At 49.9% G+C, this 133,468-nt stretch overlaps 4 protein-coding genes across 12 annotated transcripts; 1 reads left to right on the forward strand and 3 right to left on the reverse strand.

Annotated features, from left to right (window-relative positions):
- Nucleotides 1-10,729: 10,729 nt before the first annotated feature.
- Nucleotides 10,730-16,830, reverse strand: Clec3b (C-type lectin domain family 3 member B). The gene is made up of 3 exons (XM_021661192.2): nucleotides 16,607-16,830; nucleotides 13,724-13,822; nucleotides 10,730-11,369 (listed from the first exon to the last, which is right to left on the reverse strand). The coding sequence occupies exons 1-3, from the start codon at nucleotides 16,710-16,712 to the stop codon at nucleotides 10,969-10,971; spliced, it is 606 nt and encodes a 201-aa protein (XP_021516867.1). The 5' UTR covers nucleotides 16,713-16,830; the 3' UTR covers nucleotides 10,730-10,968.
- An 11,893-nt stretch (nucleotides 16,831-28,723) lies between these two features.
- Nucleotides 28,724-51,761, reverse strand: Exosc7 (exosome component 7). Of its 5 annotated transcripts, none has more exons than XM_021661186.2 (8): nucleotides 51,591-51,761; nucleotides 44,751-44,852; nucleotides 44,401-44,495; nucleotides 36,515-36,587; nucleotides 34,292-34,362; nucleotides 32,502-32,625; nucleotides 31,284-31,439; nucleotides 28,724-28,959 (listed from the first exon to the last, which is right to left on the reverse strand). In XM_021661186.2, the coding sequence occupies exons 1-8, from the start codon at nucleotides 51,645-51,647 to the stop codon at nucleotides 28,855-28,857; spliced, it is 783 nt and encodes a 260-aa protein (XP_021516861.1). In that variant the 5' UTR covers nucleotides 51,648-51,761; the 3' UTR covers nucleotides 28,724-28,854. The 5 variants fall into 5 exon arrangements, with proteins under 5 accessions (XP_021516861.1, XP_021516863.1, XP_021516860.1 ...); XM_021661188.2 differs by having other exon boundaries at nucleotides 32,507-32,625; nucleotides 36,515-36,680; XM_021661185.2 differs by having other exon boundaries at nucleotides 36,515-36,680.
- A 20-nt stretch (nucleotides 51,762-51,781) lies between these two features.
- On the forward strand, nucleotides 51,782-95,574 carry Zdhhc3 (zinc finger DHHC-type palmitoyltransferase 3). 5 transcript variants are annotated; one of them, XM_021661180.2, is made up of 7 exons: nucleotides 51,782-51,923; nucleotides 65,835-66,164; nucleotides 77,539-77,663; nucleotides 81,722-81,818; nucleotides 82,421-82,502; nucleotides 83,880-84,010; nucleotides 93,410-95,574. In XM_021661180.2, the coding sequence occupies exons 2-7, from the start codon at nucleotides 65,859-65,861 to the stop codon at nucleotides 93,665-93,667; spliced, it is 999 nt and encodes a 332-aa protein (XP_021516855.2). In that variant the 5' UTR covers nucleotides 51,782-51,923; nucleotides 65,835-65,858; the 3' UTR covers nucleotides 93,668-95,574. The 5 variants fall into 5 exon arrangements, with proteins under 5 accessions (XP_021516855.2, XP_021516856.2, XP_060240982.1 ...); XM_021661181.2 differs by lacking the exon at nucleotides 93,410-95,574 and adding an exon at nucleotides 86,178-87,710; XM_060384999.1 differs by lacking the exon at nucleotides 51,782-51,923 and adding an exon at nucleotides 52,084-52,464.
- Nucleotides 95,575-95,869: 295 nt separating this feature from the next.
- Nucleotides 95,870-117,170, reverse strand: Tgm4 (transglutaminase 4). The gene is made up of 13 exons (XM_060384997.1): nucleotides 117,044-117,170; nucleotides 116,113-116,210; nucleotides 115,654-115,765; nucleotides 113,036-113,154; nucleotides 111,570-111,671; nucleotides 108,862-109,033; nucleotides 108,652-108,790; nucleotides 107,564-107,667; nucleotides 105,183-105,434; nucleotides 101,111-101,386; nucleotides 100,488-100,657; nucleotides 98,555-98,691; nucleotides 95,870-96,659 (listed from the first exon to the last, which is right to left on the reverse strand). The coding sequence occupies exons 2-13, from the start codon at nucleotides 116,170-116,172 to the stop codon at nucleotides 96,518-96,520; spliced, it is 1,785 nt and encodes a 594-aa protein (XP_060240980.1). The 5' UTR covers nucleotides 116,173-116,210; nucleotides 117,044-117,170; the 3' UTR covers nucleotides 95,870-96,517.
- Between the last annotated feature and the right edge of the window lie 16,298 nt (nucleotides 117,171-133,468).

The following is a 133,468-nucleotide window of genomic DNA, read 5'->3' on the forward strand; positions in this document are numbered from 1 at the left end:
CCTCCGATCTGGCTGAATTTGCTGGGCATGAAGCCTCAGGGACCCTCTGCCCAGTGCTGGGACTATAGGCTCATTCTGTGTGCCCTGTGTGTTTGGTGCCCATGGAGGTTTGCGAGGGTTTCAGATCCCCTGTAACAGTTCCAGATGGTTGTCAGCTGTCACTCGAATGGGTCCTCTTCCAGAGCAGTGAGTGCTCTAGCCCAGAGACGTCACTCCAGCCCCTGTGCGCATCTTCTCAGGGATGCCGACAGGTCCTTAAAATGCATTTTGGCAACCGAGCCATCTTTCCAGGCCCACCTGACAAGCTCCTGTACCTGTCTCAAAAGGTGGGGGCCATCTGAGGAGACCCACGTGAAGTAGCTTCTGGCCTCCACACATAGCTACATGGACACATGTGCCCACACCATTCACAGGCCCCAGAAGCTGAGCAAATGATAATGCCGTGGCCTGGGCCTCGCCTGCCTCCAGAACCATGAGCCAAGCCCTTCTGTACACGTAACCAGTCTTGGCCATTCAGTTAAAATCAACAAGACCAAGTATGTCTGTGACACTGAGCCTACAGTCTGCTCTCATGGCTGGGGAAAGGGGAGGGGGAGTGAGGAGTGACAGCCTTGACTGAAATACGGAGTGGGAAGGGGGCAAAGGCCCAGAAGCATTAGAAGACCCTGCTCTTCCCTGATCTTCTACAGATCATTCAGGCAGGGCTGTGTGTAGGTAGGTGGAGGGCAAACAGTTGGTGTTTTGGGAAAAGAATGTCTTTGAGAATAAGTTGGTTCCTGCTCTCAGCCACACTGACTGTTTGATTGTATGATAGGTTTGACTGTTTTTGTTTTTTTTTAGTTTGCAAAGCACATTCACAAACATTCATTTTACACTCATACTCAGCCCTGAGCATATAAAAATTCAATAAACTCTGAACTGAGGAAGTTCTTAGAACTACCTGCCACTCGGGGAAGTAAAAACAGCACAGGTCATTGCAAGGTTGAAAAGACACTTCAGAGCTGCCAGTCTCAGCCAGTTACTCAGCTCCCAGGGACCTCGGTTCTTAGAATCTTAGAGCAGAAGCAAGGTCGTGAAACTGAGCTGACCTGTTCCCCTTCTTTTGTTCACTTAGCTTAATATAAAGTTACTACCGGGTTTAAAGCAAATTTTGAAGTTGTCTAAGTGTCAGAGTTGAAATAGGAATTATTTTCCACTCCACACACCAAAGCAAAAAGCTGCAGAAGGAGGGACAGGCAGTTGGTTTCCTGCTTGGGCCCCTGAGTTCATTCAAAGACAATTGGTAAGTTGCTAAGATGGTTAATTTTGCCTGTAAGGTGCCCAGATAACTGACCAAACCTGACTGGGGGTGAGTGCTGTGGCTGAGTGGGTATTGAAGAACTCATGGGGAAGCCAGGTGAGGTGGTACAAGCCTATAATCCAGGACTTGGGAAATTAAGGCGGAGTTCAAGTCCAGCCTAGGTTATATAAGACCGTTTTTTAAAAGGGTCAGGAAGAATGAGGAGAGAGAGAGAAAAGAGAGAGCTCACAGAAAATTATTTCCCTCCACTAACACCTATGTAAATCACAAGAAGCTCTTGTTCTAGGGAGGGGCTTTCCAGTGCCTACCTACCTCACTGGTTTCCTCAAGCTCTTCGCAGCTGCCATATTTTTTTTCACCTTAAGGTTCTTATTCATGACCTTTGTCCCGGAGCAACCATGCCGCCCCCCCCCCCCCAGGTGGCACTCAAAGACAGAATAAGCACCTGCCCAAGAAGTAAACTTGTCATTTGGCTTACAGTTATTTATCCCTTCATCCTGTCAGGCAATGAATTATTTACTGAGAGCTAACAAGGCCCTGGGGATAGAGCAGTGAGCTTGCTTCAGGCTTCTGGTAGAGCTGAAAATTGGGAAAAGCAATAACAAAAAACAAATTGATAGGCAATGCATTGTGTTACGTAAGTGGTGTAAGGCAAAGGCTGGGGTGGGCGAAGAGTTGGGGAAATGTCTCTGAGGAATGGTAATCAAATAAACCGTGTGACATCAGTCCCTTCGGGCGGGCCTGGGTTACTGAGAGTAAGGCAGCCCCGCGTGGAGAAGAATGCAGTGGGAGGAGGCAGGGCTGCAAGGCAGAAGGGTTGGTCAGCTCAGTGGAAAAGCCGAGGCCTCCAGAGCACTCCAGAGGCCATGAGTTCCAGCCTAGGCTACAAAAACAGTCCCAGGCCAGCTGGGCTTACACAGCAAGTCCCTGTTCCTCAGAATAAATAAATGAATACCATAAGGCAAAAGGATTGTTAGAAGTTTAAGACCAGCCTGGGCTACCTAGAACATCCCAGGCCGCCATATCCCCAGCAGTAGCAAACCTACCAGCAGTAGCCGGGCCTATTGGTACAGCCTGTAACCCCAGATACTCAGCACAAAAGCAAAGCCAAAGCGTGGCTCAGGGTAACTGGCATTTACTTTGTGGGTTCCTTTCTCTCCTCCACCCTTCTCCATCTCCTTTCTTCTTCCCTTTCAGCCTCCTAACACTAGATAGGAGGGAGGAAAAAAAAGATAGAGGGAAAAGGGATTTTGTTCTACTATTTTGTGCTGATTAGGGGCGTTGCACTCTTTGAGGCAAGCTTGGTCTTCACCATCAATTAATTACTTCTTTGTGCACTGCCACTTAACAAACCTCAAACAACAGCAGCAAAGCACCAACCAGCAACCCCACCTATTGGGGAATCTAGCATTTATAGATCCTCTGAAAAGTTCTCATGTTATGCCAGGTTCACGGGACCCTCAGAGACCACCAGGAGATGACTCGATGCAATTGCAAGAGAGCTTTATTACGAGAGCGATCGAACTCGGGACCCAAGTCTCACTGGCACAGCAGTAGAGAAGTGGGACCCCGAGCTCTGAGTGAACAGGATTTTTAAAGGGAAAGTCTGTGATCAAGGGGTTTCCATGGCAGCAAGCGGGGGGGGGGGGGGCACAAGCCTTGGCGTTACAGAATTGGGTGAAGTTTAGCAGGGCAGAGTGACCTTTTCTGAGGCACACAATCACAATGGCTAAGGCATATAATCACAATGGGTATTTTTCTAAACCACGTCTGAAACATTGGAGAGAATTTTCCCGCCCGATTCTCAACCGATTCCCATTGATTATTGCCAGGGAGTTTGTCTCTATTTTCTATGAAGCATTTATTCTGTTATATTTCCTGGAGGCTGTTGCTAGGAGAGTTAACTTTGTTTTCTGCCAGGTGTACATTCTGTGATATTTCCTGGTACCTGAATTCAGTTCCCAGTCAAAATCTTTATTTCAAAATGGAGTTATATTCAGGCTAACTTAAACTCTTCACTCAGAATTCTAAAAGTCACACTCACAGCTGGCCAAACCATGCCCCTGCTAGAGCACAAGGCAAATAAATATCACCTGCTGTAAAGCAGTCCCATATCCCCACACCTGGAATTAAAACAAAAACATATTCCCATAATATTTCTGTTTCTTAAAGAAACCAAAAATCTCACCACAGCTCAGGGAAGCTCAGCGGTAAAGCACTCGTCTTGCATGCACTAAGTTCTATGTTCACTCTCTAGTTGAAAAGCTGGGCAGAGGGATGGCTCAGTGGTTAGGGGCATTTACAGAGGACCAGCTCTTGTTCTGGAAGCACCTGGTTAGGTAGCTCACAACTGCCTGCAGCTTCGGAGGATCTGTTGCCCTCTCCTGGGCTCCACAAGCACCGACATCCATGTGCACATACCTATACATAGATACATATGCACATAATTTAAAATAAACAGGAAACAAGGTGCAAGATTTACTATCATTTAACCATTGCCCTTCATTTTTCCTGGTTGAAAGGACCATAAATGGCACTGCTCACCTTTAATCCCAGCACTTGTCAGTCTGATCTACAGATTGAGTTTCAGGACAGTCGGCTGCACAAAGAAACCCTGTCTTCAAAAGCTAGTAACCAAAGCAACAACAATAAAACACAAACTTCTACAACCAGAAGGAATGTTAAGGATTTACTGATGGTCTCTCAGGCCCGGCTGAGCAGGAGAGTTGGGAAGCATGTGCTGTGGACATGATTCTCTCCTCACTTCTGCTCCAAAGGCAACTCTGTCAATACAGAGTTGACAAACGTGACCAAACTGAAATTCCCAGCACTGGAGACTGGCATACACCTCCAGTGTCCCATCACTTCAGTGCTCAATTAGGTGACTTCAAATAACCAAATATGGATTGATAACAGGTGCCTCTGAGATAATAAAGCCTCTTTTTTAAAGTTTAAAAAAAAGTTTCATTTACATCTTCCAAGCCTGAAACATTAAGATGAAAAATTGCACTTTTGCTCCAATTGCTGCCAGCACAGAATTCTCGAACAAACTTCACCTTCAGATCTCTGACAAGGAAGGCCTACGCAGTAATTGAACATGGCATCACATCTGCTATGGCTTGCATGACAAGTTTTATTGCTGGTAGCATTAAAGCAAGGAGGCATTTCTTCTGCTGAGGCATGATTCAATCTCGTTTCCAGTCCCTCTCACTGAATACCCATTTTGTGCAAACCCCTGAGCTGAGGACAGAGAGGCTGCCATGTGGAATGCTTCAGAGCGCATGAACAGGCACGGGAGGCAGGAGGGAAACCGTAAGCAGTGCTCCTTCATTTGCCAAGAATGACCCGAAGGTAGGGCTGGTTCTGTTCCACTGGCTACTTGAGCTGTTAACGAGGCCGGTAAGGAACAGGGAGTAAACTACATACGGGTATAGACTGACTGACTTTTTTCAGAGCTGGGGCAGAACCCAGACCCTCATAAATGCAAGGCAAACACTCTATGAACTGAGCTATATTCCCAGTTTAATGGGTTAATGGCATGTCAGAATCATATCACAGTAAGACCATCCCAAACCAGCTAGGACCGTGTAGCTAACTCAGAAGACCGCAGCCTTTAGTCAGAGCTCTCAGGCTGTGAAGAGACATTTATTTGGGGCTTGTTTATAGGTTCAGAGGTTAGTCCATTGTCATCATGGCATGGGACACACATGTGTCAGACACTTGCTGGAGAAGTAGCTGAGGGTTCCGCCAGTGGATCTGCAAGCAACAGGAAGACAGAGTCGTTGGGCCTGGCTTGGGCTCTTGAAATCTCAAAGCTCAGAGATGGGCGGTCCCAGTCCTCGGTAAGCAGAGGCAGGCCGATTCCTGAGTTGAGGCCAGCCTGACCTATAAAGTGAGTTCCAAGACAGCCAGGGCTACACAGAGAAACCCTGTCTGAACAAAGAAACAAACAAAAAGGAGACCCTCAAAGCCCGCCCCCAGTAACACGACTTCTCCAACAAGGCCACGCCTCCTGGTCGCTGCAAGTAGCCCCTCCCTGAAGACTGCGCATTCAAATACATGAGCCTCTGGGGCCATGCTTCTCTAAACCACCACAAGTGCTCGGCTTCACCACATCTACACAGCATTTGCTCGGCACCCACCTGCTCCCCTCATGCATCTGATGCTATACCCAGAAAATTACACAACACAGAAAAACTGAGGAGACTTATTCAGGAAAACTCTGACCCGCTCCCCGAGCACCTCACCTCTTCCCCACTTTAACACGTGAGTAATAATATCCCCTTCATTTTGCATAAAGTCACTATCCGAAAGCTCAAGACTGCGGCTCTCTGGAGAGGCCACGCCCACCCTTACCTTGCACCTGCACTGCTCTCCTGGTGGCTTCAACAACTCCTCTACTTAAATCTGTGATTTTTTCTTCATAAATCCCACATTTTTTGCGGTAGGGCCTGGGGTCGGAGCACGATCCCCGGAACACACATGGTGGGCAGAGAGAACTCACTCTAACCTCCACAAGGTGCATAGCACATGCCACTCATTGGCCATGTTTTCAGACAAAATATAGTTATCCCCGTTGGAGCGGGTGCTGATGGCTTAGTTGGGCAGAGGCACTGCTGGGAGCCTTCAGCACAGAAAGGCCCACACCCAAGTGTCTACTCGGCAAACAGCAATGCCGAGGACAGGAAGCTCTTCCCCGCCATCTTCAAGGACCTCTTGCCAGGCTTCTGGAGTGGCAGTTAGGAACGTTCTAGAAATACCTGATGGGTGGACACTGGCAATGTGAGCTCCCACAGAGAGAAGCTGTCTGAGGCAGTGTGGTGCAGCAGAGCTCAGATAGCCCGACCTAACACAGAGCAGCTGAAGTCAGGCTACCTGAAGAACGGCAGCTTCGGTGCCTGCAGAGCCACAACCTCCCTCCTCTGAGCGCCCCCCCCACACCTTGCAGAAGTTACAGAAACAATTGTCAGAAGGGTTGTACTTCAAGTCTTGGTGCCAAGCAAAACACTTTGCATGAAGTGACATCCAAGGGAGACGTGCCCACACCTGCCCTGCCTTCTGGCGGGCAGAATTCGGAATGTGATTTGAACTTCCTTTACTCAGAATCTTCTGAGGTTTGTCAACAGTCAGTAGAAAAGTTCCCCATAAATACTGGATAGAAACATTAAGAGAACACTCTAGAAGTTTGAGTAGTGACACCCCAGAGGCATTGTACCTAGAAAATATGACCTGGAGACTTTGAAAAAGACTGATGTTTAAACTACAAAACACTTGGGAACACTTCTAACTCGTGCGGTCATGTCGCAGTCCACATAAACAGCGGCTCTCAGGGACCTCTGGAGCACTGTGGGACCAGATTCCAGCTGTCCACTTGTTCTCAGACAGGATCCCACATGTATGAGGCTCTCTCAGGCACTGAGAAAGCATCGGTTGATCCCTTATGAGGCCAGGGTTAGGTTACCTTCGGGACGCACAGGAGGGCAGAAGGAGGCAAGTGTCGCCGACGTTGCCTCCTCATCCTTCTCTCTTGTCCTCTGGATGGTGCTCTGTGGTGATGCATCTGTTGATCCGCTCCACAGTCACGACAGTGCCGCCTGCATGCGTTCCTCTGCCCTCTGGCCACACCCTGCATGTGGAGAGGCCAGAGGACAACACTTTCACTTGGGCAGGTGCTGCCTTGGAGCTTGACTCGAGCAGCCCATTGTTCTGCTGTAAACGATGCAGAAGAAACCACAGTTTTGTGGCTGTGTCTTCCCACAGAACTAGAAAGCTGCAGGGTTGGGCTCTGAGTCCAGGATTCCTTCCTAACCGAGAGCTACTGCTGTGGACTAACTGGAAATCTGGTGTTTGGCCTGTTAAGAAAACCCTAGCAGTTTCCCTTCTGTTGACCTGGCATTTGAACTTCTGGTCCTCATACAAAGCCACTTTCCTCCACTGCTCAGCTTCGCTCTCTTTCTCAAAGATTTACTTATGCATGTGTATGAGTCTCTGTCAGCATGTACATCTGCACGCCAGAAGATGCCAGAAGAGGGCATCGGATCCCGTGGGTGAGCTGCCATGTGTGTGCTGAGAGTTGAACTCAGGACCTCTGGAAGAGCAGCCAGTGCTCTTAAACACTAAGCCATCTCTCCAACCCAGCTTAGCTCTTAACACAAAAATAGAAGGGCAACTCTCAGGAACTCTCCCCATGGTCTCTGAACTTCAGAACCCAAGTATCCCACCACATAGGGATAGTTCAAGAGCCAGCTGAATGTAGTAGATCGAGCAAGGATGGTGTTTGGCCATCACAGGTCCCAGGTCTAGGCTAATGTCTGTTTGGAAAAGTGTTTTGCACCACATGCTTTCTACAGGGGACAGAAACTGTCAGCGTTCATCTTCAGCCAGCTGTGAGACTTTACTCCCTTGTGACAATTTAGACTGAATTATCTCAGCCGTGTGTTCCCAGTACATGAAACAACAGTGCCCCTTGGTGGAGAAGGGAGTTGTTCTGAGGGTTGGGCCAGGAGTTCCTACTTGATAAACGTTGCTCTTATGTGAGTCACCGGCTCACAAAAGCAGGTGAGACAGGAGCTGACATCAGACCTCAGAAATAACCCTAAAAACTCTGAGTGCAATTGTATTTTTACGCAATTTTGTAATCCCAATCACAAACATAACCAACTCCGAGTGCTTTTGAATTTTTGAATTTTTAAATGTATTTATTTAGTGTGTGTATGGGTTTTGTGGAGCTGAAACCCAATATCTTACTAAGCAATCATACCGCTGAGCTACGTCCCCAGCAAATGGGCAGATATGTTAAATACGTCATTCTCAATCACACGAAGAGGTTGGGATCTGTGGTGGAAGTTTTGAGACTTTTTTTTTAATTGTTGTATTTGTTTGTTGAGACACTCTCCCTGTGTAGCTCTGGCTGAATTGGAACTCAACAAGATCTGCTTGCCTCTGCTTCACAAGTGCTGGGACTGCAGGTATGTGCTGCCATGCCCAGCAGTGGTGGTTTGGTTTGGCTTTGAGACAAGATCTGTATCTCAGCTGAGGCTAACCTTGAATGACCAGCATTCTCCTCCTGCCTCAGTGTCACATCCCTGGGATTACAGGCGTAAGCCCCAACACCAGGCTTGGCTGAAATTTTGGTATGAGTATGGGGGTACTATGATAACATGTAGAGGTCAGAGGTCACATTCCTGGGATTACAGGCATAAGCCCCAACACCAGGCTTGGCTGAAATTTTGGTATGAGTATGGGGGTACTATGATAACATGTAGAGGTCAGAGGTCACATTCCTGGGATTACAGGCATAAGGCCCAACACCAGGCTTGGCTGAAATTTTGGTATGAGTATGGGGGGTACTATGATAACATGTAGAGGTCAGAGGACAACTCTGGGAATTGGTTTTCTCCTTCTACCACAAGACACATGGCTCAAACTCAGGTCTGCAGGCTTCTGTGGTAGCTCCTGTACCAGTTAAGCCTCCTCACTGCCTCAAGTAAGTGTTGTTGTTTTAATAGCGAGAATGAAGCAGAAATTGGCACCAACATCATTTCTATGGTTCACTTTTAGAGTTGTAATAAAGTGGGGGTTGGGGAGACGGTCCAGAGCACACATACTCCTGTAGTTCAGCTCCCAGCACTCAAACCAGATGGCTCAGAATTACCTATGAACCCTGTTTCATGGAGAGCTGATGCCTCTAGACTACACACACACACACACACACACACACACACACACAGAGAGAGAGAGAGAGAGAGAGAGAGAGAGTTTAAAACACAGAAACCCTGTCTCTAAAAACAAAACAAAAAAAAATGGACTTGTAAAATGAAACTGTTCAGATGAATACATTGGTGGAACCAGAAGGAGTGTTTTGGTGTGGAGACCTCTTGCCTGGATTTCTGAGGTATAGGTATAGGTCAGCATGTTTAATCACTGGAAATCACCTTATATAGTGATCAGCTGACAACTGAGGCCCTTTGCAGAGGATACTGAGGGCAAAGGATTGAAAGTACTGAATTAGCAAAACGAATGTTAGTCCTTTACCAACTCGACCACTATTTCAAAGTGCTCCTCTGCTTGTCCCAGAGCTTTTTCTACTCCGGAGCCACACACCATGGGAGGGTCACGGGGTGGTGAAGAGAGGTCTTTTAACTCGGGAGGAGTCCGTACCCTGGAGCTCAAACCCAAAGACAGCCTGGACAAGACAATGAGATTTTTTTTTTTGTTTTCCTAAAACCCAAACGCGGCTGGGAGGCCAGGGGGAGTGTGAAGTGCGCGGTGCTCTAAACCCAGGAAGCGCTCCAGGCTGGCGAGCAGGAGCGCATTCTCTTCCCCACACTGCCGCCTGCTGGTGGAAGGAGGCAGTGTTTATTGCCGGCCCTGATGGCCTTTCTACCAGAACCCACAACTTCTTGGGTTCAACACACCTAAGGAACCCTGACCCGGCCTATTTGGAATCGGAGCTCTTAGCTGGCTGACCTTGAGGGCAGGCCTCACTCTTGAGTGTTCCCACACTAACAGCTGTGGCTTACCACCCTGCCCTGACTTGAATGCCATACAATGATGAACCAAGGATAGGCAGTCGGGTGCTGACGCACACAGCTCACTACAAGCTGCCTCCTACGTCAATCAAATTTCACGTCATCAGTGTGGCACTGAGGGCAAGGCACGCCGGGGCAGCTCCTCCAGGCCGTGCTAAGGACATCAGGAGAAAGCACCAGAGCTGGGTCCACAGGGGTGGCCCAGGCCAGGTCACACCAGAAGCTAGCCAATAGCCACTTGGGGAAACAAAGGCACACGGCTACTTGTGTTTCACTTTTGGAGAGTTCTGGTCACGTGAGACCAGTATGCAAAGGTGGTGGGAAGGCTCAGGCCTGTGAAATCAGGCCGGGGTTGACCCCTGGTTTTGCAGTGAGCCGGAGCCACTGAGCTTCCCTGCGCTGAGACTTCCCTTCTTGTAAGGCAGGGTTAGTAACGCATGTTGTCCTGGAGAGATACAAGTAAACTAGACTACAAACAAGTTTCTGCAACATGACGGGCTCGGGATGCTCGGTGCCGCCGCGGGACAATGTGTAACCCCTGGCTATGAGGAGTGGGGGCGAAGGGGACCCCTGGCCGGGCAGTGCCGACAGCTGTCACGTTACCAGCCCCCTGGGATGAGGATAGAGACAGAGAGGAATCTCCTTGGGAAGCCCTGATACCCCACTCCTCCATTACCGAACAGCCGTCCCCCGCATGCCCGTGAACCCCCAGATGGACCCCCAGCAAGAGAAGGGACAGCCCTCCCCCGCCCACAAACACACCTGCCAGAACTGGCGTGCGTGCTGGACTGCAGCAGAGGAAGCGCGCTCTGCAAACAGCAGGCCGGAAACGTGACTCTTCTGGGCTGGGAGCCAGGCTCCTCGGGGCTTCACACACCGACCTGCCGACCAGCCAACGCCAGGGACTCTGTACCAGCTTTATTTGCAAAAACCAAGCGGGGAGGAAGCGGGGACAGAAAAGTCTTGGCGCCCCTCTCTGGGCACCTGCATCAGCTCGTCTCTCACCGGGGACCACCGCGCGCGCCTCACTCCCCAGTGTCCGACTCGGCCCGACGGCTGCTCCCATAGCCGCCCACGAGCCCCCCGTCAACCCTGCCTCTGTGGCCCGCACCCGCCCCGGCCCGCGCCTTCTCCTGGCTACACGATGGCGAACTGGCAGATGTAGGGCAGCTGATCGCGGCATCGCTTGTCGAACCACTTGCCGTTGGCCGCGCCGGCCAGGGCGGCGCAGTTCTCGGCTTTCCCGCCGTCGGGCTGCGCCGTGATCTCCGTCTCCCAGTTCTTGTAGGCCAGGGGGCCGCCGGTCATGTCCACCCAGGCGCCTTCCGCCGCCATGTCGTTGAGGCCCAGCCAGATCTCCGCCTCGCTGCCCGCGCTCTGGCGCGCGTACTCGAACAGCGCTTCATTCTCCAGCCCCGACTGCGGCGTGCCCAGCGTGCCCCCGCGCGAGATGCAGTCCTCGCTCGCCTCGTGGAAAGTCTTGGGCTGGGTGAAGGCCAGGAAGCACTTCAAGTTCACCTTGGTGCCCTTCAGGCACACTGAAGGGAGAGATAGCTGTCAGGTGATTTTTGGATGCTCCAGGTCAAAAAAACCTCTTCCAGGCGGTTCACCCCCTCCCACCTCATCCCCAGCCCCAGCCCCAGCCCCAGCCCCAGCCCCAGCCCCAACCTTCATCCCATCCCATCCATCGCTTGAAGCCCGCTTGTTCCCGCTTCAGGACCCTGCTGTGGCAGGCACTGAAGAGCCCAGATAAATGTTCAAGAGGACTGGGCGCCTTGCTCCTGGAATGGCCATCCATCTGCTGCAACCAGGGTCACTGACTCTCAGGGATGGTGCCAGAAAGTCACCTGGTCTCTGCCGGGGCAGGATAGTTGGCTGCAGAGGTTGGCACCAGGCATGGCACCTCAGGCCACTCCATCTCAAAGGCAGCCTCCCCAACTAGCCAGAGCTCCTGCACTGAGCTCCATTACCAGGCTCCCCAGGACCAAGCTGCCGGCTCACAGCGCCTGGCATCTGCCTGCTTGAACTGGAGACCACACTCCAGGCACCTGGGACCCCAGCCCTGCCCGAGGGACAGCAAGCTTCACCACAAGGGACCTCCGCCCAGGCCAGGTCCTCGGCTGGCTGGGTGGAACTGGGAGGATGAGCTGAGAGTGCAGGATCGTTTGCAGCAGAAATGAGTGTAAGGAAAGGCGACGGCGCCCTGGACAGAGTGCTCAGCAGGACCCTGGCCTCCCACGAGAGAAAGGTGCTCGCGGTGAGCGTGGGTAGCAGTTGGTGTTTAGCTTGATGTCGAGCTTAGACATCGGGCAGATTGGGCTGTGGGCCTTTTGCTGCAGGGCCACATACATCAGAGGTCCGTACTGGCCCCTGCCCCACTACTCAGCGAATATCCTAGAGAAGCGGGGACCGAGGGACCTGACAACCAGGCCTCCTAGAAGCTTATTCACAGACTTTGAAGCACACCCTCACGCACTCCTGGCCAAGCACACACGTGGCATGCTCGGTGCATACCACCGAGCAGAGGCAAGGTCACGGGAGGAGAGTGAGGGCTAGGCCCTGCTGGAAGATCACGATAGAGAGGTGCTCCGCCTGGAAGGAGGGCTGGCCTGGCAGAGCAGGTGGCCTCCCCCGTTTCCAAGCCCCACAGCTCTGTGCTGTGGCTGGCTCTCCCGGCCTCTGGAGTGGCCAAGCTACGAGGCCTGGTCCTACCTTCCACACCCTCTGCCTCAGTCAGTCTTTTTAAAAAGTATTTGTATTTTTAAAAAATTGTATGTGTATGTGCATCTGTCCATGTGGGTGTGTGCCAAGTCTGTGTATGGCTGCTCTCGGGGCAGAAGGCGTTAAATCCCTCGGAGTTAGAATTATGGATGGGTGTGAGTCACTGTGTGGGTGTTGGAGACAATAAACCCAGGTTCTCTGGAATAGCAGCTAGCACTCTTAATAACTGAGCCATCTCTCCAGCCCCAAGATTGTAGTTTTTAAATTTTATCTTATTATTATTTTTGTTTTGTTTTTGAGATAGTCTCACTGTGTGACCCTGACCAGCCTGACCGAGCTGGTGTAGATCTGCTGCCTGAATGTTGGGATTAAAGGTATGTGCTACCATGCCTGGTCTTCCCCTCCCCCCCCCAGACGGGGATTCTCTGCGTAGCTTGGTTGTCCTGGACTCTGTTTGTAGACCAGGCTGGCTTCAAACTCACAGAGATCCGCCTGCTAAGATTAAGGGCATGGACCACCACACCTGGATTTACCAGTGCATTTTTATTTTATTTTTAAAATTGTGTGTGTGTGTGTGTGTGTGTGTGTGTGTGTGTGTGTGTGTGTGACACAGAGGGAGTTGACGCGCGTGAGTGGGGCGCCCATGGAGAACAGAACATGTTGGAGTTCCGGGAAGCTGTGAGCCCAGACAAGGCGCCGGGACTGAAACTCCGGTCCTCTGTGAAAGCAGTGAGCCTTCTAAGTTGTCCTGCCATCTCTCCAGCCCCACCAGCTGCCACAATCAATGCCGGCCTTTTGCTGTGATTCAGAGACCGTCTGCAAAGCTACAGACATGCAGAGAGGTGGACACAGGGAGGGTGTGCGGCAGTGTGCCCAGGGCTGTGAGACTAGGCCCAGTTCCCCTGTGACGGGCCCAGGCTGCACTACAATGCCTGCCCTGCCCCAGAGCGCTCACTTCTGCTGGGCAGTGTTAGTGCCATCTGGCCTCAGGAGCACTCTACTTCCATCCCCTCTTGCTGGCCCCGCCTGGCTGGGTGGTCTTACAGATGGACAAGGCAGCCTCCCCAGAGGAAGCATGTGAGGACAGGACTCCTGTGCGTGGAGACTGAGCCTTCTTCCTCACTGCCACCTTCACCAGCCTGGCCCCTTCCTGAGTGTGCCCTGCACTCACCCGTCTGTAAGGCCTGCTGCTCCTTCAGCAGGGCCACCTCCTGGGCCAGGCCGTCCAGTCTGCTCTTGAGCTCCTCAAACATCTTAGGGCTCACCACATCTAGGACAGAGGCATGAGGCAATGAAAACCCAAGGTAGGCAGCTGCTCCCTTCCCAGGCTGCCAGCCCCACAGAGGTGAGGGGGGATCATTTCTAGACTGGATCTCTCAGTGTGTGCTCCTCTGGCCCCTGTCTAAGGAACTGACCTTCCAGTGGGCCCTTTGTGCCTGTTCCTGGTTCCTCTCAGGCTTCTCTATACTGCATTTGTCACAGTGGGGCTGGGGCTAGCAGGACTTGAGGAACCAGCCACTTCATCAGCTCCAGCAGGACCACAGGCCGTGAAATCACAGAGGTCAATTACCCCAGAATTGGGGCCAAACCCCAGACTGAGTTGAGGGTCACAGGATGGGGACACATGTTCACCAGCACAGTTCCACCTTCTCTATACACAGCAGGCAGACAACACTGCTCTGAAATGACCCTGAGGAAGCTCAGGAGGCATGACACAGCATGGGCTGTGTGTCCGCCCAGCTGTAGGGAGTGCCTGTGGGGGTGAATGACGCGTGCCAGCAGATGTAGGTGAGGGATACTGGGTGTGTTGAGGGCTATAGGAGGACCCCTGTCTTCCTTAAGTCCCAGGAGCTCCTCAGAAAGCTCTCTTTGGCTTGAGGCAAAGGGCAGGGCGTCACCTCCATGGGCGGTTTCATGTAAAGTCCACATTCATGAGGTCAGAGCCTTTACCCACCTCCTGGAAGCCTTGCCAAGGAACTGCGGCCAAGACATAGCCTTGTGTGTTTAGGAAGTAGTGATACCAAGTGGTTATCAAGTGTGTGGGAAGTCCACCCGGAGGAACAGGGTACAGCAGACAGAGCTGGAGCCAGCAGCCAGCTCACTCTGCCTCTGCTTCAACTTCTGGCTTCACAATAGATACTGCAAGTCAGTAAAACAATGCCAGGACGTTGGCTTGAGCACCGTGGGCATCTGAGACAGGGCTCGTGTGGTGATCACTGAAGACCAATGCAGCCTGCCCTGAGCCTCTGCCTTCCCTCATGACATAATTTACAAGACTTATGGAAATTTGAGAAACTGGCAACCGATTTCCATATACAGAAATTGTTTGCCTTTGGACTGTATCTCTCACACAGCAAGCCTGGGTGGCAATGTTGCCAATGTTCATGGACAGACCAATGCAGTATTCAGTCCTCATATTTTAAAATGAGCATTTGTAAATCCTTATATATCATTTGACTTAAGAAACCAAAACCACCCAAAAATCTCCTTCCCAATTCAGACTGCTCTCTGCTTTTCTTTCCAGAAGTTGTCTCTGTTACACTTGGAATCTTTCTGGAATAATTCTACATATACACAGCAGACATTTACTTTTAGTAAGCCCGTTCAAATTTTCTAAATAATTAATTATTGACATGTTAGTTGCTCAGGTTCATCTGCGTGATAAATTCCTTTGTCAAAGTGATGTCAATATAGTATCCATTCTATTTTGAATTTTGTTACATTGTGAACTCAGTCTTTGGTATTTTAGTTTTGTTTCTTTTTGAGACAGGGTCCCCCTGTGTAGCTTTGGTTAGCCTAGAAATCACTATATACACTAGGCTGGCCTCAGACTCACAGAGATCCGCCTGCTTCTGCCTCCAGAGTGCTGAGATTAAAGGGGTGTATCACACCCAGTTTTGTTTTGTTGTTTGTCTGAAGTGCTAAAGATGAAAGCAGAATGTCACACCTTCTAGGCAAGCACTCACAGCAGAGCGTAAGGCTGGTAACACTAACCCTGGAGTTTTAGTTTGCTTTTTTGAGACAGGAGTTCTGTAGCTTTGGCTGGCCTCAAGTTTGCTATATCGTTGAAGATAACCTTAAATTTATAATTTTCCTGCCTCCACTTCCAGAGTGCTATTGTTAAAGTGCGTACCACCACTCTGAGTTTATGTGATCAAACCCAGTCTCCTGCTGTGCTAGAGAAGCCTAACAACTCATTCTTTGCTGTAGCCTTGTGCTCCAAGAAACTGGTTTGTGTATTTCATTATCCAGGTAAAGAGGGCCTGCAGACTTTTCCATGCCCTTTCCTGTCTGGCTGGGCTCCACATCTGACTCTTCCTGCCATCCTCCCAGGCCTGTAGGGGTGACAGCCTCACAGCTTTCTGCTGTTCCCTCCCCACCCATCCCGGATGACCTCACTGCTGACGCTGGTGGCAGGTCTCACTCCGCCAAGGTGATCTTAACCTCTGAGCCATCTCTCCAGCCCTCCGCCAAGATGACCTAAGAACACTCTGCCCTAAGCAGAGGAGAACAGCGATGCTCTAAGCTCAGTTTGAGACGACAAGGCTGACGCCCCACGGAAGCAAGACTATCTGTCCTCCATTTCCCCTCTGGATACCAAGCAAAAGTTTGTCCACCGGGTGGGTTTTTAATATATTTTACATTATTAAATGACTGCAAGTCTTTGAGCAAATTCACTCTCCTTGGCTCCCAACAGGAAACCCAGGCTGGTGCTCCCTGTTGGGAACTGACCATCTCCAAGCTGGAGGTTTGTAGGTATGGGGGGGAGGAGCAGACACCAGTTTAGAAAGCCCAGTAAGGGTCTCCATTCTAAGAGTCAGGCATTCTTGGAGTTCTGACAACCACCCCTGCTGTGAGACATCCTCAACGAGAGGGTCTTTCACCAAAGGTCCCAGGAGGACTCATCAAGATCAGGTGGGAAGAGAAGGCTCATGAGCTAACATAGGGAGGGGAGCTGTTCCCAGAGTACAGGAAAGGGTGACCGTTCTCCTGAGGATGAAGGAAAGGATACCTTTCCCTAGAGCATAGGGAGGAGCAGATGCACCCTGCTTACCTTTCTTGGCATTGGCAGCCTTCTTGGTCTTGGGGGTAGGTGACTCTGCAGCGACCTGGGACAGAATGAAGAGGCAGAAGAGCAGGTAGGTGCCCCAAAATCCCATGCTGCTGCTGTTGCTGGCTGCAGTGTCGAGGTCAGAAGGCAGCGTCTACTGCAGCCTGAGCCGCGAGTCCTAAGGCTGTGGTGGACGCATGGGCCTCTGTCTGAGAAACCCTCCCAAAACTTGGCTCGAGGCATGCAAAAAAAAAAAAAAAAAAAAAAAAAAAAAAAGAAGCAAGCTTGCCAAAGGAGAAAGGCTTGGGAGCCAGAGCTCCATTGCTGTGGACAGCAGCCAGCAGCCTGGCCAGCCTCCCAGAAAGCCAGCATTTCCAAGGATTCCAATCAACAGCCAATAGCTGTCATTGCTCAATCCGTTCAGTGATTACCTCGGCCAGGGGCCAGGCTGGACCTGGCATTGGCTCAGTGAGTCTCGATACCCACAGAACTGTCTTCTCCCGTTTTGTTGAGGAAACTGAGGGTCAATGGAGTAAAGCATATGCACGAGCTACTCTGCCAGGACGGGACTGTGACCAGGCTAGCTGCCTTATTGGTCCAGAAATCTTGTGATTATTTTGTGATTTTGTTACTTTTTGTTTGAAAATATGCAAGAGCCCTTCCCTTCCTCACATTTTTTTCCCTTAAAAATCTGTCATGAATATCAGTCTCAGACCCCTGAGACCCCTGTGCCCAGATATTTTGGTTCTGTTGCTCTCTTTGTGGAGCTCCTGTTCCCTCCAGGTCTTTCTATCTCCCCCTTCTTTCATAAGATTCCCTGCACTCTACAAAAAGTTTGGCTATGAATCTCAGCATATATTTGTTCAGAGGCCCTCTGTGATAGGCTCCTGTCCTGTTCCCTGTTTTCTCCCTCTTCTGATGTCCATCTCATTTGCCTTTCTGGATGAAGATTGAGCATCTTACCAGGGTTCTTCTTGATTAGCTTCCTTAGGTGTACAGATTTTAGCATGATTATCCTATATTATATGTCTAATATCTACAAACAAGGACCATGCATGGAGATAACTTAGAACCCCTGCACAGAAGTAGCCCATGGCAGCTCAGTGTCCAAGAGGATTCCCCAATAATAGGAGCAAGGACTGTCTCTGACATTAACTCATGGGCTAGCTCTTTGATCACCTACCCCTGATGGGGGAGGAGCTTTACCAGTCCACAGAGGAAGACAAAGAATCCAGTCCTGATGAGATCTGATAGACTAGGGTAGATGGAAGGGGAGGAGAACCTACCCTATCATTGGACTTAGGGAGAGTCGTAGGAGGAGAAGAAGAGGGAGGAGGGTGGGAGGGGAGGGGGGAAGGGGCTACAGCTGGGATACAAAGTGAATAAACTGTAATTAATAAAAATAAAAATGAAAAAATCTGTCAGGAAATAATAAGAGAGACAAAACAAAGAGAGGACCAGAGCAGAGAAGGGAACCAGAAGGCCATAGAGCAGAGGTGGCTGAGAGAGAATAGAATGTCTCCCGGATGTGCAGCAAGGGGTATCAGAGCTCTGCAGGATGGCAGAAGGTGTTGCCAGGAAGGTGAAGGCCCTGCTACAGAGTCCAGGGAGGAGGGACCCTGCACACAGGAGTGGTGGCAGAGACCACAGAAACACTGACGGCATAAGCAGACCCTCCTAAAGACAGCAGGGACCAAGTTTCTTTTCAGAGAAGGAATTTATGAACATGCAGAAAGAGGAAAGTGGAATGAACCCTGTCGGTGTTCATGGTGTGAGGTGAAAAGCAGAGTTCTCAGTGAGCCCCTGTGAGTACATTCAGAGAAATCCGTGCGCATGGTTGACAGGAGAATGCAGACACATCTGCCTCCCAGCTGTCCCTGGAAGGCTTGGTGCTGCAAGGCCTCCAGGCATGTAAGTACTGAATACAACACAAGGATTCAGAGCATGGCGGAGAGACGCTGGGTCCAAGGCTGGGGCGGGAAACAATCCCAAATGTGCCTCATGGCCAGGAGGCAAGAATACTTCAAGAATGCTGGGCTCCATCAGTGGGTACAGCCGGGCTGAAGGAGCTGCTTGCAGCGTGAACCCAGCAGTGTTTGGAGATTCTGCAGAGTGAGAACCACACACTCAGCAGCAGGAGCTGGATACACAATTCAGTTCCACATGTGATTCTGGAGAGGACCCTTGGAAACTCAAGGACAAAGCTGACAATGGGTGGGGTGTGAGGCACCCAGGGCAGAGCCATGCCCCCTTCTTGTCCCAGCTCCATCGAGGATGCTACAGTGAATGAGCATGTTTTCACTTTTAGGACCACTTTTTCTGTGACTATGACTTTTTAAAAACTAAAATGTGGCGGGCGTGGTGGCACACGCCTGTGATTCCAGCACTTGGGGAGGCAGGGGCAGGTGGATCTCTGTGAGTTCAAGGCCAGCCCGGTCTACAAAGTGAGTCCAAGACAGCCAAGGGCCCCCCACCCCCCCTCCAAAAAAAAATAAAATAAACTGCAGGGCTAGGGATGTAGCTCAGCTGGTAGAGTGCTTGCCTAGCATGCAAGAAGCCCTGGGTTTGAGCTAGGTATGGTGGTGCACACCTGTGATCCCAGCACTCAGGAGGCAGAGACAGGTGGGTCTCAGGTTTGAGGCCTGCCTGGTCTGGAGATCCAGAACAGCTAGGACTTCATGGAGAGACCCTGTTTTGAAAAACAAAAACAATTGCCTTGGGATTGGTCTTTAGCATAGGCTAAACAGGACATTGTGCACACCTGTAATCATGGCACTTGAGAGTCTGAGGCAGGAAGTTTGGGAGTTCAAGGAGTCCCTGTGTTTAAATAAGGAAAAAAAAAAAAGGACAAAAAGAAAATGCAGCACCAACCATGTCTTCCAGCTTTCCCTGCTCTCTGGATCAGCCTTGATCCATCTGGCTGGGAGGGGGCCATGCTGGCCAGCCCCAGGAGAAGAAACTCGATGGTCAGCCAGGGACCTGTGGAGGTGTCAAGGGTGAGGCGCTGCTGGAAGCACAACATCTGCAGGACTGTTAACTGACTGACGGAAAGAGCGCTGCCCCTCATTTCTTAAGTGGGAGAGGGTTCAGTCTCACAGCTGGAACCCCAGTGACATAAGCTGGGGACTGTCGATTGCGTAACTTAACAAGGAGTCTTGCTTCCAGGAAAACTGGGTGGTAGAAAATGTAAGGGACGTTAACAGTTCTTCTAAAAAACAAACAAAAGGTCCTTTGCTCTCCCAGCTCCTCACCTTGGCCTGACTCTATTACAGCCAACATAAGAAAGAGTTGGAATCTGAGTATGTGTTAGTGCAAGACCTGTTTCCCAAAATGGGCCTGATGTGGAGGGCCTGCCCTAAGTTGCTGGGCATCGAATTTGCAAATCCTGAGAGAGCCTATGTGGACCAGTGCATGCTGGGGCTGGGCAAGCCCATGTGCCTGGCAGCCATAATAGGTCCTAGGAATGCATGGTGAGGGGCCCTGCTGTGCCCTGGGGCGTGGGTGGAGCATTGCTGGCACTTCACAGCCAAGCAGGCAGAGGGGAAGGGAGGTGGTTCGTGTGGGACTCAAGGAAAAAGGAATGACAGGCACGTCATTGAGCACGTGTGGGCACAGGGACAGGGCTGGGGCTGACAGAGCTAGCAATGCAGATGGAGACAAGTCACAGGAAAAGAGCCACAGGCTGAGCTGAGTGAGAGGGGGAGACATTCCTTCCAAGCACAGACTTGGAGTGCCTTGAAGCGTGACTCTTCCCCTCAAAGGTCAGCTTGTGGGGGCTGAGGCAAGTAGCAGGCCACATCCTTGGTCCTTTAACCTGCAGACCTTACATGGGCTATGTGCACACATTACATAGAGCTCCATGCAAGCATAGGAACTCCATTTGTACTCTGGACCTAAACCAGCAGGAAGGACATGGTGTCTTGGCTGGGGCCTTCCCCAGGCATAGGCCTGCTGTGCCTCCGAAGAATGGTTTGCACAGCTGGAGATGCTCCAGCAGTTTTGAGGGAGGACAATTTACTGCCCATCTTTAAACCTGTGCCCATCAGTGGCAAGCATGGCAACCTCAGAAGGGTTCACAGCACGCATGTCTCACGCCTGTAATCCCAGTGCTATGGATGCGGAGGCAGGAGGACTGCCAGTGTGAGGCCAGCCCAAACTGCAGAGACCCTGTCTCAGGAAAGAGTGTTTTAGTCCTTTGGGGTTAGCAAGACTCATTAGGTAAAGGCTGCTCCAATGACCGGAGTATGTCATCCAGAACCCAAAAGATGGAAGACGAGGACCCCCTCCCTTGGGTTGCCTGATTTCCACACACACCGTGACTAATACCCACATATGTGTGTGTATGTATATACACGTCAATTTATTTTTGTTTTAAATTAGGTATTATGTATGTGGGAGTTTGTACGTGTGGCCTTGGAGGCCAGAAGAGGGCACTGGATCTCCGAGAGCTGGAGTTACAGGCAGTTGTGAGCTGACCGGGATAGGTGCTGAGAACTGATACCAGATCCTCTGGAAGAGTGGGAAGAGCTCTAAACATCTAAAAAAATCCGTGTTCTGAATGGCATACTGCCCTATGTATTTGTGTCAAAATGGTATTCTGTTAAATGTACACGCATATCACTATTTATGTAGCCCCTGTGGTGGTTTGAATGAAAAAGGCCCCCATGGGCCCATAGGGAGTGGCACTATTAGGAGTGGCCTTGCTGGAGGTGTGGCCTTGCTGGAGGTGATGTGTCACTGTTCCCTTTCCTCCCTTTAGGAACAATAAAGCATATTCTATGCCATTGTAAGATGGAAGTATGTAATCTACTTTTAAAATTTTTTTTATTTAAACTTGAAAAAATTATTCATATGAGTGCTTTGCCTGCATGCGTGTCTGTGCACCGCATGCATGCCTGTTGCCTGAGGAAGCAGTAAGCCTCCATGGGAGGACCTGGGAATCAAACCAGGGTCCTTCAAAAGAAGGGCAAGTGCTCCTAACCACTGAACCAACTCTTCAGCCAGAGACCTGCTTCTGTATTTTGATTTTACAGGGGTTACAGTTAAGAGACTGCCACGCCTCTCTAAAGACTTTTAAATGAGGTTGAGACTTTGGGGACTTTGGAAGTTGGACTATGATCTGGTCACAAGCCTATGGGGCCAGGGAGTGGAATGTGGTGGTTTGGGTGGTAATGGCCCCCACAGATCCATAGGAGGTGGCACTATGAGGAGGTGTGTCCTTGTTGGAGGAAGTGTGCCACTGTGGTGGGCTTTGAGGTTTCGGATGCTCAAGCCAGGCCCAGTGTCTCTCTCTTTTCCTGCTGCCTGTGGATCCAGATATAGAACTGTCAGCTATCTCTCCAGGACCATATCTGCCTGCCTGTCACCAAGCTTCCTGCCATGACAGTAATGGAGTAACCCTCTGAATTGTAAGCCGACCCCTCCCCCATTAAATGTTTTCCTCTAATAGTTGCTGTGGCCATGGTGTCTTCACAGTAATAGAAACCCTAATTAAGACAGAAATTGGTTCCAGAACTAGGTCATCGCTGTGGTGGGCCAGACCATGTTTTTGTTTGGAGGAATATGGAACATATTGGGATTATCGATTAGAAACACAGCTGAACAGTAAGTGGGGCTTAATGGGCCCTCTTAGGAGGAGCATGGAAGAGAGGGGAGCTTAGGGTGACTTGACCTGTGGGGGTCTGGCTCAAGAGGTTTCAGAGGAGAATATTAATATGCAGCCTAGAGATGGTTCTTGCAGTATTTTGGTGAAGAATGTGGCTGTTTTCCGCCTCTGTCTAAAAAAAATCTGCCTGAGGCTAAGTTGAAGAGTTATGAAATAATAGCTTTGGCACTGGACAGTCTTACCCAGATCTATAATAAAAAGGAGCAAAATGAACAAAGGAAAATACAAGATGTACAGTTTGAGGAGAAAAGGAGCACTAAGAAAAGTAAAAAGATTAAAGACAAGCTGGATGCTAAGTGGATTAGAGGGAGTGGTGACCTCAAAGCAAGGCCCACCTGGCTAAGCTCCAAACTTGTGAAAAAGAATTAAAAGAAAAGTGAAAAGGAATTAAAGAAAAACTTAGGGGCAGACTTGGTGGTACTCAACTCCCAACCCTAGGAAGGCCAACTCTGGATCTCCGAGTTCAAGGCTAGGCTAGTCTATAGAACAAGTTCTAGGACAGCCAAGTAAGCAGCGAAGGAAACCACTGAAAAAAAAAAAAAAAAAAAAAAAAAAAAAAGCTCTGTTGGTCTCCTTGTGGAGCTCCTGTCCCCTCTATGTCCTTCTATACCCCACTTCTTCCATAAGATTCCCTGTGCTCTGCCCAAAGTTTGGCTGTGAGTCTCAGCATCTGCTTCAATACAATGCTGGGTGGAGTCTTTTAGAAGACCCTCTATAGTAGGCTCCCATCCTGTTCCCTCTCTTCCACCGCTTCTGGTTGTTAGGCCCAGCACGAGCCCAATTTTTAGAAGCGATGAAGACAACTCAGGAGATCAGATCTCATTGTTGCAAAATTGCAAGAAGTTTATTTTAACCATTGGGAAATGGGGGTCACCCCTGCCAGTCAGCAAAGGGTGGCACTGGGAGACAAAGGCCTTGGGTTTTTAAAAGACAAAGCACGAGAATTTTGAAGTTGTAGTCTTGGCAATTCAGGATTGGATGAGGAAGCTATAAAGTAAGATAATTGGTTAGTCTTAGGTGCTCAAGCTTGGCCAGTCCTGCCAAGTGTGGATGCAGCTGCAATTGAAGGTGGGGGTGGTTAGGTCATCCTTGAAGATTGGGGCTGCGGACTTTTGGTTGGAGGTCAGGAGCTACTCAGAAGAAGGATTGAGGCCATCTGGATTGGTTGCTAAGAAACACTATCTCGAAGACCAGGGTCTGGTCATTCTTTTTACTGAGTGAAGGTCATTGCTTGCTCGCTTTTTTTTTTTTTTTTTTTTTTTTTATATATCTGTCCTCACAGATAGGGTCACATTCCTTTGTTCTCTGGAAAGGTACTAAGAGGCTTTAGCTTAACCTGGACCTAAAACTCAAAACTATAGGCTTTAGAAGACATATAGGTTACAAAGTTAGTCTGACCCTTTCATGGTGTCTATCCTGTTTGCCATTATGAATAAGATTTAAGCATCTACCCCAGGGTCCTCCTTGTTTAGCTTCTTTAGGTCTGTAGATTTTAGTATGTTTATCCTATATTATATGGCTAATATCCACTTATAAGTGAGTATATACCATGGCTGTCTTTCTGGTTCTGGATTACCTCACTGAGGAAGAGCCTGCAGAGACTGATGCATGCATGGAGAGGACTTAGACTCCCTGCTCAGATGTGGTGGCTTGGCAGCTCAGCCTCCATGGGGGTTCCCTAGTAAGGGGAGCAGGGGCTGCCTCTGTCATAAACTCAGTTGTCTGCTCTTTGATCACTTCCCCCTGGCAATGTGGCCTTGCCAGGCCATGGAGGAAAAGGATCCAGGTAGTCCAGCTAGAGTCAGATGGCAGGGGAGGAGGACTCCCTGTTTCAGTAGAATAGGGAAGGGGGAGGGGGAAGGAGGGAAGGAGGTTGGGACCTACAATCAGGCTATAAAATGAATAAATAGTAAAAAAAAAAAAAGAAAAAAGAAATTTAAAAAGAAAAAGAAAATAAAAAGCTAGTGAAAATGCATTTGAACTAGGAGGCCATGTTCCAGCCCCAGGACATAGAAGAACTTGGGATGGCTGTGGGATAGCTGTGGGCTACATGCTGAGGAGAGCTGCTAACAGGGAGTAAAAACAGCCAAAGAGCAGGAAGTACGCTGTAGTCAACAAAGCTGAAAGGCGTTGGAGATCTGAAGAGCGCTTTGACATCACACACGGAGATGCAGAGTTTGGAGTTTACCCAGCTGGTTTTCATTCTTGCTTTTGTCCAGTATTTCCTCATTATGTTCCCTTTCCTCCACTTTGGAATGGTAATGTATGTTCTGTGCCACTGTTTGTTGGAAGTATGTGACCTGCTTCTGTATTTTGATTTTACAGGGGTTACAGTTAAGAGACTGCCATGCCTCTCTAAAGACTTAAACGAGGTTGAGACTTTGGGGACTTTGGAAGTTGGACTATGATCTGGTCACAAGCCTATGGGGCCAGGGAGTGGAATGTGGTGGTTTGGGTGGTAATGGCCCCCACAGATCCATAGGAGGTGGCACTATGAGGAGGTGTGTCCTTGTTGGAGGAAGTGTGCCACTGTGGTGGGCTTTGAGGTTTCAGATGCTCAAGCCAGGCCCAGTGTCTCTCTCTCTCTTCCTGCTGCCTTTGGATCCAGATGTAGAACTCTCAGTTACTTCTTCAGGACCATATCTGCCTGCCTGTTACCAAGCTTCCTGCCATAATGATAATGAACAAAATCTCTGAAATGGTAAACCAGGACCAGATTAAATGTTTTCCTTTATAGAGTTGCTATAAAGCTATAGAGTGGTCATGGTGTCTCTATACAGCAATAGAAACTCTAAGATTTTTTTCTAACAATTTTTAAAATTGTTTCAGACTTCACAAATGAAGTGGCCCACTGCCTCACAAATCTGCCTTAAACAACAGGTTGAGAGCTGGGCAGTGGTGGTGCACACCTTTAACCCCAGCACTCGGGAGGCAGAGGCAGGCAGATCTCTTGAGTTCGAGGCCAGCCTGGCCTATAGAGGGAGTTCCAGGACAGCAAGGGCTACACAGAGAAAAACAATCTCTCAAAAACATCAGAGAAAGAGGGAGAGAGAAAGATGGAGGGAGGGAGGGAGAGAGGGAGGGAAAGAGAGATATCTAAAGATCATCCAGCCTGCTGTCTCTGTGTGATGTCCCTACAGGCTTGCGGTTGGCCTCCCCAATACTGGCCCTAGCCCTCCAAATACTGCCCTTGAAGCAGTCATTCAGGAAGTTAACAACTGGACATCATGTCTTTTGTCCTTTCTCAGGCTCCTTCCTCTCTTTTCTTCCCATTATTCCTCCAAGTTTCCTGCCCCCAATCGACGCCATCATCCCCCGTAGTACTGAGCTTAAGCCGAGGCCTTGTACGTACGAGGCAAGCATTCTGCTTCCAGCCCCATTCCCTGCATTTTTAAAAATCTTTTGTGGTGCAGCTTTCAAAGCACAGCCTATCCACAGGGCCTCTTGTGGGCAGCCTGGACTTCTGTACAAAGCCACGGCGCCTATCAGCAATCCCAGTTCATCCATTACCCAGGCTGACCTCTCTGTAAAGCACTCATATCCTCTTGTCCACTCAACTTCTCTCTGGTCAGGTGTATGGCACCAGTATCGTGAGACACTGGATTCTGACGGGCCATCTCAGCCATCTGCCTTCAGCCCCTCCAACTACAGATCTGTGGCCCGGAGAGCAGGCAAGGCTGGCTTCGGCTAGGACAGACAGGCTAGATTAGTATTTCCACAGGAAAATGTGTGCCAAGTGCTCCACCCTCAAGGCGTAGTCTTTTTGTGCTACGTTGTAGAGGCATAGAGGCACAGTGCACTTTTCCAGCATTGGGTTTGTTTTCTGTGTCCCCCCCTTGAAAACTTTTACAGTCAGAATTAGACAAAACAAGGTCTGCCCCCCCCATCTGCCCAACGTGACAGCTCTGGTCCAGCGTGGAGCTGGCCCTCACTCGGCACCTAGCGGATGCTTCCCTTTAGCCCTAGCCCCGCTGGCCGGGCGTCAGCAGTGCAGCCTAGCCTGAGGCTGACCCCCCCCCCCCAAGGCCAGAGCACTCACAGTACAGATTTCCACATGAGAGCTGGGGTAGCCCCACCCTTGGTCAAAACCAAACACAAACAGCCTTTGACCCTGGCCATCTGTTCAAGTATTTGGCGCTGCCCCTGGGTCCCAGGGCTTGTGTTGGGTAGGCCTTGGGAGGACAGCAATCTATTACCCTGCACGGCCTCAGGTTTCATGGTGATCACAGTATTTGAGCATGAAAAAAGGGAACCAGGAGTCCAGGTTCCCAACCTGGAGACCCCTAACAGGTGTCTCTGGACGAACACTTCTTCCATAAAATCATCATCATCTGCTCCACGTGGGCTCTTAGGAGTGGCATGGGGACATATAGGAATCAGCTGGGGATACATCGACAACCTTCAAGGTTAAGGGAGCCGGGCAGTGCCAAGGAGCACTGCTCTGGACTCCTTTACCCCCACCTCTGTGAGAGATGGTGATCTGCAGAAGAGCGAACCGGCACGCTGAGCTCGGCCTGTGCTCTCCTGATTACTGCTCCAGCTGCTTCCTGATTCCATCTGTCTAAACTCAAACTCTTTCCCACACATTGTCCTGGATTTTGGCAGACATAGTGTTTATTAAAAATCATGCTAGCATCGAAGGCGTTGCTGGGGCCTGATCCATAGCCCACACTATGAGTCTACAAATACCCTCAGGAAGAGACCAGCTGGCAACACACTGCTTCCTGCAGGAGGCTCCTCTTCTCCAGAGCTTTAGGGAATGCCATCCTCTTTTCGGAACTTCTGATAGGGACCCAAACAAGTTTCTGCTGGCTAAGTACCCTTCTCGCTTCATGCAAGACAAACCACCAACTATTCTATGGCTCTGGCTCTCCCACTGCTGTCCAAACATACAGAACCAAATTACTCACAAAGCAGACCTGGGGGTTCCTCTGGAGCCAGGGAGGTAGGTGAGAGAGGTGTGTGAACAAGGTGACACAGGAATCCGGGTGACCTGTTCCATGCGTGTGCCTAGCCTGAATGTTGACTTTTGTTACCCATGGGAACATACAAGGCAGTACTTGCCATTCCCACATCCCAGTGGGCTAGCGAGAGCAGCCTTTGGAGCTTATCTACACTTGATGTGCATGCCTGCACCACCAGTGTCCATCATTCCTCATGGGCACACAGCAGGCACAGGGCGGAGGATGAGGCCTGACTCCAGCCTTGTTGGGAATACCGTTATCATGGCATCTGTGTGGCACACATTGGGAAAACACAACAGCCCAGGAGATAGGCAGCATCCCTGGGATACACAAGTCCAGCCACTTCTCTGCACAGAGATGGATGGACGCCTGGACCTCTGAAGGTAGTGCATGAGGGCTGCAGCTTACACTGTGTTCTTCCATTAGGAGATAAATTCCTAACACCTCGCCCCATTTGACTGACTCAACACAGAATGCAAATACCACTGGCTGAAATGTTCTCCATGAATCAGCTCCCTCTCAAGAGCCCTATGAGAATGATTTAGGAGCTTTGACTCTCCCGGAAAAAAAACAAATACTCTTCTGTGATAAAGCCTTAATTCCACCATGCTGCACCGAGTAGGCTATCTTCCTTTCTATCCCGAGAGAATGAAGGCTGGCCTGAAGTCAAATGACAACATTCCTTAAGCAGCCTTCACAGTGTTGATAAAACATGGCCATTTTATGAAACATCAGGGAGGGTTATAAAACACACAGGAATTTCAAAACAAGAGTGGAGTCTAATATGCTATGACATGCCTGTAACCTAATCCCAAGCAGGAAGGATGGGAGTTCAAAGGCATCACTGGGCTACATAAGACTGACTCAAAACAAAAACAAGAAACATCTAAGAATGTTCAGAAACGTTGGCTAGAGACCCAAGTCCTGAGCCAAGGGTCTTCGGGCTCTGCAGAGTTAGCTCCCTTATTGCTGACCTGCTGAGGCACCAAGTAAACCGGCGTGTGTGTGGATTGTTTCTGTCTCCTCTATGTAGCCCTGGCTGGCCAGGGCTCACTATATAATAGATTAGGCTGGACTCACTCACAGAAATCTACCCACATCTGTCTCAAAAGTGCTGGGATTAAATGGGATTAAAAGTATGTGCCACCATATCCGGCCTTGTGATTTTTACTGTGAAAGATTTATTAAAAAAAAAAAATCACAAAATACTTACCACAAGCTATCTTCTTAAACTACTTTCTGCAAGGATCTGTTTCGGAGACTGGGGCTTGTTAAATAGTCTCAAGCTTGAATCTCCCCAGTCCAAGTATTCCAGGTATGGCCACCATGCCTAGTTTCCTCAGGGTCTTTCTTTCAGTGTTTGTTACCATTTTCTCGTACCTTGAAGTCAACAGCTCCCTGGAGACAGTGACACTCTTCACCTCCATCCTGGCAGCACACTGCTGAACAGGACAGTATCATGGTATAAAGCTGGAAACGCTAACACCAAACCAGACCAGAAAAAAGACTTTATTTTTACATGTATAAATGTTGATTTAAAAATTTAACAATTAAGGAAAGTATATACAAAGCAGTTTCAATGGAAAAGTGAAACAACCCATGTCCATCGCAGTGACGACAAATCATCCCAGAAACCCGACCTTCGGCCTCTTGGGCCCCAGGCTTTCTTCCTTGTTCAGAAGGCTCTGCAAGGACATGTGCAGCACCTTGCCCACTCGCTTGCTGCTCTGCAGGGTGACAGGGACAGGGCAGAGGTCATCTGTTAGTGAGGAAATAACCTGAAGCCCCTCCCAGCCTGCCAGGCTGCCCAACACCACACAGCTGTCTGCATCAGAGAACATTCTGAGCAGCTTTCATTTGCCCTCCATGTTAGGCACATGTTCTGAGCTGCACCCCGGCTTGCTAAGGAACTTTTAATTAATGAACCATGAACCCAACAGCACCATGATTACACTCTGGATCCTACACACATGCATGCACACTTATATGAACACACACACACACACACACACAGCATCTACACTAGAAAAATGCCCAAGTCTACCAAAGAGGTGGTCTGACTGTTCATGCAAATGAGGGTGCGAGAAAGATGAGGAAAGAGGTGAGTGCAAGGACGACAGGAGTGGAGAGGCCACAGCGTGCAGGGCTGCCCAGAAGGCCTCGCCTCACCACTGGGCATTCAGAACCACTGTGTCCACGACCTGCGGCTCTTTGAGCCACGTTTGCGGACCCCACTGTCAGGTCAGGGCAGCTCAGGTCTAGCTCACTGAGGGAGCTAAGTTCCCAGCCTCGGCAGCGCTGAGTGCACACAAGGCAAACAGAGGCCGGCCGCCCTGGAGGCACAGCTGCAGGACCTGCTTATCCTCTGCCTCAGATGTCAAAACTGTGCCCAGCTGTGGAGGGAGGACAGCAGACTGTGAAAACATAAGAACCACCCTGGCATGGCGCACACCAAATCTTGGCAATTGTTAAAACACCTGGTTTCCCATTAAGTTCTCTGGAGTAAGCCCTCTTCAAGGGAAGGTGTGAGCTCCTCTGGTCTAAAGAGGTCTTTGGTGAGACTCCTAATGCATCCTAACAGCTTGTAGAGAAACCTAACACCAGGCTGCTTAAAGGAGTGCAGAGAGCAAGAGCTAATGGATACTGACACTCCTGTACCTCTGCCCCTCAGATTCTCAGAGCAGTCTAGGCAACCACCCTCTCCTCCTGCAGGGGACACCTGCAGCCTGAGCTGGAAGGCACAGCCGGGGAGAAATGTTTTCACAGCCTGCCTACACCTGAGTGTGGAAGCCTGTGTAAGAAAGCTACGAACTATGGCAGAGGATAGATTGTTCTTCCCACAAGGTGGCCTTCTATAAAGAACCATATAAACTGTAACAAGTGAAGGCACTTAAAAGCAAGGACTGAAGGGAATGCCCGGACACATCCACGTCATCTCTGTGGGAAAGACAAAGCTCTGGGAGGTACATTCTTGTCTCTTCGGAAGACCAAAGATGGTAAGACATAACAACAGGTGTATTCTCTCTCTGTATGTGTATCTTCTTAAGGTAACTGTAAATGCCACCTTATGTTTTGCTTGCTTTAATGATAAAAATGAGAAGTGCTGTGTTTGTACTACTCTTGAGCTCAAATGCTTGGAGTTCCACACAAAGGTCTTTGAAATATCCTTTGCTCAGGGGCTAGAGAGCACTGGCTGCTCTTCCAGAGGTCCTGAGTTCAATTCCCAACAACCACATGGTGGCTCACAACCATCTATGATGGGATCTGATGTCCTCTTCTGCAGGTGTACAAGCAGACAGAGCACTCATATGCATAAAATAAATAAGTCAATCCTTAAAAAACATCCTTCCCTCCTCTGAGATGTGGCCTTGTTGGCCATATGAGAGCTGACCGCTGCATCCAGGCACGCTGCCCATTATGTCCTGTTATGTGTTCCCGGAAGCCACAGGTCAACGTCAGGTGTCTTCCTCTTCACTCTTCACCTTGATTTCCGAGACAGGGATTCACTGTGAAGTCACCCACTGGTCAGAATGGCTGGCCACTGAGCCCCCAGGACCTGTGGCTCCCTGCCTCCCGGTGCCAGGGCTGTGGGTGGCACCCCCCGGCCAGGTCTTTATGTGGTGCTATTTCTGCGTCATGACCTCATGCCAGCGAGCCATCTTCTCACCTGTCCCCAGCTTCTCACCACCTTTTAGCTCTCCCTAAAACACTGCCAGGTTGTGAAGGACCCGGGGTAGGTCACTCTGTCCATACTCCAGTCTAATCTATAATCTCTGTGGAAGGGGCAGGAATTCAGTTCAGTTATGTGACTTTTTACAAGGTGAAAGACAATACTCTCAAATCAAAATGCAGCCGCTGGGGATTAGAGGAAGAGACTTGCTTAGGATAGAAACAGTCACTGACAGGGCCTGACCCCCCAGCTCTACCCACTATCTGGTCTACCCACTGGTCTCCTAGCCCACCGTGGGGTTCTGGGTGTGAATGGGGAAGACACGTGGATGAAGAGGCAATGGCAAGCCCCCCGCCAGGCCTGCCCCTGCCCACGACCCACCTCCATCATCTCAAAGATGCTCTCAGGATCCAGGCTTCCCTTCCCCACCTTCCTCACGCATGTCACAACTCCCTTGCTGGTCACCGACACCAGCAAGCTGGCCAAAGAACAGGCCTCCTCTTGAAGCGTGGCGTCCACCACGTGCCGGCAGCCAATCTACAAGACAAGGCTGCTTACTGTGCGTGAACAACAGAGACCCTAGATTCCTGACTCGAAGCTTACAGTTTGCCTATAAATGGCCCATTTCAGATCTTATTTTAAATTCTCATCTGGAAACTGCTGGAAGGAATGTTCAACACTGCTATCATGGTTCACTGTATGAATATTATAAGAAAAAGACAAGATGGAAACAAGGGGAATGGGCCAGCTCATCAGGACAGAGACCACTAGGCATCCCGTCAGTGGACGCGGGCAAAAACGTACACGTGAGGCCATGTGATACCTTGTCCACCCCAGCAGTGAATCTAGAGAGCTAGGGGACAAGCAAGGCGACGCCGTCCTTCAGAGCTGTCCAGTCCCACACCCTGAACGTTTCCTCAGGAGCCCAGTTCTCACAATACTTGACACATTCTGTTTCTGCTCGTTTTGAGACAAGGTCTTGCTGTGTAGCCCTGCTGACCAGGTACTTGACATCGAGACCAGGTTCGTCTCCAGCTTGCAGCAGTCCTCCTGCCTCCACCTACTGTGTTCTGGAATTGCAGACGTGAGCCACCACAACTGGCTCAGTTTTGTTTTTGTATAACAAGTCACAATCCCAGCCAATACAGGCCTGAGGCGATGCTAGATGTCAGACTCTGACAAGCTCTGGGCTCTGTGAAAACCATCCCTGACCTGTGACACTTAGGCCTGGCTCCACGCCAGGCTCTGAGGTGTCAGGTCCACAGCGAAATGCTGTTTGAGACCCCATTATGTTTAGCTACCTTGGACTCCGGGGTAGACGGAGTTAATGGAAAGAGAGCACAGCACAGAGCAGGGATGCAGAGGAGCACGGCAGCCCCTCTGATGAGGCAGCCCTCTCTTGGGACCCACCATCTGAGCACAAGGGGAGCATTCCGCGATGGTTTCTAATGTAACTAAATCACCAGCTCTGGGGTTAAAGCCTCATCTGTTCAGTTTGTACAACTACAGCCTTCAACCTATGAAGTAATCTCAACAGGCTAAGGCTGGAGGAGACCCATTTCCCAGGGAAAGCAAAAGCGCCCAGAGACAAGCTCACACCTTACAGAGGGTGACGGTGCAGGGGACATCCTCCACACTCAGTCGGATGCAGTCATAAGGGTCATCAGACAGTTCAACGTCCTTCGCCCCCTCTTCATCCTCCAGAACACGAACCCTCGGTATCCTGGAAAAGCATAATTAAATTTTTCATCTACCAAAGGAGGAAGCATGACCTTTCCTGAGCTTGAACATTTCTGTCTTACAAGCAGGCATTTCATTACTTTTCTCCTGTTTTCAGCATTACCTGTCAAAAGCTGAGGCTAGAGATTCCATTACATGGACTCAGAATACTAAGTAATATCCTTTTTTTAATTGGGCAGTAAGCAGTTTGAAATTGGATTGGTATGTCAAAAAAGCCTGTACAACACATACACGAGAAAGAGAGAGAGGCACAGAACTTTTAATTCCAGAATCCTTTGGTCCAAACATAGGTGGGCACAGGGTTGAGGAAGACAGTTGGGTGGCATCAACTCTTCCCGAGGCCCCCAATGTATAAAGAGCTTCCTATCCTCTACCTAAGGGCATCCTTGCCACTTGGTGTAAGCCTGACCACTGTTCATCACCTGGATAGCTAGGTTTCATGAGCTGATCTCTACTTCCCCCAAAGTCCTCTCATCTCTGAGGCTTAAGGCACATCTGATGGCAACTTCCTCCCTTTGTCAACAAAGCCCAGGCGTTGGCTGCTGCTGATAGGATCTCCCATGCTCACTGTCATCATGGAGTGCCAGGACCATGAACAGAGCCAGTGGCACAGCTGGGGAGGGCACTACAGCTCCTAGTCTCACAACTACTCCATCTTGCAAGTTCTCGTGTGACTTTAACTTTGCTCTTATTTGTTCTGCAGTCCCCATTTAAAACTGCCCAAGTGAAGAACAGCCATCTAACAGAGTGTGAGAGTGGGCTCAGGGAATCTCTCTGTTAACAGGCCCTGAAGATGCTGCTCTGGGCACTTTAACCTCCAATGTTACTAGACCTGCCTTGTTCAACATTTCACCAATAAATAGACACGAGGGGTGTTCCAGAACAAGCATGTCTGCTCACTTATTCAAGATTTCTTTTTCTTGTGGCTGTGTGGATGTGTCCACATCTGCATGTGTGGAGGTCTGAGCACCTCAGGTATCCTTCATCCTCCCCTTATTTTTCTGTCTCTCTCAGCGGAACCTGAAACTTGCTGATTCTGCTTCACAAGCTGGCCAGTAGCCTCAATCAAAAGCTTTTAAACCCCACTTTACCCCAGGAGACCTCAAGAAATAAAGACATATCCATCCACACTTTTACTCAAATGCTAGACTCTCTTCATAGGTATATAATCAAAGAAATGTCAGCACAAATCTTAGCTCCTTTTGTGTTCACAGGCTACCCTCACAGCCTATCTAGGAAGGGAAAACACAGCGAGGGAACCACTGTCCTTAACTAAAACCACGTTGCTCCCTCCTAGAATATTCATGCACATAACCTAGGAATGTGTGAGCACCTACTGTGTGCTGGGTACGGTGGGCAGCAGGCATTCAGAAGTGAAGGCTGACACAGGCAGACAGCCGGATGTAGGATGTGTTTTTAGCTTCTATTTACATGTTCACACGGTACAGTCACCAATGAAAATAATGAATGCAAAAATAAACACGAAATGTGTGTGTCTTACTTAGTTTTAGCACACAAAATCCCTTTCCTGGAGTTTGACATTAGCTCTCACGCCTCTGAACAGCACTGAAGCTATTTTAGACAACACAGTTTCCTTGCCATTGTAAGCTCCACACAGGCCCGCAGGACCGGTCCTGCAGAAGACCCACCTTGTGTTGAAGAGAGCGGCCTTCACAGCGATGGAGATAGCGTCAAACAAATTCCCACCACACTCCAGCAGCTGAGAGACAGGCACAGAGGAAAAAAGTGGGCATTACTTATCACTAAGCATTAACCCAGCTAAGAAGCAGAGTCCTAAGCCATGCTGAATGCATAGTTAAAAAATAAGGGCATGAAACCAAGCATGGAACATCTCTAGTCCTAGGACCCTCGAGGCAGAGGCAGGAGTCTATCATAGGTTTGAGGCTGGGAAGGCTATGTAGTGAGCATTCCAGTTCAGCCTGCAACATAGACTAAAATACAAAACACAAATAAAGCTGGGCACAGTGATACATGCCTTTAATTCTAGCACTGTGGAGGCAGGGGCAGGTGGACCGGACCTCTGTGAGCTCAAGGCCAACCTGGTTTACACAGTGAGTTCCACAATACCCTGACTCCATCTCAAAAACAAAAACAAAACAAAACAAAAAACCCAAACCTAACAAACAAACTGTAAGTGAATTAATTAAAATAAAGATAAGGTTGGCTGCCCCCGCTTGGCTGTCTGAACACGAGAAGAGTGACATGCTCCCTAACCACAGGGCTGCTCTTCCTGCTATGGCTGCAGTTACACAGGCACACGTGAAGGTCCCCACTGCCCTGCTAAAGCGACAAGCTTCTCACAAGCACTTAAATAGGGGCGGCTCCCAACTGCTTTGGGGGCCTCTCTGTAGCTTTAGCTGTCACATACTGCAAAGGACACTGCATGTCAGGGACACCTTTGGTATGTGATCAACAAGACCCATACCCGGTGCTCAGACCTGTACACCGCCCCACTGTACATTAATTATAAAAGCCCAAGTCTACCATGGTAGATTCGCAGAGCACACGTCACAGGGAATCGGCAAATCTACCCTCCTGAGAAACCTCTTCCTGATTTCTGGAAAAAGCCAGCAGCCAGATCCTCAAGGAGATGGAGAAGTTCCATGTTGAGAAGAATCTCTTTCTCATTTTGACGGGCATTTGTATGTATTTGTGCACCCGCCCCCTCTTGGGAAGGACCCTGGACAACATCCAGCTACACAGTAACCTTTGCTGACTACATACTTAAGGCCCAAATGAATTAAAAATTTGCTCTTTTCCTCCAGGTTTCGAGGAGAACAGCCTGCACACATTCCCCAGGGTCAGCTCCAGCAGCTGCGCCGCGGGTGGGCACCACAGGCTTTCCTGACAGCGCAGCACAGAGGCCGGGAATCCCCCATGGCCCCCCTGCCATACTCGCCTATGGACATTTACATGGAGGCTAACAGCGCTCAGCTGCAGTGACCATCTCTGCCCTAATCAGGAACCCAGCAAGCAGTGTACTTTCGCATGCCCACCTCCCTCCTAGAAAAGGCCAACCGCAGGCACTGGCCTCACGCTGGCCGTAGGTCTGTTCCCCACTGATGAAAGATGACAGTCTAGTTACTTTTCCTCTCTGGGTCTCTGGTGTCTCCTCATAGGTTTGGAACGCTGACCTGAAGGATCAGGGAAAAGAGCTTCTCATCCCACACAAAATGCCAACTTGCTAAACTCTACCTCTATTTGGCACCGCCCAGAGGGCCCAAATTCCCTGCTAACTCCTGTGGGTAACTCTAGGTCAACTTTGCAATGACTACAATCTTTTCATAAGTTGAGAGAATGTCTTGTGTATTGAATGGATGCATCAACTGTCAATTAAAAAACCTGTGGCTTATAGCATAGATAAAATAGAAGGTGGGGCACCTGGCAGGCAGAAGGATTCTGGGATAGAGGCAGGTACTCGGGATTCACCAGGGAAGACGTGAGGACAGACGCATGGTACCTGAGCAGAGGCGACCAGCCATGTGGCAGAATGTAATTTAGTCTAAATGGGTTACTGTGAGCTAAGAGCTCATCTGAGAAGAGCCTGGCTATATGGCCTAGGGATTTGTAAGTATATTTTGAATCTCATGAGTCATTATTCTGGGAGCTTGGGGTGGAGAGAAAAAGCATGCATCCTACTACAATATTAGAAAGGTGTTGCATGTACTACTTACTAATGCTTTCTATTTATCTTGTAAATAAAAACACTATTACAGGAGACCATTTCTTCCCAAATAATCTGAATGGGGATGCTGAAAACATTTCTCTATCAAGAAAGAACAGAGGGAGGAAAGAGACCAACATGTCTTCGATAAGTGTGGTGCAAGGCAGGACGGTGCAAGCTGACTCACCAGCACGTCCACATAGAGAACCCAACAGTGCTCCCGGGGACTGATGCACAGGGCCCTCAGGTCCACGCTGCTCCTGTTGTTAAATATCCGGTAGAGGGTGTTAGCGATCTCCGTGCCAAGGTCATCCCCTCCTCGCCCTTCAAATTCTGGGGTAGCGTTGGCCGAGCTACACAAGACAGCAAGAGGAAAAGCTGAGTGAGTCTCTATAAATACACAGAACGTGTTCTCTGCGGGATGGCTGGGAGACAGCAGAAAGAATGCCACCAAGGGCCAAAGGCAGAGAGCTGCCCTGGCTTGTATGAGGTGGAAGGGGAAAAGTGAAGTCACCGAAATGGAAAAGGTATTAGCTACCTTGGGGGCCCACGGGCATGTGCAATGACCCAGCCCAGCACCGTGCCCTGTGCTGTCAGTAGGTGTGACAGGCCTTCAAGAAGAGGAAGACGACACAGGGGAGGAAGGGAATGGGGGTGGGGGTGGTGATGTGAACTGCAGCTGATAAAACGAACTCTTATCTTCAGAGTAAAATGGACACTTTTCTCTGGCTGGCCTATAAACCCAGGAGGCCTCAAAACGCTAACGTATGGCTTAGAGATGTTGCCTCCTGCTCTCCACAGTGCTGGCTTCTAGGGCTGTGTCAGGGTCAAACCCTTCTGGAACAGTTTAGAAAATACATATGCTAACAGAACAGAGACCAGAAACTAGGTTATCACTGTATTGAGAAGGAAAATGAACAAAAGCACAATCCTGCTGGACTGTTAAATATGCATATTTGAAGCCATTTGATCTTTTTCAAAGAGGAAAAAGTCATTTTTGGACTCTTTGATACTTACGTACCATTAGCTCAACAAAGAGTGAACAAGAGTTCACATGTGCCGTTCTCACACGACTCAGGGTTCTTACGGACACAAGCCAGCCTAAGGACACCTCATCCCTCTACACAGTCAGGAAAGACGCTGGGCAGCTTCAGCTCAGACTTTGCAAAGTCATGTCCAGAAGCTTCCTGGCTCCTAAAACCCAGAAAGGCATCTGCCTGTGTGAGCAGGGCTGCAGACTGTGAAAGCTGGTGGGTGGGGGGTGGGGTGGGGGAGGGATATATGGATGTGTATGTCTTCTCCCTGGAGGGTGAAGATTCCAGAGAAGCCAGAATCAAAGCAGCAAGAGAGGGCCTCCAGGGAAAGCAATGCCAGCATGGTGGCCCATGGGGACCGTGTATCTATCTAATGCTGAAGGAAATCTTAGTGACGAGTCTAGGAATGAATCAGAGCACTTACTGGATAACTTTGATTTTCCACTTACACCATCAGCAAGCAGAACCCAAATTAAAGAACACAGGGAAGCTTCCTTGCTGCCATAGCAATGAGGCAATTCCCAAACTCCTCTGCCCACTTCAGCTGCGGAAGTGATTAGGGCTCTTGCCAAGGACCAGCCAAGACCAAGGACCTTCACACAGGCGGCAACACACAGCTCGTTTCTAACACCGAGCAGCCTATACTGCTGCTAACACCGAGTCGTACGTGGCTGAGGGCCGAACAGCACACCACACAGCTCTCACTGTGCACAAACCAATCAGAGGTGCTTGTCCTGGGTTCTTACGCTCACTGAACGCCGCAGACACAGCTTTAATTCCCCAGCCCCAGAGTAAGCCATTCATCTGCGACAGCACAACTGTCTACACATCTGCCCACAAAGCCAGCCCCACTGGTTCCTTTGGACTAAGCAAGTTTAAAGTACATTTTATCCATTTAAAATAGCCTTTTATCTTAAACACACCATTCTTTTAGTTCAGGCAGAGAGGGCTAGAGGTTTCTGCAACCATAGCTGCCCAGTGCTCTCTGCATGGCCCCTCGTTCTAGAGTGATTACAGAGGAGGCCAAGGAGAGAGGAGGTGAGTGCTCAGCCTGGAGACCATGCGTATGACAAAACAAACAGAAACAAAAACACAAACCAGACAGCACTAGAGACATGACCTGGTGGCTAAGAGCACTGTCTGCTCTTCCAGAAGACCCAAGTTCAATTTCTCGCACCTACATGGCTGTTACCACCGCTTGTAATTTCAGTCTCAAGGGATCTGACAACCTCTTCTGACCTCCATGGAACACTCATACACAATACAATAAAAGTAAAGGGGAAAGCCAGGTTCAGTGGCACACGCCCATAATCCCAGCATTCTAGGAGGCAGAGGCAGGTGGATCTCCGTGAGTTCCAGGCCAGTCTGGTTTACACAGTGAGTCTAGGACAGCCAAGGCTATATAGAGAAACCCTATCTCAAAACAGAACAAAACAAAACAAAAAACCTAGACAGACAGACAGACAGACAGATAGACAGACAGACAGGATAAAAGGCCAGAGTCTACAGCAGGGCAGAGAAATGAAGGTTCTGTCCCATCACTGGGACTCTAACTGGCCACCACTGCCCGGCAAGACAAGGTGTTTTAAGAGAACCTGAGATAATCCAGGTGGTCTGTGACCTACAGCAGCTGACTGCGGGGCCCTGAGATGGCAATTCTCATTTTAGAGGGCAGCACACAAATGATTTCACAAATGTTTACTGTGCTACACACCACCCTCAGCACTACAGATACACCAGGACATGTTGGTTTTAGAGCAATCCCAGGCAGAACCGGTTACCTTATGTATCTGTATTTTTGTGTGGTATTGGGAAATAAAGCTGAGGTTTCACAAATGCCAGGAAGCTCTTCACCACTGAGCTACACCCTTAACCTCTGACACGCTTCAGATGAGAGGAGTCAGGTAGGTCGAGGAACTTGCTGTAGGAGCTAAGTGTCTAAGTCTGGCACTTTAGGCCTCACCAACAGCCTCTCTGGCGCGTCACTGCAGCTCAGCCTGCACCGTGATTCTCAGATGGGCTGGTCTTGACCTTGTATTTTGCCCTGGTAGCGAATGGAATGCCCTGATTCCGATCATGGGACTTATCATTAGACCACAGATGTAGTCAAAAAAGCCAGTTCTAGTGAAAATCTTCTCTGCTAAATGAGGAGGAGGGGGTGAGAGAGAGATGGAAAGGGAAAGATAGAGGGGAAGAGGAAGGGAGGGGGAGAGAGAAAGAGAGAGCACAAACACACAAAGGCTGGTAATTCAGGCCTCTGCTTCCGTGTCTCACCACAGTACATGGTAAACCAAAGGCTATTAGTTACAAACTAAATCAGATGACTCATAGAGCACTCCAGTCCCTCTCCCAGGGCAAGACAAACAGCCCAGCAGTTGGAAGAAGATCGGCCCAGTGCTCCGCCCTCCTGACTCCCGGCCCCCACCCTGCTCGTGCTGCACGCCCTCCTGACTCCCAGCCCCTACCCTGCTCATGCCGCACGGCTTGTCTGACTTACCTGGACGGGTGTGCTCAAGGCAGTGTACCTGTGGTGGACTCCAGACTCTGAGCCCCCAATGCAGCCTGCAAATCTACGCAGCTTAGGGGCAGAGGAGAGGCGACTGCAGAGAGTGCCGAGCGTGGCTGGCTCCTCTGCGTGCGCCTTTCTGAGACTGCAGAACCTCTCTCTCACACAGAGTGGCACTTCTCTACTGTGCCTCCCTCTCCAGCCCTTCAGCCAAGGACGGTGCTCTCCTGCCCAACAGAGCACAAGATACACAGCTCTACCCACCAGGTTTCAGAGACACCGGTTCTGCACCAGGGAAGGATGCATGTGGTCATACTCAAAATCAGTGAAGATGCAAAGGGAAGGAGCAGAGACTCAGCACACTAAAGTTAGGGGTGACACTCTCCTGGATCCCCCAGGCAGAACCCAAGCCTTTCCCAGGTCCAAAAGCCCTGAAAAAAGTCAAGAGCTGAGCAGTGACCCAGTGGACTGCCACCTACTGGAAGCTCAGTGTGACAGGCAGCCTGGCTTTCGATGGAAACCCAAGTTTCTTCCTCCGCCTCCATTTTTTTCTTTTTCTTTTTCTTTTTTTGAGACAGGGTTTCTTTGTGTGGCTTGTCTATCCTGAACTTATTATGTAGACTGGGCTGGCCTTGAACTCATAGATATCCACCTGGCTCTGCCCCCCAGGTCCTGGAATTACAGGCAAGTGCCACCGTGCCCCTGGAAGGCAACATTTCTTAAAGTTTCAAAGTTCTCATTTAGAATGGACTTTTCTCGGCTACTACGATCAAGGCAAAGACCCACGAGAAGGTTTAAGGCCCACTTTGCTTCCAGATGCGTATATGTGTTGCCTGGTATTGCTAGAGTCAGGTTTGGTCAGGGTAGCTAGTACCATTTCCAGTGGGCTGAGACACCATTCCCAAGAGGCAGGCCAAACTGACGCAGGGAAGAGCACCTGGGTCCATAGTATCATAACTCCAAGGAGACAAACCTGAAGAGAATGAATTAGCAGAAAAGCAGTTAGCTTTGAGGGAGCAGGACCACTGAGAACTGAAGTAACAAAAGCCTGGAAGTTGCTGACCAGGCTGGGCTCAGAGGCCAGAGGGCCCCGGCCAACACCACCTGTGACACTTTCCTCCCACTGGGGAGCAATGTCAGAGCTCAGCAGAGCCTCAAGCAGAGCCCTCCAGCAGATGGCGTACCTACTGCTGGGCCCCGCCTCAGGCCTCAGGAGCTATTTCTGTTTTCTACTGCAAGAAAGACAGGGATAGGTCTCCTCCAAGCCTCTGCTTTTGTCTCCTCTGAGGATTTTTTTTTTTGAGTGACTAGGGAAGGAACCCAGCACCTCCCACATACCAGACACACAATCACGCAATGACCCCCACACCTCAGCCCCTCACTGTGGATTCTAGACATGCACTCTACTACTGAGAAACATCTCCAGCCTTCTCGTTTTATTTTTATTTATAGTAAAGCGGAGTTGAAAGTTTTGTTAAAGATATTTTAATGTAGGCTTAATCCTGAGGATTAGGAGAAGAAGGTTTGCTAAGAAGAAAGTAAGGCACACCCAGGACTCTGGGTGCTCTTCCAGGGCACAGAGGGTGTGGCTGTCGCCTGGGCAACCACACTAGCTATGCCTTCTAAGGAAGATAGAATTCACTACCTGGAGAGTGTACTCTTGACAGACTTCAGAACTCCCTGGAAACCAGAGCTCCTAGTGGGGTCCTCTGAGACTTAGGAGGAAAACAGACCAGCAGACAACTGTCCTCAGCCAGGCCAGTTAGGCTGCTTTATAAACCAAATCTGAGAGGAAGCAGCTCAAAGACTCTTTCCATGTGGGAGTCACCTGGCCTTGCCGCCTAGGATGAGAGAGGGGCAAACACAGCCATGAGCTTCCCCTCCCCAAGCAAGCTGTTAAACTCCGTTTACACTGCTATGTTTGCTGACCAGAGTCACATCCTCCTATCAGACACACAGCTTACAGCGAGGCTAGTTCTGGCCAGAGGAATACATCCTGCAAGCCAGCAAGCCACACCTCAGAAAAACATTGCATTTACCATGCTAGACAAAGTCCTGGGGACAGTGGAGTAAGGGCAAAAACGGTGCACACACAGATAAACCTGGGCCACAGCTGGGTTTCATTTTGTACTCAGGCTGTGTGAACCCATGGTCACCTCAACACTAGGCTCCTCTCTGGACCCAGGACCTTGGCAAGAACAGGATCAGTGACTTGGGTACAATGCAGCCATCTACAATCATCTTCCGCTACCTAAGCAAGCCTTATTAAACCTAGCTTACTCGTGGGCTATCATCGAGACCTTACTAATAAGGTCTCTAAGGTCTCGATAATAGCCCATGATGAGCTAGCAGACAACGAAAGGAGGAAAGGAGAAAGGACAGCAGTTACAGCTCTTCTGTCTGTACAGAATGGAATTTGCAGATGAGGCTCGGGACGGCATCCTGCTTCCTCCAGCAAAGGAGGCGATAAGGGTACTAGCCATCTGACCTGCAGGGTGAGTCAGCTCCGACACAACCAAAATGGTGGGAGCAGCCACGCAGAAGACTGTTGGAGGTAGAGGATGAGCTGAAAAGAAAACTGGCCAGTAAGATGAATGTACACTATTCCCCCAAACTCAACATCCTTCTTAAACTGGCCTCAGCATGCTGCAGGAATAGAAAGAGAAAGATGTGAGGCAGAGCTGAGCTGCAGTTTTGGCCACTTGACCCTGGGAAGTCACCTCCCTGCTATAAATTTCATTTGTCTTTTTCTTACAGAGTGCAGGGAGGATCAGCTTCTGTGTTTGAAAGAGCAGATAGGGAGATTACCTACCATACAAACACGACTTAGGTGGAAAGGGCGGACACATGTGTGCTAGACTTTGGTGATTGGTTCTACGCTTTTCTAGGAGTGTGAGCTGTGTAAGAGCAGGGCGCCTATGTGACCACACCTCCTAAGCCTCCTGAGTGTAGAACGCTGAGTGGCAGAAATATCCTAAGTACATCTCAAAGCTATACGCTAAGTCCTCTGGTCTCTTTAACAAGCCTCTAAACTCGGAGGTCTTATGGCCACAGGATACACACCCAGACCTAGCAAGAGCCAGCAGGGATCTAACACAGTTAACAATGTTTCCCCTCTGGAGGAGTGGAAACCAGGAGAATAGAGCTGAAAATGAGGTAGACTAAAGTCTCATGTTTTATGTCTTTACTTGTTTATACTTTGTTACACATGTTTATACTTTACTTAGCATTAGATAATTCATACCCGAGGGCTAAGGGCATCTAGGTAAAGTTCAACAGCAAGGACAAGCTTCGCAAGGCAAAACCATGTCTTTCCCTAGAGGCATGTAAACAAGTAACAATAGCCAGTTGTAATGAATAATCTGAAATAAACTCACTCTTATCTGCTACCCTGGGAGGCATGAAACACATTCCAAGAACAATTCCATGTTTTTGATGAAACTGAGCTCACAAGACTCTCGTCCTGTTTCCTTGCAGTTTTCTCACAAGCACTCAGAATTCCTCCCGCACAACCTGGACTATGCTCCAGGAAGGCCTGATGTCAACACTGGCCCCTAGAAGCAAGGCAGGGACACGCTGAGATGAGGCCAAACAACAAATAAGGTCTCGACTTAGAGTTGGCTCAGTGCTAAGAGCACTTGCTGCTGTTGCAGAGAACCCAAGTTCAATTTTCAGCACCCACAACTGTTTGTAACTTCAGCACCAGCGGGTCTAATGCCCTCTTCTGCTCTCCAATGGCACCAGGCACACCATCGATGCACAGACATACACATGAGAGCAAAACACCCCTACACATAGAACAAAATAAAAAGTTTAATCGTCTCAATTCTAGAAGGGAGAAAGAAACAAGGTTCCTGAGTCCCACGGGAGCCAGACTGTCTAGGAGCTGCTGTTTACTCTTTCTCATCACCACGTTTCCATCCCCCCTTTTTTAGATGAAAAGAGTCAGGTATAGACCGAGGTCACACAGTCTGGCCCAGAGCTAGATGCAAATATCCAGAGCCCTGGTTCTTCCCAGCAAACTTTGCTGCCTCCATCTGGCCACTTGCCCAGCTCTCCAGGCTGTCGGCTGGTCCTGACCCACCTGCCAGGAAAATAGGTGTTCTCTACAGAGCAAGAGCAGAGAGAGAAACAGGGTGCTGGGACCAAATATCCATATTATCTAGGCTTGTTTTTCAAAGCACCTTACCATTTACAATTTCACTCGACCCTCGTAACGTCCATACATATGCTGGGCTTCCAGGCTAATGGCCTTTTTCACACTGAAAAGAAAAGCTTGGCGAGTGCCATGTGATTGCAAGGTTAGGCACTCCTACTGCCTGGCATTTTGCAAGCGAGTAAATGCCTCCCGGACAAATGAGTGACTAAGTAAACATGACAAGGCTGACTTTCTGAATCCTCCCCTTCAACCTTTTCTTGTCTTCTTGTGGGAGGCAGAGATAGAATCCAGCGCCTCCTCTATGCTATGCAGTGCTCTTCCACTGAGACATCCCAAGCACCCTCTTCCTTTAAAGCAACCTGCACAGTACTGACCAGTCAACAAAGAACTCCAGGTAGCCTTCGTTTGGTTTCTCCAGCTTCGGTGTCCCCATCTCTGCTTTCACTCCCACCAGGATATCTGTGTGACCCTGTGGACACACCCAGGAGTCTCTGCTCAGGAACCACTCCTCCTCCGAGAGGTGAGCTGCTGGGGCTTAGAAGCAGCACCCTAAGAAGAGGGCTGTTTTGGGTCTGGACAGATGTGCTTTCCCAGTATGGCTTACGGACTGGCGTCTCCCCAGGACCAATGTGTACCCCCACCCCCAAAGCCAGCAGAGCCTGTAACTGACCCTTAAGGCTTACCTATTGCTCCACCTGGAATGGACTGAGGCCACAGCACTTACCAGCTTGACTCTGGCCGAGCCACTGGTGTTAGACACTACATCAGTCTCCACTTCAACGCACCGGTAATCCTCACAGCCACGGCCATCCACCCGAAGGTCTTCCTACGGAACAAGTTTTGAGTTGAGATCCCAAACTCACATAGACTCACACCAACCCTCACTACCGCCAACACTGCCAGCCTAATATAAGGAAAACACTCAGAAGTGACATATCCTATAGCTAACGATGACAGAACTATGGTTTCATTACAAAGGCCTGCCATATTTGGATGTACAAAACACACGAACAAAGACAGCAAAATGGAGACACACCCACCTAAGCCACCCCTCTCCAAATCTGCAAAGGTATGCTTTGCTTTGCCAGGCACAACTGTCTCAACGAGAGCCCTGTTCACCCCAAATTCAGTCTACAAGACCTGTTATTTTAGGTTATGCACAACCTAAAATACTTACACTTCTAAAGTAGGCTCTACAAACTAATGTAGGTGAGCCATTTGTTTCTGTAATTACAGGCTAACAGCCATGCCTCTTCCGGTAGGCACTCTGAGTGTTCTTCCCGCATAGTTGAGGGAACTCCATAAATTCTCGCCCGGTCCTTTATAGCAAGTTTGTTAACCCCTGCTGCATAAGGTGGTCTCCAGGGTGGCCTCACGCTGCCTGTCCTTTCTGCCATCTATGCTTTTCATTGTTCATGTGTAACAGCACAACTCACAGATATCTACTTTATATCATGTTATAATCTGATGTTTGTCACTCAAAGCATATTGGTGCCTTTGGTTGGCTTTGTGCTCTTTCAACACTTCTATCTCTCTCTCTCTCTCTCTCTCTCTCTCTCTCTCTCGATTTTATTTATTATTTATACAATGTTCTGTCTGCATGTATGCCTGCATGCCAGAAGAGGCCATCAAAGTTCACTGTAGATGGTTATGAGCCACCATGTGGTTCTGGGAATTGAACTCAGGACCTTTGGAAGAACAGCCAGTTGTTCTTAACCTCTGAGCCATCTCTCCAGCCCCCTCCATCTTTCTTACAACACAAAATGTTCTGCGATTGCTTAGTTTTCCCTGCACTTTCCCCAAGGAGTCCTGGTTCCTCTTCCTGGCACACAGTACTCAAAAACTAGAAGCTGGGTGCTAAGTTCAAGGTTTCTAGACCATCTCGGCAAACAGAACTGAATACATATGTCACTAATTAACACATCTTCATTTAATTCCTTATCTATCAAGAAGCCAGGAGTTCAAATCAACATTAAGTACTTCCTACTTAATGTCCACAGTTTATTCCAGCCTTTTTCTGTCTTGTAACTTTTTTCTCTGAGTTCCACTACCAAATCTCTAGAGGTGGAGGTAGGGAAAAAGCGGGCTGTCCTATCTACCCACCGTTTTCTCAGTATCTACATTGTTTCAGGGCCGCTAACCATTCTCCCCAGAGAAATAACTTTCCGGTGGAGTAGTTAGATACAATGTTCTCAGTTTCCTTCTTGCCCCTTCCTCCCTCTGGTCACAGTACTCATTTGTAACCTAGACTCATTTGCAACTATTTATATTTCAGTTTCACTGCATCCTGGTTACTTTTAATTACTTATTTACTTTTCTACATTTATGAAACGTTACTATGGTTCTACCAGACGAACCAGCTCCAAGTAACATCCTCTTCCTTCTATTTACATTACGGTCTCTCCACGCCTCCCTTCTCATCTCCTTCCCATCCACTCCTGGCCAGTGACAGGTCTCTTACTGGGATCTGGTTTAGCTTGGATTTCCTCTGTTCAAATGAGCAGTTTTTTTTAATGACCCCCCCCCCCCCGTTAAGCATTATTACAATAAGTGCATACTTGAGTCTAGACTTTTGACCTCCTTTGAAACAACTGGGCTTTCTTGTCATAATGATCTACTTTTGGGGTTAAAAACCCCTTTTGTTATGTGAAGGATGATGTGTGATTTTACATGCTATTTTTAAGACGGCTTTCTATGTATATGAGTGTTTCTCCTGTCTGTAAGTACATGAACCACGCAAGCGTGGAGCCCAGGGATGTCAGAAGGCAGCACTGGGTCCCTGGAAGTGGAGTCACATATGGTTATGAGTTGCTGTGTAGGTGTGGGAACTTAACCTGAGTCCACGGAAAGAGCAAGTGCTCTTAACCTCTGAGTCATCTTTCCAGCCCTTTACCTGTCCTTTTTACAGCCACCTTTCTTCACACACCTAGCTATATAACAAGTAAACCCACACACAGGCACACAATAAAATGCTCCAAGTCATCTCACTGAGATCTTCCTCATTTTTCACCAAGAATGCATTCTTTGAAAGCATTTTAAAAATTAGATTCATTCATTCATTTTACATCTGAAAGTTCTGCCCTCCTGCATGTCTGTGCACCATGTGCAAGCTCGATGCTAGAGGTCAGAGCTGGAGGAAGGGTGGCTGTGAATCACCATGGGGGTGCTAGAAACACAACTCTAGAAACAGGAAAAAAGGGTGGTTGTAATCACTGAGACATCATTCCAACCCACTTTTCCCTTCCTTCCTTTAAAACAAAAACAAAAAACTCCCAAAACAAAACAAAACAAACCCCCAGGGGCTGGAGAGCTGGCCCAGTGATTAACAGCAGAGACTGGACCTGAGTTGGGTTCCCAGTACCCACTCAGGTGGTTCACAGTCGCCTGCAACTCCAGCTCCAGGGACTCCATGCTTCCGGCCTCCGCTGGCACCTGTACCACCTACGCATATAACCAACACATAACTGAAAACAATAATGAACGTCACTCGGTTCTCGAAGGGGCTGATGCTCTCCAAAGGAGAGAGGGAAGATGAAGAAAGACCACTGTTTTCATATGTGACTATCAAAAGCTTAGACGGGCTCCTGCCCATGTATTTCATTTTATTTTGAGAAGTTAAACAAACAAAAAAAGCAAACAATGGCTGCCTTCTCCTACACCATGATGTAACACTGACTCTCTGTCATAGGTGTTTCAGTGCTTTAACCCTCAGCAGCTTCTGAGAAGAATGAAAACTCCTGACTCAGGTAGAAGCCCCTGTGTCGCCAACCCACACCCAGCTCACTCTTTCACTGGAAAAAAAAATCCTTTGAGCTGGGCGTGGTGTCAAACGCCCATAATCCCAGCACTCAGGGAGGCAGAGGCAGAGGCAGAGGCAGAGGCAGGCAGAGCACTACGAGTTCAAGGTCAGCCTGGTCTACAAAGCAAGTCTAGGACAGTCAAGGCTACACAGAGAAACCCTGTCTCAAAAAACAAAACAAAACAAAAATCCTCTTGAATCAAGAGACACAGATTTGGAAAGCAGCAGAATTAAATGTCTGCAATAAAAAAATTAAAAAAAAGAGAAGAGCCCATGGGAGAGAAGTCCACAGCTCCTCTTCCCTGGCACATCTCCCAACCTCGTGTGTTAGATCCCACTGTCAGTGAGCAGCATTTGAATCCACAGCCGGAGCTCTTCCGCTCCACTCCACACAGCCTGTAGCCACAAAAGGATCTCTTCATACAATTAGTGCAGACAACCTTAAGGTGAGGTGGTTGGCTGCGTGAGGGGTTCTCGTCACGACAGTGCTTTGACTGCAGTAGGTTATGCAATCAAACAGAGGGTTCCAAGTGTTTCCTTTAAAATGCTATCCTTGTGACTTGTTTCCATGTGGGGTATTAGAAACTGGAACCCCATCTGACCATGCCTTTCCAGCCTTTAATAACGTCCAGCCTTCTAAAAAAGGCCAAGGGGACAAGACTAATAAAAACCTACACATTTTTCTTTATGTAAAATATATACTCTATTCTCTCAAAAGGGAAAACAAGCTAAAACACTCAAGAGAGTAAGAGAAAACAACTAGCCCATATATCACTGAGTTGAGGAGCAATTTAAAAAAAAAAATCTTGTTTTCCTTATAAAGTGCGGAGGAAAGTGTCTGAGCCTGCCTGGCTTGGCTACGCACCTAAAGCCTTGCCATGGGTTTTATTTACCTGTAGTGTTAGGAGCAAAGGGTTCAATATATGCATTGAATACTAACACCGCCACGCAAAACTGAAGGCTCCAGTTGAAAGTCAACAGGGAAGAAAACAACTTCTGAGCATTGGGATGGCGTAAATCCTGCCCTTCTCAGCAGAGACTGAAGTACCTCCGACTGAGGACTCTCTGGACGCTGGGCTAGCTCCTGGTGACTTGCACAGCGGTTACCCATGTGATTATAACAGCGCTGCTACCTGGCTATGGGAAGACTACTGGGGCTTCAACTTCCACATCCTCAGAAGGTTCCAGACTAGAAATAGTTCTTGAAGGTGACCACCCTTTATCTCCTTGCTTTGGCAGCATTTCTTAGAGGAGAATTGAGATCTCAGTGTCTTCCTAGTAGAAAATAAACTCATCTGGCCTAGCTTTGCAGGCACAGGCTCAAGAAATGGCAGGCAAAATTAGATAGCAATTGTTACTTCATTTTCTCTTGAGCAGCTCTGTATTCCTTTAAAAGGATGTGGCTCAGTAAGGCTATAGACATGGGCACAGGCTTTCTGTGCCATTGGTTTGTAAATGTAGAGGGCTAAACAGGAAATGGGGAGTAGTTCCAGATCTGAATGTCAGACAGGGTTGAATGGTCAGACTGACTTCTCAACCTCATCTTTGAAGACCAGACTCTGGTATAATTTAAGCGAAAGGGCTAGAAAATGAGCATAAACAAACAAACAAAAAACAACAACAACAACAGCTGAAGCTATGTCTTCCTCCAGTAGCCAAGAACAAAGCAATGACAGAGCTCCAAGGGGAAAGCCTCTTTGAAAGCCTCTTCAACATCCTGACCTGGCTATGAGGTTACAGCTATAACACCCACGAGGACAGACCAGTGAAGCCCCATTGGGCTTACAGTTCTGGACTGGCCACCTGCATTACTGCTCACCCTCAACAGGGCAGAGGGAGGTGTGCAATCCAAGGCATGGCACAGGGAGGGTGACCAGGTCTTTTGTAATGAACCACTAGCTGCCCCAGGCCAATTCTCCCAGTGGAATTGGATGTCTGCTCTAATTAAGAGTTGTTATGCTAGCCCAGCACGGTGGCACACAGCTTCAATCCCAGAAGCAGGAGACAGAGGCAGGTAGATCTCTGAGTTTCAGGGCAGCCAAGGGTATATAGTGATAGCCTGTCACAGAAAAGCAAAAAGGTGTTAGGCCATAATGTGATGAAGAAGCCGTGCAAAATTAAAGGTATTGGGTTTTAGGGGTGCTGATTTCACCAAGATGGAAGAGAAACTAAACAGCAAATGGCCACTGGGAAAGGATATTGTTTGGCAAAGAGAAGCAGATGGATCTCCAGAGACAGTCAGTCACTGGTCACTGCGGTTCTTAGGAAAGAAGGCGCTCTGGAGCTGGGAAGAGGGCGCTCTGGAGCTGCGCAGAAGCGCTCCAGTTCTTGCAACAAACCCATTTTTTCTTCAGGTCACTGAAAGTTTCCTGAATCTGAAGAATTTAAATCCTAACAGTTCTTAATATGTCCATGAGGACTAGGGATGTGGAATGAGTGGCTCAGGACAAAGCCACACTTCTAACAGAAAAAGAAAAAAACCAAAAGGAAGCCACATCTCCTCCCCCTCCTCCAGGGCTGTCCATTTTATTTTCACATTCCCTCACAACCCCGTTCTGCACACACCCCACTATTCCTAATCTTGAACTGAAAAGCTAATGAGTTGTGGGTTTGGATTTTATTACTCTGGCTTAACATGCAGCCTATTGATTAAACGGTGGCATTTCTTACTCTATAAGAAGTACATAAGGTAACAGTATGTCATGTGACTTTTCACATGACTTGCATTATGGATTTTAAATGCTGACAGTTGCCTATGATGGCTACTCCATACGGTCAAACCCAGGGTGAATGCTTGCAGAATACCAGACAGATGATTGCCAGATGAACATTCTTCACTTCTTTTGAATGTTCAAAAGTAGGGCTGAGCACAGATCGTGATATTCACTTTAGCTACCCAAGGAGCTAAGCTCCCCACAAGTAAAACAGGAAAGTCAACAATTAGACCACAGCCTACCATTCTCCTCAGCCAGGTGGTGATGAGGCCGGCCTTCTGTCAAGGCATGGGCTGATACAGGCCTGGGATACAAAGATTCCCTCAAAAAGCAAAGCAAATAACGATCCCACCCCACCGGAAAAAGAGATTATGGGGAATTTGGCTCCATGGTAGAAGCCTGCCTAGCGTGCAGAAGCCCACGAGGTCCAACCCCCAGCACCAAAGAGAAGCAGGCCACTCCTACTCTTTTCTATTTGCAAGCAATACACTTGTGTGAGGAGTGTGGTTTTCTCTGAGCCTGAGTCTTACAGCTCAGCGTGGCCCTCAACTCCTGATTGTCTCGTCTCCTCTTCCCAAGTGCTGGGATGACAGGCGCCAGCCACCAAGGTCTTGCACATGCTAGGCAAGCACTCTACTACTGTGCTACATTCCCTTCTTTCCCCTTTTTTGGGGGGTACGAGGTGCAGTGTTTGCTGCTGGTTTATATTTTGAAGGCCTCCCCCCTCCCTCCAGGATGCATGGCCTCTCTGTGCAAAGTCTGCAGACGTCCATCCACCGGCTGTGACTCTGATTACAGGATCTCGGGCTCATGTCTCTCCGCGCAGAGGCCACAAAGACATTCCTTCATTAAACAGCAGCCTCTGCGGTCGCCCATCGCTCCCTGGTGGGCTAGGAATCGCCTGCATCCCGAGAGCTACGGAGATCCAGGCAAGCCGGACGCACGCTCGCCGCAGGCCGCACTGAACCTCGGAGCGTCGGCCTTGGCCACGTAGCCTCTGCGCACCTTCTCCCCGCGCGCTACGGCCCGCACCCGCGGCCGCCAGCGCTACCTGCACTCCGTGAACGATGTAGATCTTCTCGGCCTCGCTTAGCGCCACCGACGCCATGCTTCCCGGCTCGCCGCGCGTGCTGGCGTGTCATCAGCTCGCGCCCCGCCCCGCCGCGCCTGCGCGTCATCAGCCCGCGCGGCGGCCGCTCCCGCAGCCGCGGCTGCCACCACTGCCTAGAGCTCCATGGGCCTCTCCTGCGCGCCGCCCCGGGTGAGGCCGAGTCCGGCGAGCCGCGGCGCCCGGTGCCCGAGCCATCGCGGACGCGGGAGGCTGGGCCCCGGGGCAGGGCCAGCAGCAGGCGGCGCGGGACTGCGAGCTGCCTCCAGATTGACGGTCAGTGCGGAGGGAAAGCCCAGAAGGAGGGGAGCGCGGGGCCCCGGGACTCGAGAAGCGCGTAACCTCGTGCGCCGGGGCCGGAGTCGAAGTCGCCGAGCGCGCGCACGTGAGACACCCAGGAAGGCGGAAGTCGTGTTGCCCATGGGGGACCGTCTGTCTTCTCAACCCCCTCTTAGTTGATCCCTAGGATGGCTGAGAAGAAGAGACCGTGGACCCCTTGTTAGGTCACCGTGGTCGGGAAGGGTCTGGACCAGGAGTGCGGCGCCAGCTTCTCAGTTTGCGCACCCATCCCCGCTCCAGGGATCGATCTTTCTCTGTCCTCTGTCCCCTCATCTCTTCCTCTCCTGCTGCTCATCATCCAGTTGTGACCCTTTGCAAGTTCTCGTTGCCTCCTGTGGTTGCTGGAGAGTAGGGAGAGCGTCTTGCGCTTCCGAATGCCTAGATGGAGGGCATGTCTGGCGGCGGTGGACAGCTGCCTGAAAGAGAGCCGACCCTGGGCAAACGTGGCGCTCGGGTGTCCAGAAAGGATGCCCGCAAGGTGAAGCTGGAGTCATCCTGGGAGCCCATTCAGGAAGAGAGATAGGCTAGGAACCGAATTAGCCAGGAGCTGTCTGGGAAGGGGAAGGGGACGACACCAGAGTTGGTTGAAACTTCACTTCCCTGGTGTTCAGTTTTTGAGAAAGTAACCCTTCACAGCTTACATGCTCGCCTTTAAACCCTATGTCTGCTTGGGAGGCAGACGTAGGCTGGTCTGCGTGAGTTCGAGGTCAGCCTGCTCTACATAGTGAGTTCAAGGACAACTAGAGCCACATAGGGAGATCTTGTCTCAAAGACACCCCCATACCCCCCAAAAGAATGTTTCTTTGCTTATGGCTTCACAGCTAACTAAACAAGTAAACAGAACTTCTGATCAAGGAATCTTCTGGGGCAGAAGGGAAGGCGCTTGTAAGCGTGACCACAGAACATGGTGCTCAGAGCTGGAATAACAGATTAATGGCCAGAGGGATTGCAAGGTGAGGCGAAAAAGTGACAGGAAGTGCCTGACGACATTCCTAGGTACCGAACCGTTAACTTTTGTGTATTTGTTTGCTTGTTTTTGTTTGTTTGTTTTGAGACAGGGTTTCTCTGTGTAGCTCTGGCAGTCCTGGATCACTTTGTAGACCAGGCTTGCTTCCAACTCACAGAGATCCACCTGCCTTTCCCTCCCAAGTGCTGGGATTAAAGGCATGTGCCACTGTCTTGCTGAAGAGTTAACTGTTGAGCCCTCAAATAGATAGTCTTTTCTTGATAGGCTGGACGTGAGTTTTCAGTATCCATACATAGTACTACAGGTGCTCCTGAGAGAAGGCTTCTTGCACTGTTGGACTTTGCTCTCTGGAGTAACTGGGAAAGGTGAAGCCGGAAGGGCTTTCTTCCTCCTGTGGAGGAACAGGTGCCACACTTGTACAGCACCTAGACTCCAACTCCATGCGACTGAACAGCTAGTTTCTATGTGAGGAACTGTGAAATGACAAGGGACTCCTGCCATTAGCTGAGGTATCTAGTGCTAGAGATTACTGGGAAAAGAGACTTTTAACAGTAAATGGTGGGAGAGGGGCTGAAGAGTGGAAGGACAGCAAATTGAAATGTCAGAAAAGCTACTGGAAGAAAGTTTGACTTGAATTTGACTGCCATGGAGTCATTTTCTTGGAAAAAAAAATCTTTCACCATCTCTTTAAAAATACACAATTGTGGCTGGGCCCTAGGTCCCCTCCCCAGCACCACACAGGCATACTCTGCCCCCTGACAGTTGACAACAGGTTCTTTGTGTCAGCATTATTTATTTGGTGACTAATTTTATGAGTGATATCTGGTACTAGTGTTGAAGGCCTAAGGACACATAAACAGTGGGGTTGGTATTCTCTGCTAGAACATTGGTACCATCCCCATTTACTCTCTGTGCTGCCAGATCATTTTCATCATACTCATTAAGTGCATTAGACGTCTTTAGAGCTCATCAGCTCATAGTTCCTTTTTAGTTGAAGCAATTCAAGGAAAATATTAGAACCAGAAAAAATCAACAGCCAGGAATGGCACGTTATGTTGTATTATACCAATTTGTTTTCTGTTGGTTTTGTTTTGCTTGTTTGTTTCATGCTGTTTTGTTGCAGTGATTTTTTTATAAAAACCTATTCTCTATTAATTTTCTGTGACATTGTGTGATGCTTATTGTGTGTCATTCAGTTCTCAAAATAGTTTTATGAGGGCAATTTTAAAGTTTGGGAAACTAAGGCACAGAAAGCCTAAGGGTCAGAGCAAAGTCACAGATCACATAACTGATAGGTGGCAGAGGCAGGATTTGAGTGGAGCCATTGCGGCTCCCAAACCTGCACTCCTGTCACCTCCTATGGCCTCTCAGAAACTCCCATGTATCTACCAGGGGACCTACTGCAGATGCCATGTTTGTTGTGGGGCTGGTGGCTGTTCTGTAAACTACTTCTCAATTTCAATTAATCAATCAATTTTTGATGATGGTGCCTGAGGCTCAGGAATCCTGGGCAAACATTCTTTCATTGAGTTATATCCCTAGGCCACAGGATTAATTTCAAAAGCAAAAGTTCTGGAACGAGCTCACTTCTCTTTAATCCTCTTTATAGAGGAAATGAAAAGTATTGTTGGTAAGTCCTATGCCTGCTTTAGTTCACCTCAGCAGATAAAGGAAAGCTAAAACTCCAAGGAGCTAAAGACAGAGCCCTCCAGAGCAGAATCTGGTAGATCTAGAATGGAGGGAAGGGTTGAGTGTGCATGCCTAGAGAGGCAAACGTTCCAGAAGTGCCCTAATGCCCTCGAGTGCCTGAAGTTCCCATGGACCTAAAGACATGAAGAATTAGGCACTTGTTTAAAAGTTTAGTATTTGTATTAGCTGAGTAGTCCAGGCCCTTGAGCTAGTGCATAAACCAGTTAGTAAAATGAAGTGCTTAATTGAGCCGGGTGGTAATTAGGGCTGTAACAAGGTGCTAATTGTGCAAGTCAAGCACCAAGTACAAGAGGGAAAGAGCTGCTGCTAACAGCAATAACATTCTATAAGGCAGAAGTAAATGTGTGCCACCCACCCCTGGCTCAGAAAGCATAAGAGCCAGTTAGCAGGAGAGCCCGGGGCAGTGCTGTGAACTCCGAGAAACCCAGGTAGGGGGTATTTCCTAAAGATCTCTTTCCTTTTCATAGTTTGTGGTCATCTTGCCTGGGCCTTGTATGAACACTAGATAGAAACAGCCTTTCATGATCTAACCGTGAGTCTGTATGTCTTATGTTAGATCTTGTGATTTGGAACTGTAGTGGTAGAAAAATTGCTAACAGTACTCTTGTGATTTGGAACTGTAGTGGTAGAAAAATTGCTAACAGCCATATTCCTCGTTAGAGGAGGGGTCTGCCATGTGTCATTTTAAGAGGCTAGCCTGCCTCAGTTTCGTAAGGTTGAATGTGAGAGAATGAGTCACAGATCCCAGTTTCCGGGTAAAGAATGCACCACTGTGCTCAGAGACTGAGGTGTGAACTCAGGGTAGTGCCTCATTATTGACCCAGAAGGAAAAGGAGGTTGACACCATGCTCCCTCGAGTTACACTTTTGAAAATCTGTTTGCTTTTCTCTGGGGAAATTTCCTGAGACACTGAGTCAGGTCTTTCCCGGCTGTCAATGTGAAGGTGGGAAAGCTAGAGGCAAATATTCTTGCTTTCGTCATCCTAGCACCGCAGAAGAAATAGGAAATCATAGTTTTGTAGTCTCCTGAACTGTGGCCTTCAGGATGCACAAACACTTGATGGAAGTCTTTGGATTTTGTTCACTGCCTGTTTCTCAGTCAGGGGCTATGGGAACACCTTTGGGTGAGTTCAGTTTCTTACTTTATCCAATTAAGTCTAGTACTCAGCCACAGTCCTGATATAGTAAGTCTTGACCTTGGCACGTAAAATCTTGTTTCCAGACCAAGTCAGTACAGAATCCAGAAAGACGGGTTAGTCAGGGAGATAAGAATCGGTGGCGAACAGATTCCTCGCTGCCTTTCTTGTGCTGTGACTGACAGCGCTTTGCTGCTCACTTGCTTTGTGTCCGTAACCTTCCAGCCTCTCTTTTCCACAAACTAGTTTCTTGCTGTAAAACTCAGACTAACTCTGGATGTACAAAGACTTAAGTATTGCCTGCACAGCTCAGCGGATAAAAGTGCCAGCACCAAGCCTGACTACTTGAGTTTGACCTCCAGAACCCACATGATGGAAGAGAAAAGTGGCTCCCACAAGTTGTCCTTTGACCTTTACAAGTCATGCAGTGTACACACGCACACGCACACACACACACACACAATATATGAAAAATGAAGAAGTAAACCCTAAGCAGACAGAGCCCTGTGAGTTCAGGGCCAGCCTGACATACTCAGTGAGTTCCAGGTGAGGTCAGACTGTATAGTGAGACCCTGTCTCAAAATAAATAAATACTGAAGAAAAAAAAAGGCTTAAAATGGTGTTTTACTTGGAGTGTTGGTTTTTGAGCCAGGATCTCTCTGTAGCTCTGGATATCCTGTGCTCTATGGACCAGGCTGGCCTCAGGCTCACAGAGATCTGCCTATTTCTGCCTACTGAGTGGTGAGGTTAAAGCACCACACCAGCTTAACTGGGTTTTTACAGACTTCTCACATTTATCATTTTGTAATATTTGATGCGGGTTTTGTTGTTGTTGTTAAATATTTATGTGTTGTGTATATGAGTGTTTTATCTGCATGTATGCCTGCATGACAGAACAGAACCATCAAATCTCATTATAGATGGTTGTGAGCCATCATGTGGTTGCTGGGGTTTGAACTCAGGACTTCTGGAAGAGAAGTCTTAACCGCTGGACCATCTCTCCAGCCCCTGTTGTTGTTTCTTAGGCTATTTGACACAGTCTCGTGTAGCTTAGGATGATCTTGACCTTCTGATCCTTTGGCCTGTATCTCTCAAATGCTCAGATTTCAGGCCTGAGCCACCACACATGGGTGCTGGGGTTTGAACCTAAGGCTTTGTGGATGCTGGGCAAACACCCTAACAACTAAGCTACACCCCAACCTCTATTTAATGTAATTTGATAATGCCGTTTACACTTGTAAAACTAAAAATGCTTGGGAAAACTAACAGACAATTACTGGTGGGTTTCTTTTGACTGTTAGTGAAGGAGAGGGGAGGAGAGCTAAGCCTTTGGTTACCAAAAAGAGAAAAGAAAAGAAAGAAGCTAAGAAGCTGTTGAATTTGGCCCCAGCAACAGAGGGTCTCAGGGTCTAATTCTTGCGAGGACCTTTGCAGTTAGTTTCATCTGTACTCCCTCCCACCATTGGAAATTCTAGCACTAGGGAGGCTGAGGCAGGAGGATTGCAGGAGTTGGAAACCAGCCTAGCTGTCTCACATTCCCCGTGAAGAGCCTCTCTTACGTTCTCTTGCACATGCCTGGTATAAAGGAAACAGAGAAATAAAAGCCAGATTCTCCCTTGAAGGCTAGTGCATTAGAAAAACTAGTATTTTTGATCTTTGCAAGCTTCTGCTTTTAGTCCTTACAAAAGTCAGGCCTTTGCTTGGGTGATGTCACAGTAGCTGTATGTCTGCACATGGCACAGTGTGAGGCCAGGTGCCATCCTCAGCACCCTCAGGTGGGAAAATGTGCTTGGTTGTGCTTTGCCTACCATGGTGGGCTTTAAAACCTGTGTGCAGACACTGGCCCCAGGAAGGCATTCCCAGCAGATTGTAGGGATTCAGTCTTAGGCTGACTGCTGGCATGAGTGTCATGGCCTTCCCTCCTCCTAGTCTGTTAGAGCAGCCTTAGTCCTCTAGAGGATGGCTTGGTGTTCCTCCAGGGTTCCGCATCAGTCCAGCATGCCCTTGTTCAAGTCAGTGACTATGGACACTGCTGCATGGGACCAGCCCACCAGTAGCACCTGCTCTTCATAAGCATGTGAGGGTAGGATGGCCAAACTGTAAGTAACCCAGGGCCTTGATGCCAGTATTGATGTCCCTTCCCCTTGGCTGTGGTGAGTGGTTAACAGCAGGTTTGATTGTGGATCCTGTCTCTGCTGCACCCTGGAGGTGTGAACTCAGCCAGAATTCTCTGTGCTTCGATTTCCTCATCTCTCAAGGAAAGAGCAAAGGGGAGCTTACTGCCTACCAGATAGAATATGGCTGAGGATGAGGCAGCCTAGTGCCTGGCGGTTAGTTAACATCTGGTAACAATTGAAGAGTCCTAGCCCCATCTTTGTCACACACACCCCTCCGCCCCTGTTTAGCAAGAGTTAGGCCTTTCAGAAGCTGCCCTGAGAGGCAAGACACAGTTCGTTGTCAGTGAGACTGCACACTCTTTATAAAGGCGTTTCAGGCTGAGGTCCTCTCGCCCATTGGTCCGTATTCTCATGCAGCTAGATCAGGGACTTACCTGTTGTCAGTAGGAAGATTTTCTTTCTGCATTACAGACTGCCTACAGGGGGTGGCTTCAGGGCAGTGGCCTAGGAGCCAGTCCAGCAGCTCGCAACAGGTACTCTTGGCCATTCTCACAGAATGAGTTACCCTTCTCTCTGGTCATTTCATAGATACCCCAAGAAACCCCTTGAGTTTCACTCGTGGACTTTGAACAGGCTGACCCACGTTTGGAAGAGGCCGGCTAGTCTCACAGTGGGTTTCCAGGAGGAAACATGTACATTTCAGAATGTAAATATAAATGTAAAATGGCTTCTAGAGGAAGGAATTCTTTATTAGTGTTTTGTTTTGTTGCTTTGCTTTTATTTGTTGTTGTTTTTGGGTGAAGACAGGTGTTGAGTCCCAGGAAAGAAACATTTGGCTAGAAATAAAGGCAGGGTATGGTGGGGCACACCTTCAAGTTTTAACACACAGAGGCAGAGGCAGGTGGAGCTTGTGAGTTCAAGGCCAGTCTGTTCTACATAGTGGCTTCAGGCCAGCCAGAAACGTGTCAAAAACAACAGAAAGAAAATGCCCAGTTTTGAAGCAGGACAGGAAACTTGGCTTACCATTTTCTGGGTTTTGGTGAACTTTAATATAGACAAGGTTTGGAGTGCAGATATGATATTTACTTTTTTCCCTTTTTTTTAAACATTAGTTGAGGGTTGAGTGTGTCAGGCAGAGGGGGAAGCCATGCTGACAGAGGAACAACAACGCAGGAAACAACCAGCAGCCAAGCCTGAGGAGCTCTGGACAAGAGTTCCCATAAGGCAAAATAGCCAGTTTTGTCTGCCTGAACAAGCCTTCTCTGGCAGGCCACGAGGCTGCAGATAAGGTGCCTTTGCTCTGGCAGGCTCTAGCCACACCCTTGCCTTTGTGGAAAAGTTTAGTGATTCATTCTGTTATTTTAATGAAATGTTTCAAACATAGTAATTCATTGTTCATTACTGGATTTTGGGAGTCTCAGAAAATGTGTATGTGTTTCACAGTCATTTGGGATCCTTATACAAAGTTAGGTTAAGTGTAGCTCAGATAAGTGAATGTTCTGCTTGCCTGACTGATTCTTTTTTAATTTTATTTGTTCATTTCTGTTAGTGCATGTATATGTGTCTGTACCTGATGTGGGTGCTGGGACTCAAATCCAGCTCCTCCTGCAAGGGCAGGAAATACCCTTAACCACTGAACCATCTCTCCACCTTACCTTCCCCCAACACCCATTCATTTCTAAAACTCCTAGGACCTGGGCGGTTCACATACCTTTGAAGCTGCTAGGTCAGCTTGTGAATAAATGCTTTTGTAGAAATTGTTGATCGACTCTAACGTGGCTTAAAAGAGTCCAATACCAAAAACAGTTCCATTAAACCATGGAGGTTGATGTTAATTTTCTATACACATTTCAAGAAAGATACGAAAAGATGCTACACTGTTTGAGATGACATTTTAAGTGACTGTGAGGACAAAAAGTCACTCAACTATGATAGAAACTAGTTGAAACAGGAATTAAATGTTTAGGATGAGCTTGAGGGGAATGGCAGCCAAGCCCTGTCCTCCTCACAGCATCTATCAAGATGCTAGGTTTACTGGGCCTAGCCTAGAACTCCCATTGTAGGAGTTCCTGCAGCTTGTTAATGTGCATACTTGGATGAAACAGATTTATCTCTCTGGTTTCTACCTGAAGGGACCTAAAATGGCTTAATCATTAGAGTTGTTGTTGCATGTATATTCAGATGACCATTGTCTTTAAGACTAGGGAGAATAATTACTGGAGATGTAAGTTGGCGTAACCAGCTTGGCTCATTGTCTTTTGCTGCTAAGTGTTACTTTACACAGCCTCAAATCCACTTTCACGCTGTTCAGGAATGCGCCTGTGGGTGGAAGAACTGGAGTGGGTGTAATGTTTTAGAAACAAAATCTTCACACAGTGATTTTAAAGGGATTCTGAGAATTTGATATGAGACCTGTCTGAAGTATTCTCTGGCTTGAGGAGGGGATCTTGCCCTTCGAGGAGAACAAATGAAGTAGGACAGGACCAGGGGTACTTGCTGGGATGAAAATAGTAGCATGTAGGGTTTTTGTACTTGTTATTTAACTATAACATTTTTATTAATGCATTGAGAATTTCATACATGCTTACAGTGCATTTTGAGAATTTGTGTGTTTTATATGATGGCTATGCTTTGACTTCTGTTCCTAAAGCATGGACTGGCTAGGGGTTTTTTGTTTTTGTTTTTGTTTTAGGCCAAGTAGTAGACTGATGAGGATTTGCCCTCATCCAGCAAATGATCCCTCACTGTAGCTGGGTCCTGCCCAGCCTGAGTAGTGGGTATCAGTGGGCGGGACCTATGAGCCCGACCCTCACACAGCTGTTGGCAGCCCTGAGCTGCCATCTGTGAACAGATGGACAACACCTCAGGAAGCAACCAGGAGTCAAACCTGAGGCGCTCTGGACAACAGGGTCCACTTCATACAGTGCCTTTGTGTCTGTCTATCTGTGCTTCTGCCCGTCTGAAATAGAAAGGCATGCTTGCAACCAGGCCCAGCCAAACCTGTGCTGTATACCTGGCTCTGCACCAGAAGAAGGTGTTTGGTTTGGGTTTCTTACAAAGCACCAATTTCAAATATTTTAGCTTTGGTTTATAAGCCTTCAAGAAGGACATTTTTTAAAGGCCAGCCATAGCTTCAGAGGAACAGTCTCCTCTAGGGTCCCCTCCTAGTCCCTTTACCCCTCTCCTTGTCTGAAGTCTCCTCTCTTCATTCAGCTCAACTCAGCAGGATTTTGAACGAGCAGGCACCATGTGCCTTATTTCCTTACATTTTTTTTTCTCTCTCTCTCTCATGTGCAGACACACACACACACACACCTCACAGTAGATTCTGATGTGTATCCGACCATCAAGACTGTTTGCAAGCTTTGAGCAGAAAGTGCTTGCTGCTCTTCCAGGGGTCCTGACTGTTTCCCAGGCATCTCACAGTTGGCTGTAATTCCAGCTCCAAGAGAACTAGTGCCCTCTCCTTCCTCCTCAGGCAGGGCATGCACATACCTACGTACCCACACATGTAAGCCCCAGCACTCCCAAACACCTTCTTCTCTGTGAATCCGTTGTCTCTGACTTCTTGCCAAAGGCTTTGTTCCTCTGCCTTTCTGGGTGTTGGGCATTCTTCTGCAGGTGAGAACTATTAGTTTCAACTAATTCCTAACACTTGGAAGGGAGCTCCTTTTGATGCAATAAAATAGCTCAAAAAGTACTATAATTAAGATTAGGAAAAAGATTGTTTTTCTCATCCTTCAGTGAAAAACTGGTAGCCACTTAGAGGAACAGAAAACCTGGTATCACCAAAATAGGACTAGAGCCTGTTGCCCTAGTGCCCTCCTGGGTACCTTGGCTTCTGGACTTAGCCATCTCATCTGCCTCATCTGCCAACAGCTAGAGAGGCCTTGCCATAGGATGTCATGGTCCCTCCCAACTCCTCCCAACATGTGTGTGCACCGCCTAGATGCCAAATCTCCAGGCCCTCCCCAGCTCTTTACTCCTCATACTGCACTCTTCTTGAGTCCTCCCTGAGCAAGTCTGCACATCACACACTGTGTGTGGGGTTCTGCTTGGTGCAGTTTTGACGCTGCTTGCACCACGTTGCATTGCTTGTTAGTCACCTGTTTGGCATCTTCAGTCTCTCAAAAACTTTGAATTTGAGCACATAACAGCCAGGCTGCAGAGTGCAGTAAAATAGGACTTGTAAGTTAGCAGAAGAAAACAAATGAGCCCAGTCTTCCCAGATTGGAGAGGAGGGAGCCAGGCAGGGCTGTACGCACATTCCTGCCCTCACATCCCAGAGGAGTTGGCAGAGGCATACTAGACAATCCTTTGCACATGGTGCCTGCTTGTTCAAAATCCTGCTGAGTTGAGCTGAATGAAGAGAGGAGACTTCAGACAAGGAGAGGGGTAAAGGGACTAGGAGGGGACCCTAGAGGAGACTGTTCCTCTGAAGCTATGGCTGGCCTTTAAGAAGTGCTGTTGGGGAAGGGGCTTCTCCTGGGCCTTCCCTAGCCTTAGCACCCGGCTTTACCTGCCTCCTTGGAAGCCAGTGAGGGGAGGTAGAGCTTGGCAGAGCTGCTGTTGAGCTGTAAGGTTAGTCTGAATAAGAAAGAAGGGTCTTCGTCCGCCCCCGTTGTTGGAGGAAGGCTGAAGGGAACACCTGCACCTCTTCTCACATTGGTTCCCTCCGAGGCAGAGTTAGGGTTGCCACAGTTTAGCTGGTTAGCGGAAGGAACAGTCCTTACCAGAGCTACTCCAGGGATTAGGCAACCTTGCTTGCACTCTTGGGATATTGTAAAGCTTGGGTGCGGGGAAGAAAACTACCCTCAGCATGGCACTGGCCTGTGGCTCTGCCAGGTGGGCCTTTTCGTGATCTTTCTCATCCAGCAGGCTCTTGTTCCCAGCAAAGGGGCTGGAAAATAGCTTCTCCTATACACTATTTGGTTCCAGATCACTCATAGGTAGAACATTCTGGTTTCTTGCATAAATTTTAGTCCACCTACTTCATGATCCTACTCAGTCTACATGTTCTCACCTGAAAAGAAGCAGACCAGGCTCCCAGAGGTGGCCCTGGGTTTACAAAGCTTACTGTTTACTAGTGAGCACATGGATTGAGGGCTGCTTGGTGTGGAGTGAGAGGTTGCGTGTTCCCTGAAGCAATCTTACACCCCAAGTAAGCACTCATCATTTACAGGGACTCTAGTAAGAGCTTTACCAGCCTTGCCAGCCTTCACAAGGAAGCAGACAGCGCTGCGTAGATGCAGAAGTGACCGTGGTTAGTTACAGAACAGGAAGACAGCCACACAGAGACTCGGGAAACACAATGCTCAGGCCATGCAGACGTTTGGGTGTTCCTGGGGTAAATACATTGTTCTGGAGGAAATGGGTGGTTGTTGTGCTGCCACCAGGCCAGGAGTCGCGTCCAGCGCGCGCCCATCTCCTCTTCACTCTTAAATTTCACTTTAAGATTTCCATCTAACCATGCAAGTGACTGACAAGTTTCTAGTTTGAAACAAGTCCCACTTAGCTGGGTATGGTGGTCCATCCATTTTACCCAGGGGCAGGTGGATCTCTGTGTGTTCAGGCTATCCAAGGCTACAAAGCCAGATTCTATCTCAACCCCCAACCCGGCCTCCAGAAAGGGGAGGAGAGAAGTCCCAGTTGCTTGGGAGACTTTGCTTGTGTAGAAGGGCTTATTCCTTAGTAAAACAATGTGCAAAACTTCAGTGTCCTTGACACCGTTGCTACAGATACAACTGAGAATGAACAGCTGCTGAAGGGCAGAAAGAAGCTAACTAGCTAAACTGGAAGTTTATTTGTAGTGATCTCTTACTTAATGAGAACGACAGCCTTGTGGTAGCTGGAACACTAGCGTAGATGAGAGGGGGCTGTGCTGTCAGGGCACTGGAGAGTTTTGTAACTGACCGTCCACATCGCAGGAAGCTGAGTCATGAGGATCTGTGTCTTCCTTAGTGGTTGGCAATTAGGGTTCAGCAACTTTCTCGAAAGACTCAAAGTAAGCACTTGAGGCTTGCATGTTGCTTCAGCCCCCACCGTAGCTGCGCAGTTCTCTCTCGCCATGCAGAAGCCACCAGAGGCGTAGGGGCAAGCTTCACTGTGACTGGAGCCCAAGTGATACACAGGCAGACCCCGATGGAGAAAGCCTGCCCTGCTCTTCTGTGGTGGGATATTAGCCTTTTATTGGGTTTGGGTTGTAGTTGAGTAGACTTTCGGGTTCAGGTATTTGCTAGGCAAGGGTCTGCCCCCGCCTGCAGTTTCCTACTGCCGGTTAGTCTTTGGAAGGTGAGCCTATAACTTTCAGTGTCTTTCTGTTATTTACGCAGCACCGAGCTGTCCCTCCGCTCTGGAGAAGAAGCCCAAGATTGCTCTGCTAGAAAATCTTGGTTGATGACCAAGAGCCTTTCCATCCACAGTGTGTCTCTACAGTGTGTCACTCTGCCTGAGAAAGTTACCTACTCTGCGTCTGTGACGACTCTCCTCTGAGCACTAGGCGCCTGCTATAGGAAGGTCGCGGTGACTTCTGACCCTGGTGTTCCCTTAGACAGGCCCGTCTGTCTTTAATCTTAGCTGCATTTGGAGCAGAGCTGCGTGTGGATGCGATCAGCCTGAGCAACGTTTCGCTCTGCCCAGCTTTCCCACTTGCATGACCATGCCCTGTTCCATCCAGATGTTCTTTCTGATAGGGAGGAGTACAGGGTAGGCCAGTGGAGCCATTGAAAGCCCCGAGCCTTCAGGAGACCGTGGGGCCAGGGCTGCACGTGGTCATTCCCTCCGCTGAAGGCTGAGTCACTGTGTTACATGCGGCCTTCCATGGCGGCTGTAGCTGAGAATGGTCTGAGCCGTCAGGTTCTCAAGACAAGTGTGGTTGGTGTTGCAGCAAGCTAGCAGCTGAGGTGAGCAGAGGGGGTCTGCGCTCTGTCCTGTAGCCCATTGGGGGTGTATAGGCAAGCAATATTGATTCTTAGTGTTCTCGCTCTCTCTCTTTCTCTAATTATTTAACCAGTGATGGTGGGACATGCCTTTAATCCTAGCACTCTGGAGACAGAGGCAGGCAGATTTCTGAATCCGAGGCCAGCCTACAAAGCTAGTTCCAGGACAGCCAGGGCTGTTACATAGAAAAACCCTGTTCGAAACACCAAAAAGTAAAATAAAATAAAAAAATAATAGTTATCATTTAAATTAGCAAAGTAAGGGTTTCCTTGTGGCAGTTTCACGCTTAATCCATTATGCTTTATTCTGTTGGATTCCCAATTCTTAGTTACTGCATCTCCAGAGATCAGTGTACCTGTCTGAAGCAAGTTGCTCACGTGTTCCTTTTCCAGTGTCATGAGAACACTTGTGTATAGCCAGTGAGCTGTCGGGGTTCAACATGAGCCCCTCCCCCGCCCTCCAGCCCTGGTATCAGCCACCCTGGCGGGGGCAGTCCTCACACATGGACAAACAGTGGTGGGAAATACCTTGAACACATTGTCAACATCTCTGCTCTGCCCCTTTACTCCGAGAGAGCAGAACTCAGAGCTCCCCTCCGTAGAAAGCAGGCCATTTCAGCTCAGCACACCTCTGTTGTACGTGAGAAGTTCCCCAGCGTTTGCTGCCCCAGATTTAATTTAATGGATGTTTGCCTGGTGGTGCTCTCACAGCCAAGGAGACGTAGGCTCTAGCCCCCTCCGTCAGTAGCTGCACTGCTGTCTACACCTGCCCTTGCGGCTGTCAGCCCTCCTCCTTCTTCCCTTCCACGTGAGGTTAGGGAGACATTCCTGCTCGACAGTGGCAGGGACAAGGAAGGCAACTCTCAAGTGAACAAGGTGCCAAGGCAGCGTCTGTTCAGGCATCTGCTCATACACACCGGTTCACTTGGCAGGTGTCGTTATTGCTGGGATAACACCATCTTTCTGCTCCTCTCCTTTCAGATGCCAGTATGGACAGAATAGCTGATGATGCTTGTCCCCACCCATCACTTCCGAGACATTGAGCGGAAACCAGAATACCTCCAGCCAGAGAAGTGCACCCCACCTCCCTTCCCTGGTCCCGCGGGAACCATGTGGTTTATCCGCGATGGCTGTGGCATCGCCTGTGCCATTGTCACCTGGTTTCTGGTCCTCTATGCAGAGTTTGTAGTCCTCTTTGTCATGCTGATTCCATCCCGAGACTACGTGTACAGTGTTATCAACGGAGTTGTGTTCAACCTGCTGGCCTTCTTGGCCCTGGCCTCCCACTGCCGGGCCATGCTGACGGACCCCGTGAGTATGTCTGGGCTCGTTTTGACCGGCCCGCATTTTCTCCCTCTGGCCCTGGCATGGCTGTAGCCCGCATGCTTCCATGGATGTGGGGAATGTGGAAAAAGGACAGCCAGGGCTGGTAGAAAAGTGAGCTGCTTCTTGTTAGAGGTCTTGGGGTGCCGACCAGGGAAGAGGGTCCACACGTGGCTCAGAGTGTGGACCCAGTATCTACACACTGCCGTAGATGTTGTTGACCTGCAGTGTCAGGGTTGATCGGGGAAACCCAGCCTCTGTTAGGAGGGTGCAGTCAGATAACCCTAGAGACGGAGCTGGCTGGTCAAAGCAGAGAGCTGGCTAGGAGAGAGGGAAGAGCTGGGTTAGCTTGATGCTACAGAAAGCCACGTCTACTTTCAGGACAGGCACCAATTTAGTCTTCACTTAGCTTGCACAGATTCCTCTCTTTCTAGGTTGGATTGGGTGGCACACACCTTTAGTTTCGGGGAGGCAGAGGCAAATAAAAGCCAGCCAGGGCTGCATAATGAGACATTTTGTGGTTGGGGGGAAGATTCCTCTCTTTCTGGAAAGCTGGTCAGGCTTGCTTGGTACGATGGCAGATGCCTCTGAGTAGGTAGAACTGTTGTTCTTTTCAGTGAGTGACTTAGACAAGTGTATCAAGCAGGCAGAGGCCATGAGTATTTCTTTTACCCTGGGTTTTCTTGTGTTGTATGGGAAGCACCCACACAGGTAATGTGTGTGGAAGCTTTTCTGTGGGTGGTAGCTGTTAAATTGAGAAAGAAAATTTCTGCTAATGGCCACACAGTTTCTGTAAGCCCAGGGAAGCACAGCACATGAAGGTGGATTGTTGATCCCTCCCACGGAAGGGCGGGTAGAGCTGCCTGAGACCTCGTCTCCTGGGGCCTGTGGACTGATGTTACCTACAGGACAGTGGAACAGTCACCACCCGAGGCAGTGAAGTGCTTGTGTGTTCTTGAAAGTGTCCCATACATAAGGGGATAAAAGAGTGAAAACAAACTAAGGATGTATTCAGAAACGTGTGTGATGGCCTCACTGTTGGAGACAGTAGAGAGGTTACATCCTTCTGTTCTGCTCATAGTTCAGTACCAGCTCTGCTGGAGATACAGGTGAGGACAGTCGTGGCAGAGGTTTGTAGCTCGATGTGGACAAGCAGGGAGGGCTGTCAGTCAGAGGGTGAGAGATGGAGAGCAGAGGGCAGGAGAATCTCCCATGCAGAAAGACAGGCAGTGGCTCCTCTGGGCAGCCTGTTGTTGAGGTGGGAAGACCGTGGGGGATACAGATTTGGGGTCCATGTGGTTAAGGAAGAAGAAATGCATCTAGAACCTCAGCATTTTTTTATTTTTGTTCTTTTTTCCAAGACAGGGTCTCACTATGTAGCTATGGAATTCACTGTGTAGACCAGGTTGGTCTCAAACTCAAAGAGATCTTCCTGTCTCTGCCTCCTAAGTGCTGGGATCAAAGGTGTGTGCCAGTAAGTCTGGCTGTAAGCATTTTTAACTAAAGACCAATGAGAGCAGAGTGTCACTGGACACGGATGGCTACAGCAACAGTGTGTTCTCCTGGGTACCGGTGAGTGGATGAACAGTTGTATTGACCGAGTGCCAGCTCTGCAAGAGGTTCCTTCCTGAACAGCAGGTACAGCTGAGAGTAAGACAGACAGAACCCCTGCCCTCTGGAACCTCACATTGCAGTGATAAACAAGGTGATGGCAGAAATTGCTAAGTGCTGTAAGGAGAGTGAAACAGTAATGGGAGGCTGTAGTAGGCTTTAAAGGGGCACCCTGTTGGGTCAGGGTGATCAGAGCAGGCCTCTATAGTGGCACCTTTGGAACTGACCTGGATGGCATGAAGCTGCAGGCCAGGGCATGCAAAGATTTGCAGGCTGACTCGGGCAGAAGCCAAAAAGATTTTCAGAGGCCTGAGCTTAGAGTATGAGACTAAAGCATCGTGCAGAGGGCACCAGAAGCAGGACCATGATAGACCTTGTAAGCTTCTCAGAATCTTGGGGAGACAGGTGTGATGATATCGTGCTTACGGTGAGATTCAGGCGGGACTTGCAGAAGAATGAGACTAGAGGCATGGGCAGCCGTTTAAGCAAGATATGACACTGACTTGATCAAGGCAGGAGCAGAGAAGTTGTCAAATTTGGAGCTTGTGTTAAGCCACTTATTCTTAGTTTGGCTGCATAGTAAAAATTCCTTGGAGAGCTTTTAAAAGTACTGGTGCCTGCCCCTGCCCTCAGGGGTTCTATTCTGGTCAGTCTAGGGACAGATGTCCAGGTATTGACATACTTGAAAACACCCCTGGGGCCATCAGATTCAGCCAGGCCTAAGGAAAGTTGACAAATGGAGATTGATCAAAGAAAACCTTCACGGCTGGAGATATGGCTCAGAGGTTAAGAGGTTAACTGACTGTTCTTCCAAAGGTCTGAGTTCAATTCCCAGCAACCACATGGTGGCTCACAACCATCTATAGTGAGATCTAGTGGCCTCTTCTGACCTGCTGGCATACGTACATGCAGAATACTGTATAAATAATAAATAAATCTTTTTTTTTTTTTTTTTTTTTAAAGAAAGAAAACCTTCACAGGCACAGTTGTGGGTGCTGGTGCTGCCTATTGCATATGAAAGGCTAGTGGGAACTGCCATATGTATTAGGTGCAAGCAGAGACGTTAGGTGAGCAGTAGAAGCCGGTTGGGATTGGAGGGTGAAAGACGGACTCACTGTTGTGTGGAAGGCATTGAGGTTGGGGGCCAGGAGGCTTCTCCTGGCATGTGGGCTCTCCTGCTTGCTGCATGGAGGCCTCTCCAGGGACCTCAGCAGCCCCTGCAGCAGAACCTGATTTTCACCTTGCTTTGTGGCTCAGTTTCCAAGTCTAGGTAGCAGTTTAAGTTTCTTTCCTGTTGCTGTGGTAAACTGCTCTGACAAAAGCAACTTTGGAGAAATTTATTTTAGCTTACAGTTCAGTCTATTATAGCAGGGAAGTTAATGCAGGAGATTCTGGAAGTTCCTATACACAGTCAAAAGCAGAGAGCAACAAGCGAATGCATGTATGCTTGCACAGAGCTTACTCTCTATGTTCTTACACAATTCAAGACCCAAACCCAGGGAATGATACTACCCACTTTGGGCCAGGTCTTTCCATAGTGATTAATGCAATCAAAATAGTCGTCTGCCCTCAGCCCTCCAGACATAGTCCAAAGGTCAACCAGATGTAGCCGGCCCCACATTGAGACTCTCTTTCAGGTAATTCTAGACTGATGCTTAAAATTAACCATCACAGTATGTGAGAGCCAGGGTCCTGAGCTTCAGGTAGCTCCCCATAGATGTAAATGAAGAATCAGTGAGGGAAAGATTTACAGCATGCCAGCTGGGTGAGCTATCTCAGGATCTTCACGCCTCTGCCTGAAGCACGTGATGACTTACGCAAACGCATATGTAAAGCAGAGATGTGGAGCTTACCGGTGGGGCCGGCAAGGCCCTGGGGCACCCTGGCTGCTAGGAAGCAAGTTGGGAGAGGACACAGATCAACCAGGGGCTCCTTGGTAATCAGTGAATGGAGTGTTTCTAGCGTGGAGTCACGGTGTGCTCTGGGAGTTTCCTAATGCAGAGGAGATGACAGCTTTTATCTCAGCAGTTATTATTGTCCATAATTTTGAAGAAGCAACTTCTACCCTGAGGTCATAAATAATATTTGCATTGTGTGTCTTTTTAGTTGGCACTGAGAAGGGTGGGGAGGGAGGAAGAGAAGGGGGGGCAGGAGAAGAGGAGGGGTGGGGAGGGAAGAAGAAGAGAAGGGGAGGCAGGAGAAGAGGAGGGGTGGGGAGGGAAGAAGAAGAGAAAGGGAGGCAGGAGAAGAGGAGGGGTGGGGAGGGAAGAAGAAGAGAAAGGGAGGCAGGAGAAGAGGAGGGGTGGGGAGGGAAGAAGAAGAGAAAGGGAGGCAGGAGAAGAGGAGGGGTGGGGAGGGAAGAAGAAGAGAAGGGGAGGCAGGAGAAGAGGAGGGGTGGGGAGGGAAGAAGAAGAGAAGGGGGGCAGGAGAAGAGGAGGGGTGGGGAGGGAAGAAGAAGAGAAGGGGAGGCAGGAGAAGAGGAGGGGTGGGGAGGGAAGAAGAGAAGGGGAGGCAGGAGAAGAGGAGGGGTGGGGAGGGAAGAAGAGAAGGGGAGGCAGGAGCAGAGGAGGGGTGGGGAGGGAAGAAGAGAAGGGGAGAAGAGGCAGGAGAAGAGGAGGGGTAGGGAGGGAAGAAGAAGAGAAAGGGAGGCAGGAGAAGAGGAGGGGTGGGGAGGGAAGAAGAAGAGAAAGGGAGGCAGGAGAAGAGGAGGGGTGGGGAGGGAAGAAGAAGAGAAGGGGAGGCAGGAGAAGAGGAGGGGTGGGGAGGGAAGAAGAAGAGAAGGGGAGGCAGGAGAAGAGGAGGGGTGGGGAGGGAAGAAGAGAAGGGGAGGCAGGAGAAGAGGAGGGGTGGGGAGGGAAGAAGAAGAGAAGGGGAGGCAGGAGAAGAGGAGGGGTGGCCTCCCAGATAATTGCCGTACCACTCCCAGCGGGGACCTTCTCATCCAGATGTAACACTAGAACAGCTCAGCCATGGCGGCTCTCTGGACCATCCAGGACTTAGTTGTTGACTCCAGCACAACAGTAGTTGAGTCCACACAGCAAGGGGAAAAGAGAACTTATTCAAGTGTGTGGAAAGCAGAAATGGTGCTGTTTGAAGCTAAAGAAGAGAAAGTCCTGTTAACAGAGAAGACAGCTGGACAAGGGACACATGTACTCAGCCCTCCTCTGGGCTGGGTGTGCATGGTGAGGAGAGGTGGTGTGGTGCCTGATCTCACTGTGCTGTCTTGGTGTGCTGAGGTTGTGCAGTCACCATGGCGTGTTTCTGGGTTCTGGAAGTCTGGAATGGCTGCATTCGCCCTTGGTTGTTCCCCAGGTCCAGAGTGTATCTTCGGGATAGATATACTAAAGTTGGCAGGATTCCCACCCTGGTTCTCTACCCTGGAGAGTGAGGGCGATTGTGGTTGAAAAGGCCAGGTCAGGTGGAAGCCATTGGAGTGGCCTCTACTAGGGAAAATAGCCAGCCAAAACCAGTATTGCCTCCCTGGAGAACTGCAAAAAAATTGGTGCCACCATCAAGGACATGGAAGGTACAGGAATGGTGGCTTCCACCACATCTTCCTTCAGCTCTTCTATTTGACCAGTGCAGACAGATAGATTATGAAGAATGCCATTTGACTATCACAGACTTAGTCAAGTAGTGGCTCTGGCTGCAGCTTCCGTGGCACGTGTGATGTCCCTGCCTGAGCCGGTTAACATGTCTCCTGGCCTGTGGTCTGCTGCTCCTGAGTCAGCACAGGCCTCGTCTCACTGCCTGCCTATGAGGACCACCAGAGCATCGTGCGGCCTCGTCTCACTGCCTGCCTTTGAGGACCACCAGAGCATCGTGCTTCCGTTTGGCAAGGCCAGCAGTATACCTTTACCTCAGGGTATATTAACTTTCCAGCCTTGTGTCATAACTTAGTTCAAAGGGAGCTTGGATCATCTCTTCTACAAAATATCACACTGGTCCAAAATATTGATGACATGTTGATTAGACCAAGTGAGCAGGAGGTAGCAACTGCTTTGGACTTGTTGCTAACACATATGAACACCAGAGGATAGGAAATAAATCCAGTCAAAATTCAGAGGCCTTCTACCTCTGTAAGATTTCTAGGGAGCTAGGGCGTAGGGCACATAGAGACATTCCTTCTAGGGGAAAGGTTATTTTATTGCCTGGCCCTTCCCACCACCAAGAAGAAGCACGTTTGAGCCTGTTTGATTCTGGAGACAGCACACTTGGTTATGTTACAAGTGACTCCGAAAGCTGCCAGCTCTGAGCGGGACCTGGAATAGAAGGCTCCTCAGCAGACCCAAGCTGCTGACCACTTGGGCCATGTGATCCAGCAGACTCTGGTAACTGAAGTCGCAGTGGCAGATAAGGGTGCTGTTTGGAGCCATCGGCGTGCCCCTACAGGTGACTCGCAGAAGAGACCTTTGGGATTTTGGGGTGAGGCTCTACCGTCATCTGCAGACAGCTGTTCTCCCATTGAGAGGCAGCTCTTGGCCTGCCACGGAGCCTTAATGGAAACTGGCCATTTGATAATGGGCCACCAAGTTACCATGCAACCTGAGCTGCCTCTCATGAGCTGGGTATTACCTGACCCACCCAAGTCATAAAGTAGGATGTTCACAGCAGCAATCCGTTATCAAATATAAGTGATATATGTGTGATTGGGCCCAAGCAGGTCCTGGGGCACGAGTAAGTAATGTGAAGAAGTTAGTTGCCCAAATGCCTCTGGTGTGTAGAGGAGGCACCTTGAAGACAGCCTGGACTTGGGAACTCCTCCTGTCTTGCAGCCTGCCCTTCCACCCCTTCACCCCCTTGCTTTCTCCACCTCTTCCTTTCCAGATACAGATACATTTTGTTTCTGCGTTCTGGGGCAGTGTCTTTCCCAGACACTGGAAAGCGAGGCACAGTCCCTGCTGCCGGGGTGCTTAAAGCTACCCATTGCACAGCTGCCGAGGTTGCACAACCTCTCTCCTTGGCCCTGACCATTTCTTAACCCATAATTTAGCTCCAGTGTGAGAACTGAGGAGAGGTGGAGCGTAAACCTCTCAGAGCACAGAGGAGACTGCCTGCCAGTGCTCCGCGGCAGGTCCCCGGAGCCCGCGGTTGTGAACCAGCCTCTGTGACTGTGCAGAGGTCACACCGGGCTCAGCTAAATGTACCCAGGATTTCTCTGTGGAGACTCCATCTGGGTGTGTTCCCTTAGCTGGGTGGGATCATCCGGGAGCAGTGTAGGACTCAAAATCCTCTTTATGTCACGGAGCTCTTCACACCTGCCTCTGAACAGTCCTCAAAGCCAGAAGACAGCCTTCCTCGCTCTAGAGAGGGAAAGGGACCCTGGCTGTGCTCACCCACCTCCAGCTTTGACAGAGAGGCCACCCTTTTCCTGGAGGTGCTAACTGAGAGGGGTTGTTTCCATGGCGCCCTCCCTGAGAGAGCAGTCTCCTGCCGAGAGCGGACAATGGTGCCAGTCCTTGAGACCATTTAAAGAACCAGTGATGCACATTCTTCTCAGAGTTGTTATCTTCAGTTATGTGTACATATGCGTCTAAGTGGGAGCGTGTGCAGCTGTCCCGGTGTCTGTGGAGGACAGAGGAGTTGGGTTCCTCCTGGAGCTAAGGTGTGTGAGCCGCCTCATGTGGGTGTTGAGCTCAGGTCCTATGCAAAAGCAACAAGTAATTTTTACCACTGAGCTGTCGTTCCAGCTCCATTTATTTCTTTTTTGCAATAGTTTTTTCGTTGTGTAGCCATGGCAGGCCTGAAACTCACTATGTAGATCAGGCTGGCTTTGGACTTATAGAGACCCCCTCTCCCCCATCACTGTGTATTACCACACCAGCTGCTGCTGCTGGTTTTCTTCCTTTATAAATTCAGTCTCTCATTTGGAGTTTGTCGCTGCTGCTTTCCCTTTGTGTGCTCTAGACACTGTAACAAGCCTGATTGTCTTGTTTTAATCTTCTTATTCATGTACTGTTTATACAGTCATTGACAGTACAGTGTGATAGTGTTAAAGCAATAAAGAAAAGAAACCTTTTCTAAGTCTCTTAGTAAAACTGCCTGGTAAACATGTTTGTGTCTTGAGTGTTGCCTGGGCCTGGATCCTCAGTCTGCTGCCTCATAACAACATTGACTTGGGATTTGTCTTGTTCTGCTCCACTCACTTCTGCTATAAAATGGGGGATCATGTAGTCTCTGCCTCCTCATAGATTTGTTGTCAGAATTAACTGACAAAATGCTTTCAGTCACAAAACATTTGGAACTGTGCCTATAGTTTATAAGCACTCAATGAATGTCTGTTGTGTCATTATTACTGAGCTTGGGTGTATTGAATGCAGGCCTAATGCCAGGCCCTGAGCAGTTTCCTGGGCTATAGGTTGAAAATCATTGTCTCTGTCCTCTTGGAACTTTATAGTCCTGTTGGAGATGTACTGTGTAATTTTATGGTATGTGTTAGAATACCAGTGTAGACTGTGGGAGTCAAAGTTGCCTGCAGGTCCTGCTATGCGAGGTGCCCCAGGTTCAGCCTGTCAGGAAGACAGAAGGTGCTGTGGTGATCTTGAAAGGGTACAGAGGACTTTGAATACTTCCTGCCAAGCTTCCTGGAGGGGTTTAGGTGGTGCTGACATGTCCTCGGGCCAGAAGAGACGCTTGATGTGTGTGGTGCCTTTTCAAAAGTCCAGGCATATGCAGGCCAGCATTGTCAGGAGACTGGGGCCAGGTGTGGCCTCTGCATCTGTCTTGCCCGGAAGCAAATACTCCGTGGTCCCCAGACAGCTAGAGAGCTTTCTGCCGGGAGTCATGTGGCCATTCAGAATTCAGAATGTCTGCCCTGGAAATAATCAGAGGCAGGCAGGGCTGGGAGAGGTAGTTCTAGGTGCAAGTAGCCTGGTGACAGGGAGGCAGGGTGTAGCAGACCGAGAAGGCCTGACGATGGCCACTAGTTTTCTAGCCTGGGTGACAGGTGGCAGCCCCAAAAGCGCTCGGCAGGAGGGCAGAGGACATGCCCCAGCAGCTTCTCTGTGCGTCTCATGGGCTTGAGGTAGCCAGGTTTATCTGTGATGGAGCTGATGCATAGTGTTCATGGTTTACGTGTTCACAGCCTACTGTGTAGCGAGAGCAAAGGCTTGTAGAATGTGCTTCATGGTATAGGTAATCCTTCTCTTGGGTGATCAAGTCAGGTTTTTTCTGTTCCTTTTTCTTATCTGTAATTTCTTCTTTAAAAAAAAAAAAACATAAGCAAGAATTTATCACTTTGGAAATAAGAGGCAAAGCAGGTGTGTTTGGCTGTGTAGGCTGTGGAGTTCTGTAAGCTTCAGTGCTTTCCATGGTGGGTAAGGATAGAGGGCCAGTGTCTCAGCACGCCTTCCCGTCCATCCACCAGTGGAGGACGACACTCAGCAAAAACAGAGTTCCTCTCCGTGAGGCGGTAACAGTTTCCACAGTTCTGAGATTAAGCACAAAAGTATGGAAGAGCCAATTCTGCGATGGTGGGGGTGGCGAGGGGCTACCAGAAGCTTCAAGGCACTTGTATCACAGTCTCCTCACCAGGCCAGCAGGGCCTTGGCTGGGACTGGAGCAGGTGGCCGGCCAGGTGCGGCCTTGCCCTGATGGGAACAAGTCTTCTGGGAGGTTTATGTAATTGGAAGCACACCAGAGAGGCCCATTTTCAGGAAGGCTCTAATCACCAACTGACTAATAAGCAATAATAAGACTATTACATGAGGCTCTGGTACCTTTACGAAGGGGCTTCCTGGGGCAGTCCTGTGTGGGCTGAGATTTGAAGGAAGTTCTGGGGGCTGGGACCTTCACCTGGTACTTCCCCAGCCTGCCTCACTCTGTGTCTGTTCACCCTGCAGCACCCATTGTAGCCCGTTTCCAGTGCAGAACTGTTTGCTCAGCATCTGCAGTCACTTCAGCTGGAGTCTGTTCCTGCGGAGCGTGTTCTTGGCATTTCTCTAAGCTCTTCCCTTCCTAAAATTCTTCTATAGGATAGAGATTGACAGCTAGTTCTTGTCCATGCACTGGTCTGTTGCAGTTTGTCAGTCTTAGTTGGGGCGGGGGAGGAGAGGGGGGTTCTGTGACGCTCCCTCCTCCGAGGTCTCTCTGGACCCTGTTAGAGCGGTGTGCAGCACAGGCATCCAGGCATCCAGGCATCCAGGCATCCAGGCATCCAGGCACCCAGGCATCCAGGCATCCAGGCATCCAGGCACCCAGGCTTGGCTCTGCTGCCTTTGCACAGCATTGCTGCTTAGCGTCTGAGCACGCTGTAGAGCTCCGTGGCTCAGTGTTGGTACAGTGCTGCACTCTGAATGTGTGGCCGTATGCCGAGCACTCTGCTGTGGAAAGCCCCGTCCAAGCATCTCCCGTGAATGTCCTGTGTGCAGTAACCCTTGGCAGTCATGCCAGGCGTTGGATAAGTGGGTCCTGGCTCACTGTTAGGAAGCAAAGGCACACTGATGGCACCTGTCAGGGCCACACCACTGTCAAGTGTGGGACTGAGACTTAAAACAGACCTAGGTAGTGCCCCTGTGCTGTGCCACCAACTGCTTTCTCTTCTTGACCCGCGCTCGCAGCCATCCTGCTGGACACCTTTTCCTGGGTGTCCTACAAGTACTTGAAGCTTGGCAGACACCAGCCGTCCTGGTCAGCTTCTTTCAGCTTGTCTCTCTGGTGCTCTGTGTGGCTCACAAGTTTACCAGCGGCTGAAAGGCTCACTCCGTGTTGGTGTCTCTCTCCTCTGCTGTCACCATCCCAACTACAAGTTCTGTTCTAAATTCTTTATCTTGTCTAGCATCTGAGTTTCCCTTCCACTTCTGCTGTATCCTTAGTGAACCATCAGTCGTCGCTTAGTCCATCTTATCAGGCTCACAAAGCAGAGGGGCCTAAGCTTCTGCCTGTAATAGTGATGACCCTGGGCGGCCCAGAGAGCAACCCCATCCCCACCCTCAGCCTGGGGCCCGGCATGAGCTCTGCGGTTTCTTCCTTCCCATGCTCTGCAGCATGCCCTTCTGTTTCTCAGAGGCCCATAGACATTAGTGTCTTCAAGCTTCTGTCCCCTGGCTTTTAGTCATTGGCTGCTGCTTCCTCTGATCTCTCAACACAGTAAGTCTACAGCACACCTACCGTGCACCTGTGGGGAGGCAAGCAGGAGGTGGACATGTGGGAGGAAAACAACAGAAGTCCTGGAGACGGTCCACAGTGACAAATGGGGAGCCCAGGGCTTAGCTCCAGGTACTTGGAGGCTCTGGCCATTGAGATCCTGCACAAGTCGGTGTTCTGTCTGTGTCCTTCCAATCACCTGGGTGCAGAGTACCGACAGCATCGTGGAGTAGTGTGTCAGACACCACAGGCCCTGGCTCCCATCACTGCATTCGGAAGAGCCACCCTGCAGAACAGTCACACAGGTGAAGAATACAGCAGAGCAGCCCACTGAATGTCAGGCAGCTTGCTTGCGGGAGAAGTGAGCTGCGGGTACAACACTTGCCAGTGGGCCGTCCCAAAGGCAGCGCTCTCCCCAGGAAGCAGAACAGTCATTGAGTCAGACTGCTACCAAGATAGTCCCAGGGGTGGAGAAGAATGGAGCAACTAAAACAGTGTTAGCAAATGGGGACAAAAAGTTCATCCGTGTGGCCTGCTGCCATTCCTTGGGGAAACTCTTTGTTTGTGTTGAGGTGGTCTGGAACACAGAGCCTGTGTGTGTGGGCTTGGGCATGATTGCCTCCACTCCAGAGTAACAGCTGACCTGATGCCTTTCCTGTTCTCCTAGGGGGCAGTGCCCAAAGGAAATGCCACTAAAGAGTTCATCGAGAGCCTTCAGCTGAAGCCTGGCCAGGTGGTGTACAAGTGCCCCAAGTGCTGCAGCATCAAGCCCGACCGGGCGCACCACTGCAGGTACCGTCACCCCACGGGGCCACACTGGGACTCTGAGTGGCCCACCAGGCAGGGAGTGACCACTAGGGCAGAAAGGGCATTTGTCTGCGCCAGAGGCGCCTGATGCAGCCTCAGTTCAGGGTCCATAAGGTCAGCTCTGGCAAGCCTGTCAGCAGCTCTCAGGCTCTCCTGAAGCACGGTCGCAGAGCTGGTGACAAGCACAGCTCTCAAGCAGACGCCTGCTTCCCGGGTTTTTACAGCCATTTCCTTTGTGTCGGCCAGGTTCCTTCAGCCTTCTTGATGAGAAGACATCTAGCTAAAAATTGCCTTTTTCTCATTATGAGAGATCTATAAATGGAACTTACAGAGACCTAGAGTGTTTGGTTATTTTTACAACATGATAATGTTTGGAGTGAGGAGGGTTTGGAGGAATTTGCTTCGCCAGCCTGAGACACTGTAGGGAGACAGATGTTGTGTGACCATGAGGTCGCTGAGTGGCTGAAAGGTGTTTCCTGTGCAGCCTCAGAGAAAGGAGCTGTCTGTCACTCAGATGTCAGCCCCCCCCTCAGTCTACCCTGTCACCTCATCACCAATGTCATTTCCATCTTCACAGCCACCCCTAGAGAGAAGAGACTGTTGGATGGGCAATGCCCTAGATGGGGAGGCTAGCCTCACGGTGTCAAGTGACTGCTTTAAGGTCACACAGCGAGTGGATACATGAGACGGGTCTGGATCGTGCCCATTCTGGCTCTAGGTCCTTGTGGGGCTCTGGCTTTACCCAGATCTCTAATTTGATGGTGGTTTACACAATGGCATCTGTGTGAATGTTTGAGAAGTGCTGTTTCTCCTGAGGACTTCTGTCTTGGGTTAACTTGCCTCTGGTGTGTGTTGAGGGTGTGTGTGTGTTTATCTTGGTTTCAGGTAGAAGTCTACACCTGCACCTCTTTCTGTATTCCCCCGCTTCTGGTGATTGATACTGTCTCCATTTCCAGAGCTCTATGGGGTTGGTAGCCACACACAAACCTTCCATCTAGAGCAGTGGTTCTTAACCTTCCTAATGCTGAGACCCTTTAATTTAGTTCCTCATGTTGTGGTGACCCCAACAATAACGTTGTTTTTGTTGCTATTTCATAGCTGTGATTTTGCTTCTCTTCTGAGTTATAATGTAAATATCTGGTGTATAGGTATCTGCTATGCAGCCCTCGTGAAAGGGTCCATCAAGGGGTGGAAACCCACAGCCTGGAGCCACTGATCTGGATATGCCTTCCAGCTGGGTGTCTGCAGTGGGCCTTTCCCCCCAGCAGAAGCTGTAATCCCAGGCCGCTTTCTTCTGTTGGAGTCCTCCCATTTGTGAGGACCAGGGAGCATATGCTACTGTAGAGCCTCGGGCTCATGTGCTAAGCTCCCAGGGGAGGCAAAGCCTGGCTGTGGCTGGGCCTCGCACTCCGTGCTCCCCGTACCCCTGCCATGCATACACTGAGGCTGAGCCCTCTCCAGCCTCCTAGACCCCTGATAGACTCCTTCCTGTTGCTTAGCCTCCCAGTCCTTCGAGTCAGCAAACACGTCTTCATGTGACCTGGTGCTCGTATTAGGAACAGGTGATGGTCTAGGCTGAACTAAGGGCCTGTGTTTTTGAGCAGATACAGAATGGAGATCTGCTCTTTCCTTGGCTGCACTGTCTCCCCAGGGCTGTTCTAGGAGAGAGTATAGGGTGCTCTTAGTTTACCACACTTTTGTCAGGCAGTGGGGGTGTGTAATGAAAACCTTTGTCTGAAACCGTGGCCCCCTAGGTCTCTCCCCTACTTTGCTGTGGTTCCACCCTTTTCTAGTTCTGTATCTTATCTTTTCTGAGCTCTAGCACTCAAACTCAGACCCAGCTAGGCGAGCCCAGGGCTCAACTCTGGTTTATAGTGGTGGGTGAGAAATAGCCCTAAGCCTGAGCCCCTCCCACACACAGCCCAGGCGTACCTGTGCTCCGTGACAGTGTGGTAGATGATGCTGCCGGAAGAACGATCGTTCCTGGAACATGGTTGGGTCTCTAATGCTGGCTCAGCACCCAGGGTAGTTAAAGAACTTTTGCTAGAGGCTGGAAGGCTACATGCCAGAGACGGTTGCAGATGCCTCCTGGAGATGAAACACAACCCAGGAGTGGCTATGTTAATGCATGTAAGCCAAAGAGCCTGTCAAAGTTTTCTGAAATTTGGGAGCTGAAAAGTGGCAAGGAAGTGGTAGGAAGAAGGGAGGGAAAGTGCTGCTTTTGAAAACAGTGGTGTAAGAGATAGAAGGCATAGCACAACACGCTTCCATCCTGAGCACGTGTGTGTGGAGTGCCTACTGTTGCTTCACCGCCAGAGTCTACAGCCCTGGTCCAGAGTCCTTACACTGCATGAAGCCGTCTAGCAAGGAGAAGAGAAGTAAGTGCTTCTCTGGCACTTCATATCCTTGAAAACAGGAAACATTTTGGACCCACCCACTTAACGCAATCCTCAAGGGCTACAGTCACTTTCCCCGATCCCGCAAGCCTGTGTTTGTGTAACCTGGTTGCCCAGCGCGCGTCAGCCCCTGTGAAACCCAGCTTCCTGCTCTTCCACACCTGGTCTCTTCAGTGTGAAGGATGGCTTTGCTATGAGAGTTTGTTTAAAATCTCCGTAGGCTACAAAGCCAGAGGCCACCTGGTGCCTCTGTACAGTAGAGCCCTCACTGCCTCCAGCACGTACTTGAAAACCTCCCTAGGAAATAGCAGAGTGGAAGAGGCCATGCTCAGGAGCCTAGGCCAGGAGTGGCTACCTCAGGAGTCTGTGCCTCCGGTGGGTGGGGAATGAAGGACCCTTGAGCTCACTGTGTTGGAAAGACATACTTGTTAGATGAATAGGATGTGGTGAGTGACTATGGGCGGGGCCAGGTACACAGCAAGTCGGAAGGTCAGGCATGGTGGTTCACACCTTTAATCTCAGTGCTTGGGAGGCAAAGGCAGGTGGATTCCTCCAGCACGCACTTGAAAACCTCCCTAGGAAATAGCAGAGTGGAAGAGGCCATGCTCAGGAGCCTAGGCCAGGAGTGGCTACCTCAGGAGTCTGTGCCTCCGGTGGGTGGGGAATGAAGGACCCTTGAGCTCACTGTGTTGGAAAGACATACTCGTTAGATGAATAGGATGTGGTGAGTGACTATGGGCGGGGCCAGGTACACAGCAAGTCGGAAGGTCAGGCATGGTGGTTCACACCTTTAATCTCAGTGCTTGGGAGGCAAAGGCAGGTGGATTTCTGAGTGTGAAGCCAGCCTAGTCTACAGAGCAAGTTCCAAGACAAGAAGGTTAAATTGTCATGAAAAGCAAAAAACAGACAAAACAGGTGTTTAGACTTCTCGTACATAATTCACATGTGTTTTCATGTGTGGTTTTAGAACTGGTAACCGAAAAGGCAGAACAGACAGACCAGTGGTTGGGTTGCTTGGCCTGACTGCTTCCTTCTGCATCCATGTTGGACCTCCTTTTTTTGCCTTTCTGCTCCTGGAGATCATGGAACTAGGGTAGCATTTCTAAGTAGCGCCTGTTGGCAGCATGCCTGTGTCATGAGGCCTTTCGAGTGATGGGGAAGGGCAAGGGTGGAGAACAGTATGCAGCCTCTGCTCGTCTGAGGCCAACTGACAGGAACCCACAGCTTGCTGAGGTGGTGCAGCAGATCCATGTCTGTCGAGCTCCTGGAACTTGTGCCTGCCTTTTCCCCCTCCGCATCCTGTCCTACAGCGGCACTTCCTGAGATCATCTCCCTTGGCCTCCTCAGGAAGGCCAGTTCTAAGTTTTGTGAGACTTCAGAATAGCCTCTTCCCTGGGCCGGATCTAGCCTCTCGGTGTGTGCAGATGCCTGGAAGCAAATGCTTCTGGCTCCTATGGGGAATGGTTGACCTGGAAGTCCCGCCTGCCGTCCAGCACAAACCACTGCAACTGCCACTGGCGCCCAGGGCGGGAGCAGAGACCTCAGGGTCACCCCGGCACCTGCTGGTTTGCTTCTTGTATAGCGATTGTTTTCAAACTGTGTATGGTGATAATCCCCACTGAAGGTCTGCGTTCTGGGTCATTTCAGTGTTTGTAAGCGGTGCATTCGCAAGATGGACCACCACTGTCCTTGGGTCAATAACTGTGTCGGCGAGAACAACCAGAAGTACTTTGTCCTGTTTACAGTAAGTCAGCTTTGGACTGGGCGCTGCCCCATGAGGTGGGGGAAGTCTTTTCTTCCGTGGGAGATCTCAGCCCTCGTAGCAGTCTTGGTTCCTGTTGAGAATGCCGCCTGCCTGTTTGTCTCTCTGCCTTCTTACTCTGGGATTTCTCTGGCTCAACAAGTGTCCTTCCCTGTCTCTGCATGTATAGAGCTGGTTTGGTGTGACCAGCTGGAGGCACGTGCTGTGTTCTGGGCACCACTCCTGCGCCGGGCCCACGTGGCTAAAGGAGGCAGTGTTGCTGGTGTCTCAGGCTCTGAGCTGCAGGGAGGTGGAGAATCGGCACTCTAACTCTTTAAGCAGCAGCAGCAGTCCTGTGCCTCACACACCGAGTCATGCTTGTGTTTAGGCTGTGCATCTGTTTTGGCTTGACATTGCTAGAGAATGGCTGAGAACGTCCCACTCCAAACAGGAAGTAGGAGTCTGTGGGCTGGAGGAGTCAGATAGCTGTCTGGCCTCGGCCTAGCAAAATGTTCCAGTAGAATGTATTCTGAGTAGCTGTTCAAGGAGACTGCAGAGTTAGGAGACTCTCCCAACACTGGCTCAGCACTGCTTTCCTGTTTCAGATGTACATAGCTCTCATTTCCTTGCACGCCCTCATCATGGTGGGATTCCACTTCCTGCATTGCTTTGAAGAGGACTGGACAAGTAAGTATTACCAGGGTTTCTCTTCCTGCTGTAGAGATGGTGGAGGGCCCCAGTGCATGGCTCTCTGTGCCCTTTCCAGTACCAGGCCCAGACTCATTGTGTAGATCCTTTGAAGCCCTCCAGACTGATCAGCTCCTAAGAGGTAGAAGTCTTTTTTTATGACAAGAAGCAGCCCTTCCGTTTAGACAGGTGACATAATATGTTGGACAGGACCAGCCTGAGTGTGTCGCTGGAGAGAACAGGCTCCAAGTGAACAGAGGCCAGGATCCTGAGGAGGCAGCGGGAGAGAGCTTTGCATCTTGGTCTGCAAGGGCCTTGTTTTACTTTTTGCTGCTGGAGATAGAGCCCAGGGCTACAATAGGCGAGGTCTCCTCCCCTAAGCAACACCCCGTCTCTAAACAGGGCACTGTAATTAAACCCTTTTACCCCACTCTCCCAGAGACCCATTTTTAACTTTTTGTGTGGGGCATAGAGGATTTTTTAACTCTGTATATTTTTTGTATACTAATTATTTTCATATTGTTTGTCTTAATAATACTTAGATTAAGGTTGTAAACAATTTCTCCCTGCTTCCTAATTATCCCATTTAAATGTGCAGATTTAAAATGGGGAGAAAGTGGTGGGAAAGCACAAAATAATAAGCAGCTACAGAAGAGGCTAGATCTTTCACACTCGGGATCTGCAAGGCAGATGACCTGAGCAGGGAACCCTAGGAGAGTGCCCTCTTCCTTCTACTGTTTTCACTCTTTTGCCCTCTCTGTGCCCACCACAGTTCTGAGTGGAGGTCCCATCTGCAGAGCTGAGTGGGTCCAGCGAGTCCTGCTCACTTGGTGAACATTCTGAAAGTACATTTATTCTGTTAGGCCCTGGCAATCCAGGTCAGTTCTGGTGTAGCCTTGGTAACTTGATACAGGATGTCCAACGAGGTCATTTTATCATCACGAACCTCCTTCCTGTATCAGGCTAACTGGACAATGATAGCATGACCCAGACTGTCACAGAAGTGACTGTCTTTACTTTTGCCCACTAACAGGGCCGTTAGGGTGCACCAGGAGCCAGGCAATATGCAAAGGGTATTAGGAGCACTGCTTTGTTCAGGCTCTACAAGCCCCAAGATAGGAGCATGCTCCTCATTTATAGATGACAGAAGCTGGGGTCAAAGATGAGCATAGTCCCAAGATCTCTTACCAGAAAAGAGGGCGAGTGGCTCAAGTCTTGGTGTCAAGCAGGCGTTCAAACCTGAGGTGTGCTAGTTAGGGAAGAGGAATCCCGCTGGGCCCGGTCTCTTGAGGGAGTAAGATGAAGGTAGGGTGGGTGCTTGTGGAGTGGAGCAGGGAGCCGTGCAGCCAGCACAATCCCATGTTGCTTTCCTTGCAGAGTGCAGCTCTTTCTCGCCGCCTACCACGGTCATCCTGCTCATCCTGCTGTGCTTTGAGGCGCTGCTCTTCCTCATTTTTACATCAGTGATGTTTGGGACCCAAGTGCACTCCATCTGCACAGATGAGACGGTAAGCAGGGTGCCTACCTCCTCCAGCCTACTTTTTTTTTTTTTAATGTATTTCTTTATTATGTATACAATGCTCTGTCAGTATGTATGCCTGCAGGAAAGGGCACCAGGTGTCATCATAGATGACATCTATGGTTGTGAGCCACCATGTGGTTGCTGGGAATTCAACTCAGGTCCTCTGGAAGAGCAGCCAGTGCTCTTAACCTCTGAGCCATCTCTCCAGTCCCTAGCCTACTCTTTCGGAACCCAAGTCAGGGATCGGTGCTCAGGGTTCAGGGCACAGTCTGTTCCAGGGACCTTGGTCTATGCAGGTTTGGCTGGTCGCATGGGAACGGCCCTGCCTGCAGCCTTAGGCAGAAGGTTGCCTTTAACACGATTCCGTCTTTATTACACAGTGTGCCCTGTCAGGCATTGTGCCAGGCTCTTGTCCTTCCCCCGCCCCTAAGGCTTCTAGACATCATCTTCTAGAACTGATGTCATGACTCGATCCAGGAGACAGATCTGCTTTGAGGCCGCAGGGCAGCACATTCTGGTCCTTGCCATCCTCTTGTTCTCTCACCCACTTACTTCCTACCCTACAGCCAACTTCTGGCCTTCTAGAGATGGTCAGGACCCTTGACATGGTGGTGATGTAGTTTTTTGACTTCTTTGCTTTGGGTTCTGTAAGGTGGGTAGGCAGCACTTTGTCCTGAATGTGCTAAAGACTCACGGGGACGTGGACTCGACCCCTTGCTTGCTCCTGGCTTTGTGAGTACTGCCCACTCACTGCCCCAGGTAGAGGCTCCCAGCTGTGCTCTAGGGGCCGATGCGCCTCGTAACCAGCATTTGATGGAGGACAGCTTCTTCCGAGGCTTCAGGTGCTCCTGCTCTGTGGGCCTAAAAGCAGAGAGGGGACAGTGCTGCCCACTGCCAAAGCGCCATTGTATGCTCTAGGTGGTCCCTAGTGTTTTTGACGTTGGATCCTTTAGCCACTGTGTTTCATCTATGCGAATTCATGTCATTGCAAAAGGTTTGGCAAACATAGTAGCTTTGGTGTCTATTCAGCCGTATATCCAACTGGCTAATGGGACCAGCTGCTCCACAGAAGCCCGTTAGGGAGCCCAAATGTGACTGTCGGGCCCTGCTTATTTGGGGAGTACTTCCAGGTTTTCCAAAACATGTTCTGGGGCAAAAAGGGTAAACTGACAAACTGGTCCTGTTTTTCTTCTTTATCAAGATTGACCCTAAAGATAATTGTGTTGCCTGTGGTCTGTGGGGAGAGCAGCAGCACCCTTCACTGGTGTCTTCCGGGATCCTGTGAGACAAACATGGGCTTTCCCACCCCTCTTTGGGCAGAGACTCATAGCAGACAGGCAGCGCCTGCTCTCTGCTGCTCTAGAGGCTCAACAGCTCTGTTTGAAGGACCAAAAGGAAACTTTCCCCCTAGTCCCTGTTTTGTCTTTTGTTTTTGTTTTCCTGAGCCTTTGAGGGAAAGTGGCACAAGCCTTGACCCCTGTGCTTCTCCTGGAAGAAGCTCTGGGAGATCCTCTTCACCTCACCACGACCCAGGCCGCAAGCTGCTCTCCCTCTAACCAGCACTAATTCCCTCTTCCTCTCGTGGTGATTCCTCCACTCACCAGCTGTCACTCTTGCTGTCTCACCCTGTCCCTGTGTGTCTCCCCACCCTGCTCAGTGGCTCTTCTCGGCCCTCTGGGCTGGGGAGACAGTGCCAGAGCAGTCATTTCAGCTGCTGCTTTTTTTTTTTTTCTTCTGCAAAGTGGTCATTGTAGCTTCAGCTCTCCTGTGCATACTTCCCTACCAACAGCCACCACTGGTTGCCAGAATCTCAAGCTCCCATATTACATCCACAGGTGCCTCAGAGCACTTTCTGACGCAGCAAGGGCTCAGGACTAGACGGTGTCCATCCTGTTGGCAGCGGTGGCCTGGCTGCCCACTGAGAGCTCACTGTCCCGTCCTTCTCAGGGGCTTGTAAGCGTGTGCTCACCGGAAACCACTTTGAGTGGCGCTTCCTAAGAGGCAGGAGAAGGCGGCACCGTGTAGGCAGCTTCAGAGCTTTGCAGAAGCAGTGTCCAGTCTGCGGTGTCCAGTCTGGTCCCTGAGGCTCGTGGGCGTCCCCAGACTGCAGCAGTGGAGCACTTGACTGAAAGTGTGATTGTTCTTGTTTTCAGGGAATAGAACAATTGAAAAAGGAAGAGAGAAGATGGGCTAAAAAAACAAAGTGGATGAACATGAAAGCGGTTTTTGGCCACCCTTTCTCTCTAGGCTGGGCCAGCCCCTTTGCCACACCAGACCAAGGGAAGGCAGACCCGTACCAGTATGTGGTCTGAAGGACCCTGACCAGCATTGCCACTCAGACCACACCATGGCACCGTCCCATCTGCTCTCGTGAATGTTTAGGCCAAAAGCAAAACAAACTGACTACTCTTAAAACTTTTTTATGTCTTCAGAAAAATGGCTGAGCATTGCAGAGAAAAAAAAGTCCCCATGTTTTATTTTAAAAAAAAAATCATCCTTTCAAATTTTTGATGACTGAAGCTGCTCTTTTTCCTTTTAAAATCACTTCTCTGGCCTCTTTCCTCTCTGCTGTCTGTCAGCATGACTAACGTGGAGGGTGCTGCCCAGGCTCCGCCCCGTCTACTAATGGAATGGCCCTCGATGCTGTGCGTGGATGGACTGGCCCAGTAGGAAGCCGAGAGGGCCCTGACCTCCTCCTGCCCACAGGCAGCACTGTCACGTGCAGGACAGAACCTCCTCGAAGACGTGTCATCCCTTGAGGCCTAAGAATGGCAAGATTGGGCTGGAGCCTTCCTAAGGGCCCTTGGTGCAGTGGTCCCCTGCCCAGGTGGACACAGGCGGTCTCATTCTCAAAGCTGCTTGCCGGCTTGTACCTGACGGGCGTACAGAACGGTTTTGGGGAGGTGGGAGAGGTAAAGGGGCCTTTGTATTCTGAACCTGCAGTTACGTCCCTCTGGCTTTTTGGAAGACTATGAATGAAAGATGTTTTCCAGTTTTAAAATGCCTTATGCAATCACATGAGGGAAAACACAAATTCAGGCAGGCTGCAACTATTTCCTATCCCAGTTCCTGCCCTTTCCCAGCAAGCTGTCAGTCAAGCTGTGTCCATTCTGAGGGAAACCGACAGGCCACCTGTCAGGGTCATCTCATTCATGGCACAGACTCTCTGTCATGGGCACAGACTCTCTGGAGTTTAATCCTCTGGATGTGCATAGACCGTGTCTTACCTGTGTTTAGCCTGGGCGGTGGTTGTAGGTGTTAGGCCACATTCTTAGAGCTGCCAGGTAGCTTCCCACTCACCTGCTTCTCAGCTGACACAGACTGGCTTTCCCATCAGCAGGCACTGTCCGCGCAGTCCCACAGGAAAGAGCTGGTCTTGAGCTAGGGAAGGGCCAGGAGATGAAGGAGGTGCTGGGAGAAGCCCGCTCTTGACAGAACAGCCTGTTTGGACCCTCAGCACCATGAAGTCCTCCACACCAGTGGGCTTTAAAGCAGTCACCACAAATCTCCTTTTTTAGCTTTTGCTTGGGGCTGGGATAGGGATAGGGTTTTTCACTCTAGGTCTGGGGAGGAAAGAAATTGCGGTAGCCCTGTGATTCTTCAGAAGCCAGGGGGACACTCTGCCTCTTTCCAGCTCTGTCAGTGCTTCCACATGGAGACAATGCAATAAACCTTTTCCAAACCTCTGATCTGTCCGCTCTCTCCGCAAGGCTTGTGCGGAAGGGCAGGCCATGTAGGCTGCAGGGTGAGAGAGTTTGGTTTTGTCCTTAAAGGCTATCGATGGCCTTTCTGAGGTCAGAATGTGTGTGTGTTAGTGGAGAGGGTGCTCTCTGGCTCCAAGAGGTCAATCTCTGGAGTCTAGATCAGAGTCTACCAACAGTGCTAGAGTGCTGCTCTGGGGGTTCTTGCTGATGGGGTCAAGTGATGACAGATGAGGAAACCCTGGGGCAGTTAACTGAGGGCGTGGCCACCTTCCCTACCTCAGCAGGCTTTGACTTGCCTCTGCTGTGCTGTTTAGGCTGAGATCCTGAGTGTGTGTGTGTGATTTTACACCTAATTTTATATATTTACATACATAGGCTATTTTAGATGAAGTTCATAGCATTTGTTCTCCGGGTGCCTTTTAAATTTTGTTTATAGTTCTCTGGGCATATGTGAAAGGTGTGGCCTGCTCCGGGCTCAGCAAGTTGGAAGGGTGTAGGCTCGCTGGAACACTCGGGAAAGAACATGGTGGCCAGCAAGCAACACTGCAGCTATGGTTTCTGTTACCACCCTTCCGTCCTTCTCTTCCTCCCTCCCCCACAATTTTCTCCTCAAGACTGGAACTCAGGAAACAGCCTTTTTAAAAAGTGGCATCTTTTGAATGGCCCGTAGCTTTCCCCCATGGAGTTTCTGAGGACTGTAGCAGGCGGTACTGCAGGAATTTGAATCCTGGACCGCAAGCTCGCCGTCTGCATGGATGTGCCCTCAGCTCCTAGGTTCCATCCAAGTCTGCCTCTGTATGATTAGAAGCCAGAGACTGCCAAGTGGCTGTTCTTACTGCTCAAGCCGGAGCAAAAGGGTCTCAAAACAGGACTACCCAGGGTGGCCTATGTGTCCCATTTCATTTTCTCTGAGGGCACAATTACCAAGCTGTGTGTTAACAAGTGTTCTGCCCCTGCGTCCTCTGGTGCCTTCAAGTGGAGTAAGAGGACCTTTCTCATGCCCCACTCTGGAAAGTGAGCCCTTCTGCCTGTCTTTCAGAATGGGAGCTCTGGAGAGTAAGAGTGAAGAGGACACGGCCAGTTGTTGACCATTTCTTGGTGTCGTGTCTGCTCGGCTTGGTGACATGTATACAGGGCACACCAAGTGGAAATGTCTGGGCCTGCCTCTCCTTGGTGCCATTATACCTTTGTCCCACTCGGACCTTAGAGGAGGTCAAGGGTGGCCAGCCTTCGATTGCTGTGCCTCATGCAAGATGGGCATCACAGACACCCACTCCAGGAGGGTGGCCCTGGGCTCTCCAAACCACCCTGATTTGTTTTCAAGTTCTCTTCTTTCATAGTGAAGCACACCAGCTTCACTTTGAACTTGGTGAACTAGCCAAGGGGCACAGTGGTTCCGGGCTAGGAGGGCGTCCTTGTTCGTGCAGTGCTAAGGGACAAGCTCAGAGCTTACAGGGGTGAGGCTTCAGGTTAGCCCTGTGGCGGCCGCCAGCTGGGAGGTGGTATCTGAGGCCAGCAGGTGCACACACTGATCAGCCACTGACCTTCTAGTTGGTTGTCTGCGACCTCTCAGCCTCTGAGGATCCTTAAACATGTTTTTCAAGCCTGTCTTTACCAATGGCACCTTTACTGAAGAGCCAGCAGGAGGGGCAAAACCAAGGAACCAACTTTCCAGTGAGTTCTCCAGACCCACAGTGTTTGAGCAGCCCAGCCATAGGCAGTTCCTGCTCTTCATTTTCTGCTGTGGTTCATTGCTCACAGGGCTGACCGTCTGAAGCCAGCCATGGTGGTGCACGTGTGTGACCTGAGCAGGTTCGGAAGCGGAGGCCACGATCAATTCAGGGTCGTTCCTGTCTCTTTAGGGAGTTCAAGGTTAGCCTGTGCTACATGAGACCCTATCTCAAGAAACAGCTCATAACGAGCCAGGTACCGTGATGTGTGTCTGTAGTCCCAATACTCAGAAGTAGGGCAGGAGGATGGCTTGATACAGGAGTTCAAGACCAGCCTAGGCAGCACAGTGAGACCCTATTTCAGAAATAGGAAAAAAAGCCACTGAACAGCATGTTTTCCCAAACCAGGGCCTTCACCTTAAGTTGTAGCTTGAACAAAGCAGAGAGGCCCCAGGTCTTTCCATCCTCCACCCTTAACAAATGGAGCAGAGGCCCCGGATCCTCCTCTACTCTATGGACCAAGAAGAGCCGAGGAGTAATGAGCAGCCCTGCAGGGGTGGCGTGCCAGAGACCCTCTGGGGCACCACAGCTCTGCTGCGGACTAAAGGGCGTCCAGAGTTCTTCAGCTGGGGTGGGGTTCGGTGGCAGCACCTAACTCAGCGTGTGCCAAAAGACAGATGAGCAGCCATTCTCGGGACGTGTAAGCGCTGGATAGATGCGCAGGTAGAGAGTGTGGGGTTGGTTTCTGTGTGTAACAGCTGCGCTGGAGCTGAGCTTTTCTAATCAGGGTCACCAGCGTTCCTTAAAAATTCTGTTGTTGAGGTGCTAGATTTGAGACAAGGTCTTTCTCTGTGTAACCCTGGCTAGTCTAGAACATACAGGGATGCTCCTGCCTCTGCCTCCTGAGTGCTGGGATTAAAGACACGCACCACCAGGCCCAGCAAAACATTGCCTGCTGAATGATGCTTCAGAGTATTTTGGTTGTGAATGTGCGTGTTCTGGGTTGTAACAGGAAGACTGTAAAGCTGCTGGCGTCATCTGACCAGCTCTATAAAGCCTTCTAGAGGAGTGCTAGCCAAGTCCTCTGCTGGCACCGGGGTCATATTCCAGGAAACTGACAGGTCACACTCCACAGGATGTGCAGTTGAGGCCCAGTGCCAGCTCATTGGGTCAGTCACTGTTCTCTTGAGCCTGACATGGCTATGCACACCTATAGAAAAAAAAACAAAACTGTAGGTTTTTGTCTTCAGGAAACCTTTAAGTCTACACAAGACTCCCAGAAAAGGAAGCCGTCAGGCCTGATCAGTGAGTGTATTTAGAATATTTTCTTTCCCGACTCAAAGCTGACACTCCTGGTGTCTATGCAAGTAGCTGCTAAGGAACGCCAGCACACAGGCCAGTTGATCTAACAGCATGGGGCAGCCGCAGTCCTGCGCTTGCTCCGTGCTGCACCTGACTTTGAGATCCACAGAGTGAGGCTGTCAGAGAATGGGGAAAACACCTGGTGGAGAGAAAAGGGCACTTGTTCCTGCATGACCTTCCGAGCACGCTCGGGCTGCTGTCCCGGCTATCAGGATGTCAGTATTGACGCCTTCCTCTCGTCATAATGCCCGCCTGGCCTGACTGGCGCAGGTGGTCACGAGGCAGAGGGTGCAGGCTTTCCAAAAGTGAGTTGCCTCTGCTGTCGGAGCTGGTGTAAGAAGGGTGTGGCCCGAGGGACAGCTAACACTCAGCTGTCACCTGATTCTCGTTCTGACTGTAACACTAAGCCTTGCTCCACGGTAAAACATGAAAGGTGGACAAGTCCACGGAAATAACACCGTCTGCAAAGGTGACAGTTCCAATGTGCATACAGCTCCTCCTCCGAGCTACAACAGGTCACTGGATGGCCCAGGGTCATGCACAACTGCCAACAGTTTCTCGTTGCTACATACTGCTCTGATTTATAAAATTACTCTACATTAACTGCAAATGCCATTCTCAATTATAACTCTCATTATAATTCAGTGTCAAGTCTTGTAGTGCAAAATCTGTATCTTAGATTATTTTGTTGCTGTTTGTTTGTTATATGTTTGTTTAGCTTTTCATAATGAAACATTTTCAAACTTATAAAAACCAGCAAAATTGTGTATCTTCTACATGACATTCAGTGTTACCAAAGATAAACATCTTAAAACAACAACAGCAACAAATTTCTTTCTCTTTTAAGAAAATAATTTAGAAAGAAAGAAGGGGTAGACTTGGATTGTGCATGGGGCACAGACCTGTAGCCTAGCTCTCCAGGAGGCTACGGTAGGATGGTCACTTGAGTTTGAGGCCAGCCCTGAATTATGCTATGTAGGAGGGTGAAACCTGTTTTCTCTTTTAAAAACAAAACTCTTCAGACCTACTGGCCTCTACCTCAGGAGCCCTTTTGAGGTTCCTCTGCTTGCCACTTTTGTTTTTCTCTTTACTTCATGTCTATCAGTTCCTCAGACTTAAATTTGTCATGAGCTAGATTTTTTTTAATTGAGGATAAATCCATATAATACACATCATTTTAAGTGTATAGTTTGTTCTGAGGCATTTATCAGATTCAGAATAAACCAGCTTCTGTCCAGTTCCAAACTAGTCCCACTGCAGACCCTGTGGGGACTGCAGGGCCTGTCAGAGGCTTGCGTGTCTGTGGCAGGCTGTGGCTTGCAGCACGAGTGGCACTGTCGTATCACATCCGTGGCTTGCTGTGATTGTGAACACTTGCTGCTGATCTGCTTCAGTATTGGCAGTTCTGATTTTGATCACTGTGTCAAGTCTGTTCCTTTAACATTTCACTGCTGTCAAGTGGCCTTTGTCTCCTTGGTGACTGATGTCTGGTATGAAGAGAGAACATGAGAGCAGATCTTTTTTGTGGTTTGTTTTTTGTTTCTGTTTGTTTTGTTTTAAGACAGTGTCTCTATCCGTAGCAGTCCTGGAACTCACAGAAATCCACCTGCCTCTGCCTCACAAGTGCTAGGATTAAGGCCTTTGACACCACTGCCCAGCTGAGATCAGATTCTTTAACTGACAGCTTTTACAGAAGTCAAGAAACTGAAATTGTGGAGTTGGCCTGGGACAGGTGCTGGGGTATCGCTGTTAGGGTGCGGTCATCAGCCTGTGTGCTGGTCTCTTCGTTATGGAAGGGTATGCCCGTTAACGGGAGGAAGCTGCAGGGAGAGATTTAGAACTAGGAGCGTGGACGTCTTTCTTGGGGGAAGAAGGGCTTGAGGCTTTTGATATTGAGCACATCCGTGTGTGAGAGAAACTAGTGAGTTCCAGAAGAGGTGGAGAGAAGCAGAGGTCGCACTGGGCCTTGGAGCCTCTGTAAGGAATAGGTCTGGAGATCTGGTCTGGCTGTGCCTGTAACAATCTTGGGCTTTCTCTACCCTTCGCCCTCTTTCTGTGGCCTGGTGGCCGAGTCACAGCCAGCGCCCACAGCAGGTGAGTGGTCAGCTCGGGAAAGGCGTGGGGAAACCCTGCATGAACAGGCCTGACAGCAAACCTCACAACCCACAGTGGCCCGTGCACCTTCCGGAGCCCACTGCATGTGGCACCTGCTGCTCCCTCTTGCATGTTTGTGTCCAGTGCTGTATCCTCACTCCTCAGCTTTCCTCACGCCAAGCTTGCTGGTCCTGTTGTGTGCAAGGGGCCCCTTTCCTAGTGCTTTCGTCAGATGGGTAGTCTAGCTCATGCCTACAGGAACCAAGATATCGTTCGTTGGCCGTTGGGTATCTGGTCCCTGCCCAGCAGCAGACCACTGCCTTTGGAGGAGGGGGTTTGGGGACAAGTGGGTGTCAGGCAATTCCAATGTCAGGCCTGCTTATTCTGCTTCACAGTTTCTGCTCTGCCCTCCCGCCCTAAGGGGCTTCCAGGGTGGCCTGGGCCACTGCAAGCTACGCCATATTGGACTTCCCATGCCCTGCTCTGCCAAGGCAAAGGGTGTGTTCATTGAGCGCAGGTCACGCCACGCTGACCTTCTGCCCCATTCTCCTTCAGGGCATTGAACGCCTCCAACGAAAGAAACAGCCCAGGGAGCACTCGGGCAGCTGGAAGTCGGTCCAGGAGGCTTTTGGTGGGGAGTTTTCCCTGAACTGGTTCAACCCTTTCACCAGACCTTGTCAACCAGAGACACCCATTGACAAGGGCTTGGTACGGCAAGTGTCGTCTCTGTCAGACATGGACAACATGGAGACAGCTGAGACCCAATCGGAGGAGACAAAAGAGAGGGATTCTGTGGAGGTGCTGGATGAATAGCGGTCATGGAGAATACGACACCAGTGGCTCTGGCTTGATGAGTACTCCCCAGCTCCCTGAGGCTTCCCCAGGCCACTTCCTTGGTGTTGACAATTGTAGAGGAGAGTGGGGATGTTCTCTGACTTCCTCTTAGCCGAGTGTGCCAAAAGGGATGGTCAGGAGCAATTCTCCAGGTTTGGGAAGGCTACCTAGCCTCCACCCAGCAAGGGAGATGGTGACCAGGCTGTCCTGGGGGAAGAAATCCAGTTCTTGTGGGCTGTCTCGGGGAGGCTGAGGGCCTTGGGGAAGGATGCTACGTGCAGGGAAGATGAGCCTGGAAGGCTAGAGAAACTCCAGCCATTCCCAATGAAAGGATCCTTTGACTGGCTGGCTGTGGAAATCAGGACAAAGGAAGGGCTACTGAACCTGCCTTCAGGGCTTGGTTGAAAGAGCACCCCACACAGCTGCATGCATACGCATGCAGAACCCGCCCAGATGGGAATGAGCCTGAGTTATGACAGTATCACCCAAAATTAGTTCCTATCCTGTTGATACTAGACTCTTCCCTGAGACAAAATGGAGCCAGCGCTCTGTGGCTACAAGCTTGCATTCCCGGAGGAGCTGGGGGAGGACTTCTGTTGACCTCCTGAAAAAGTCGAGTAAGATGGGGACAGAAGTGGCCCTCTCTGCTGTTAAAGCCCTCCCAAGACGGCACCTCACAGAAAGCTGCATGGCTAGCTCTGTGCACATACCTTTATTCCCAACATTTGGGGCAGGCAGCCTGGTCTACATAGTTCCCAGAGAAACCCTGCCTTAAAAACAACAAAAAAGGAGCTGCTTGGTGGCCACCCGGAAGACACCAGAGGGTGGCCACCACCCCGAGTGGCAGCCGCCTCCGGCACTAACAGCTGTGGCTTACTCCACCCTGCTGCGGGCGTTTCCACACAGCAGGCCTGCTTTAACATTCAGCACTAACATGGGGGGGCCCTGAGCCCAGGCACACCTGGCTGGCCCTTGAGCCCCAGAGACGGCTCACCAGGGAGAGGGCAGGCCATTTGTTTCCAGAGTGCTTCCCCTGGAGAGGTTGAGGTAGGCAGGCATCAGAGCTCTTCCTCTCTCCTCAGCAAACCTATTACCGTGTCATGCCCCAAGACCAGGAGGTACCGGACTGCCAGGATCATGTAGGTGGTATTTTGTTTAGCCCTGAGCCTCGTGCCTTCACACCAGGACACAGTGGCCTTCACTCCATGGTGACTCCTGAGGTTCTGCTCAGCACTGCAGCTGATCAGAGGAGGCCCAGTGTTTCCGGGAGGGAGGCCGGTTGCACACCTGCCTCTTGTTGTCAATAAAAGTTCTTTGGTCTACCTCTGTGGCTAGAGGTGCCTGTTTTTAGCAGGAGATACTAGCTCAAAAGCCCTAGCAGCATCCTTCCTCAGGTCCAGTGTGTAAAATAAGTGGCACACAGACGCTAGCAGCGACTTCATGGGGTTACTAACCGATCCTTCTTGGACCCAGCATAGACAAAGGCACCTACCAGATACCTACTGCATGCCAGAGCGGTGGGCATCTGGGCAGAAGCAATCAGTGCTGAGGTTTTCTAGTTGTGAGTGACTGGAGGAGAGATGATTAGTGTCTGGCTAGTTTTATATCAGCTTGACGCAAACTGAAGTCGCTTGGGAAAAAGAAGTCTCACTGAGAAAATGCCTCCATAAGTTTGGCCTGTGTGCAAATGTGTAGTCCATTTTCTTGATTGATGTGGGAGGGGCTGGTCCACTATGGTGGTGCCACCTGGGCAGGTGGTCCTGGATGGTGTAAGAGGAGCAAGCCAGTGAGCAGCACTCTCTGCCTCCAGGTTCCTGCCCTGACTTCCCTCAGAGATGGACTGTTACCTGAAAATTAGATGCAATAAACCCTTTCCTCCCCGGGTTGCTTTTGGTCATAGTCTTTTATCACAGCACTAGAAACCCTAAGACAAGGATGTCCTTTAAATACACAAAACACCCGTTATTCAATCTGTAGCATACATGTCCACTTAGAATTACAGTCCTTGGGAGAGGCTGGCCATCACAAAGGGGGCTTGGACCAAGGAAGCCAACCTTTTGGAGAGAGCCCATGGAGCCAATGAATTTCAGAGGGAATGACTCCCCCCAGGTTACTTTAAGCAAAATGCTGGCATAAAAGACAAATTAACTCGACCACATAGCCATCTCAAAGTTTCCAGATTTTAATTCAAAGTGTAGTGATCATCTGAGCAAATCCCTTGAGAGCAGAGCAGGGCAGGGTTGGCTACTTCCCCAGTATTGTCATTGGCAGTAGACTCCCACTCAGAGGAGGGGGATACAGGCTTGTGGGTCTCTCTCCCATGGCCACCAAGAGACAAGAGGGCCTCACGCCAGCGTGGGGCCTGCTTCTGAGAGGACAGAGCCCTGGGAGAAGAACATGTAGTGCCTGGCCCAGGACCAGCTCCAGGAGGCTTCCGTACAGGGCTTCCTAGTCAGCCTCCAGGCACCCTGGACTCCATGGGCTCTATAGTCCAGAAAGAAGATGCCTGCAGCTCTGGGCTCTGTATGGTTCTGGACCCAGATGACAGTGGCATTGTCTTCTGAGGCCATCCCTCCTAAATCTGTTCGAGATGTCTGCTTGTGATGGATGCTTCAAGCTGGAGGGAGGTGCCTGGCCCCATGCTGCCAGTGGTAACCTTGGCCTTTGGGGTCTATTTTTCCCTATCTTGAATCTGCCCTCACGTGAGTAATCAAATGCAATCATCCCTGACCTGGAAGCTAAGTTCAGCTTAGGGAACTTGGCTACATGCGTAGCCAAGGCGCAGAGCCAATCAGGGCTCCTGCCTCCGTCACCATGGTATCAAATTGGCTACTTGGTGATGAGAACGATCTTCTCAGAATGAACCTCCTTCACTTGTCTGGAAGTGAACTTGACAATAAATTTCCTGGGTCCAGTTTTCACTGGGTTGCATTTCATTTGGAAATTGATGGTCTTTCCAGGGGGCAAAGTCCTAGAAAAGTCAAAGGCACAGAGACAATCAGGCAAAGGTGCCACCGAGGGAAATGCATTGCTTGAGGGGCCAGGCACGGAGGTACAGTGCAGCTCTGGAAAAGGCCTGTTCTAGGCTCCAGAGCCCAGTAAGCAAGCCTTTGCTCACACCTGGGGTGTGGCCAGCTGTCTCAGCTGTAAGGCAATATGGCTGTCTAGAGGTGCCGCTTCCCAGCTCTGCCACTCACAACCCCTCAGGAACATGTTTCATGGGGAATCTACAAGAAAGTGTTGTCTAACCCTAGGTATTCAGGGTGGCAGGCATTTCCTGAGAGTGATAGGCTCTAAGGCTCCACCCCAGAACTACTGAACAAAAGCTTTTGTTTTGTTTGTTTTTCCCAAGACAGGGTTTCTGTGTGTAGCCATGGCTGTTTTGGAACTCACTCTGTAGAGCAAGCTGGCCTCAAACTCACAGAGATTCACCTGCCTCTGCCTCTTGAGTACCAAGATTAAAGGCATGCACCATCACTGCCAGGCCAGAATCTGTTTTTAACTGTGTTCCGGGGGAATGTGTCTATCTGTGAAAGTTTAAGAACCTCTAGTCTGCTGGAAGATCTAGAAACGCCCGAGAAGCGGAGCCTGTGCATAGAGCCCTTGACCAGCTGTGTGGGCATGCCAAGGCAGCAGCACCTGTCTTGTCCACCCAACAGAGGACAGTGAGAAGCTGCACAAAGGCAGCAAAGAGGCCAGCTAGGAATGTGCCCCTTACAAAGAAGACATGTGGATACACAGGAATGTATCCCACGTTCCTGCAAGCTGGGACCCAGTGCAGTGCCAGCTTAAATCCCAAATCAAGATGGTCCCAACGCTTCTGAAAAGCTGAGGGAGGAAGTCTCTCTGCCCTCTACATAGCATGTGTACTTCCAGACACAGCCATTTAAATGACGCAGGTCACCTATGAAGACAAGTGAAGCAGCCCATTAGTCCAGAGCCTGAGGCGTATTTGGGGATTGCCTGTATTATGCACGATGTTTCAGAATATTAGGTCAATGGTAGGTTATTCGACAAAGTCGGGGCTCTACATTATTCCACCCCAGAATTAAAAGTCACAGTAATAGTTAATTATGTAAATAGAACCATAAATTGCAGGAAAAGTGTGGACTATTTCTATAGTCTTGCAATAACATGAAATTCAGTATCCACAGAGGAGAAAAATAAAAATTTAATGTGAGTTCCAGTGGTCAAAGCGTCTTAGGCTTTTAACCAGTCTAGGCTGGGGTATAGCTCCATAGGAGGGCACTTGCCTTTCCCGTGCAAGGCCTTCCACTCAATTTCCAGGGCAGCATCTTAGAAAAACTAACAAACTGCACTCCAGATGTGGTGGCGCACACCTTTAATCTCAGCACTCAGGAGGCACAGGCAGGTGGATCACTTTGAGTTTAAGGCCAGCCTGGTCTAGATAGCAAGTTTTAAGCTAGCTAAGGCTATAGAGTAAGACTGTCTCAAAATAAATCAATAATCAACCCCCACAAGCAATTTACAACACACAGCATTCCTTACTAAGTTAAGGCTGCACTCAGGTTACTAAAAAAAAAAAAAAAAAATTTAATTACTCCCTGGGGGAAAAAAACAGGCAAAAGAAACCGCAAGCAAAACACAGGAGAGAGTCAACAAGAAAACCTGAGCTGTAACTGAAACTCCAGATGAAGGCAGGATGCTCTGAGCTTCGAGCAGAGCAGGCTGACTGGCAGGAAACACACAGGTGCCTGGAGGTGCTAACCCGGCAGTCTCTCCTGCAGTTGTCTGTGTCTGTGCTTTTACTGTAACCCATACTAGGGGTTTATGTCTCAGAGGCGGGCGCACATGCATGAGACCCATGTACAAAATCTGTATCCTTAGAACAGATAGCAGACTCACCCCTGGTCCCAGGAGTTCATGTTAGCAAGGCCCAGGCTTTCCACTGAGAACTTGATGTTAGTCAGAGGGATGGGCAGGGTGTTCTTGAAGGTACAAGTGATGAGAAGAGGCTCATGGATCTTGCCTGTGCTCGGCATCTGTCAGGGTCGGGAGTGGAGAAAGGTCAGGCGGACAGGTTCCATCAAGAAAAGCAATTCTTGGTCCTAGCTCTAAATCCAGAGCCAGCAGGCCTGTGGTCACTTGGAGGCTCTGGAGGGGACTCTGGCCCGCCCCTGCCTCTCCTAGAGTCCATATATTTGCACATGCTTACCTCTCTGGTTTTGTCAGACATGTTTTTAAGGAACTCAAGGTACGTAATCTCATGGTAACCAGAAGTCCTGGTGTGGACTACACCCTGCTCTCATCAGTGAGTCCGGGCCCCCTTTTCCAAAGCTCGGGGCTGAATGGCCGCAAGAGGCTCCAGGCTGTCCTGAGGACATTGATCCCAACTCAGCAATGACCCAAAATGGCAAGTGCTTTGCAAGACCGACCAGAGAGACGCATCCAAAACAGGCTGTGTTCCTCCTTCAGAATACGCCCCATCCTCTCTGTCTAAAGCCGGTGCACTCGAAGCTTATGCCTGCCTCTGCCATACCCACCCTGGCCTCCTCCTCAGAGCCTCTCCACCCAGGGCTCGGATCTTTGCTTGCATGTTTCAGGTTTTGTCTTATTCTGTAATTCTTCAGCCACCTAGGGTTCCCGAGGCATGCTCAGTAAAGGGAAGTGTGGCCTGAGAAAGCTGGATGCCTGAAACACCAAGCAAACATGTCTGGCCTCAGAGACAAGTGTTCTCTGACACCCACAAACTTCTGTGATGCCACCTGGAGGAGGGTGGAAGTAAGACCCCCCCCCAAGAGAAGCTTTTAAATTATTTTTAGATATACTTATTTTATCTGCATGAGTGTTTTGGTTGTATATATATATGTGTGTGTGTGTATATATATACATGTATGTGTATATATAACATGCCACATGCGTGCCTAGTGCCCACGGAAGTCAGAAAAGCATCAGATCCCCTTAAACTGGAGTTACAAGTGGCTGTGAATCATGGTGTGGGTGCTGGGAACTGAACCTGGTTCCTCTGTAAGAACAAGTGCTTGTAATCTCTAAGCCATTTCTCCAGCCCCTCAAAAATTCTTGATGATCAAGCCATAGTGTGTTTCCAGGTAGTAGGTCTTATGAAGCATGCCTGTTCTGCTTCATTGAGTGAGGCCAGGCCATTGTCCCACCATGTCTAAGGGTGAACGAGTGACTCGTGTCCTCAACCACATTGCCACAGAAATGTCAAAACACAGTCTTAAAAGGGGACCATGTCCTCAGCCTGGGAAGTTTCTGTGGGAGGTGTACCTGCCAATACACAGACATCTGTGACAAACCTGTGAGAGGCCGGGCCTCACCAGGGAAGGACTCTGGGGTACTGGTCACCAGAAACACAATGAACGCCTCCTACGCAGGTTGCCTTTGACTCCCACCCGCATGGGAGAAAACTGAGCAGAGCCAAAGCTAGTCCGGCACCAGCTTCATCTCAGTGTCACACTGGGGTCGGCCCGTGGCAAGCCTTGCACTTGACTGGTTTGTAGCCAAGACTCTCTGATACACAAGAACTGGTGGCATGGACCACTGCTGGTAAAAGGGTGTCTGAGAAGGAGGCGGGAGGAGGCCTCTCTGTGACAACTGCATCTGAATAATTTTGTACTGTGTGTTCATTTTTAAAAGTTTAAATCCATTTAACCAAAAGTTGAGAAAAGAGAAACTGCTTGACACATCCCTTCTCAGAAATACCTGTATGGAAAAAATGATGTGCCATTTTCCTTAGGATACGATTAGCCCAAAGATCACAAAGCCCTGAGCTCTGCCCCTCTCTGAGGTCCTGTTTGGCCTGCAGGCAGCTCACCTCTATAGAGAAAGCAGGGTACAGGAAACACAGGGTTGCGTCGGTGGCCACCCTGTCACCAGTTTCCATGACCTCTACGATCACGAACCCTTTGATGACCACCTCATCATCAACGAGGCCCAGTTTATAGATGTATGAGTCGGCTTCCATCCTGAGAACCACCTCTGATTCTGCAAAAGAGTGGAAAGGAGAGGGTGAGTTCTTGGAGGTTAGATTATCTGTAGGGTACAGTTACTTGGGCTTAGAGGAATGTTACCCTCCCTTTGGCAAGCCTGCAGCCAGGGTCCAAATGACTTAGTGACTAACTGAGATCTTCAGGCCTATTCTGGGGGCCCCATTGGTAGGGTGGTCTGCTCGTGATGGGGTGCCCACAGTCCACTGATGAGAATGGGCATGTCAAACAAAATCTCTACTGCTGCAGAGGCCTCTCATGACACTGTCAGCACCCTTGCCCCAGACTCCTGGCCCATTTTTCTTCTGTGCCTGGATTCCTTATCACCACCAAAACGTAAGTGCTCAAACATGAAAGGTTAGAGTGTAGGAGTCATCCACAGAGAAGGACGAAACATCAGATGGTAGGCACCCTGTTCTCTCTGTGGCCCTGCCAGCCCTGGTTATGGTACCTTGACCTTGGAGCTGAACAGTCTTCTGGATGATTCCCAGGTTTGTCTTCTTGCTGCCTGTGTATGTCTGTAGGTCGAGGGAGCAGGAAATGCTGACATTCTGTGGGTTGGGCACTTTCCTTCTCAAAACGAGGGTCAAGGTGATAGGATAGCCTAGCTCCACAGAGTTCTGGAGGATGGCTAGCTGAAGGAAGCTGTTGGGCGAGTGGCTGGGCTTGTCCTCATCGGGACGGTTCCCAGAGGCCCTTTCCATGGCCTTTCTCTCCTCTGGGGAGCCTGTGGAGACAGAGGACACCCTTGGGGTCTGAGAGAGTCTTCCCATTGTCCTGGTTAGATTTTGGTGGTGGTGGTGGTGGTGGGTGTTTTTGTTTGTTTGTTTAAAAACTTGACACAATCCAGAATCATCTGGGAAGAGAGGACTTCAATTGAGAAAATGCCACCATTTGATTTGCCCAAAGACAAGCCTGTGTGGTATTTTCTTAATTAATGACCGGTTTAGAAGACTAGTCCACTGTAGGTCTAACACCCCTGGGAATGTGGGTCTGGCCTGTACTTGAAAAGCTGAGTAAAACATAGGAGCAGGCCAGTAAGTATTGTTCCTCCATGGCTTCTGCTTCAGTTCCTGCCTCAGTTCCCCCCTTGGCTTCTTCAGTGGACTGTGATGCAGAATATGTAAGCCAAATAAACCCTTTCCTTTCCAAGTTGCTTTTTATCATGGTCTTTATCACAGCAATAGAAACCTAACTAAATTAGAAATTGGTACCAGGAGTCAGGTATTACAGTGACAGACATGACCATGTTGTTCTGGGGAGGATTATGAGGTGACTTAGGGACTCTGGAAAAGCTGTTGAGTATTCAGAGCTCAGTGGGATCTTCTCGGGAGCTTGGAAAACAAAATTTTGAGAGTAATACAGACAATGAAATTCTGGTGTAAGAAGTTTTGAGGTAAAAGGGGGGGGGCAGGAATGGAGGGATGGCTCAGCGGTTAAGAGCACTGTCTGCTCTTCCAGAGGTTCTGAGTTCAATTCCCAACAACCACATGGTGGCTTACAACCATCTGTAATGAGATCTGGTGCCCTCTTCTGGCCTGCAGGTGTACATGCAGACAGAGCACTCAGATACACAAAATAAATAAATCATTTTAAAAAAGTTTTGAGGTAATTTTTTTTTTTTTTTTTTTTTTTTTTTTTTTTTTTTGTTAAAAGAAACATGTGTTTGGAGACAAGGTTTTTCTGCATATCCCTGGCTGTCCTGGAACTCACTCTGTAGACCAGGCTGGCCTTGACCTCAGTGGTCCACCTTCATCTACCTCCCGAGTGCTGGGATTAAAGGTGTGCACCGCTAGCACCCGGCTTACGATCTTGAGGATGCCATAAAGAATCTTTCAGAGCCATCTGTATGGTACATTTGAATTAAGAATCTGTGGTAGTTGGTGCTGAAGAATCATCTGTGCACTGAGAGGCAGAGACAGGCAGATCTCTGTGAGTTTGAAGCTAGCCCAGTCAAGATAGGAAGTTCTAGCCCAGCCAGAGCTACACAAGTGAGAGCCTTTCTCAAAAACATAAAAAAAATCAGCTGATTATCAAGAAACCAGCACCACTAAGTGGAAACCATTACTGAACAATCAGTTGCTGGTCAGGTGGAGTCACTGAGGTGAAATCTTCTGCACCTCCTCACTGTCAGCACACAGAAGCTGTGGTCTAGGGATGGGCAAGGCGGCATCTCAGACTAAGCTGAACTCGGAGGGTGAGAGTCTCCCGGGGTGCTTGTTTTGAAGGTATGGAGGAGTTCTGGAGATCAGTGGAAGCATGGCACTTTGAGGGGCCAGGAGAGGATACTGGTAAAGGCACAGCTGTGCAGGCCCTAGAGTATTTAAGAACCATGAGATAACCACAAAGGACAGTGGTGGGTGCAGCGTGGAAGCAGCTTGAGCTTAGGAGACAAGTTGTGTGCTGCGGTGGCAGGACCAGAAAAGCAGAGCTGTGCATGCATGGAGGCCAGACGGCCATGAGGAGACCTCAGGTTTGAGACACTGAACTTTTCACACTGTTGAATTTTGGTTTTGCTTTGATTTGATTGTGACCATGCCCAGGGTCTTCTCTCTTAGAATAAGAAATATGTAACTTAATTTTTAATTTACAGGAGCCCACAGTTAAGAGACTTTGGATATCTTAAAGAGACTGAATTTTTATGGACTGTGGGGCTTTTTAAAAATGAAATGTTTTATCCTGTGATAATGATATTAATATGACCTTGGGGATAAGCAAGACATGAAAGTGTTGTTTAATAGTGTTGTATTCGTATGTCAAGCTGCCAGGAGTCAGTTGTCCTGGATATTCCTGTAACCCTGACACAGAGCAGGTCTAGGAAGAGAGAACTGCAGCTGAGAGGAGGCCTGTATGCGATTTGCCCGCAGACAAATCTGTGAGGCATTTTCTCAGATTTGGCAGGTGGAAGGGCTCATTCCTGTGGGCCTGCCTCCCCTAAGCACGCGGGCCTGGTTATATAAGGAAGAAGTTGAGCAAGACTTGAGGAACAAGCCAGCAATGCCTCGGTTGGCTTGTTCCTGTATGACTTCTGCCTCAGTTCCTGCTTTGGCTTCCTTCAGTGGAATGTGACCTGGGGTGTGTAAGCCAAATAAATCCTTTCCTTTCCAAGTTGCTTTTCAGCATGATCTTTATCACATCAATTGAAACCAAACTAAGACACCCATTGATTGGGACTATGGAGGCTTCTCAGGAGCTAAGGATTCAGGCTTAGAAGCCCCCAAGGCCTCATTCTAGGAACTTGTCATAAGTGGGAATGTAGCAGAAAGTCTAGAACACCCTTGCTCCTCCCTAAAAGTCATGGGAACACTAGCAAAGAGTGATTCCACCTTCAGGCTGCTCAGCACTCTTGAAATCAACCTAAGGACCATTTCATCACAGTCAGCCACTGACCAGACATGGTGAGTTGGAAACCCGAGACAGGAGGATTGCTATGACTGCAAGGCCAACCTTGACTACATAGTGAGTTTCAGGCCATCTACAAAGGGAGACCTATCTCAAAAAATGGGAAGAGAGGCAGGAGGAACTCAGAGGGCACGAGGCCGTCTCACTGCTGCCCCTCCTCCAGAACCTCAGTCACCCTGAAGCCTTCGGACTGGTCACGGTGACGAGTCGGAGGCCTCCCATCTGGTGGCACACCGAAACCTCACCACAAGGTGCCCTTCGCTTCTGTGGCAGCTGCCTAGAAACGTCCACTCACAAGCTGTGACAGACTCACCACAGCAACGGCATCTCTCCTGGTGCATTTGAAAGACAGTGTTTTAAACCTGAAGAGAAAGCCAGGGACAAACAAAGGCAAGCTGGGAGCTCTCGTCTGAGGTTCTGCACAAGTGATGCCAAAGCAGAGCGCCAAGTGTCCTCCCCTGGACACAGCTCCTGGACCGAGGTAGCTTCACTTACTGTCCCAGACAGTAAGGGAGCTGCACACGAGTCCCCAGCTGACTGGGAAGCAGATTGGGGAAAAATTCGGAGGCTACCATGATGAGCACAGGCTACACAGAGGTGCTGTCATGAGTCGGTGTAAAAGCACATCACAGGGACAGCAAACAGGGTCTGGTCTCCAGACTGCCACAGTGTATCCAGCAAGCAAGAGACACAACCCCACACAGGGAAAGTCGGCCCCTGGGGAAGACTGATTTGGAACACACTAGAGAAAAAAATGTTACATGTTCTATTTTCAATACAATCAGAGTGCCTGGTGGGCTGGTTCAGCAGGAAAGGTGCTTGCTACAAGTCCAGGGGCCTGAGTTCAGTCCCTGGGACCTATATAGCAGAAGGAAAGAGCCGAGGGTGCCATGTGTTTGGAGCCCGGGGGGTGTTGATTGCCCAGACAATGCACAATCAGCCCTACCTGCAGGTGTGTGCCCCACACCTGCTACATCATCCTGCCCTGGAGTGGGCCCACTGTGCGTCATGCTAGCCACCCACACCATCACCCTCATCTCATGTTGCCTAGAATGGCCGCCTGCAGCACTGCAAGCCGTGCGGTGGACCAGCCTGCAGCGCTGGAAGCCCTGCAAGACTACCTTCTGGGAACTTGTACTGCAAGGTGATGTCTTCACGTTTGTTCTCGCCCACCATCTTGGTGCTGATGTTCTTGCCGATGCTCGCAGTCTCCACGGCAATAAGGTTCTTATTTTCCCTCCCCTGGTTCTGCTGCACCAGCCAGATGAACTTGTCACCGTTCACCTCCGTGAAGACAAATTTGGTGTCATACTTGATGTGGACCTCTCCCTGTCGGATGGCGGCCACTGAAGAAGGTCCAGTGCGGAAGCCTCCTGGAGGAAGCAGGAGAGAGCTGCCTCAATCTCCTTGCCCACCCTGCCTCCTGTGCCCCGAATAACCACATTAACAGTAGGACATCCCAAGGAGAAGGCAGCAGGCACTTCCCAGGCAGCCTGAACTGGTCTGCAAACATTTAAGGACACATCCCGGCTCAGAAGTAAAATGTCCAGGAAATCTCAGGCCCAGAGGTAGAAAGCCATGCCCCTGCTTCCATTCATCCTAGCACACTGCCTACTTCCTGCATGGCCTGTACCTCCATTTCCTGTACACTGGGGATAAAGGTAGTTCTGAGTTCATCAGGTCACCAACCATCAAATAAGCATCCAACAAAGCAGTATACAATGGTGCTTGGCACTGGAATTGCCTGGTGCCCATTACCAGCCATTGCTAAAGTCTGACACAGGAAGAGAGAGGCCTCCTTGGCCGCCATCAACAACTTAGCCAGCATTAGTCCTTCGGCTCTCTGTTGTCTGGATCGGTTTTGACTCTGCATACCCTTGTACTCCGGACCCTGGGCTTGATACATCCTTTGTCCCGTTTAAACTTCAATACACACAACACCTCTCCCTGGCCTCTTGAAAGCAGCCAGCCTGCGGTTCAGTGTAGCGGGGTCCAAGACTCAGAGCAAGGCTTCAATCTAAACTGTCTCCCAACACAGCAGAGGGCTTCCCACTCTCTGCCCTCACCTTCCCTACAGAATGGATAGGATGGCTTCTAAAGCCCCTTCCACCTGGGCACAGGGCTTCTTCTACCTCTCAGATAGATAGTGACCCTATACTGTGTGCAGCCCATTTGCCAAGGCTACTGTCCCCACCTTGGCAGTTAATACTGGGATGCCCAGGGAGAGACTGTGAACTCTGTTGCTGAGCATTTTCAGCACGGGATGAGCTCTCCCCAAGGAGAGATAAGGAACAGCAGCTCTCCGGGAGTCCCTGGCCCGTTCCAGCAGGAACTGCGACATTGACTTGGCCTTGGGGAGCTTTGGGGACATACTGTTTGGAAGAATACAGGCACTAAAATATTTTAAATTATAATTTGAATGTCTTTGGGGACCTGTGTCTCTCCAGGTGATGACTTTGCTCCTTGAAAGGCTGAAGAGGACCACTGTAAGGATGCTTGTGTCCCCTGGAGGCCAAGAGCCCCTAGGGAAACGAGAGGAGGGAACCCAGGCAAAAATACAGGCTCACAAAAAAGGTTAAATACTTGATCTCATCAAAAATGTTTTCATTTACTGGGCATTTTGTTGTTATTGTTGTTTGAGTTTATTTTTGTGGATTTTTTTATTTTGCTTCATTTTGTTTTGTTTAACTATTTAGCTGAGGATGGCTTTGGAGTCCTTATCCTTTTCCTCACTCTTGAGTGATGGGATTGCACACTAGTGCCACCACAACCAGTAACTTGTTTTTTAACACTCAGACTAACCTGGCTGAGCCTGATGGGACTAGCCTTTTCCTTTGATAATCTTTGCAGTGTGTGGGGTAAGGCATATTAACTCTATAGCAATTCCCCAGGGTTTCCAGGTTCCCTCAGACCACACCTCGTCTGCACAGAAACTCCCTAAGCTCTTTCCAGCTCCTCTCAGCCTACCCAGGACCAGAGAACAGGTGAACAGTAAGGCGTGATACCCCTACTCCATCGCCTTGGGCCTTGTGAATCAACTGCTCCAGGGCCCTGTGGCTGCAAAGCCCCTTCACTTCACCTCCCTGAGCCTGGATTTGCAAAATGCAAATAGATAGATGTGAGCGAGCAAAACAGCCAAGTGTCCCACAGTGCTTGCTTAGCCCGAAAGCCTTAATTCAATCCCTGGTGCCCCCGAGACAGAGGGCGAGAACTGACCTCAGAGGCGGCCCTCTGACCTCCACATGTATACCATGATTTCTGGGTACCACAAACCAGTAAATAAATAGTTTAAACACTTTTGAAAAGGTAGTTGTAAGCTGTACATCCAGTCAGCACCTGCTCTTACTGTTTGTGTCATGTGGCTGTCACTTGTGTCCTCTTCTCAAGGACTTTCTCAGTGTGAGAATCACCACCCAAGACCCACTAGACCCTGCAGACTACTCAGAAGAGCAGCCCAGATGTGGCCTCGGTCCCCAGCCCCCCACTGTGCCCCCCCACGCACCCTCGCTGATTTCCTGTGGTGTAGCATCCAGGACCTGCCAGCCACTGTAGCCCTGGGGTAGATCCTGCCGTTTCATCCAGGCGTCGGTCCACACGTGGAAGTTCCTGTGACATCGGAAACAGCCCCAGCAGGCCACGCAGTTAGAGAACCTGTCATCACAGCCCTCTAAAGCTGTTCTAAAGAGGGAGTCCTTCGTGACAAAGGCGAGGACAGTGCTGAGTGCTTGTGGAAAGCAGGGCTTAGAGCAGTGGGGGAGGAGCTCTAAGTGGGGGACAGTGGGGAAGGAGCTCTGCAGACCAAAGACACTAAGAAGACACTAAGCCTCTGTGAGATGAATGAATGAATGAATGAATGAATGAGCAAACAACTGTAAACCCATTTCCCCATTCAACAGGGTTCTGATTTAATGATGAATAATTTTGTATCTGAACAGCCTTCCATATTCTTGCTTTTGTTTTGTTTTTCAAGACAGGGTTTCTCTGTGTAGCTTTGGCTGTCCTGGACTCACTTTGTAGACCAGGCTGGCCTTGAACTCACAGAGGTCCGCTGGCCTCTGCCTCCCAAGTGCTGGGATTAAAGGTGTGTGTCATTACCCAGGTATTCTTGCTATTTTTACACCATATGTGTTACCAGAGCTTGGTGTCACCAACAGACGATGCCAAAGTGAAAGACTTGACACCTGAACTGAACCTTCACAGCAGTGTTTGAGCAGTGGTAGGAGCCATGACCCCCCCCCTCCAAATACCGCCCTTCCTTAAAATCCATGCACTTTCAGCCTGCAAGGTGCTTGTGCACCCAGTCAGAAAGCACAGGAAACAGTGCCTCTTGCTGACTGGGGATCCAAGTCCCTCAGAAGACAGCACTCAGCAGCCTGTCTCAGTCCTTAGGGCTGGGGCCAGAAGTAAATGCCAGTTCTTGGGCTTCGCCGCCAGGCTTGACAAGCCTTCCCAGGAGTTCTGGGTCACACTATGAGGCCGCCTGTGCAAAGTGGGTTTTTAGAGTTGTGACTGCCCACAGCTTGAGTGCAGAGAGAGGCTGTGAGGCCCACAGTGGACAGAAGAGGAGCCCTGACCCCCAGGGGAGCCTACCAGACAGAGTCTTTGGTGAGGTGCTCAATCGTCTTGCCCGTATCGTCCAGGTAGATGTCCACTGTGAGATTCTTTTCTGTGTCGTGGGCTGACTCAAAGTTAGTCACGCTGCGAGCTGGGATGCCCACTGCTCTCAGTGCTGAAATGACCCCAGGCAGGGTGGTCAGCTTCTGTGGGAGCCGGGTGGCCCCTGCCCCTGCGGCAGCCTACCTGTGGTCAGGATTCCGGAGAAGACCCAGCACTGGCCAAAGCACACGGGCATCTTGGTGACGTAGTGCTGCTGCAGGATGGGCACGCTGCTGGTCCACAGGTGCGGCGCTGTGCCCCTGGAGTAGTCTCCCGACCAGTTCCCCACCAGCACGCCATTGTTCACAGCGCACATCTGACACACGGGGACAGGGTTAGCACTTGTGCCCTTCCCTAGAGTTTGCCCAGGGCAGGCAGGGCACCCGGAAGGGCCAAGGAACAAGTTTAAGACTGATGTTGGCTACATGAGACTCAGTCTGTCCTCCTGCCCCTGCCCCCCGCCCCCCCCCCCCCCGGGGCCTGAGGGCGAGTGAGTGTGAGAAGAGCATCTACCGTAATCTGGAAGGGTTGTGCCAGGATGCCCATGCGAGATAGACCGTCTTCATGTGTGCTAACCACAGGCCCCTCTGAGTGCATACCGAGCAGTATGGAGGAAACTCAGCACCACAGATTCGCGAGGAGGCAAGCCACGCTCCTCCTCACTACGCTTATACTTCAGAAAGTTTTAAAAACAAAACCCACATTATATTAGCTTGTTATTATGTAAGACAGGGATGCAGAGGGATCTCTGCCTTGTGTGTGTGTGTTTGTGTGTGTATGCGTGTGCGTGGGCGCAAGCATGTAGGCATAGTGCCTGCAGAGACCAGCATCAACCACTGCCTCTCCATGGAGCTGCAGTTCCAGCAGCTATAAAACATCTGACATGGGTTCTAGGAACCAAACTTTGGTCCTCTGCAAGAACAACAAGTGCTCTTTCCTACTGGGCCATCTATTCAGCCCCCTAATTTTGAGTTAGGATTTCAATATGTAGCCCAAGATTACCTGAAATTCAGGAATTCTGCCTCAGTAGCCTGAGTGCTGGTATTACAGGTATGAACTACCATACCCAGCTAAAACAAGTATGAGTAGGCTTGTGAGTTTTTTCTTCCTTCTTTTACTGTGTTGGGTATTGGACACAGAGCTCTGCATCCCTGGCTCCATTTGTTGCTTGGTTGCTTGCTTTTTATTTTGATAAACAGTCTTGCTGCATCACCCAGGCTGCCATTATATTTGCAGCCCTCCTGCCTAAGTCTCCTTAACAGCTGAATTACAATCCTGTGCCACAAAGCCCAGCTAAATTCAGTTTTAATTTGTGACATATGTGTAAACACATAAACGTATTTCTATATTTAAAAATAATATAACTTCTAAATATAGTATTTATACACCTGTAATGTGGTATACATATTTATATTATAATCATAAAGTATAACTTCTACACATTTGTGGACATTAGCCATACAAATACAAGCTACTTGGGACTTCTGGTACTTTTTGACACGATCATGATATCCTGAGAACACAGCGTTTGAGAGCTGCTGCTCTGGATCCAGTAGACAAGGTGGCCAGCGTCGGCAGCGAAGCTCCTGGAATGTGCTTGTTGAACTCGGGAAGCCCTGCCCTGCCTAAGCTGCTTGTGTAAAATGGTGGTTCTGCAGGCTGCTCCTTGCCCTGAGGACCTCCATTTTACAAGCAGCACTTGACTCCAGAGCGAGGGTGGTGTTTCACAGGCACAGCCTCGACTTGCCAACATGCCTGCGTGGCACAAACTGGTACGTGGCATATCAAACAGTAGAAAGGAACCAGTTTATAGTTGGACCAGAGCGAATCAGAACTGTAAGTGCACCTGGGCCTCTTAAATCCGTCAGGAAAACCAGGCCCAGTCTTCCCAAACACCTTCATCTGGACTCTGCAGTGGATGACTTCTGCCATTGCAATGGCCACCTGTCACCTGAGTATCTGATATTCCCAGAGGTGTCTGCTTGGCTCTGACCCCACCGCCAACATGGCCTCCTTAAATTGCTGTCAGTCTGGACACTGTCCTGAATACCACCCAGTGGCCTCCACTGTTCCATGCCTCATTTGTATAGCTTCACTTGACCCTGAGGTTTTGCTGAAGCCTGAAATCCCACAGCTTTACTCTGCAGCACTTTCTAATAGACCTACAACAGGCTTAGCACTCTCTCTCTCTTTCACACACACCACACACACAGCAGAGATCCTCTGCATCCCTACCAGTTTCTCTTGGCTCTCAGGTCTCTTGGATTCTGCTGCAGCTTCTTTGACCCTTTTATGACCATTCCATAACTGTACATGCAAACATTCATCCATCCATCATGCATGTAGATATATGTAATGTGTGATGTGTAATCTAAGAGATAACATTAGTGAGACTGAAATAAAAGACCCTGTGTTGGCATGGGCTGGCAGATCAGGACTTCTTGACGTGTGGCTAAGCTAGTGGACATAGCTCATGATTTTGGATAAATTCTGACATTGTCTAAAGACAAACTTCTTTCATGTGTCTTTGTCATAGTGCTCATCCCAGCTGCAGCCAGGCTTGAGGGAGAGAGGAAGAAGACTTTAAATGTTTGCACCATTTTGTAGACTGAAAAAGCCATTTTCCTAAGGTCATCTTAGAAGAGGCAAAGTTGGCCTTCTGAGCTCAATTTTAAAAACGAGTGTTCAGAAAAACAGTGACAGACATACATTCCTTGGTAGTTTTGACTGCCTGCTCAGCCGCAGCTCCTTGTGTGCATCATGGAGAGCAGCAGGAACCGAAATCAGCTGAGCACACCAGCCTTTGCTCTGTAGACTTCAGGGTCCTGGATGGAGAGCCCCACCCCACATACCATAGTGCATATGCTCCTGGACACAGACACCGGGCTCTGCAGCTCACTGGGCTCCAGGTTGGTCAGCAAGGAGAAGCAGCAGCTCAGGATGTGCTTCTCAAACTGTCACGGAGAAGAAAGAGGCATCAGGAGTCTGCCCTGGGCCAGCCACAAGCCCACCCCGTCTAACCTGCATTGCCTTGAGGGGTATCTCATCTCCCCAGTAAGGACCTTGCCCACATTCTCCCGAGATCCTCCACATTCCACAGTAGAATCCACTTAGACAGCCAAATAAATTAAAAACAAAGAATAGTGGTAAAGGTGCCTGAGTTTGGTCCTCAGGCCTCAGCTCACAGAAAGAGAGAATCGACTCTTGAAAGTGTCCCTGAGCCCCACATAATGTGGCAAGTGTGCGGGTAAGGGGAAGGTCTGAGCCCAGTGCAGGGTCTGAGACCTACCAAAACCCACCAGTCCCTGAGTTCCAAAACCCACCGGTCCCTGGGTTCCAAAACCCACCAGTCCCTGGGTTTGGCTTGAAATCTCACCAATTTCCACCCTGGAAATATCCACCTGAAAACTCTGACCACACGAAACCCTGCATCAGCCAGTCTCCTGCTCAGTTCCCTGCTGCTTTTCAGCTGAGCAGAGGCTCCTGCGCCTCTCCCAATAAGTCTCCTGTGTGAGGTTTGTTGTGTGGTGCGACTTTGTGGCTTTCCTGGGCTCCAGACTGCTAGGATACCTTTCCCTTCAGAGCTGAAACACCCACACTGGGAAGCCTCCCCCTCAGAGCTGACACACCCACACTGGGAAGCCTCCCCCTCAGCTGACACACTCACACTGGGAAGCCTCCCCTCAGAGCTGACACACCCACACTGGGAAGCCTCCCCCTCAGAGCTGACACACCCACACTGGGAAGCCTCCCCTCAGAGCTGACACACTCACACTGGGAAGTGTTTCCCTCAGAGCTGACACACCCACACTGGGAAGCCTCCCCTCAGAGCTGACACACTCACACTGGGAAGCCTCCCCCTCAGCTGACACACTCACACTGGGAAGCCTCCCCTCAGCTGACACACTCACACTGGGAAGCCTCCCCTCAGAGCTGACACACTCACACTGGGAAGCCTCCCCTCAGAGCTGACACACCCACACTGGGAAGTGTTTCCCTCAGAGCTGACACATTCACACTGGGAAGCCTCCCCTCAGAGCTGACACACTCACACTGGGAAGCCTCCCCCTCAGCTGACACACTCACACTGGGAAGCCTCCCCCTCAGAGCTCTGACACTTGCACTGGGGAAACCTTCCCCTCAGAGCTGAAACACAGTGCACCCACACACAATAAATGTAAACAAAATTTTAAAAGAATGAAATGCTCTAAACTGTAAAGTTGTCATCAAGGAAAACTGCCATTTTGCCTTATGTTCTGTAGTTTCTTTTTCATTCTTTCCCCTCCCCGCTTTGTGTCTGTTTGTTTTAGACTCTTACCTGACCAAAGGTCCAGGGCTTCTCTTTAATTTGTTTGGCAAAACCCATGTAAATGTAGCCGGTGTCATTTAGGATGTACTCTGCCCGATCCTCCTCACTAGGCATGAAAACGCTGTCATCTGGAGCAGGATCACACACAGGGGGGTTACTGGCCAGAGACAGAGGCGGGTACATCATGGGGCCGGGACAACAAATGTAGGGGAAAAAGGGGAAGGGTCACAGCAATACGGTGTACATTGAAAACACAAAGACCCAGATGTAGCTGCTCATGCCTTGACCCCAGCTCTAGGAAGGAAGAGGCAGGTGGTTCTCTATGAGTTCCAGGCCAGCCTGGTCTACTGCCGGGAGCCAAAGCTATCTACTGAAGCCAAAGTCAAAGCTATCTAGTGGAGCAAAAGCTATCTAGTGGAGCCTAAGTCAATTAGTGAGTCAAAGCTATCTCGTGGAGACAAAAGGTGTTTGCTAGGCCAAAGCCAAATAGTGAGCAAAGGTCATTTAGTGGAGACCTAGAGCTATTTAGTGAAAGTTATCTAGGACCCTAACTCATGGGTGATAGACTGTGAGGACATCCGTTTGTTAGAGCATCCGTGAGAGAACATCCCTGTGGTATCTTGCAGGCACCCTATTTAACACATGAAAGCACTCTTCCTGTCTCCTGCAGCAGCTAATTACCTTCCCCCTTTCCTACCTTCTCCCTGTATAAGTTGGGTAAAAATTTCTAATAACTGAAGCCTTGATCAGACAAACAGACTTGGCTTCCTTCCTTGCGCTTCTCATCCCCCCCCATTCCTTCCATTCTCCTCCCTTAGGAACCCCGTTGAAGCCCTGCTGGTCAGGGCAGTCTACAATGAGAGTTCTAGGACAGCTGGGCCAACACAGTGACTCTCTCTTGAAAACAAAGAACTTCCAAAAGTACATCCTGAGCCAAGTGCAGGGCTGGAAAAATGTGAACATTTGTTCACATAAGCAAAAACTATGATTAAGAAAAACCTATAAGTCATTAGTAAAAGAGAGACTCCAGGGGCTAGGAGATAGCTCAGCAGTTGAGAGTAATTGTTCTGGCAGGGGATCCAGGTTCCATTCCCAGCATCCATGCAGTGGCTTAAGCCATCTGACTCCAGGGGACTCTATATCCTCTTCTGACCTCTGCAGGAACAGGCACACATGGTGCACAGTCAAGCAAAATAAAACATACAAAATAAAGGAAAAAAATTAAAAAGCTAGAGAATCCATAAGTTCACAGAAATGATGATGGATGGATGAGTGATGGAGATGGATGGATGGATGGATGGATGGATGGATGCTGTGGATGGATGGATGGATGAATATGGATTGGGAGAGAGCTCTTAAGACTAGAGAATGCCAGGGCCCATCTGGTGAGAGCGGGTGGAGGGCTGCAGCTGGAAATATCTGTGCAACATCCCACTGAAGATGGCTTGGATCAGGCAAGCCATCAGAGCTGGGGGGGGGGGGTCTGGTGAGGGGAACATATCTGCATGGTTGCAGTGTTTCGACATAAGCTGCTTACTACTGATGAAAGGAAATGCCATCATGATACAAGGGAATCCGGACAGTGCCTAGACCAAATGATCCAGGTTTAATGTTTCCCAGTAAGGAACAAGGACATAGGGAATGTCTCCAGATGATTTTCAACATCATTCTTGGAATATTTCAGCCAGAAACATATGGCCTGAATCTAAGAATGTCGTATCACTGGACAACTCACAAAAACCAGGATTTTTCTGTTAAGACAAGAGGATCTTGTTCCCCAGAGGTTCTCAACCTTCCCAACGCTGTGTCGTGGCTCCAATTGGAACACTATTCCGTGGCTACACACACACTGAGAACTGCCCTCGAATGAGGATAGGTGTGCGGTGAGAGGCTCAGAGCACATTTGCCAACATGGCTGATGACCTGAGTTTGACAAGTTGTACACAGACACACACAAACACACATATGCATGTGTGCACACACTCACACACATGCATGCATAGTCACACCTGTGCACATGTGCCCACTTGAGAGCACACACTCATGCACACATGCATTCACACCCACCCATACTCTCTCTCTCTCTCTCTCTCTCTCACACACACACACACACACATGCTTGTGAAGAAACCACACTAATTTAAGTGTTAGTGAAAAGACTAACATGAGAAAAGATCAAAGCAGAACCTGTGTGTCGTTTCTCTAGTCCGGCGTCTCTGGTGAGTTTTTAAAAGGACGCGGTTGGGTGGACAGAGGAGTGCTGGGGGGTTTGGAGGAAGCTGGGGTAGGAGAGTGCATATCATCAAACAGATTGTACAAAGCTACACAGAACTAATGAAGAGTGAGAAACAGTTAAAAATTAAAGTGTCCTGGAGCGCCCCCGCACGAAGGCTGGAGAGCAGCCGCGTTCCAGTCTCGCCCTGGCAGAGGCGGGCAGGGAGAGTAAGACAGAACAGCAGAAGACACACGATTCGATTCGTGGGCTCGGCCACCAGGAGGCCTTCCGCGCCTGGGGCTGCTGAGCCTGAGAGGGCCGGCTCGGGGCTTGTGCAGGCTGGGAGCGCACGGTGCGGAGCCGCGCACGGTGCGGAGCTGCAGGGGGCTCAGCGGCGCGGAAGCCTGGTTACCTGAGCACCACGGGTTGAAGAGAAGGTAGAAGATGCCAGCTTTGTACTCGTTCACAGCCAGCTTGTACTTGCCCACGATGGCATCGGCTGCGCTGATGACGGCCAGTGCGACCTGCAGGAAGCACGGGGCGTGGTGGACCCCTCCCTCCCTGCTCTGTGTGGGGCCTGCCCAAGGGTCTCAGTCCCAGTACCCAGGGAGCCACGGGGCAGGAAGGCCTGGCAGGTCCCCCAGCGTGGCAGATAGACTCGGGTGTGCGGCTCGGGGGTGGGTTCCTCCCAAACTTTATCCCCGCGGCCCAGGCAGGCAGGTGGCGCCTCCTCCCAGAGCTCATGACTCATAAGGAGCCTGATGAGCATCTCCGGCCTCAGGAGGCAAGAAAGGGACAAATAGGAACTACTCAGTGAGGCAGGGAACTCCCCAGGAGCCGCCAGCCAGCACCGCGACACTGCAGGCCTCACCTCCACACCAGACTGCTTGGCGATTTTCACCTGCCAGCCCTTCGAACGAAAGGACGCCATCGGATCGAGTTCCACCACGGTGGACGAGAACTGCGGCCCTGGAAGCCCGGCAGAGAAGTGAGCCTTGACAGAACCCCAGTCTGCCGTCTCCGCCCACTCACCCAGTCCCAGCTCGCCTTCCCAGCCCCTGCAAGGCAGAAGTCGGGTCCCTCTGGCCTGACAGGGCTCGCGGCTTTGCTCCAGCTGGGCTATCTGGGCCGCACGGTCTGCTCCAGTCAGGTGAGGCAGCGGGCAAGCTGGCTTCTGTCTCCTGGGCTCCGTGCATATTGTTTGGTTAAATTGTTTAGCCCTGCCGGTAGAGTCACTGCAACATGCCTTAAAGACCTTCCTGCCAAAACGCAGTGGTCCATGCATGCCTGTGTGTGTGTGAGCGTGTGTGCGTGTGAGCGTGTGTGCGTGTGAGCGCGTGTGCGTGTGAGCGCGTGTGCGTGTGAGCGTCTGTGTGTGCGTGTGTGTGTGTGCGTGTGCGTGTGCGTGTGCATGTGAGCGTGTGTGTGTGTGCGTGTGTGTGAGCATGTGTGTGTGTGCGTGCGTGCGTGTGTGTGTGCGTGTGTGCGCGCGTGTGTGTGTGAGCATGTGTGTGTGCGTGCGTGCGTGTGTGTGCGGTGCGTGCGTGCGTGTGTGTGCGTGTGCGTGAATGTTTTCCTCAATCACTCTCCACCTTGGTTTTTGGACCAAGCTCGCTCACCCAGTCTGGAGCTCACCAGTCAGCCTGAGCTGGCCGGTCAGTGAGCTCCATGCCCAGCCTGCAGCTCCACCACGTGTGCCCCACGCTGCTCAGCTTTCACGTGGGTGCTGGGACCTAAACTCCACTGACTAGACTACCCTTAGGCCCTCAAGTGTGGCCCTTTGGGTCACTATCATGGCTGACCTCAAGCCCACAGAGCTGCAGCGTCGGCACACATCCTGTGGGTCGCCTCAGAACAAGCTCCAGATCCCGCCAGAACAGCCGCCTTGCTGACTGCTCTCTGGGCCTTCCGTGGCTCTCTCTACTGCCAGCTGCGGCGCTTGTTGGTGAGTGACCAGCCCCGCCCTCGCCCTCGGTCCACTCTCAGCACGGGGAAACGGGGAAGGTCCCTTCCCCTCCTCCCCCTCCACACACCCCCCCCCCCCCCGCCGGGACTCACCGGAAGAGAAGGCCAGCTTCAGTTCGTCCTGATTGTGGAGGGGCCTGTTGAGTATCACCTTCAGGTTGAATATCTGTCCGCGCCTGAGCACCAGCTTCTTGGTCTGGAATTCGGATGTGTGGTGGGCGGCGGCGTTCTCCTTTCTCTCCCAGTTCACGGAGTGAACCACCAGCACTGCCAGCACACAGCATGCAGGGAGACACAAGGCTGATTCCTAACTCTGACAGCTCAGGAGGGGAAGGGGCCTCCTAGCCTGTCCCTGTAAACCATGGTAATCTGAGGTCTGGTCTCTGTGGTGGTGCAGATGGGATTGGCCCCACAGACTCGTGTGCTATGCCCAGGTGGCAGCCGGTTCTGCTGCCTGTGGATCAAGATGTAGAACTCTCATCTGACACACGCTCTTAGCCCAGCACTCAGGGAGGCAGAGGCAGGCGGATCTCTGTGAGTTCAAGTCCAGCCTGGTCTACAAAGCAAGTGCAGGCCGGCCAAGGCTACACAGAGGAACCCTGACTTGAGAGACTCAGCTCCTTCATCACGTCTGCCTTCAGCCCCTGATAATGGACTAAACCTCGAGGCATGAGCCAGCCCCAGTTAAATGCTTCCCTTGATAAGAGCTGCTGTGGCCATGGTGTCTCTCCACAGCAGTAGGAGCCCTAAGGCAGGCAGCCTCCTACCCGTGAAATGGAATGGGTGTGCATACTGTCCTCTCTCGACCGCAAGGGCGGAGCCGAGAGATGGAAGGCACAGCCCTGAAAACATGTCTACCAGTGGCCATTAGGTGTTGTCCACGTGCATGACCTCCCAGGACTTTATGCTGGTGCCTGGATGCTAGAGAGGAGGGGGAGCAGCCCTTGACTGTTTCCCATTTCTGTCAGCCCAGATGTTGGCCTGCTGCAAATGAGAGGACACTGTGAGGTGAGGGCTCACACCAAGAAAGAAAATGGTGGAGTAAAAACTTGCCAGATTCCGCCTTTTATCCAGATAGAGGAGGGGCCTCTGCGAGCTCCCGGGGCCCAGGGAGACACGAAGAGGACCAGTGCGGAGAGAACTGCCATCCTCTTCCCACTGAGGTTTGACTCTAGTTTGCTTCCGCAAAGGAGCTCAGCTGATAGAGGAAATGACAGCCCTTTCTGGGTGCAGACTGTGCATGCGTGCGCGCGCGCGTGTGCATGCCTGTGCATGTGTGTGTTCCTAAATATATACTACAACCTGATCAGGGCTGGCCAGGTGGCATAGTGGGTGTGCTCTTCCCTGGAGAGAGCTATTTTTCCTGCTCTCCGGCATTCCTTAGTTCTTCGTCGAGGGTCGAGGCCTTGTAAGTTTCCCCCGTCCACGGACAGGACTATTCCTTGTTGAACTCACGTTTAGGCAATCACACTGGTGAGACTTCATGGTTGTAGCTTCTGACATTTGTAGGAGACATAATCTCATGGCTAACTTTGCTCCTCTGGCTCTCAGAATCTTCCCAAGCCCTCTTCCTCAGTAATCCCTGAGCCTTATGTGGGAGCTGTGTTGTTGATGTATCAGTTGAAACTGGATGGAGGCCGAGTTCTCAGTTTCAATGTGCCAGGGTGCCATGGCCCATATTGGAATCACCTGGGGAAATTGTCAGACCTACGGCGATACACCTTTAAGCTGATATGAGGACACCAGGTGGATCACAGAGCTCTGAGGTTAAGTTGGAGAATGTTAAATAAAAACAGCAGTGTCTTAGCTGTCCAAGAGTGACTGGATTACTAGGCCACCCAGGCGGTTCTTTCAGTAGATCTGGGGTGTGGCATGAGAAATGGCCTTTCTAGAATGCTTCCAGGAACAATACTGCTGTGGGTTGGGACCCCTTTGGAAGCACAGCTGCAGCTGTAGGGGCTGTGGGTACAGGAGTTTTCCCAGCTCCAGGCAGCTCCCAGCTTGTGGGACAGATATTCGGCAGTGCCCAGAGGGTCAGCTGGCACTGAGCTCCCTGCTCTGTAAAAGGGCCACGCCAGTGCAGGGAACTCAGTGCCAGCTGACCGTTCTGGCTGCCAGGGAAATGGCTCTTGCAAGGATGCCTTTGAAGATAGGTGAGACAGCTGGCCAGCTGGTCTTCAATTTGGCAAATTCCCTGCGGTGGGCAGGCTCACGGGGCAGATGCCCTCCATGCAGAGTGAGCACCCTCCGGTCTGGGCTGATACCTAGGGTCAGCTCCCAGAAAGTTGTCATTTCCTTTGTGGGAGCAAACTCAGTGGGAAGGGGGTGCTAATTCCCTCCACACTGCCCTGGTCTCCGTCTTGCTAGACTAAACCTCAGTGTTTCACCTGGGTGGGTGATGGAGGAGTGTGTGGACTGGCTGCTCTGATAGTCACTCTGCCACCAGGTGCTAAGCTGAACCCTTCCGCTTGGACTTCAGCAGGGCACAGGGCAGAACTCTACCCACCTGGGCCACCCAATGTCTGTGCCAAGAGAGGAACTTGACCCTAGCCTGTCCTCTGTGTACACCTTCTGCCTGACCGTCAAGATGGGCACCCTGCTGGCTCTCGGTAGGTTTCCATTCACTGGCCAGAGCTGAGCTGTGCTGGTCTTGATCCTTCCGGTTCCCGTGGAGGCTGAGGGAGGCAGACGCCCGTGGATGATGGGTTTGCCGTCTGAACTCGGGGCTCTCTGGAGGCACCGCAGACAGCCCTGTAGTACAGGCACTAATCCTGCTCTGGGGAGCCTCCTGATGACCATCTTGATCCCAAGAGGTGGGCTATGAAGAGTAGAGACAGCAGGCCCGAGACTGTGTTCCTTGGTAAGGCCTGCGTGCAAAGCTGGCATCTGGGCGCTTAGATGTCAGGTTTATCTTCATTGGAATCAACTAAGATAGAATGTGCTGGAGATACCTCTAAAGTTTTTTTTTTTTTAATTGTGTTATTTGAAGAGAGAAGACCCACCCTGAATGTGGATGGCACCTTCCAATGACAGCCAGATAAAAGCAGGTTTGGGGGACTTTCAGGTCAGGCTGGCAACAGGACCCAGCTTCTTTACATGGACTGAAGACCAAAAACTGTGGGGATGCTCCAGGCCTCGAGTGCTAACTTGGAATGGTGAGGCATTCTAGCCTCCAGGATTGAACAGCTATTGAGTTTCTAACCTCCCCAGTGTGAAGATGGCCGTTGCTGAGCTATGCGAGCTGGTGTGATAAATGCCCTTTAAGATGCATTCATTACACGGGTCTGTTCTGGAGGCCCCCGGGGTGCACAGCGCCTCGTTTGCACGGATCTGCATGATTTCTTTCTAGACCACTAAGATTTAGGCACATGCTCTGTGGAGGCTGCATGGCGGACCACAGTTGCTTGTGGCCATGGCGTTTTACCAGAACAGTAGAAACGATAACAAAAACAGAAATTGGTACCAGGAGTGGGGTATTTTTGTGACAGACCTGACCACGTTTCTGGAACGATTATGGAAGGACTTTGGAAGTTTGGGCTAAAAAAGCCATTGAGTGGTCAAAGCTTGATGAGCTGTTGCGAGAACTTGGAGGATAACGTAAGAAAAATGCAGATGATGAAGGCCTGCCTTGTAAAGATTTAGGGGGAAGCAAGGACTATACTGAGGCCATTTAATATTTTGATTCAAGGATCTGTGGTTTTGGTCACCCCAGGCTGAAGAATCAGCTGTAATTAACAGGAGATCAGAAAAGCTGAAGTAAAACTTTTGTTTTCCTGGGATAACTGAGGCTGTTTAGCTGGTGTTGAGTCTCCAGGTAGGGCTGGTTTGGAAGGCGTGAAAGGGTCAAGGATCTAGGCTGAGGCACGCCACTTCAGAAGGCCAGGCCACTGGTGAAGATGCAGTCTCAGGAGCAGCGAAAACCCCGGAATTTAGGAGATCATGGGGAGAAGCTGAGGCACGTGGTAGGGTGAGGGTCAATGAAGAGAGCCCAGGAGAGGCTCCTGGTAAAATCTCAGCCAAGGAGCCTAAGAACAAGCCCTTGCGCTACGGACAGCAGACAGAGAAGTGGAGCTGCCAGGCCCCGTGCAGCTCAGAGGTTCATGTGTGAGTCGGACATAGGGTTTTCTTCATCAGTGATTGATGTGGGAGGTGCCAGCTGACTGCACAGTGACACCCTGGGGCTGGCAGTCTTGGTTGCTGTAGGAAGGCAGTATGGGCAAGCCACAAGGAGCAAGCCAGTGAACAGCACTCCTCCATGACCCTGGGTCCTGGGTCCAGGACCCTGCACTGACCTCTCTGACAGAAGTGTGGCCTGAAAGCTGTCGGTGGAAATAAACACTTTCCACCTGCATCACTTTCAGTCACGGTGTTTTATCACAGTGGTAGAAACCTTTCACTGTGTCCATCGTGCCCAGCCTGTCCGCTGGCCCTCTGAGGCCACCCCCGGCATTCCTTGGTCTGTACAGAACTGCTCAGGGCACAGACCCCACGGAGCACAGCAATCGGTAAGCTTTCTGAGTCTCCCCTTTTCCCAAAGAGGGCTGGGACCTCTTCAGATTAGAGTGTAAACTGTTGTCCTAGGCACACAGGCCAAAGAGTTGTCTGTCACTAATTTAGAGCACAAATGTCAAGCCTAATCAAAGGAACTCATTTTCAGCTCCAGGAATTTACAGGATTTCCACAGACAAAGTCACAGATTTAAAACCAGAATAATCCACTCTACAGAAATTATACAAGTAGTCTCTCCAAGAAACCAAAGATTAAAGCAGACATAAGCAGCTCATCCAATATTCCCCACAACGGCACAAGTTTGTTGTTAGCCTGGGCTGCCAAAGTGAGGTCCAGACCAGACCTACAGATCCTCAGATCTGTCTCACCCCACATCTACCCCAAAGGAAAAGAAATTGGATGCTTTGAACTATGAAATATCTAAGTGAAAAACCGCTTGGAACATAAGGAGTTCAAAAACATTGTGGGAAGGGAGCTGGAAAGACCACAGCTGCCTGTCTCTCCACTCCCAGGGGATCAGACGTCCTCTGCTGGCCTCACAGGCACCAGGCCCACAAGTGGTGCAAAAGACGGGCATGAGGGCAAAACACCCATTCATATAAAATTAAAAAAGTTACAAAATAGTAACCAGACAGATTTAAAACAACTTCTAAAAATAGAGCTCTTGAAATTAGATCTAGAGTGAAGGGCACTGGAGAGGCGGCTCAGCAGTTAAGAGCCTTGGCTGCTCTTGTAGATCAGGGTTCAATTCCCAACACCCACATGGCACACATGGCAGCTCACAACTTTCTATAACCCCAGTTCCACGGGGTCCAGCGCGCTCTTCTGCCTTCCACAGGCACCAAGCACACACAAAAATAAAATAAAAATTTCAAAAAATGGTGAGGGGCTGGCAGGATGGCTCAGTGGGTGAAGGTGCTTATTGCCATGCCTGCCGGCCAGAGGTAAACAGTATGAATCCAGATCCCCTGGAGCTGCCGTGTGGGTGCTGAGGACCTCTGGAAGAGCAGCCAGTGCTCTTCACCGCGGAGCCGTCTTTCCAGCCCCTCAGTTAGGGCTTCTGTTACTGTGAAGAAACACCATGACCAAAGCAGCTTTTGGAGGCAGAGTTAATTGGCTTCCATACCCCCAGTCACAGTCTATCGAGGGAAGCCGAGGCAGGGACCCAGTGCAGCAGGAACCGGGAGGCAGAAGCTGATGCAGAGGCTCGAGGGACTGCTGTTTCCTGGCTGGCTCCTCCTGCTTGCTCAGGCTAATTTCCTACAGAAGCCAGGGCCACTGACCAGGGGTGGCACCAATTGAGAAGATGCCCACAGCCTGACACGACAGAGACATCTTCTCAATCGTGCTTTCCTCCCCTCAAGTGACCTTAGCCTGCGTCAGACTGACATACAACCAGCTAGTACACTGTCCTCAGTCGTCTGCAGATTGCTTTCACAGACATGTCTTTTGTGAGAAAACCCAAAGACACATCGCCGACCAGTGTATGGTAAACCTCAACCTGAACCACCTCTGTGACTAGCAGCTCCCTCGCAGCAAACATGGCCTCTACCAGCACCCCTGCTGTGCTTGTCCTTTGAATGTGGGCAAGCCATCTGAAGAGCCTCTGTGGCCTAGGGGCTATGTCACTTGATGCCACTCAAACTATGCCCCTTTGCAGAGCTCTGAAATGGTCATGCCTTGCCTGAGCATGACACCTCTACATCCAGAGAAAGGCTGCAAAATGCCTGCTGCCAGCCTTTTCCCAAAGAGGGCACTAAGTGGCCCACGTGAAAGACCAAACGTGGTCAGCGTGAGGGGGTGTGAGTGGACAGTGAACAGGTGTTCTTCTTAACCTTCACCATTGTTTGGGGAATCTGAAATTACTTTGTATCTGAAAGTTTAATTTTCTTCAGTGACTAAGACAGTGAGCCACAATCAGGTTGAAGGACAAGGCCCAAACATCGTGTCTCAAGGCAAGTGGCTGGATCAGAGGCTAGACAGCAGCGGTGTCCAGAAGGCCACAAGGCTGCTGTGCAAGTTTCACCCACTCACCACTCCTGGCGTCCATGGTCCTGTCTCGCTCTCGTTTGCTCGATCTGCAGCCCTGTCAAGACTCCGGTCTATGCCGACAGCACTGCCACAGCCACAGCTACTCTGAAGAGCCTCTGTGGCCTAGGGGCTATGTCACTTGATGCCACTCAAACTATGCCCCTGAGCAGGATATGGCCCCTTTTATGTGGTCCTGGGTTAGATGTGACCCTGCTGTGGCTGCCAAGGGGCGGGGCTTGGGGACCACATCGATCAGAAACAATAAAACCTTAATCACCTTCCACATCAGCCCCAGGAGGAAATATGGGAGACAAGATGAGCCTACTTTAAAGAAAGGAGACCGAGATGGCGCCTTGTATCTTCTGTGAGCCCGGGAACAGTCACCAGCCAGGGCCCTGTTACCCCCAGAAACTGGGCAGATCTTTCCTGGCTTTGTTATCTGTTTTAAATAAGGGATGGCTGATGTTTTACTTTGGGTTATATTTTGAATGCTTAATGCACACACATAGCTCAGGATTGTTCCAGAGTCCCCAGCTACCAATTTACCACTCTCTTTTACACGCTGGCAGACATGCATTTCCACTGGAAATGCGGGCATCACACGAACGGTGCATCTGCATCTGTGGCAAGGACTTGGAGGTGCCGGAGACCCTGCTGTCCACGTGCGGCGAAGTCAGCCATTCCATGGTTAAGCACTGGTTTCTTCTTTTAAGCGCTGTAGGGAAAGGCTTCACACAGGCCCCTTGTCCTTAGAATGTGTCTGTGGGAGGCCTTCTTGAGAAAACAGTTCCAAACATGCCCAGATGTGTGTCTCATGAACTTCCTTCTTCTGCTCTCCTCAGGGGCACCTGGAAGGTCTTCTGTTTGTTTGGGTGTACGTGTGTGCGTGTGTGTGGGTACATTCACCTGTGCGTGTTCTGTGTAGGCCGTCCCTGCCTGTGCACACATGCCTGGGGGCCGGAGGTTAACGTCAGGGGCTGCCTTCTGAAATTATCCACCTTTTAACATTCTTATTGTTATTTTTTGTGTGATGTGTGTGTGTGCACATGTGTGGGCAGGTGACCGTGGAGGAACCAAACTCAGATCCTCTGTGAGGACCAACAGCAAGTGTTAACTGCAGGCCTCTACCTGACCTCACTACTGGACAGCATTTCTCAGTAAGCCCGGCTCACTGAGGCCGACGGCCAGCCCACTGCAGGGAGCGTCCTGTCTGTTTTCTCCAGCGCTGGGGAGACAATCACCGCCACATACCAGGCTTTTAAATGGTTTCCAGAGATCTGAACTTGGCTCCTCGTGTCTGCTAAGCATTCTACCCAGTGGACCATCTCCCGACCCCACACTGCTTAACTTTTTTAATGATGTTAACTCTAGTAACGAGTTAACATCCTTGGCACAGCACAAACCCAGAGCAGGGGTGAGACCTCCTGAACCCCAACATTTGGTAACTGCTGTTGTGTCCTTAGAGAGTTGTCTGAGGGGCTGCGTTCCTTCCTGGGTCACACAGTCCATGGAGCAGAAGTTGCCCTCCCTGGCCTTTGGAGGTCAGACCTTCTGGCACTGACGGGCTGAGACTCTGCATGTGCAGATCTTAACTGCCGAGACGGGTCCCGATCTGCTCTCACACTGACAAAGGAACAGCCCGGGCAGGCTCTCTCTGCAGGTTTTACACCCTGCTTTCAGGCCAAGCATATCAGCAAAAGACTTGTTTTTCTATTTCCTTCAGTATCATCAGAATTTAGGACCATGTACATGAATTACATAAAACTAAGCCGCTCCTCATTTGAAACAGAAAGGATAGAAGCCTTTGGAAAAAGTCCTGACACAGGGACCACAGGGTCTGTGTTCTGACTCCTCTCCTTAGCCTATGTAATTCCTTCCACAAAAGAGGAACTAACAGCATAGGCTTTCTGCAGTGTCCTCTGGGGCAGGAACCCAGGATGGCAGCGTGAGAGCAGCCGTGTCCATAGAGAACAGACTTGGGGGCACACCCAGTGTGTGGTGTCGTCTGAGGAACCTACCCAGTTCCCTTCTGCCTCCACTGAGATGGCTTTGAGTCTGCCTGTGTGGTCGCTCACTAGCTGGTACTAAGGCCGCTTACTCTTACCTTCCCAGCTGATCCACAGGAAGCAGCAGCCGGTTATACGCCACAGAGGCTGTCACCTTCCAGAACTGCTGGTCTAGCTATACCAGGGCCTGGTGGGAAAGGGTGGCTATCCGCCCATCCTGTACTCTTTGTTGTCTGCCCGGGGAAGTGACCAGGCGTCGGTCCCATCAGGGGATAGAAGGCTCCGAATGCACCTTCCTAAATGGGTACTAGATATGGCAGGGTGTGGGAGGAGAGAGACTGGCATGAAAGGTGAAAAGTAGGAGAGAGAAAACGCACTTTGTCATGAAACTATCAGCCAGGACTGGATTTGGTCATTTTTTGCTTTTACCCGCCGGCTGGACTCATGTTCAGAGAGCTTGTTCAACACTGAGTATGAGAAGACTGAATTAACTAAGACAATGTGTAAGGGTGTGCCTCATGGGGCTGCGGCAACTATATGCCTGGCCAGAGCTGGGGCAGAGTTCAGAGGGCCCACAGGATGGGTGCGAGGCAGGAACCCGAGGACGAGCTTGTAAGCCAGCTTTTCCTGTCAGAGCTGGGAACGCAGCTTCTCTCTTCCCCGGGGAAGTCTGGGAAGGGCTGCTTTTGGAGACCCACGCTCCCTCTGCTATCCAGCCTCTGCTCCAACCTCCCAGTTCTGAGGAAGAAGCGGCCACAGGCCTGGCAGCCACCCCAGTGCCCCAGGAGTTGTCCTGGCGCCACACATCGTTCTGGGTCATAAAGATGTCCTCCTGTGCTCCCGGCCGCGCTGTCCGTGGAGACAGGGAGGGGTTGGCGAACAGCACCCAGAGACCTCGGTGAACACAGCGTTTCTTCTTGTATCTGAGCCTCTGCTTATCGCTGCTCAGCTCATATGTATACAAACAACTTTATGAGAGCAAATAAAAGATCTTAATAAACCGGGCAATCTCTTCTCATCAAGCCGTTCGGCGCAGGGCAGAGCTTCCCCCAGACATGCTGATCTCAGTCACCCCTGCTGCCAGGGCGGGGTTAGGAATTTCTCACCGTCAGCCCTGGGGTCACAGCCACACAGCAGTGAACTGCGCTCTCCGAGGGCGTTCCCCCGCTCTGCCCTCTGTGGGGCCCAGGCTTGACCTCCAGTCTGATTAAGAGCTGTTAGCTGGGGCAGACTGTGATTGGCTGGACAGTCGTGGGTCTCCAGTAAAAAGAGGGCTCAGGGTGCTGTGGGAGGCCAGCTAGGGGACAGGACGTGCAGCTGGACGGGCAGCAGATGGAGGGAGGCATGCGCCTCTAAGCCTGTCCGCCTAGGATGGAGGCACCGGAGGGTGGCACACACATAAGATCCCGGCAATGAGAAAGTAGGGGCAGAAAGGCCAGGAGTCACCCTCAGCTGCGCAGTGAGATCGGAACCAGCCTGGGCAACATGAGACTGTCTTAAAAAGTCAGTAACCCCAAAGAGAATTTTGAGAAGCCATTCTCTGTCTAGTTCCAGTCCTACTGAAACCCATTGTGCAATGCATATGTACCACCGAACTTGCCGTATTTGCTACACTTTGTGTGTGGCAGAACACAGCTGGGCTAGAAGAGCGTGTGTTTCCTAGATGAACCACCACAGCAACGGTAATTTCTTGTTTCATTATGTTAAAGAAAATCATCATTCCAATGTATCAACAAGCCAGCCGTTGTCTTTAAAAGCTCATAACACACACACACACACACACACACACACACACACACAATTCCTATCTCCTTCTCAAGGTCAGAAACTAAAACATCGTGGCTACAATGAAGGCCCAGCCTGTGTCCCCTTCCTCCTCCCACACCTTGTCAAAATGTAAACACTACCTTGAGTTTAGGGTTTCATTTGCCTGCCTGCCTATATCTATCCATCTTTCTCTCTCTCTCTCTCTCTCTCTCTCTCTATCTATCTAATCTATCCGTCCATCCATTCATCCATCCATCATCTGTCTTTGTCTAAGAACTAGAGATTAAATGCAGAGCCTCAGGCCAGATAGTCAAATGCTTTGCTACTGAACTTTATTCCTAGTTCCTTTGCTGGTTTAAAACACCATCCATGTGAATATTTTAAAATAAATAGCATTGTTTGGGTCTTTCATTTTTTGTAAAGTATAGTATACTGAAAGTGTTCTTAATTTTTTCACTCCACATTATGGTGTGTTTTTGATATAGATGAGTGTGTTTGTGTGTGTGTTGTTAGAGGACAACACTGAGTATGGTCCTCATTTTTTTTACCATGTTTGAAGTAGGGTTTGCTTGGCACTGAGCAGCACACGACAGGGTAGCTGGCCTGTAAACTTCCAGGGGCTCGTGTACTAGCATGCTTGGCTTTTTGTGGATTCTGGGGTCTAAGCTCAGGGCCTCATATCTGTGCAGCAAACACTTTCCCCACTGATTCCTACACCAGAGTTTTGAGATTTATTCATCCACAGAATCTATGCCTTGTTTTCATTCCTTTCTACTGTCCAGTTTCTCCTTATTTTTCCCCCATTTGGTATTATCATCTCAAAATTTTCTAATTATTTTCAGTTGCAATCCACATTTTTCCTTGTCTTCTTGGTCAGTTCTGAAAGTTTCCAGGATTGAAATTACTGTTTCAATGTACATTGCCAGATTATGCTACCACGACCCCCGATAGGATGTGTCTCGACTGGTAAAGTCCTCCCTGGAATGGCTGAGCTTAGTTTCTACCTGCAGCGTGGAAAAACACAAGAAGAACACAACACGCTACAGAGTTCACGTTGCTCAAGCGTGTTGTCACTTGCCTGTAATCCCGACACTCAGGCAAACGAGTGGAGGACTACACGTCAGAGCCAGCCTAGACTACATAGCCAGACCCTGCTTCAAAGTAAAATGTCTTCCAAAGGGTCACCCTAACCTCCCCACACCAGTGGACCAAGGGAGTTGACAGTGCTCTGCAACCCGGGGCTCTCTGGATGGTGCTGAAGGATGAGCCTCTGCCAGTCTTGTTGGAAACGGCGTCTCACTGAGCACCACCCCTGCTTTTGTAGAAGCTACACCTTAAATCCAATAAAACCCACCTGCTTCAAGGGCATTAACTTAGTCCTGTCCCTGATGAAGCAAAAACAAGAGGTAGGACAGATCCATCAGCCAAAAAGTCATGATTCTTGGCCCCAAGCAATCTTGACCTGTTTCCATTATGTGAACTGCTAAGAAAAAGGCAAAACACCTTTAAAAAAATTAGTGAAGGGCTGAAGAGATGGTTCAGCTTTTAAGACTGTGTACTGCTCTTGCAAAGGACGCAGGTTCAGTTCCTGGCACCCACAAGGAAGTTCACAATCACCTTTTACTCAGTGCTAGGGGCATCTGATACAGTAATATGCACCCCCCAAACCCACACACAGCACTTTAAAATACCCATAAAGGGAATCCATTGTTTTGACAATTCACAGAAGAGGGAAGTAGAAGCATCACAAGCCTACTGGAAAGATACGGCCTCAGAATTAATAAGGTTACTGCAAATAAAGGCCAGAGCAAGAGACTCCAGCTGCATTCCAGTGCAGTCCTTGCTGAGATCTCAGCTACCTTGACTTCCACAAAGGCCTGTCTCTAAGGAGGTTTGGAGTCTAACATGGTTTTGTGGGAACACAGCTCAGTGGTGACAACCTTTCTCACTGCTGTAACAGGATGCCTGACAAACAAAGGGAGGAAAGCTTGACTTTACTCTGTCTCAGACTTTCATGTCGGGAAGGCAGCCACAGAGCAGGACCGGCTCTGGCCTCGTCAGGAGGCAGGGAGCGTCAGCAGCTTGATGACGTCTTTCTTCTCCTCTCCTCCTCGACCTTTGGTGCACACACACACCACAGAACTACCACCTCTGTAACTATGTATCTGTCCTAATGTCAGTACCCTGCTGTTTTGCTTATCTATCTCTGTGGAAATTTTAAAAGTAGAACTTTGTTCTTTTTAAAGAAGGCTTGGCTGTTAGAGGCCTGTGAAGATTACGTGTGGATTTTAGGGAGTATTGTCATCGTAACAATACTGAATTTTCCGTGAACGTGTTTCCATTATGTTTCTCAACTTTCTTTCAGCAAGTACTTCCCTGGTTAAATTTTATTTTTTTACCCCTTCTTTTTGATGATTTTGTGTTTAAAATTGTTTATAAATTTCCCTTTCAGATTTCTCATTGTTAGTCGACCTGCTTCTCTCTCCAAGCGGGGCGTCCCAGATCTCTTTCTGCTGACTAATTGTTCAAGGCAGTACTGTTTTGTTACGGCAGCTTTTCTATTTTCACTATTTTGTATGTGTAAGGGGGTTTATATCAGATGTGGTTTCTGAGTTAAGGGACTTGATCCTCCGGCCTCCTGGAACCTGACCCGGCCAGGCTTTGGCCACCTCCCTCTCTCTCTCACAGGTGATGCCATCAGCCTCCTCATAGTCCAGTCCCCTCGTTAGCAGGGTTGGTGCGGTGTACACAGCACTCTGAAATGCTTTACGTGGCCACTGTGGCCTGGTCACCCCTCACCAGCTGTTCTTGCCCAGATGTCTACCCGCTGTTCTAACACCTTCTTTGTGATGAGCTTTACAGCTTATGTGTTCCCACCTTTTTTTTTTAAGATTTATTTATTTATTATACGTGTGTTTGCATGTACACCTGCACACCAGAAGAGGGCACCAGATAGTAGATGGTTGTGAGCCACCATGTGGTTGCTGGGAATTGAACTCAGGACCTTTGGAAGAGCAGTCAGTGCTCTTAACCTCTGAGCCATCTCTCCAGCCCATGCTCCTATCGCTTAATTAACAGGTCTATACTAGTGTGGTGTGTGTGTGCACGCATGCTCGTGTGTGTGTGACCCAGGGCCTTACACATGCTATGCAAAAGATCTATGACTCAACCACATCCCTAACCCATTAGGGCCTTCTGCACCGTCAGGTTTTTGCCATAGCCTTCTTCCCTTCACTGCTGCCACGTTCATTCTTCAGCTGATCACACCGGGATCATGGCGCCAGCTGCTGTCCTTCATACTCTGCGCACTGAGAAGGTTCTGCTGCTTCCGCCTTAGAAATGCCTTGAGGTCAGAGAGGTGGCTCTGCACTTCAGAGTGCTTCCTGGTCTTCTAAGGACCCGAGCTTGCTTCCTAGTATCAGTGTCAGATAGCTCACAATCACTTGTAACTCCAGCTCTAGGGGACCCAATAGCCTCTTCTAATCTCTATTGACACTTGTGCACATTTGCACACACACACAGACACAGACAGGAAAAAGATTTGTTTGTTTGTTTTAAGGGCAGGAGAAGTGGTCCAGCAGTTAAAAGTGTTTACTGTTCTTGCGGAGAATCCAGGGTTTGGTTCCCAGCACCCGCATGGCGGCTTCAAAATGCCCTGTAACTCCAGTTACAGATCTAAAGGCCTCTTTCAGCCTCTGCAAACACCAGGCAACACACCACACTGCACACACACATTACATGGGGCACACACATCATACAGTACACACATATCACATGATGCACACACACCATACAGCACACACACCATACACACACCATACAGTACACACACACACCATACAGTACACACACACACCATACAGTACACACACCATACAGTACACACACACACCATACAGTACACACACACGTGGGGCACACACACACACGTGGGGCACACATACACCATACAGCACACACACACACACACGTGGGGCACACACACACACGTGGGGCACACACACACACATGTGGGGCACACATACACCATACAGCACACACACACACACACCATACAGCACACACACACACGTGGGGCACACACACACACCATACAGCACACACACACACGTGGGGCACACACACACACCATACAGCACACACACACACGTGGGGCACACACACACACCATACAGCACACACACACGTGGGGCACACACACACACCATACAGCACACACACACACCATACAGCACACACACACACACACCATACAGCACACACACACGTGGGGCACACACACACACCATACAGCACACACACCTCCCTTCCTCTCTAGGGAGGGCTAAAGACAGAGCAGGCTTTCAACAGAAGACAGGGCCCTGGAAGGTGCTCGGGCAGGGCCCTTGGTCCAGATGGACCTCCGTCCTTTTGTGTCCAGGACCAAAGCTTTTATCTTTATTAGGGTTAATATTGCTGTAGCTTTGGATATCCTGGAATTCATTCTGTAGACCAGGCTGGCTTCAAACTCAGAGAGATCCACCTTCCTCTTCCTCCTGTGCTGGGATTAAAGGATTAAAGACATGTGCCACCACCACCAGGCTTTATGTTCTCAGTTGAGGCTCCATCCTCTCTGCTGACGTTAGCCCGAATCAAGCTGACATGACCTCACCATAACAGGATGGTCTAAGTATGGACTGGGTTTTGGTAAAGTGACTGTGTGTAGAGATCACAAACAGCTCTGGGCAGTGAAGGGCTACCAAGGCAGGGCTGTGTGTAGGGCGTTCTGGCCAGGAGTGCCTGAGCCGCTCCCTTTGGGCAGAAACTGAAGCATGGCGTGGGGCTGAGGATCTCAGTCCTGTTGCCCTCTGTCTTACCCACTTCAGGGCTACCTCGCTTTCCAAGCTGCAGCTTTTCTTCCTAGACAGCACCTAGGAACACGAGGCAAGAGTAGGAGTGATCTCTAACCCCAGTTCCTTGCAGAGACCGAGGCTAAAGCATTGTTTATAATAGATCCTCAAGCCCAGATGGCCATGTGGTTCATTCCTAGAATCACAGCACTTGAAAGGCTAAGGCAGGAAGATGGCCATGACTCTGAGATCAGCCTGAACTCCATAATGAGATCATCATAAAACCCAAATCAAGATTCCCCAAGCCTAATTTTTTCAAGGACCCCCCAAAATCATGTTTCCACAGAAGATACACAAATGACTGATATAAACAGGAAAGATGCTTGACACAGGTACTCACCGTGGAAATGTGACTGAGAGCCACAGAAGATGCCGCTAGGGTAGCTGTGACGGTGTTAACGGTTACCCCACAGACTCCTGAGTCAGCAGAGGAGACTGGGAATGCAGGTTGATGGTTCTTCTGTGGTTGGTTCCGTTCCCTGCCTGGAGTCTAGGAAAGGAGCTGAGTAGCAGCAAACACACATCTCTCTCTTCCTAGTTGTGGGTGCAATGTGGCCAACTGCTTCCACTCTTGAGTGATGTGCCCATCAGTTCCTGAACTGAGCCAGAATCAACCCTTTCTCAAGCTGACTTTGTCAAGAGTATTTTATCACTATACTAGGAAAGAAACTAAAGCAATAGCTATAACAAAAAGAAACAAAAACAAAACAAGATGAACAAAGGTGGGGACCAAGTATAATCAAAGTGTTTTATCTGTATAAAATGTTGATTACTGTACAATCAATGCAGAAACTGAAGAGGACTAATAATAGTGTTGCTGAGGGAGTGGGGTAATTAGGACACTCACGCTTGGATGGCTGTCAAGTAGTGTGGCTGCTATAGCAACCCCGTCCGAGCACTCAGGAGGCAGGCACAGACGCATCTCTGAGTGGTTTGGGGACCAGGTCTATAGAGCAAGTTCCAAGCTAGCAAGGACTACATATGAAAAGCCTGTCTCAAAGATAAGAGCAAAACCAAAAGACCAAGCTAAAATGGGTGATTGTGTACCCTAGTAATTCAG

This window comes from Meriones unguiculatus, chromosome 6 (genome assembly GCF_030254825.1).
Source record: "Meriones unguiculatus strain TT.TT164.6M chromosome 6, Bangor_MerUng_6.1, whole genome shotgun sequence".
Taxonomy (NCBI): Eukaryota; Metazoa; Chordata; class Mammalia; order Rodentia; family Muridae; genus Meriones; species Meriones unguiculatus.

Coding starts and splice junctions, on each gene's coding strand:
- Clec3b (XM_021661192.2), bottom strand. CDS start 16,712: ATGGGATTTTGGGGCACCTACCTGCTCTTCTGCCTCTTCATTCTGTCC. Junction 13,823..16,606: donor GGCTGCCAATGCCAAGAAAG/GTAAGCAGGGTG, acceptor CCTCTGTCCTAG/ATGTGGTGAGCCCTAAGATG. Junction 11,370..13,723: donor GCAGCAGGCCTTACAGACGG/GTGAGTGCAGGG, acceptor CTCTCCCTTCAG/TGTGCCTGAAGGGCACCAAG.
- Exosc7 (XM_021661185.2), bottom strand. CDS start 51,647: ATGGCGTCGGTGGCGCTAAGCGAGGCCGAGAAGATCTACATCGTTCAC. Junction 34,363..36,514: donor TTCTCTATGTGGACGTGCTG/GTGAGTCAGCTT, acceptor CCTGTCTCTCAG/CTGCTGGAGTGTGGTGGGAA. Junction 28,960..31,283: donor GCATCTTTGAGATGATGGAG/GTGGGTCGTGGG, acceptor GTCACCCTGCAG/AGCAGCAAGCGAGTGGGCAA.
- Zdhhc3 (XM_021661180.2), top strand. CDS start 65,859: ATGATGCTTGTCCCCACCCATCACTTCCGAGACATTGAGCGGAAACCA. Junction 81,819..82,420: donor AGTACTTTGTCCTGTTTACA/GTAAGTCAGCTT, acceptor TTCCTGTTTCAG/ATGTACATAGCTCTCATTTC. Junction 84,011..93,409: donor CCATCTGCACAGATGAGACG/GTAAGCAGGGTG, acceptor ATTCTCCTTCAG/GGCATTGAACGCCTCCAACG.
- Tgm4 (XM_060384997.1), bottom strand. CDS start 116,172: ATGGCGTCCTTTCGTTCGAAGGGCTGGCAGGTGAAAATCGCCAAGCAG. Junction 109,034..111,569: donor CCAGGAGCATATGCACTATG/GTATGTGGGGTG, acceptor CCCGTGTGTCAG/ATGTGCGCTGTGAACAATGG. Junction 107,668..108,651: donor CTCACCAAAGACTCTGTCTG/GTAGGCTCCCCT, acceptor CCGATGTCACAG/GAACTTCCACGTGTGGACCG.